General features: G+C 45.9%; 4 protein-coding genes and 2 long non-coding RNA genes across 6 annotated transcripts; 5 read left to right on the top strand and 1 right to left on the bottom strand.

Annotated features, from left to right (window-relative positions):
• The first annotated feature begins 28819 nt into the window (after window positions 1–28819).
• LOC123101642 (G-type lectin S-receptor-like serine/threonine-protein kinase At2g19130) lies at window positions 28820–32288 on the top strand. Its single transcript, XM_044523000.1, has 2 exons — window positions 28820–31346; window positions 31900–32288. Exons 1-2 carry the CDS (start codon window positions 28820–28822, stop codon window positions 32286–32288), a joined length of 2916 nt encoding a protein of 971 aa, XP_044378935.1.
• A 15564-nt stretch (window positions 32289–47852) lies between these two features.
• LOC123105369 (type I inositol polyphosphate 5-phosphatase 4) lies at window positions 47853–53168 on the top strand. Its single transcript, XM_044527428.1, has 13 exons — window positions 47853–48771; window positions 48873–48963; window positions 49670–49744; window positions 49991–50078; window positions 50243–50347; window positions 50454–50954; window positions 51131–51266; window positions 51385–51578; window positions 51665–51773; window positions 51872–52020; window positions 52116–52357; window positions 52471–52639; window positions 52717–53168. Exons 1-11 carry the CDS (start codon window positions 48742–48744, stop codon window positions 52333–52335), a joined length of 1698 nt encoding a protein of 565 aa, XP_044383363.1. The 5' UTR covers window positions 47853–48741; the 3' UTR covers window positions 52336–52357; window positions 52471–52639; window positions 52717–53168.
• Window positions 53169–76727: 23559 nt separating this feature from the next.
• LOC123105370 (cupincin) lies at window positions 76728–78850 on the top strand. Its single transcript, XM_044527429.1, has 4 exons — window positions 76728–77312; window positions 77410–77496; window positions 77595–77882; window positions 77984–78850. Exons 1-4 carry the CDS (start codon window positions 76779–76781, stop codon window positions 78575–78577), a joined length of 1503 nt encoding a protein of 500 aa, XP_044383364.1. The 5' UTR covers window positions 76728–76778; the 3' UTR covers window positions 78578–78850.
• A 3564-nt stretch (window positions 78851–82414) lies between these two features.
• LOC123105373 (uncharacterized) lies at window positions 82415–85678 on the bottom strand. Its single transcript, XR_006450815.1, has 2 exons — window positions 85480–85678; window positions 82415–82798 (listed from the first exon to the last, which is right to left on the bottom strand). It is a non-coding gene; the product is annotated as an uncharacterized lncRNA (long non-coding RNA).
• On the top strand, window positions 84893–85870 carry LOC123105372 (uncharacterized). The gene is made up of 2 exons (XR_006450814.1): window positions 84893–85020; window positions 85505–85870. It is a non-coding gene; the product is annotated as an uncharacterized lncRNA (long non-coding RNA).
• An 880-nt stretch (window positions 85871–86750) lies between these two features.
• Window positions 86751–87596, top strand: LOC123105371 (uncharacterized). Its single transcript, XM_044527430.1, has 2 exons — window positions 86751–86917; window positions 87035–87596. Exons 1-2 carry the CDS (start codon window positions 86787–86789, stop codon window positions 87477–87479), a joined length of 576 nt encoding a protein of 191 aa, XP_044383365.1. The 5' UTR covers window positions 86751–86786; the 3' UTR covers window positions 87480–87596.
• The last annotated feature ends 56583 nt before the right edge of the window (window positions 87597–144179 follow it).

Below are 144179 nucleotides of genomic sequence, written 5' to 3' on the forward strand. Positions count from 1 at the left end.
TGCCTTATGGGCAAGATGACTAAAACACCGTTCTCCGGAACTATGGAGCGAGCAACAGATTTGTTGGAAATCATACATACTAATGTATGTGGTCTGATGAATATTGAGGCTCGCAGCGGGTATCGTTATTTTCTCACCTTCACAGATGATTTAAGCAGATATGGGTATATCTACTTAATGAAACATAAATCTGAAACATTTGAAAAGTTCAAAGAATTTCAGAGTGAAGTGGAAAATCATCGTAATAAGAAAATAAAGTTTCTACGATCTGATCGTGGAGGAGAATATTTGAGTTACGAGTTTGGCATACATTTGAAACAATACGGAATTGTTTCGCACCTCACACCACCCGGAACACCACAACGTAATGGTATGTCCAAACGTCGTAATCGTACTTTACTAGATATGGTGCGATCTATGATGTCTCTTACTGATTTACCGCTATCGTTTTGGGGTTATGCTTTAGAGACGGCTGCATTCACGTTAAATAGGGCACCATCAAAATTCGTTGAGACGCCGCCTTATGAACTATGGTTTAGCAAGAAACCAAAGTTGTCGTTTCTTAAAGTTTGGGGCTGTGATGCTTATGTGAAAAAGCTTCAGCCTGATAAGCTCGAACCCAAATCAGAGAAATGTGTCTTCATAGGATACCCAAAGGAAACTATTGGGTACACCTTCTATCACAGATCTGAAGGCAAAATATTCGTCGCTAAGAATGGATCCTTTCTAGAGAAGGAGTTTCTCTCGAAAGAAGTGAGTGGGAGGAAATTAGAACTTGATGAGGTAACTGTACCTGCTCCCTTATTGGAAATAGTTCATCACAGAAACCGGTTTCTGTGACATCTACACCAATTAGTGAGGAAGCTAATGATGGTGATCATGAAACTTCAGATCAAGTTACTACCGAACCTTGTAGGTCAACCAGAGCAAGATCCGCACCAGAGTGGTACGGTAATCCAGTTCTGGAGGTCATGTTACTTGACCATGACGAACCTACGAACTATGAGGAAGCAATGGTGAGCCCAGATTTTGCAAAATGGCATGAGGCCATGAAATCTGAGATGGGATCCGTGTATGAGAACAAACTGTGGACTTTGGTTGACTTGCCCGATGATCGACAAGCCATTGAGAACAAATGGATCTTCAAGAAGAAGACAGATGCTGACGGTAATGTTACTGTCTACAAAGCTCGACTTGTTGCAAAAGGTTTTCAACAAGTTCAAGGAGTTGACTACGATGAGACCTTCTCACCTGTAGCGATGCTTAAGTCCGTCCGAATCATGTTAGCTATTGCCGCATTTTATGATTATGAAATTTGGCAAATGGATGTAAAGACTGCATTCCTGAATGGATTTCTGGAAGAAGAGTTGTATATGATGCAACCTGAAGGTTTTATCGATCCAAAGGGAGCTAACAAAGTGTGCAAGCTCCAGCGATCCATTTATGGACTGGTGCAAGCCTCTCAGAGTTGGAATAAACATTTTGATAGTGTGATCAAAGCATATGATTTTATATAGACTTTTGGAGAATCCTGTATTTACAAGAAAGTGAGTGGGAGCTCTGTAGCATTTCTAATATTATATGTGGATGACATATTGTTGATTGGAAATGATATAGAATTTCTGGATAGCATAAAAGGATACTTGAATAAGAGTTTTTCAATGAAAGACCTCGGTGAAGCTGCTTATATATTGGGCATCAAGATCTATAGAGATAGATCAAGACGCTTAATTGGACTTTCACAAAGCACATACCATGATAAAGTTTTGAAGAAGTTCAAAATGGATCAAGCTAAGAAAGGGTTCTTACCTGTATTACAAGGTGTGAAGTTGAGTAAGACTCAATGACCGACCATTGTAGAAGATAGAGAGAAAATGAAAAGTGTTCCCTATGCTTCAGCCATAGGATCTATCATGTATGCAATGCCATGTACCAGACCTGATGTGTGCCTTGCTATTAGCCTAGCAAGGAGGTACCAAAGTAATCCAGGAGTGGATCACTTGACAGTGGTCAAGAACACCCTGAAGTACCTGAAAAGGACCAAGGATATGTTTCTCGTTTATGGAGGTGACAAAGAGCTCATCGTAAATGGTTACGTGGATGCAAGCTTTGACACTGATCTGGACGATTCTAAATCACAAACCGGATACGTGTTTATATTAAACGGTGGAGCTGTCAGTTGGAGCAGTTTCAAACAGAGCGTCGTGGCGGGATCTACATGTGAAGCGGAGTACATTACTACTTAAGAAGCAGTGAATGAAGGAGTATGGATGAAGGAGTTCATATCCGATCTAGGTGTCATACCTAGTGCATCGGGTCCAATGAAAATCTTTTGTGACAATACTGGTGCAATTGCCTTGGCAAAGGAATCCAGATTTCACAAGAGAACCAAGCACATCAAGAGACACTTCAACTCCATCCGGGATCAAGTCCAGGTGGGATACATAGAGATTTGCAAGATACATACGGATCTGAATGTTGCAGACCCGCTGACTGAGCCTCTTCCACGAGCAAAACATGATCAGCACCAAGGCTCCATGGGTGTTAGAATCATTACTGTGTAATCTAGATTATTGACTCTAGTGCAAGTGGGAGACTGAAGGAAATATGCCCTAGAGGCAATAATAAAGTTATTATTTATTTCCTTATATCATGATAAATGTTTATTATTCATGCTAGAATTGTATTAACCGGAAACATAATACATGTGTGAACACATAGACAAACATAGTGTCACTAGTATGCCTCTACTTGACTAGCTCGTTGATCAAAGATGGTTATGTTTCCTAACCATAGACATGAGTTGTCATTTGATTAACAGGATCACATCATTAGGAGAATGATGTGATTGACTTGACCCATTTCGTTAGCTTAGCACTTGATCGTTTAGTTTGTTGCTATTGCTTTCTTCATGACTTATACATGTTCCTATGACTATGAGATTATGCAACTCCCGTTTACCGGAGGAACACTTTGTGTGCTACCAAACGTCACAATGTAACTGGGTGATTATAAAGGTGCTCTACAGGTGTCTCCAAAGGTACTTGTTGGGTTGGTGTATTTCGAGATTAGGATTTGTCACTCCGATTGTCGGAGAGGTATCTTTGGGCCCTCTCGGTAATGCACATCACATAAGCCTTGCAAGCATTGCCACTAATAAGTTAGTTGCAGGATGATGTATTACGGAACGAGTAAAGAGACTTGCCGGTAACGAGATTGAACTAGGTATTGAGATACCGACGATCAAATCTCGGGCAAGTAACATACCGATGACAAAGGGAACAACGTATGTTGTTATGCGGTCTGACCGATAAAAGATCTTCGTAGAATATGTAGGAACCAATATGAGCATCCAGGTTCCGCTATTGGTTATTGACCGGAGACGTGTCTCGGTCATGTCTACATTGTTCTCGAACCCGTAGGGTCCGCACGCTTAACGTTACGATGACAGTTTCATTATGAGTTTATAAATTTTGATGTACCGAAGGTTGTTCGGAGTCCCGGATGTGATCACGGACATAATGAGGAGTCACGAAATGTTTGAGACATAAATATTGATATATTGGATGACTATATTCGGACACAGGAATGGTTCCGGGAGTTATCGGATATAAAACGGAGTAGCGGGGGTTACCGGAACCCACCCCCCCGGGGGGGTTAATGGGCCTCATGGGCCCAAAGTGGAGCAGAGGAGGGGCGGCCAGGGTAGGCTGCACGCCCCCTCCCCCTCTAGTCCGAATTGGACAAGGAGGGAGGGGCGGCGCCCCCCCCCCCTTTCCTTTCTCTCCTCTCTCCCTTCCTTCCCCCTCTCCTAGTTGGACAAGGAAAGGAGGGAGTCCTACTCCCGGTAGGAGTAGGACTCCTCCCTGGCGCGCCTCCTCCTGGCCGGCCGCCCCTCCCCCTTGCTCCTTTATATACGGGGGCAAGGGGGCACCTCTAGACACAACAATTGATCCTTGAGATATATTAGCCGTGTGCGGTGCCCTCCTCCACCATAATCCTCGATAATATTGTAGCGGTGCTTAGGAGAAGCCCTGCGACGGTAGAACATCAAGATCGTCACCATGTCGTCGTGCTGACGGAACTCTTCCCTGACATTCTACTGGATCGGAGTCCGGGGATCGTCATCGAGCTAAACGTGTGCAAGAACTCGGAGGTGTCGTAGTTTCGGTGCTTGATCGGTCGGGCCGTGAAGACATATGACTACATCAACCGCGTTGTGCTAACGCTTCCGCTTCCGGTCTACGAGGGTACGTAGACAACACTCTCCCCTCTCGTTGCTATGCATCACCATGATCTTGCATGTGCGTAGGAATTTTTTTGAAATTACTACGTTCCCCAACACCGGAGGGGTTACCGGAACCCCCCGGGGGCTAATGGGCCTTGTTGGGCCATAAGGGAAAGAGAGAGAGGCCGGCCTAGGGCAGGCAGCGCGCCCCCTTCCCCATGTCCGAATTGGACTAGGAGAAGGGGGCGGCACCCCCCTTTCCTTCTCTTACTCTCCCTGCCTTTCCCCCTCCTAGTAGGAGTAGGAAAGGGAGGAATCCTACTCCTACTAGGAGGAGGATTCCTCCTCCTAAGCGCGCCAACAAGGGCCGGCTGGCCTTCCCCTTGCTCCTTTATATACAGGGGCAGGGGGCACCTCTAAACACACAAGTTGATCACAAAGATCTCTCCCAGCCGTGTGCGGTGCCCCCCTCCACCATAATCCACCTCGATCATACTGTAGTGGTGTTTAGGCAAAGCCCTACTGCGGTAACTTCATCAACATCGTCACCATGCCGTCGTGCTGACGAAACTCTTCCCCGAGCTCTACTGGATCGTGAGTTCGTGGGATGCCACCGAGCTGAACGTGTGCTGAACGCGGAGGTGACATACGTTCGGTACTAAGGATCGGTCGACCGTGAAGACGTACGACTACATCAACCGCATTGTCATAACGCTTCCACTTAACGGTCTACGAGGGTACATGGACAACACTCTTCCCTCTCGTTGCTATGCATCACCATGATCCTGTGTGTGCGTAGGAGAATTTTGAAATTACTACGTTCCCCAACAAATGGGATATCATGTGATCCACTTGATGTATGTTTTGGTGATCAACTTGCGAGTTCCGTGACCTCGTGAACTTATGCATAGGGATTGGCACACGTTTTCGTCTTGACTCTCCGGTAGAAACTTTGGGGCACTCTTTGAAGTTCTTTGTGTTGGTTGAATAGACGAATCTGAGATTGTGTGATGCATATCGTATAATCATACCCACGGATACTTGAGGTGACATTAGGGTTTTGGTTGATTTGTGTCTTAAGGTGTTATTCTAGTACGAACTCTATGATAGATCGAACGAAAGAATAGCTTCATGTTATTTTACTATGGAGTCTTGAATAGATCGATCAGAAAGGATAAGTTTGAGGTGGTTTTGTACCCTACCATAATATCTTCGTTTGTTCTCCGCTATTAGTGACTTTGGAGTGACTCTTTGTTGCATGTTGAGGGATAGTTATATGATCCAATTATGTTATTATTGTTGAGAGAACTTGCACCAGTGAAAGTATGAACCCTAGGCCTTGTTTCAACGCATTGCAATACCGCTTACGCTCACTTTTACCATTAGTTACCTTGCTGTTTTTATATTTTCAGATTACAAAAACCATTATCTATTATCCATATTGCACTTGTATCACCATCTCTTCGCCGAACTAGTGCACCTATACAATTTACCATTGTATCGGGTGTGTTGGGGACACAAGAGACTCTTCATTATTTGGTTGCAGGGTTGTTTGAGAGAGACCATCTTCATCCTACGCCTCCCATGGATTGATAAACCTTAGGTCATCCACTTGAGGGAAATTTGCTACTGTCCTAGAAACCTCTGCACTTGGAGGCCTAACAACGTCTACAAGAAGAACGTTGTGTAGTAGACATCACCAGCTGATCCACCAACCCCCGCCTCGGATAGCTCCCATGCAGCCCGTCCATGTGCGCCATCTGTCCCGCCCCTACCACCACGGGCCATCCCGGTTGCACCACCCACAAACCTCCATCGCATGTGCACACGAGCAAAATCTCGCTTTGCCCAGCCCAAACCACTCCACACCACGACCCGACCATCAGCCCCATTCCTTCTTCCTATCGTGCTGCCCTTCGAGACCCCAATTGGTATGCTGCGATGCTAGAGGAATATAACGCACTGATGAAGAATAATACGTGGTGTTTAGTGTCTCGTCCTGCAGGTGCCAATGTCGTTACAGGCAAGTGGATTTTCCGGCACAAGTTTCATCCGGATGGCAAGCTCGCGCGTTACAAGGCGCGGTGGGTGCTTCGCGGTTTCACATAGCATGCCGGCATCGACTACACCGAGACGTTCAGCCCCGTGGTCAAACCGGCCACCATTCGGACTGTCCTGAGCATCGCCGCCGGCTAGTCGTGGCCCATACATCAGCTGGACATCAAGAACGCCTTCCTCCACGGCCACATCGCGGAGACAGTCTACAGTCACCAGCCGTCTGGCTTCGTCGACACCAGCTCACCATCGCACGTTTACCGACTGAACCGTTCTCTTAACGGTCTCAAGCAGGCGCCTCGGGTGTGGTTCACCAGGTTCACGTCCTATCTGCGGATGCTTGGCTTCATCACGTCGCGATCGGACTCCTCGCTCTTCATCCTCCGACGAGGTGATCACCTCGCCTACCTGCTCCTCTATGTCAACGACATCATCCTCACCGCCAGCTCGGGCGCGGTGCTCGACTCCGTCATCCAGGCTCTCCACCGCGAGTTCACCATGACCAACCTCAGCACGCTCCACCACTTCCTCGGCATCAACGTCACCACCACCGCACGTGGCCTGTTTCTTTCCTAGGGACAGTACGCCCTGGAGATCCTCGACCGTGCTGGCATGCTTAACTGCAAGCCCATCTCCACTCCGGTCGACACGCTGGCCAAGCTCTCCACCAACACCGGGCCGCTCTTCCACGACCCGTCGCTCTACCGCAGCTTGGCCGGGGCTCTGCAGTACATCACGTTGACACGCCCTGACCTCTCCTATGTCGTCCAGCAGTGTTGCATGTTCATGCATGCACCCCGCGATTACCACTTCCAGCTCGTGAAGCGCATCCTGCGCTATCTCCGTGGCACGACTCACCTTGGGCTTCGGATTCATCGTGATGCCGGCACTGAGCTTATGGCTTACTCCGACGCCGACTGGGTCGGCTGCCCCGACACGCGCAAGTCCACCTCGGGCTACTGCGTCTTCCTCGGCTCCAACCTCCTCACATGGTCGTCTAAACGGCAGAGCACCGTTTCTCGTTCGAGCGCCGAGGCGGAGTACAGGGCGGTTGCCAACGCCGTCGCCGAGTCGGTGTGGCTCCGACAGCTCCTCGGCGAGCTTCACCGGCTTCCGTCGTGTGCCACGGTCGTCTACTGCGACAACATCAGTGCGGTATATATGCCGAGCAACCCGGTGCAACACCAACTCACGAAGCACATCGAGATCGACCTTCACTTCGTGCGCGAGCGTGTGGCACTAGGTGAGATCCGTGTTCTCCGTATGCCCACGAGCTCGCAGTTCGCCGACATCTTCACCAAGGGGCTTCCGACGGGGGGTCTTACTCGACTTCCGGTCCAGTCTCAACATTGACGCATCCGACGTTTCGACTGGGGGGGAGGGGGGGGGGGGGGGGGTTGGAACGTGCCCACGTCCCGCTACTCAGGTGGCTAACCATGCAGCCGCGTCGTCCGCGTCCTCAATGGCTGCATGCACTTCGTGCTTATCGTCTCCTGCATGTTAGCGATTACTGGCTTATGCCGTTGTACTCTCCCACGTTCTCACTGCTCTCTCTCTCTCTCTCAAGTAAACTGGCGCTGCTAGGAAACATGTATATAATCCAAGAACAAATCGCTGGAAGAAGCCATTGGCAGGACAACAAGCTCTAAATGTTTCTTTTTCAGAAAATGATCACTCAGCTTCATGTGGTGCCATTGTCCGGGTCACAAAGGAATTTTCATTGGTGCTTCTACAGCTAAACTGGAGCATGTCGCGATTGTAGTATCGGCTAAAGCAGCAGCAGCTCTTCCGTAGGGTTTAAAACTTTCTCTTAGCTTTGGGTGCAATTCATTTCGTGTGCAAATGGATAATCTGGTGGTTGTAGAAGCCTGAATTTAAACACCAGACACTCAATGGTGGTAGCTCCTATCCTCTATAACACTAAGCTCCCTAATTTTAAAGAGCCAACATTCAATTGAAGTCCACAATTAGAATTAGGCAACCTGATTTTCACCGGGTCAACAAATTTCTCAAAGCTCTATCATTCAATTCTTTTATACTATACATTATGATTTCTAATTTTTAAGGTCTCACAATTAATTGAAGTAATCAATTCAGAATTGAGTTATCCGATTTTGACCGTTTCAACAATTTCTCAAGCTCTCACATTCATTTTTTTTTTGAATTTCATCGTGTTTCCAAATTTTGAGCCTCTTTCATTTAATTGAGGTATTCAAGTTTGATTTGGTCTACGATTTTGACTGGGCCAATGATTTTTAAATCAATTAACAACAACCGACCTATAAAAGTGTATCAATCCCGTGCATCCTCCCACCACCTAGAAAAAAGAAACGCCACTATGTGATATTGTAGCATATATGGTACATGCAACTACCGACACGAAAATTCCCTACATAAATATAGGTTGTTAACGGATAACACAGAATCACACGGCAAAAGGCCCACCAAATCACTACATTATAAATAAAAATAAAACGCACTTTATCATCTCCCCCACCCGCCAAACCAAATATTCCATCAGTTATAAAATATAAAGGGGTATTTGTTTTTTTGGAAAGTTCAATTTCTTTACAAATTTCAGAGCAAAAATATCGACATCCACAATATTAAACAAAAAAAGTATGGAAATACATTTCGTGATTAATCTAAAAATACCGATATGATATTATGGATTTTGATAAATTTCTCTACAAATTTGATCAAACTTAAAAGGTCAGACTTTTCAAAAATAATAATACTCCCTCCGTTTCTAAATATTTATCTTTTTAGAGATTTCAAATGAATTACCACATGCGGATGTATATACCATATTTTAGAGTGTAGATTCACTTATTTTGCTCCGTATGTAGTCATTTGTTGAAATTTCTGGAAAGACAAATATTTAGGAATGGAGGGAGTACACCTTATATTCTAAAGCAGAGTGATTTCTTTTTTTTAGAAAACCAACAGCAAGAATGGCGCAGCAAAGCGCACACAACCCTTCTAGTACTTGATGAATGTCGCAATATGTTGAACGATTTTGAAAATGTTTTAATTGAGCATTGTAATAGGGAGTAAAAAAATGGTATGGGCTAGCTCAGCAGGGGCGAGTTAATCCTCCGCCAGTGTGTCGGACTCTCCCCCTCGCTTTGTTTCTACTCCCTCCATTTCTAAATATTTGTCTTTTTGAGATTTCAAATGGACTATCACATACGGATGTATATAGACATATTTTAGAGTATAAATTCACTCATTTTACTTCGTATGTAGTTACTTATTGAATCTCTAGAAAGACAAATATTTTGGAACAGAGTGAATAGTTTACTAGCTGACTATGTAAGCGTTATTTTAACTTAATAAAACTAGTCATAAAGGTCTTTCCGTCAAAAAAAAGTGTGCCTTCGCCCGCAACAAGTCATAGTAGGCCAGCCTAGTTCTTGCTCGCGTATCTTGCCTCCGTTTGTTCGCATTTTCCCCTTTTTTGGGGTCGTGGCTTTTGTGTTTCACTTTTTATTCTCTTTTTATTATTATTTATTTATTTATTTTTCTTATTTTATTTTCCTTTTTCGGTTTTCTCCTTCTTGGTTTGGTTTTCCGTATGATTTCTCTTTTTTGATTTTTTGCTCCTGGTTTGATTTTACTTTTTTTTTCTCTTTTGTAGGTTTCCACACTTTCAATATTTCTTCTATATAATATACTATGAACATACTTTATATGCAGTGAACTTTTCTAAAGTATGCCAAAGTTTTTATTTAATGTATGGTGAACATTTTCAATACAAATTAAACCTTTTTAATTTAGAAATTATTTTCTATATACAGTGAACTTTTTTAACATATGGTGAACACTAATTTTATACAAACTAAACTTTTTTTCTGTATGGTGATTTTTATGATGTATTACAAATATTTATACACATGAAACTCTTTAGAAAAAAGGAAAATTCTGGAAAAAACCTCCCAGTAGCTAGTTTTTCAAAAAACAATTGAAAAGAAAAAATCACTAAAATTAGCAACTCATACCGTCCAGTAATATCTGAAACTTGCATACATTCTGGGCCGGACCATTTTAACAGATTTTATTTTGCGGTTTCATGTCAGGTTTTCTTTTTTGCTTATTATTTTCTGTTTTATTATTCTGTTCAGTTGTTTTATTGATTTCCATTTTTTCCTTTGTGTTTATTTTCTTATCTGTTTTCTTTCTTTTCTGTTTTCTTTGGTTTCTATTATTTATTTTTCTTTTTTGTTATTAACAAATGCAATATTTGTACGTAATATTTTTTGAATACACAGTAATTGTTTTGCAAAATGAACATTTTTTATATCGTTGAATATTTTTTAATTAAATGTTAAACCTTGTTATTGTACCCCTCCTACCGACCACTACCATGATTTAGCATATATAAGCCACACATGGGCATATAAACATTCACTTGCACTTGAATAGAATATCCCTTCATGGCTCAGAGTTTTGGGACAAACTGGAGGGGCCTCAAAAGGGGACTCGGCTCCCCTGACGTACTGCAGGGCGCAGTTGGGTCGCTGACAGGTGGGCCAACTTGCTTTCGGGCCCACCTGTCAGTGGCCCAACTGCGCCCTGCAGTACGTCAGAGGAGCCTCGTCCCTCAAAAGGCTTAGATTACATCTAGGGAAGCGGACCTTTGTGGTGGCTTTGTATTCGACCTAAGTGACTAGTCAAGCACTTCACTCGTCAAAGGGAAGGAGTTTGGAGGCGATATTATCTTTGATATGAGTTTCTAATCGAAATGGTCTCCTCGTCACCTCTCCAACATAGAATTAAATTGCACTCTAGTAAGGAGACCAAACCTATTAAGAAACACCGACATGTCAAATTTTATCTTTGAGTATGACGAAGGCGCATGTATGATACGTCTCAAACATATCTATAATTTTTTATTGTTCCATGCTATTATATTATCGATTTTGGATGTTTTATATGCATTATTATGCTATTTTATATTATTTTTGGGACTAGCCTATTAACCTAGAGCCCAGTGCCAGTTTATGTTTTTCCTTGTTTTTGAGTTCTGCAGAAAAGGAAGATTAAACGAAGTCCAAACGAGCTGAAAATTTACGGTGATTTTTTATGGACCAGCAGAAGCCCACGGAGCACAAGAGTTGGGCTAGAAGAGTCCCGAGGCAACAACAAGGGTGGAGCCCCCCCCCCCTAGGGCGCGCCCCCTGTCTTGTCGCTATCTCATGGACCCCCTTGACATGAGACCGACGTCAAAAATTTCTATAAATACCAAAACCACCGAAAAGAAACCTATATCGGGAGTTCCGCCGCCGCAAGCCTCTGTAGCCACGAAAATCCAATCGGGAGCCCGTTCCGACACCCTGCCAGAGGGGGGAACCATCACCGGTGGCCATCTTCATTATCCCGGCGGTCTCCATGACGAGGAGGGAGTAGTTCACCCACGGGGCTGAGGGTATGTACCGGTATCTATGTGTTCTCTCTCTCTCTCTCTCTCGTTGAAAGGATCGATATGGTTGACTAGAGGGGGGGGTGAATAGGCAACTAATAATTTTTAGCTTTTCTTTAACAATTTAAACTTTGCATCAAAGTAGGTTGTCTAGATATGCAACTAGGTGAGCAAACTATATGATGCAACGAGGATAGGTACACAAGCAAGCAAGAGATATGAAACAAGTAAGCTTGCTTAAATAAAGGCACGAGATAACCAAGAGTGGAGACGGTGGAGACGAGGATGTGTTGCCGAAGTTCCTTCCCTTTGAGGGGAAGTACGTCTCCGTTGGAGCGGTGTGGAGGCACAATGCTCCCCAAGAAGCCACTAGGGCCACCGTATTCTCCTCACGCCCTCACACAATGCGAGATGCCGTGATTCCACTATTGGTGCCCTTGAAGGCGGCGACCGAACCTTTACAAACAAGGTTGGGGCTCCCTCCACAACTTAATTGGAGGCTCCCAACAAGAACCACGAAGCTTCACCACAATGGAATATGGCTCCGAGGTGACCTCAACCGTCTAGGGTGCTCAAACACCCAAGAGTAACAAAATCCACACAAGAAAGTATGGGGGAAGCAAATATCCTTTGGTGGAAGTGTAGATCTAGGTCTCCTCCTTCAATCCCTAGCAAATCAACAAGTTTGAGTGGCTAGAGAGAGAGATCGGGCAAGAGAGCTTGAGGGGCATTAATGGTGGAGTGAGAGAGGTCAAAGGTGGGAGTGGTAGGTGGGAGAAGCTCCCTTAAATAGTCACCCACATTTCCAACCGTTACTGCGTTTTTGCACTGCAGCGGTACAACCGGTCCTTGTCCCGGTACAACCGGGACTCACGGTGTAACTGCAGAACCCTACCAAGCGGTACAACCGGACAGGCGGGCGGTAGTACCGGCTAAGAAAAATAACCGGACTAACCGCCTGGCTACCGCACAACCACCGCATCAAAACAGGAGCTTGACCGGTACTTGGGCGGTGCCTGGCCGGAACAACCGCATGGCCTTGAGCTCTTGGGCGGCTAAGTTCTGAGCGGAAGAACCGCTCGGAACACCGGTGGTACCGGTCATCATGGAACGACTGGACCAACCGGGCCACTACCGCCCAAGAACCGCATCAAACCAGAAGCGAGAGCGGTACTTGAGCGGTGCATGGACGGAACCACCGCCCCAGCTGTTGCAGAGCATGGTGGCGGTACCACCGCCCGGAGGCAGCGGTACAACCGCTCGAGCAAAGCTGGTGAGCGACAAGACCCAGCGGTACAACCGCTCCAGAGAGCGGTACAACCGCTGGGCAGAAACAGTGAGCAGGAAAGAGGGGAAGAGGCAAGGAAAACTTCTCTCTCTCACACACACCTGAGGAAGGCAAAGAGAGGGTGACAAGAGTGTACGTGAACTGATTCCCCCAGAGCTTCCTAATGAGGATTCCCTCTTGATAGTACGGGTACTCTACGACCAAAGAAAATAAAAGCGTAGAGGACACGTCTTCGATCTTTTCCTTCGAGAGGCAATAGAAATCCGATGTAAGCCTAAGCATCGAGAACCTGAAACATATAGCACACGATTAGACCACAAAGGGTTGTCATCATCATCCAAAACGTAAAGTAGGGAAATGCCCTTTCAATCTCCCCCTTTTTGGTGAATGATGACAACAATACGATTTGCAAGAGATAAGTCAATGAAATCTAGACGGAACTCCCCCTGAATGTGTGCCCCACTTTCAAAGCATGGGTCAAAGCATGGGCACACTTTCAGGACTAGACTCCCCCTAGATTTTATAGACTCACCACTCTGAGCACATAATATGAGAGACAACATAACGGATAGATAGCAATAATAACAATAAAGATAACCGACGAACGGATAGCAATAAGAGGAGAGCATAAGTCTCACACACAGCAAGAAACCACTACGAACAAGGTTCAACGCTAAAGAGAAACACGAGGGAACGAGAAACCCAACCCATGCAAATCCCGAGACCTATAGAACCCTCTCCCCCTTTGGCATCAAGACACCAAAAAGGAAAAGAGCGAAGCTAGCGTCCCAAAGCTCAGGCGTCCTCCTCTGACTCCTCGGTCGCATCTGGATCCTCATCAGCAGAGTCGTCATCGTCGTCATGATCAGAGTCCTCCATGGCATGGTCAGCTGCTGCACGCGAGGATGATGGCTGGGGAGGGGCTTCATCATCAGTCCAGGTGCTATGGGTAGAGATCCAACGCTCCTCTGGGGTGATGCTCTTCTCAGAGCCACTCTGAACCTGCATGTTGAGGTGCTTCATCATTGCAATCTGGCGACGCCGTGCAAGCTTCTCATTGACATGTGCCTCATACATCTTCTTCTGGATGTCAGCCTGGAGACAAAAGGTCTTCTTCACCTTGGCAGTAAGTTTGGCCACCCACGAAGGCTTGGCCCCTGGCTCCAGCTCAAAGTCCTCATCGTCAGAAGTAGCATAGACATCCTCGGGAGCATGTTCAGGGAAGCGAGGCTCGGCATGCTTCTTCTTCTTAAGGAGCTTGACCTCATGAACAGTGAGGTTGTCTGGAGAAGTGAGGAGCTCTCCAGGACGACGAACAGCCCACACAGAGTTCAGAAAGCACATGACAAACGGAGCGTAGATTGGGACTTTACGGTAGATGACCATGTTGTACATCTCATGCCACAGCCAATTTGACACATCAAACGTTGCCCCTGTCCCCACCATGGTCTTCATAGCAACCATCAAATCAACCAGATAGCCATGAATCTCATCTTGATTGCCCACCTTGGGCAAGAGCACATTGCGGAACACTCGGTGCATGATGTCATAGACCTTCTCCAAATCCTTGGATTCTCCAATAATCCCACGGCCCCGAATGTACAGAGGGGCAAGCTTCTCCTTAGGCATGGACTCAGGAAAATCATGAGGGCGAATGCCACCCCTTCCTTCCAGACCGGTATCCTCGTACCCAATAGCATTGCAGAAAGCCCTCCAAGGAACGTGAAACAATTCATCGCGACACATGAAGGTGAGAGTGCGCGCATCATCTTCCCCAAAATGAACCGTGGCATAGAACTGATGGATGAGTTGAACATCAAAGTCACAGTTGACTGACATGAGCTTGACAAGATCAAACTCCTCGCAGAGAGCTAGCGCCTCACCAAAATACTCCAAGTTGTTTCTCCAATGGTCAAGATCAATTGTCCACTGCTTGGCATATCTGTTCTTGTTGTGCTCAAAGAGTTCATGAACAATCCGCACTTGCATCTCATTCCGGAACTGAACAGTGGTCCAACGGGGAGCAATGGGAACCTCATACGGATTCTTTGAGCGGAAGGCTTCCCAATCCTTGGCTTTCCAACGATGCAACGGCATAACCACACGTTGCTTAGCAGCTGCAGACTTTTCACGGCGAGTGGGCTTGGTGGGAATCACAACTTCTTCTTCATCATCAGACACAACCGGGCGCAAGGTCCTTCGTGCCCTCTTCTTGGTCTTGCGAGGAGCAGAGCGAGAACTAGAGCCACCTGAGCACACACACGAAAAGAACACACAAAAACCCAACAAGGATGAGAGGATTGCACCCACTAGCAGAAAAGGAACAAGTTGCAACAACAGAGAAGATGGAACAGTGCTTAGTGGTTGATATACTCCGGTTGTACGGGATCTTCCGCCGGTAGTACCGCTCCAGCGGTTGTACCGGCCGTAAGGACGGTAGAACCGCTGACAGTGGCGCTACCAGGGAAGATAGATCTAACCGAGGCATACGAATCACACAAGTAATATTGCGAATTCTAAGTGCTGCAAACAAGACAGGAGGCTAACAAAGAACTCTTCTAAGCCATAGATCGAACACTAAACGCGGAAAGATAAGTAAAGCCCTAGACAAGGAAGAACCCTAAAAAAATCTAGAGGAAAAGAACATGAGGCATTACCACCATCCATGGGAAGAGATCGGGAGGCCTCCATGGAGAGAATCCACGGAGAGCCAAGGATCCGAAGCGCGAGACGCACTCCGGGGCAGGGGTAGAGATGGCCGGCGGCTAGGGCAAAAAGAAGAGGAACGAGGACGAAGGGAAAAAGACAACCCTTCAGCCCCGTCGAGTCCCGGTAGAACCGCTTAGGGGAGCGGTTGTACCGCTCGTCTGGTACAGACCGGTGGATGGAGGCGGTACTTCCGGTGCCTGGGAGGCAGCGGTAGTACCGCACGGCATCAACCGGTAGTACCGGACATGGGTTACCGTGGGTTTGTGCGGTGGAACCGCCCAAGCACCGAACGGAGACCCTTGGGACGGCACAACCTGGTACCAGCGGTAGAACCGCTCGTGGTACCGGTTGTACCGCCCGACCACCTAAACCCAAGCCAAGATCAAATGAGTGCAATCCGAAGGGAGGAAGAAGGGGCACAAACAGGAAACAACACCCTAGGGAGACCTAACACAAAGAGCAAAGACAGAAAGAGAGAAAACAACACAAGAACAACAAGGCTAACTCCAACACCCGAAGAGAGGATGGTGGCCGAGGCCACCTATGTTTGAGTCAATTGGTATGGCACCGCGAAGAATTATCCTTGGGTCCATGACCAAAACTCGTCTTTGAAGCACAAGTACCATCAAATATGGCTAATGTGAAAGACACGATCAATTTATGCATAATGGGGGGAGGGAGAGTTCATTGAGAGAACAACACTCCCCCTATGTCCATGCCTACACCTAAACTAGACAACAAATTGAGCGTGGTAGGGTGTGCAAGGGTTCAAGCCACATTGCTCGAATCAATGATATTTAGCTCATGCCTTAACTCGCGAAATCTTGCTTCATCCAAGGGCTTCGTGAAGATATCTGCAAGGTTATCATGAGTGTTGACGTAGTTGAGCTCGATCTCTCCTCGCCTAATGTGATCCCGGATGAAGTGATACCGGATCTCAATATGCTTCGTCTTGAAGTGTTGCACCAGGTTGAGAGAGATCTTGATGGCACTTTCATTGTCACACCAAAGAGGCACTTTGTCACAAGTGACACCGTAATCCTTTAAAGTTTGCCTCATCCATAAGAGTTGTGCACAACAACTACCGGCCGCTACATACTCCGCTTCGGTGGACGAGAGAGACACACAACTTTGCTTTTTGGAAGACCAACTTACCAAAGAGCAACCAAGGAATTGGCACCCTCCGGAAGTGGACTTCCTATCCACTTTGTCTCCCGCCCAATCGGAATCCGAGTACCCTACAAGCTTGAAGTTTGATCCTCTTGGGTACCATAAGCCAAAGTTTGGGGTATGAGCCAAATATCGAAAGATTCGTTTGACCGCCACATAGTGACTTTCCTTAGGTGCGGCTTGAAACCGTGCACAAATTCCCACACTCAACATGATGTCCGGTCTAGATGCACAAAGGTAAAGCAAGGATCCAATCATGGAACGATATACCTTTTGATCCACCACTTTACCATTGGGATCTAAGTCAAGTTGGCACTTGGTGGGCATTGGAGTGGAAGCCGGCTTGACGTCACTTAGCTTGAATCTCTTGAGCATGTCTTGAGTGTATTTGGATTGATTGATGAAGGTTCCTTCTCTTCTTTGCTTCACTTCGAACCCTAGAAAGAACTTCAACTCTCCCATGGAGGACATCTCGAACTTTGAGGTCATGAGAGCGGCAAATTCCTCATTGAAAGCTTTGTTAGGAGAACCAAAGATAATATCATCAACATATAATTGGCACACAAACAACTCCCCTTTGACCTTCTTAGTAAAAAGAGTGGGGTCGATTAGCCCAACTTCAAACCCACGGTCTTGTAACAACTCGGTAAGGTGGTCATACCACGCACGTGGGGCTTGTTTAAGGCCATAGAGTGCCTTATCGAGTTGATACACATGATCGGGAAAGTAGGGATCCTCGAACCCGGGGGGTTGCTTGACGTACACCAATTCATTAATGGGACCATTAAGAAAAGCACTCTTCACATCCATTTGATGTAACTTAAAGTTATGATGAGAAGCATATGCAATCAACATGCGAATGGATTCAAGACGAGCAACGGGAGCAAAGGTTTCACCGTAGTCGATACCCTCGACTTGGGAGTAGCCTTGTGCTACCAAACGAGCCTTGTTGCGAATGATAATCCCATGGGCATCTTGCTTGTTCTTGAATATCCACTTGGTTCCAATGACATTGTGGTTCCCCGTTGGCCTTGGCACCAATCTCCACACTTTGTTGCGCTCGAAGTTGTTGAGTTCTTCGTGCATGGCATTGAGCCAATCCGGATCTTCTAGCGCCTCATAGACCTTGTGGGGTTCCACACAAGAGACAAACGCGTGATGCTCACAATAATTTGCTAATTGTCTACGAGTGCTTACCCCCTTTCTTAAGCTTCCAAGCACATTCGTCATGAGATGATCCTTGGTGGAGAGCTTGGAAGCAACCTTGGCGGCACGACGCTCTAATTCCTCCTCGGTGGTGAGTTGAGGAGCGGTTACTTGATCATCTTGAGCGCCGTCATGAACTTGTTCTTGATCTTGAACTTGCTCGGGGGAGAGAACTTGACCTTGGGCATCACTTGGTGTGTCCACACCGTCTTGAGTATGATCTAGCCCTTGGTCTTGTTCATGAGGTTGAGGGCCTTCACTTTGTTCTTCGGAAGCGTGTGGGCCTTGGGTTGGTGATGGCTCCACTTGAGTGGAGCATTGTCCTTCTCCTTCGGCCACAAGGGGTTCCTCAATGGGTAGGATGAAACCAACACCCATTCTTCTTATGGCTTGAGGAGGAATTTCATCACCTACATCACAAGTGCCACTTTGCTCCACTTGGGAGCCGTTATTCTCATCAAACTCCACGTTACACGTCTCCTCAATAAGTCCCGTGGATTTACTGAGGACACGGTAAGCATGAGAGTTTGTAGCATAACCAACAAATATGCCCTCATAAGCTCTAGCCTCAAATTTAGACAACCGAACACCTTTCTTGAGAATGAAACACTTACACCCGAATACCCGGAAGTACTTGAGGTTGGGCTTGTTACCGGTGAGTATCTCATATGGAGTCTTGTTCAAGCCCTTGCGGAGGTAGAGCCGATTGGATGCATGACACGCGGTGTTGATGGCTTCGGCCCAAAAGTTGTACGGAGACTTGAACTCTGCCATCATGGTCCTTGCCGCATCCATCAACGTCCGGTTCTTCCTCTCCGCAACACCGTTTTGTTGAGGGGTGTATGGTGCGGAATATTGATGCTTGATTCCCTCATCACTAAGAAATTAATCCAAGGTGTAGTTCTTGAACTCGGTGCCGTTGACACTTCTTATTGTCAAAATCTTTGCATTGTGTTGATGTTGTGCTTCATTTGCAAAGTCAATGACGGTTTGTTGAGTCTCGCTCTTCCTCTTGAAGAAATACACCCACGTGTACCTTGAGTAGTCATCCACAATCACTAAGCAATACTTCCTACCTCCAAGACTATCGAAGGATGGAGGCCCAAAGAGATCCATGTGAAGGAGCTCCAAAGGCCTCTTTGAATAAATGATAGTCGTGGGAGAGTGAGCCTTCTCATGTAGCTTTCCTTCGATACAGGCACTGCACGCACGATCTTTAGCAAAACTAACATTCGTTAGTCCACGAACATGGTCCCCCTTTAGGAGACTTTGCAAAGATCTCATATTGACATGGGCTAAACGGCGATGCCAAAGCCATCCCACATCAACTTTAGCCATTAGGCATGTCGCGATCTTAGTGGGTCGCTCCGAGAAGTTAATCACATATAGACCGTTCTCGACATGCCCAACAAAGGCTACTTTAAGAGTCTTGCTCCACAAGAGGGCCATGGAATCGATATCAAAGAAAGTGGCAAAGCCCATGATTGCAAGTTGACGAATGGAAAGTAAATTGTATGCAAGGGACTCAACAAGCATGACCTTCTCGATCGCGAGATCATGAGAGATGACAACCTTGCCAAGTCCCAATACCTTAGAAGATGAGGCGTCACCCCACTCGACATTGGTGGGCATAGATGGAGCCTTGTGCACGTCCACCACCAAGTCCTTGCTTTCGGTCATATGATTTGTAGCTCCGCTATCGAGCAACCATGATCCACCACCGGAAGCAAACACCTACAAGAGATCAATGCTTGGTTTTAGGTACCCATTTTGTAGTGGGTCCTTTGATGTTAGTAACAAGGGTCTTAGGAATCCAAATAGACCATTCAATGTACTCATGAAGAGAACCAACAAATTTGGCATAAACATGCCCATCACTAGCACGTCACAACACATAAGAAGGATTAAAATCGCTGGCTTTGTTGGGAGAGGTGACATTGTCCTTCTTGACTTTGTTCTTCTTCTTCTCCTCGGGGACACTCTCTCCCGCCCTCACAAAGGTTTGCATGAGGGGAGGAGGTCGTTTAGTCTTGTCATTCTTCTTCTTATTCTTGGAGTCGGGGACGTACCCAACCCCTTCCTTCGCCACACCTCCCTTTCGGTTGATCAAGAGATCGTTGAGGTTCTTCTTGCCTTGTATGCAAGTCGCAAGACCTCTTTCAAGTTGCGCCTTCAACTTAGCATTTTCCTCAACAATATGCATATGCTCACAACACGGGTTAGTAGAATTTGCATTATCAATTAAAACCATATGAGGAAAAGTTGCTTTCTCCTTAGTTAGCTTCACTTGGAGTTGATCATGAGACTCCTTGAGACTGGCGTGAATACCCTTCAAGGCCTTGTGGGCCTTGTCAAGTATATCAAACTCCTCTTTGAGTCTAGCAAGATCAACCCCGAGTTTGGCCTTCTCGGAATTTAGCACACGAGACACAACGAGGGCATGATCATAATCTTTCTCTAACTTAGCATGATCAACGTTGTGTGACTCCTCAAGAGCCAAACGAAGACCACGCTCTTCCTCAAGAGCATTGGAAAGATCCGAAATCTCATCGGCATAGTCACGACTATGCCCTTCCATCTTCGAGATGGTGTCTTCGTGAGCCTCGATCATGTCATTGGCCTCACCAAGTTGTTCCAAGAGAGCAACAAAGTGCTTCTTGGATTTTCCCTTGAGTTTGCCCATAAAGGCCTCAAACTCGTTAGCCTCCACATTAGCTCCCTCAACTTCATTAATGCTATCCGATGGGGAAGGATGATTAATGATGGTAGTTTTGATGTTGGAGGTTACCTTGTTGGTGGCTTTAGCCATGAGGCACTTGGCGTTGATGCTCTCGTTGGGTGAGTCGAAGAGAGACACTCGTGACGTTGTTGCAATGGCAACGGAGGCCATGGCAACCGACTCATCATCTTCATCATCGTCATCATCCTCATTGTACTCTTCTTGCACAACCAAGGCCTTGGGAGGAGTCTTCTTGGTGAAGTTGTTCTTGTTGGGGAACGACTTGGCCTTGTCCTTTCGGATGAGTTTGCCACCATTGTCTTCCCTCTTCTCATACGGGCATTCCGCAATGAAATGACTGATGTTGCCGCAATTGTAGCAAGTCCTTACACGTTGCTTGCCCCTTGTGCCACTCGAGTCATTTTTGCTAAAGTTGGGCCTCGAGTTTTTCTTGCTCCAAAATTGCCTTGAAGCAAGTGCCATGTGTTCATGATATGCATACTTTGTATCTTCGGGGTTGCTCTCCTCTTCTTCCTCTTCTTGTTCCACGGTGAGCTTGGCCTTCAATGCAAGGTTAGGCTTCTTTGCCCGTTGAAAACGGAGCACCGCATTATCGGCGGTCTTGTCCAAAATGTTCATGGCCACAAACTCATCCAACACTTCGCTTGAGGTCAAAGTGTGGAAGTCCGGTCTTTGGCGAATGACGGAGGACATGGCCTTGTGGTAGGGCATCATTTCCTTGAGGAATTTGCGCTTGATCCAATTGTCATCCGTGTCCATGCTCCCGTGATCTCGTAGTGAGACCGTGAGTTTGGTGACTCTCCGATAAAGCTCACGAGGTTCTTCATCTTCCTTCATTGCAAACTCATCGACCTCATCTTGTACCACTTCATAGTTGGAGCGTTGAATGCTTGCGCTTCCCCGGTAGAGAGACACGACACAATGTCATGCATCTTTGGCCAAGGCGAAGGGACGAAGATGAGGTAGGTCTTCGGGTGGAATTGCATCTTGAATGATGAAGAGAGCATTCTCATTGAATTGATTGTCCGCGGCTTCTCGAGGAGTGAAGTTGCTTGGATCATGTGGGTAGAAACCTTCTTCAATGATTCTCCAAAGGTTAGTGTTCACATGATTTAAATGACGTTTAAAGCGGTAAACCCAAGAATCAAAATCCTCATTTTTCACAATCTTAGGAGGAGGACCGGCATGATTCAAATGAGTAGAAGGAACTGGTCCACCATAAACAAGTGGTGGTTCCACATGGGCAAAGATGCCGGTGCCATTCTTGCCACTAGAAGAATGAGCCTTTTCACTACTAGCTTCCCCCTTGTCGGGGATAGCATCTGACACCTTGTTGGCGGGATCCCCCACTTTCAACGGTGCGGTGGATAGTTTAAGCCCCTCAAGAAATTTAGTAAACATGCTTTCAACTTCGGTCGTCATGGAGGTTTTCAATGTCTCCAAGGCTACATTGAACTCCTCACGAGAGACCGAAGTTCCCCCATCGCCCATAGACGAGATAGGATTCACACCAGAGTGTTCCTCTGCTCTATCTACGGTATCAACCATACTCTTCGGACGGTAAAGTCCTTAATAAAGAGACGAGGCTCTGATACCAATTGAAAGGATCAATATGGTTGACTAGAGGGGGGTGAATAGGCAACTAACAATTTTTAGCTTTTCTTTAACAATTTAAACTTTGCATCAAAGTAGGTTGTCTAGATATGCAACTAGGTGAGCAAACTATATGATGCAACGAGGATAGGTACACAAGCAAGCAAGAGATATGAAACGAGTAAGCTTGCTTAAATAGAGGCACGAGATAACCAAGAGTGGAGACGGTGGAGACGAGGATGTGTTGCCGAAGTTCCTTCCCTTTGAGGGGAAGTACGTCTCCGTTGGAGCGGTGTGGAGGCACAATGCTCCCCAAGAAGCCACTAGGGCCACCATATTCTCCTCATGCCCTCACACAATGCGAGATGCCGTGATTCCACTATTGGTGCCCTTGAAGGCGGCGACCGAACCTTTACAAACAAGGTTGGGGCTCCCTCCACAACTTAATTGGAGGCTCCCAACAAGAACCACGAAGCTTCACCACAATGGAATATGGCTCCGAGGTGACCTCAACCATCTAGGGTGCTCAAACACCCAAGAGTAACAAAATCCACACAAGAAAGTATGGGGGAAGCAAATATCCTTTGGTGGAAGTGTAGATCTAGGTCTCCTCCTTCAATCCCTAGCAAATCAACAAGTTTGAGTGGCTAGAGAGAGAGAGATCGGGCAAGAGAGCTTGAGGGGCATTAATGGTGGAGTGAGAGAGGTCAAAGGTGGGAGTGGTAGGTGGGAGAAGCTCCCTTAAATAGTCACCCCACATTTCCAACCGTTACTGCGTTTTTGCACTGCAGCGGTACAATCGGTCCTTGTCCCGGTACAACCGGGACTCACGGTGTAACAGCAGAACCCTACCAAGCGGTACAACCGGACAGGCGGGCGGTAGTACCGGCTAAGAAAAATAACCGTACTAACCGCCTGGCTACCGCACAACCACCGCATCAAAACAGGAGCTTGACCGGTACTTGGGCGGTGCCTGGCCGGAACAACCGCATGGCCTTGAGCTCTTGGGCGGCTAAGTTCTGAGTGGAAGAACCGCTCGGAACACCGGTGGTACCGGTCATCGTGGAACGACCGGACCAACCGGGCCACTACCGCCCAAGAACCGCATCAAACCAGAGGCGAGAGTGGTACTTGAGCGGTATATGGACGGAACCACCGCCCCAGCTGTTGCAGAGCATGGTGGCGGTACCACCGCCCGGAGGTAGCGGTACAACCGCTCGAGCAAAAGCTGGTGAGCGATAAGACCCAGCGGTACAACCGCTCCAGAGAGCGGTACAACCGCTGGGCAGAAACAGTGAGCAGGAAAGAGGGGAAGAGGCAAGGAAAACTTCTCTCTCACACACACACCTGAGGAAGGCAAAGAGAGGGTGGCAAGAGTGTACGTGAACTGATTCCCCCAGAGCTTCCTAATGAGGATTCCCTCTTGATAGTACGGGTACTCTACGACCAAAGAAAATAAAAGCATAGAGGACACGTCTTCGATCTTTTCCTTCGAGAGGCAATAGCAATCTGATGTAAGCCTAAGCATCGAGAACCTGAAACATATAGCACACGATTAGACCACAAAGGGTTGTCATCATCATCCAAAACATAAAGTAGGGAAATGCCCTTTCACTCGTGTTCTTGATATGGCACAATCTTGATGTACCGCGAGCTTTGTTACTATAGTTGGATCATATGGTGTTTCTCCCCCTCTATCTTCTTGTGATGAATTGAGTTTTACCATTGAAGTTTCACTATTATCAGATTGAATACAATTGTGGATTTGAGAACACTTGATGTATGTCTTGCATGGGATACCCGTGGTGACAATGGAGTGTTCTATTGATTCACTTGATGTATGTTTTGGCACTCAACTCGCGGATTCCCGAGGTGACATTGGGGTAATCTATGCATAGGGATTGATGCACATTTTTGTCCTTGTTTCTTCGGTAGGAATCTTGGGGCACTCTTTGAGGTTCTTTCTGTTGGATTGAATATTATGAATCTGAAGTTGTTTGATGCATATTGTATAATTAACGCCGGATACTTGTGGTAACATTGGAGTATCTAGGTGACATTAGGGTTGATTGATGTGTATCATATGGTGTTATTTTACTACGAACTCTAGGGCTGTTTGTGACACTTATAGAAATAGCTCAATGGATTGATCGGAAAGAATAACTTTGAGGTGATTTCGTACCCTACAAGCAATTTCATCTTATGTTCTCCGCGATAGGAACTTTGGAGTGACTTTTATTGCACATAGAGGGATTGTTATATGATCTAATTATGTTATCATTGTTGAGAGAACTTGCACTAGTGAAAGTATGAACCCTATGCCTTGTTTTCAAGCATTGCAATACCGTTTTCGCTCACTTTTTTATTAGTTGCCTTGCTGTTTTTATATTTTCAGATTACAAAAACCTATATCTACTATCCATATTGCACTTGTATCACCATCTCTTCACCGAACTAGTGCACCTATACAATTTACCATTGTATTGGGTGTGTTGGGGACACAAGAATCTTTGTTATTGGTTGCATGGTTGTTTGAGAGAGACCATCTTCATCCTACGCCTCCCACGGATGGATGAACTTTAGGTCATTCACTTGAGGAAAAATTGCTACTGTCCTACAAAACTCTATGCTTGGAGGCCCAACACGAGTCTACAAGAAGAAGGTTGCGTAGTAGACATCCATATACACCCTGCTAACTTTACTCCGTAAATACTAATGATGAGTTACCCCTACTCTCATGTTGTTTGCATGAAAACAACACTAGCGCCATCATGTGCGAGATCAACCATTGTGTTAAGCTAAGGAAGCTAGAAGGCATTGCCTAAGAAAGTTCCGACCAAAGTTGAAACTTCACTCACCGAAAGCAAGACACATCAACCTAAAGCTTCATAAAATAAATGAATAAGGTAAAGTTCACATCTAACATGCTGAAAGTATAGAATACATACCCTTGCAGGTTCAGGAAGGTGATAGGCTCCTCAAGAGATCCTTGGAGCGGCAAAAACACTCATATCGGTCGCTCTAATGCCGCATGGAGCCTCGGTGCTGCTATGCCACTTGCCTTTGCCAACCAAAGCTATGCGGACCCTAGTTGTGATGCTAGTAGTCTCCATCACCATGATACTTCATGAGCATCGGTATTACAATGCCACTTGTCTCTTTTCCCTTGGTACGACATGGAGCCTCAATGTCATAAAGTCGCTCGCCTTCACCAAGTACAAGGTGCGTACCCTTGCAGCAATGATGCCACTCATCCGCATCACTTTTGATGCCTGCATGAAGCTATGACATTGCAACATAGCTTGCCTTCACCAACCTAAAGCTACGTGGACCCTTGAAGCTACGATGTCGGTCTTATCCATCACCTTGATGTCGCACGGAGCCTTGATACCACAATTTCACTGGCCTTCGCCCACTCAAAGCCAGTCGGACCCTTTGAGCCATGAAGCCAGTCACCTTTGTCAACTTAGTTCCGCATCAACCCTCCAAGTCGAAGAACTGACTTTCAACACTGCCTACTTGCCTAATTTCTCGTTGATGGCTCTCATAATCATCAAAAAATGGAATGTGTTGTCGGTATTGCTAATCTTACATGGGTGTCCCACCTAGTACTACTAGTTATCATGTGCGTGCAACGCACCTCCAGTTTGATATGATCTTAAGGAGTTTTGCATGGTGGTCTCCCACTCTCGTAACTCTCCCATGTTGATGAACAAATGTTGTCTATTGTTTGGCAACTCAGGAATCTGAGCTATGTCATGTGCCAACATGGTCATGCTCACGGTGCATTGGTTGTAGACCTGTAGCGGTGTCCTCTTTTAAATGCTATGTCACGCCATTCTTTCTCAGCTTCTCAATGTGACAAGGTCCTCATTTGTGGTATAGGGGTCGCCATCTAGGGCTATGTTGTTGCCCGGTTGATGTGGTCGAGCTTCAGGTGTTGACTCAGCTTGGACCACCTGTAGGGTGGCTTGACAACGCACTACCATTTAATTGTGGGGGATTGGGCAGCCATGTAGCCTACAATAGAGACTGCGTCCTCAACAGTGTAGGAACACACTTCGTCCCGCCCATCTTATTCTTAGAATTGGTCGTGGCCTAATACAACTGAAGGGATAAAGAGCAATGAGTAAATGTTCAAGAAAATATAATTTATGCAAAAAATCAAGATTAATTGCAACCAATGAAATTAATGATCTTTTCCAAGTTAATTACTATTAATGTAATCAATGTTGTTTCCAAATTGTGGTGATGTGATGGATACATCATTGGAGCGACATGGGACGTTGGATATAGGTGATTGAATGGTTGAGATCGTTTGGATTCACCAAACTCACACTTCTATAAGTAGTGGTAGATTAATTTTATTCTCAAGATTAATTCCAACCAATGAAATTAATGATTTTTTCAAGGTTAATTACAATTAATGCAATCAATGTTGTTTCCAAATTGTGGTGATGTAATGGGTACAAGATTGGAGCGATGTGGGACGTTGGATATAGGTGATGAATGGTTGAGATCATTTGGATTCACCAAATTCGCGCTTTTATAAGTAGTAATAGATAACTACAATTAATGCAATCAATGTTGTTTCCAAATTGTGGTGATGTGATGGATACATCAATGGAGCGACCTGGGATGTTGGACATAGGTGATTGAATGGTTGAGATCGTTTGGATTCACCAAACTCATGCTTTTATAAGTAGTAGTAGATAGTAGATGCAACATACACATGAAGGAAGTGGATATTAGCGACATGGTGGTAGCAATGGGCCCAAGTTCCATGTGCAATGAGCCATTTTAGCCATGTGGGCCATGGTGTTTCGTAGTAGCATAGAGAAAGTTTTCTTTCTTACAACAAAATGAACCTTACTAGCTAGCAAACGCACCTAGGGCTCCTTTGATTCAAAGAAAATTGTATAGGAATTTTGGAGGATTTGGATCTTTAGGAATATTTCGTATAATGGTTGTTTGATTAGAATGATTGGAATCCTTAGTATTTGTCTCTAGAGGATTCATTTGTGCTATATTTTAGAGGAAAACTTCCGTCCACTCAAACCTATTGATATAATGTCTTTGTTTTTTCTATGGTATCAAACACTCTCCCATCATGATATATGTTCTTGCATTTTTTTTCTACCTACGTTTTGAGATGCAAATCAAAGAAGCTCTTAAATCATTCAGTAATATTGATGAACAATGAAAAGCAAAGAGATCAATAAACTGTGAAACTACTAAAGAAAACACTAGTCAAAGGTCGAATTCTCCTAACCGTATATAATAATAACATAGGACTAGCTAGCCGCCATCAATTAAATTAGAATCTTGTTTAAAATTAAACCCAAGTTATCAACAGGGCTAGCTAACAACGCGCTAACCACCTGACACATGTACAACAGTTTTGTACATGTACATAAATTGCTCTCAACATCTGCGTCGTACGGTCAGTGTACACATCTATAAAATTATCACAAAAGTGTGGTCTATTTGCTATGATATATAATAATGGTTGTGTATACAATTGTACAAACCCTATATGAAAATGGTGCCGGCGGAGAGATTAAATTTATTTGTCACTACTTAGTCAAATAATTCTTTTTCGTCAGTCACTCACCGTGGACATTTGGAGTTATAACTCCCCACGATCGATAATATAATTTAGCAACTGGAATTCGTTAGATCTTGATAAACATTCTTACATTGATTTGATTGATGAAGTTTACTAGATGAAATATTTGTTTAGTGATTAATTAACACCTGATAGAGCGCAAATCAATCACCCTTCGCAATTCCTCATAGGAAACTTCAACTTACATGGTTAGCTAGTACAGTACGTACATGACCTTTGACTAATATTTCATGTACTCAACTTGTCTGTTTGTTATTTGAAGGAACGGTTTTCTATAGCCATACAACAGAAACATTGATCTGTCAAGTATACAAAAAAGGGTTTAAATTAGGTCTTCTCTAGCCAGCATCGTGGACTTTCAGAATCCTACAAAACTGTATGAATACGCTAACTAAATTAGGCTCCTGGATTAGGACAATGGTGAACAGCTGGGTGCATGCATGGTGCGTGAACTGTCGTCCATGGCGGCGGTCCGTCCGTACGTTGAAGGTCGAGAAGCAAGAGTTGACTGCGTAAAACAGAAGGACTTGGTATAGCAACTAACTGATTGAATATATGTTAACCGAAACCCAGTGGTGACCTTCCTGCCAGCTAACTGATCTCAGCCTCAACAACGTACGTACACCCGTTCGTAGGTACTAGGAGGAGGATGCATTTTCCTTCCCTATATACACACACACACATCGTCTTCTTCCTTCTCTGAACAGCAGAGCACAACATTCATCCTCCATCCAGACCTCCTCTCTTCTCCAACAACTCACCTCATACTACACTTCTCCATGCCTCCTTTCCTCTACATATTACTCGGGCTTCTCGTACTCTCGCACGCAGCTCCTCGGTGCTCTTCCGCAAGGGACACTCTCATGGCAGGCCAAGTGCTTGCTGCCGTCGGTGGCAGCAAGCTCGTCTCAAGAAACGGCAAGTTCGCGCTGGGCTTCTTCCAACCAGCTAACACTGCATGCACCATCAGCGGTAGTAAGTTCCACCACAACACCAGCTCCAGTTGGTTTCTTGGCATATGGTTCAATAAAATCCCAGTTTTTACTACTGTGTGGGTAGCTAATAGGGAGGATCCCATCACACATCCCAAACTCAACTCAACACAGCTCAAGATCTCAAGTGATGGAAATCTTGTCATCATCATAAACCATGCTGATGCCGGCAAGGACTCCGTTGTTTGGTCCACTCACATTGTCAATAGGACACAAACCAACAACAAAAACAGTAGTGCCATTGTTCTCTTGAACAGTGGAAACCTTGCCCTACTCACAAATAGCCAAGAGATGTTGTGGCAGAGCTTCGATTACCCAACAGATGTTTTGCTTCCCGGCGCCAAGTTTGGTCGGAACAAGGTCACCGGCTTGAGTCGTTCAGTCATTTCAAAGAAGAGCCTCACTGATCCATGTCTTGGCTCATATAGTGTTGAACTAGAAGGCACCAGTGGGATCGTCCTCAAGCGCCGCAACGACCCTTCCGTAGTGTATTGGCAATATGCATCATCCAAACAATCATCATTGATACTCAAGTCACTGGTATATTTGGATCCTCTGGCCAAACGATTGATTAACCCAACATATGTTAATAACAACCAAGAGGAGTACTACATGTACACTTGTTTGGATGATTCATCTTCCATATTTGCTTCACTAGATATCTCTGGTCGGATAAAACTAAACTTTTGGTTGCAAGCCAAACAGACTTGGGAAACCATACATGCCCAACCTTACGATCCATGCACTACTCCTGCTACATGCGGACCTTTCACAGTCTGCAACAACAATGCATATCGATTATGTGATTGTATGGAGGGATTCTCTAAGAAGTCACTGGTGGACTGGGAGTCTAATGATCGAACAGGAGGATGCATCCGAAATACACCACTACATTGCAGCACTAGTGACAAAAACATTACAAGTTCAACAGACGTGTTTCACCGCATTGCTCAAGTTAAATTGCCTTACAAGCCCCAAACAATAGTCGTTGTTAGCAGTCAAAGAAACTGTGAAGAAGCTTGCCTCAGTTCCTGCTCATGCACTGCTTATTCCTTTACCAATCAACTATGCTCTATCTGGAATGGAGAATTGCTTAGTGTAAATCTGAATTATGGCACTGATAATAGAGCTGAAGATGTTCTTTACGTTCGCCTTGCCACAAAATATTTTCTACTAAGTTTGAGAAAAAACAAAAGAAAACCAAACGTTGGAGTTATTGCTGCTGCAAGCATTATTGGTTTTGGATTAATAATGCTCATAGTATTGTCACTGATTTGGAGGAACAGATTCAAGCGATTTGGTTTGCCTTTATATGATAATCAAGGCAGTTGCGGAGGGATTATGGTCTTTAGATACACTGATTTAGTCCATGCTACTAGAAACTTCTCAGAAAAGCTAGGAGGTGGTGGTTTTGGTTCTGTATACAAGGGAGTACTAAGTGACATGACTAGTATAGCAGTGAAAAGGCTTGATAGTGCCTATCAAGGAGAGAAGCAATTCAGGGCAGAGGTGAGCTCAGTTGGGCTGATCCAACATATCAACATAGTCAAATTGATTGGTTTCTGCAGCGAAGGTGATAAAAGGCTACTTGTGTATGAGCACATGTTAAATGGATCTCTTGATGGCCATCTATTTAAGAAGGACAATGTTAATGTTGTTGTCCTAAGTTGGAACACCAGATATCAAATAACCCTTGGAGTTGCGAGAGGATTGTCCTACTTGCATCATAATTGTCATGAATGCATCATACATTGTGATATTAAGCCAGAGAATATACTTGTAGATGCATCATTTGTTCCCAAAGTTGCAGATTTTGGCTTGGCAACATTAGTGGGAAGGGATTTTAGTCGAATCCTGACCACATTAAGAGGAACTGCAGGTTATATTGCCCCAGAGTGGCTTAGCGGAGTTGCTATTACACCGAAAATTGATGTTTATAGCTTTGGCGTGGTACTTTTGGAAATCTTATCTGGAAGTAGGAATTCACCAGAAACATACAATACTAGTGAGAGCTACTATGTCAAATATTTTCCAATTAAAGCCATCAACAAGCTTCAGGGTGGTGACGTGGGAAGTTTGGTCGACCCGAAATTACATGGTGACTTCAACTTGGAAGAGGCTGAACGGATTTGCAAAGTTGCATTTTGGTGCATACAAGATAATGAGTTTGATCGACCAACGATGGGTGAAGTGGTCAAGATTCTCGAGGGTCTGCAGGAGATTGATATGCCCCCGATGCCGAGACAACTTGCTGCTATGAAGGAACACTATGATGCAACATCTTCAATGTACATAGTAAACCTGCATAGTCAATGTGCCTAATATTGTTGCAACAAATTTTAGAATTGCAATATGGGGGAAGGAATCAAAGGAATGCAAGATTGTAGTATTTGAATTGGCTCTTATTTGATGTCAATTTTTTTGTATGCAAGTATTGTTGCAAAATTATGTCCCTACTAGAAATATGTGTATGGTATGTTGAGACGATAAATATATACACCATGTACACGATATGAGTATTTTCACTTTCATTATCTCACCTGCACAGATCTCGAGAAAGGTAGTGGATAGATGTAATAGCATCCATCGAGGCGCCATTCAAAAATGTCAATATATATCTATGTCACTACCCATTCTTCATCCTCTAGGAACTAGGATTCCAACATCCAACCCTCTTCTGTTACACCAGCTGCTCCAACCACATGAGGATCTCTCTGAGTTAGAAACCCCATTCACAAAGGAGGAGATTGACTATGTCATCAAACATATGCCTGCAGACAAATCTCCTGGCCCTGATGGGTTCAATGTTGCATTCCTCAAACACTCTTGGGATATTATTGCTCCTGATTTTTATAAACTCATTGCAGATTTCCACTCAGGTCAAGTTAATATCCAGAGCATCAACTACTCTTACATTACCCTCATCCCTAAGAAGGATCATGCAATTACACCAGCTGATTTCAGGCCTATTTCACTATTGAACTGCACTCTCAAAATCATCACCAAATTGCTAGCAAATAGACTTCAGAAACTCATCCTTGGCATGGTCCACAGAAATCAATATGGCTTTCTGAATCACAGATGTATTCAGGATTGTTTAGCATGGTCATTTGAATATATACACCAATGCCAACAAAGCAGAAAAGAAATCATTCTCCTCAAGCTGGACTTTGAAAAAGCATTTGACATGTTGAACCATGATACTATTATTGAGATCCTGCAAGCTAAAGGTTTTGGGGACAAGTGGATCCATTGAATCAAAATGATTTATGACTCTGGTTATTCATCTGTTCTGCTTAATGGTGTTCCTGGCAAGCAATTCCTCTGTAGCAATGGAGTTAGGCAAGGAGACCCTCTGTCACCACTAGTTTTTGTGATTGCTGCTGATTTACTACAGACTATTTTCAATGAAGCCTGCCATGCATCCATGATTGAGCGACCACTCATCCATACTACTTGCCCTGATTATCCAATCATTCAGTATGCAGATGATACTATCTTAGTGGCAAAGGCTGATCATAGGCAGGTGCGGCATATTAAAAATCTTCTGCTTCATTATGCTCATTACACAGGACTCAAGGTGAATTATGCAAAATCTACAATGATCTCCATTAACACCCCTCCTGAGAAGATGATTGAACTTTCAAGGATTTTAGGATGCAATATTTGTACTCTGCCACTCAATTATCTGGGGCTCCCACTGTGTCTAACCAGGCCTAAAATTGAGCATTTTATTCCTCTGCTTCAAAGGATTGAGACAAGACTTCTAAGCTGCTCCACCATGCTGTCCACTGGAGACAAACTCACCCTCATTAAATCCATCTTCACAAGCATGCCCACTTTTTTCATGAGCACCCTGATGATACCCAAAACAGTTGTCAAGCAAATCAACACTTATCTTATGAACTGCTTTTGGAGAAAATATGGTACCTTAGACAAAGGCTCTGTACTTATTGCCTGGGACAAAGTTAATAAACCAAAGAACCAGGGTGGACTTGGGGTTTTAGATCTTCACTTACATAACAAGGCACTGCTACTGAAATTTTTGCATAAGTTCTTTAACAAAGTGGATACACCTTGGGTTCATATCATCTGGGAGAAACACTACCAGAACAGGATACCGGGGAGCAGAAAGTTGGATCTTTTTGGTGGAGAGATATTCTGAAACTACTCCCACTGTTTAAGCAGCATGCTATCTGTAAAGCAGGTATTGGAGATTCAATGAGCCTTTGGACTGATCGGTGGCAAGATATCCCACTCCTCAATAAATTCCCAGAGCTCCATTCATATGCTATAAATCAGACTATCACCTTGAGTGATGCCCTTCAGCATGCAGACACTAGCCAACTCTTTCACAGGCCTCTTTCACAGCTTGCATTTGAACAATTCACATCATTGCAAACGATCATGACTGAGCAAGCTTCTTCTACACATAATGATAAATGGGTATATGCATGGGCGTCACCCAATTACTCAGCTATGAAAATGTACAAAGCCATCAGAGGGGATATCCTAGCACATGACATTTTCAGAACATTGTGGAAGTCATCATGTAGACTACACCATAAAATCTTTTCCTGGCTGTTGATATGGGATCACCTCAGTACCAGAAATTTCCTCCATAGGATATCCATGCATCTAGATGATTATAATTGTGCCCTATGTACAGATACCATAGAGGAAACAACTATCCACCTGTTCTGGGATTGTCAATTTGCCTTAACATGTTGGCACTCCATTATCCCAACTAAGTCCAGAGGCATATCGGCATATGATGAGATTCATCTTTCCATGAGGCTCCTTCCATCAGACTTTGCAATGGACATTATTATTCAGGGTTGCTGGGCCATCTAGATGAGTAGAAATGACAAAATCTTCAGGAGAGCTGCCCCATCATTGGAGACATGGAAGCATTACATGAAAGAAGGACTACAAGCTTCAGAGCTCAGAGCTAAAACATCAAAGTCAGAACAGATCAGAATCTGGATCCAGCAGTACTTGTAATTTAATTATGGGTTTTACTAAAACTGGTATTGGTTGATTTGTACTTTTCTTGTATTTTTACTATTTATTAATGAAAATTTTACCGTAGAACACTTTGTTCTACGGTTTCAGCTCAAAAAAATTCTTCATCCTCTAGTCAACAACATGCATCAGTTTTAGCCATGCTCCTTCAAGCGGCCAGCAATGAAGACCAAAGATGGACCTCGAAAGGGATGAATGACGTTGAGAGATGGGGTGCCTTGAGGTGGTCTTATCTTCAACCTAAGCCACCAGTCGAACACTTCTGTGAAAGCGAGCGGAGTCTCAAGGCGACCTTATCTTTGATCCGAGCCAGTAGTTGAGATGCTCCATTCGTGGCCTCACCCGTAGGATTAAATCGCACACTTACGAGGTAAGAGAATCCATTCAAAAAAACTTAGATGTTTTAAATCTGTCTTGTTGTATGGCGGCCTTCACGTAAGACCCACATACACATACCCGCTAAGTTTACTTCACTAACAATGATATACCCTCTACTCTCAAATTATTTCCACTACAATCATGATAGCTAAAATATTACTCTGTAAAAAAGCAGCAGCAACATCAACTATCCGATCACAATAAACAACATTGGGCTCTATGAAGCTAGTAAAACATCAGGGATCAATGAAAGGCTAAAAAATCATTCGAAAATGGAAAATAATAGATAATTCACATCCCATGTGAGGTAGAATTGTGTACTGTCAGACTAAAGATTATCATGTTCAGGAAAAGATGAATGGCGGTGTTACGTCCTAGGGGTGCCTCCTCATACCGGAAGCCGACCCAAGTAGGTTGGCTCATGACCCCCTAGGTCGGTTTATGCCCTGGGCTGACGTCCCGGCCTACGGGCCCTATAGAAAGAAGGACCCGGAAGACTTGGAATACAAGACAAGGAGGCCGACGTCCAGGAGGACTCCTCCGTTATCTTAATCGACTAGGAGCTTGTAAACCCTAGACCCAAGTATCCTTTATAGCCGGGAGAGGACTAGTTGGTAGATAAAGAACCTAGAGATTATTCTCAATCGCTCGATCATCATTGTACACCCATATACATCAATCAATACAAAATGAGCAGGAAGTAGGGTTTTAACTCGATCCCAGAGGGCCTAACCTGGGTAAACCATCTCATGTTTCCCCTCTAATCTATTGGTCTAGCCAATACACCCTATCGGGGGGTCTCCCAAAAATCAGTCCAACAATGACGATGTTCCTAGATTATTCAGGGTCATTCCTCATCAATGCATTCCTAAGAATCACATCAATTTCAAGCATCACACAACCCATACCTGCATCGGCCGCAAATTGCAATGCAACACCCTGAGACGAGATTCAGTTTTCGCATGAAGGGCGTCTTAAATGATGTTGAACCCCTCTGTTCTCGTGCCCTGCTCATTGCGGATGGAAAAGCCCTAAACTTTTTTCTTCTAAAAAGCCTCGCATATTGATCTTTGGGAATTTCCTGGGCCGGGCATCCGGTGAAGCACAATAGTATCACGATGGGTCAAGAGAGTAGACATGTTTAGATGTTCAGACAATTCAACAATGGGAGGTGTCGTGGATGCCTCGACTAATGTGCCTCTATTTACTACGGCTTGCTTTATTGATTAATTCGTTGAATACATGAAAATAAGCAATTTCTGGGCCTTGGGGAGATCCATAATCCAATAATAACAACAACTCAAATGATGATTGTCACCTTAGCTAAAGCATGTGCCTAAAAGTTTGACCCTCTAAGTCCATGTTTAAACCTTGCCTCATCGAAGGTCTCTCCTCATTTGGATCTCTCCTCAACCACCATGCCAAAAGTACTTCATGAATAATTATGAACACATGTATTAACCTCCCATAATGAATGCAACAGAAAAGGACACGATGTGCCTCTATTTTAACTTCCTCTCTTTTCCAAGCTTAATAGTTGTTGTCTGTTATTCATTCCAGTTTTTAATATTCTGAGGTATAAAAACTAAACCTAGAGAATCTAACAACCATACATGTAGATAGAGATAGAGAAAACTTTCCGATAAAATATGTCTAGTATTCGACTTCCTGCTTTCATAGTGAAAGGAAAATATCCTCAAGTTGATGACGATAATGGTCAGTCTCTAGGAGAATGGTGTTGTAAATACCTCGGCTTCCCATGTTTATGTCACTCGCTACATTCTAGAAATCTGAAGCAATATTTGCTTTCCTGATGTTAAGATCAAAGGCGAGATCCAAAGCCTTGCATCATACCATAGCTTCCATGATCGAAGGATCATGCATTCTCATCAACAACCACGTTTCCTGGGGACTAGTTAAACTGGGTCATCCCGTGGAAAAAGCCAAGAACGAATAAGCATTGAGGATGGACTCCTGAAGATGAAGCAGGTGGTGAATGAAGTCTATGATCCCCAGAATCACATATGGGGTGAGCTTATCTTCTTCATTGATGCTTACCTTGATGTCCTTTCTCTAAAGTTGCTTAAAACGAATGCTTGCGGGATAAAGTCTACAAAATACTTATATAGTGATTGTGCAATCTCTTTTCAAAACCTCTTGCTGCACATTACAAATGTGCAAGGTAATGAGGGTTTGATCAAATCTTAGACTTGTGATGTAATAAACAGTCATGTGTGGTTGTGTGGTGTTGTTTGCTTATGTCACTACTACCTTTTGGCTTTCCAGCATTTTCACCTTTTCTAATTTGTATTGTTCAACACATCGGTTTCTTTAATAGAAGAAATCGAAGAGTGGTGCTCGTTATTTTAAAAAAGATCAACATCCATGGTTCTTGTTTCAGTTTTTTTAGACCTAGTATTTGTTTCTGCTTTGGACTTTGGAGTAACACCCACCAAGCCCACATACCACGATCTAGGAAATCAACCATCTCACATTGGTCAAGCAATGCCAATCCTATTCCCCATCTAACACAACGAATACCACGCAATGCCCGCTGCTACATGGGCCTACACATTTTTGTTGTTTCTCTTATATGCTTTCCATCAGTTTTGGGAACCTTCCCTAAAACGGTAGTCTTCTTTGTGTCAGTGTGTTTTCTACTGGGTCTCTTTTGGATTTTTTTTGGCTTTCTTATTTTTATTTTTCCATGTTTTACAAATTCACAAACACTTTCATACACTGTCATTGTTTAAAATTTAGAAAATTTTAAAATTTATTAGATTTTATTGAATTCATGATTTTTTTATTTAATAACTTTTTTGAAATTCTTGAATAATTTTCAAATTCATAAACATTTTCTGAATTCATGACCATTTTTAATTTCTAAATATTTCTGAATTTGCGAACATTTTATGAAATTTGAACATTTACAAAACTTGTAAACATTTTCAAGTCAACGCATCATTATTTTAATTCATGGACATTTTTAAAATTCACTAATTTTATTTTGAATTAGTGCACACTTTTTGAATCCACAAACATTTTTTGACAGTCAGAACACTTTTAAATGCATGGACATTTTTGAATTAGAAAACATTTTAAAATTCAGCAATACCTGGTTTTTATTTGGTATTTTTAGAAGAAAAAAAATGGTTCAAACCTGTTGTAGTGGTAGAGGGATGAGAAAGAAACAGCTGAAAGAGAAAAAAATTGTTGTTTATTTATTTAGAAATGAATGAAAAACAGTTAAGAAATGTACGAAAAAGAATGAAACACTCGAGTTGAGCGACCCTGTAAATGGCTACGTGTGATTGCCACGATCGCTCAGGGCTCGCCTAAAGGCTAGGGCAAAGCTGACTGGCTCCGCGCACTAGGCCACAACCTCGCTTATTTTTTTCTACTTCCAAATATTTGATATATATGTTACAAAAAAACACCTTACAAAAATCATTTCAAATATGTTAATAAAATATTTGAAAAATGGTAAATGTTTATAAAAAATATTTATCCTGCATACGAAAAATGCATACAATGTGTATGAAAAAAGTTGATCATGTATTTTGAAAATTTTCATTAACCATTTAAAATAGTTAATCAAGTATTTTAAAATGTTAATCAAGCATTTGAAAATTTTAAAATCGATATCGAAAATTTAATATAAAACATATACAATGTGTATGAAAAATTGTTAATCGAGCATTTTTTTAGTCATCTAATCAAGCATTTAGAAATCTTAAATCTGTGTAGAAATATGTTTCTCATGTATACAAAAAATATATAACGTGTTATAAAATGTTAAACATGGATAAAAATGTTCCAATTGCATAGAAATATATACAACATACACTGAATAAAAGTAGAACACAAAAATAATAGTTAGAAAAATAATTTTGAATTTAGAAGATATTAAACATGTATATAAAAATATTCACGATGTATACAAAAAATGTATATTGTTTGTGGAAAAATATTTGTTCCCATTAAAAAATGTAACCGTGTGTTTTTGAAAAGGATACCATGTATTCGTAAAAAATGTTCAAAAACTTGTATGTAAAAAACTATACATGATCTATTTTGAGTCACTGAAAACCGGGAAAAAACAACAAAAACAAAAAAAATGTGAAAGGTAAAAACAGTGAAAAAAAGGAAAAGCGAAGAAAATAAAGAAACCTAGAAAGAAACAAAGAAAAGCAACATCTAAAGAAGGAAAAAAGAAAAACAAAAAAAATTGAAGACAAAAAAACCAGGGCATAATGAAGAAGAAAAGGAAAAAAACAAACAAAACTGGTGAAGAAATATAAAACAAAATGAAAACCATGAAAAGACAGAAAACAAAGAAAATTTATGAGGAAACAAAGAAAACCCAAAAAACAAGGGGAAAACTAGAAAGGAAAAAAAAACTAACGAAGGTACCCCAAGGAACTCGAAAGAAAACCGGAGAAAAGGATAAAACTCAGCCGGCGCAATAGCTACACCACGGTGAAAAGCTTCTGGCAAGACAAAAGGGGCGCTCTTAAAACCTATATCTTCCTTGTAGTGAGTGCCCCTTCCTTTTTTTTGTAAAACAAAGATAGGGCACCCGCTACAAGCGAGATATAGGTTTTGGTCGTGCCTAGCTGTGAGTTTTAGTGAATCCTATTTGACAAATAGCTCGCTAGTTAGCGACCAACCGCGCTCCCCCCCCCCCCCCCCCCCCTGAACATCTGGGCCGGATTTTCTCTCCTTTTTTTCTTTTTTCCTTTTATTTTTTCATTTTTCATTCTCGTATTTTTCTTTCCTTTTTGTTTTAGTTTGTTGAAATATGAGATGAGCCTAGAGCCCATATGACAATTTCAGATTTAATCTTTAAGGGCCCATGTAGGTGGCATGACAAGATGGTGGGAAGTTTAGTCCCACCTTAAAAGTGGAAGGAGAGTTGGAGTGGTTTATAAGGGATTCTCTCCCTCATGCTATTGAAGCTTGAGAAGAGGTGAGGCCCTAGCGCACTCCTCCTCCTCCTCCTTTTGCCGCGTCGCCGCGGGATTGAGCCGAGCTGAGTTCACTCCTATGCGCTTCTTTTTGCCGGTCAGGAACGAAGAGTCTTTGACAGGTAGGGCCACGATCTGAGACGTCGGATCATGGGCTACCGACTTGGACATGGGTTCAGCCCACGTCTCTCCACGCGCGGTTGCACATATATATGTGGGGCACTGCCAACCCTAGCCGCCGCGAAAAACAGAACACATCTCCATCTCCACTTCCACGCCCACGTCGTTGCTCTGCTGCTGTTGCCACCGGCGACTCCACCGCGTACACGGTTGACGGGAGAGCAGGCCTCCGAAACCCCGTCTCTCCGGATCCTGTACGGGAGAGGGGCGATTAGGTTTTTGGGTAGCGACTACGTGACTGCTCGCTTCTGTTCATCTACGTCCGCACCACCTTCGTCATCACCATGTCGACCGACGCCGACCGTGCCGCCGCTGAGAAGGCCGAGGCCGACAAGAAGGCCGCCGAGGATGCTGCGGCTGCTGTCACCGCAACCGCAACCGCGTGGCCGATTGGAGGGACACTGCCAACCCTAGCCGCCGCGAAAAACAGAACGCATCTCCATCTCCGCTTTCACGCCCACGTCGTTCCTCTGCTGCTGCTGCCACCGGCGACTCCACCGCGTACACGATTGACGAGAGAGCAGGCCTCCAAAACCCCGCCTCTCCGGATCCTGTACGGGAGAGGGGCGATTAGATTTTGGGGTAGCGACTACGCGACTGCTCGCTTTTGTTCATCTATGTCCGCACCACCTTCGTCATCACCATGTTGACCGACGCCGACCGTGCTGCCGCTGAGAAGGCCGAGGCCGACAAGAAGGCCGTCGAGGATGCCGCGGCTGCTGTCACCGCAACCGCCACCGCGTGGCCGATTGGAGGGTATACATCGCTTATCCCTCTCGTGTTTCTTTCTGTTGTAGCAGTACTAGCGATATGCGTAGATGTTTCTACTATGTGTGTAGTACATGCTCTGTTAGATCATAATCAGTGTGTTATCAATGTTGTCCATGTCATGCTCATGATTTATTCATGGATTAATTTAATCGAAAAACTGCCTATTTACTTATCATAGTTTTATATATTTTTATTTTTTTAAGTAATGAACATTTTTTGAATTCGCGAACATTTTTATGAAATTGCAAACATTTTTCCAATTCATGAATTCTTTTTACAAATTCATGAACATTTTTTACAAACTCATGAAGATGTTTAGTGAAACTCATGAACATTTTTTCAATCAACGAATAATTATTGAAATTGGGGAATCATGAAAAGTAGTTTCATATTTTATCTATTATTAGGTAAAGGTGATGTTGTTATTTTATTCTATAATCTTGATAAAACATTCAAATGGTTGACTTGCATGAAAACCAATACACCTTATATTCTGAAACGGATGGAGTATAGCATAAAGATCAAAGTAGAAGTCACGTAAAGACCGACATGACAAAACTGAAAAGATAGCAGAACATCTCTGAGCTTGACAACAATGCCCATCACCTGCCTCTGGCACCACCACATTAACCACCGAAGAAAAGAATGACGGATCACCTTCTCACCCGAGACACGGCTGCATCGCTGATATGAGTTTCCATACTCACTGTGAATGCCCTGGTCAGCCCTTTCATAAATACGGGTGTATCTAGACAAATTTAAGATAAATAATTCTACACGGAGGAAATCTAAGACGTGTAATCTGGGATGGAGGAAGTGTAAAGTGTTCTCCCCAATCGCCTCATGAATGCTACACGTGGCGCATGACACTCGTCGACGACTCGCTGGCCTAAAAAACCCGCCGGTGAGAGTAAGCAGCCGGGGCCCGGACTGAGTTTTCTTCTCCTTTCAATATGCGACCTCGCCGGCCATGTGCACGGCGGTGTGGGGCGGCGGCCGGCCGGTGGCAGGATAGAAAACATTCGCCGAGCACGGGGGCAGGCGCGGGGAGGGGAGGGGCACACCGCGCACGGTCCGCGAGGCCGGCCAGTCGCTCCCGCCCCGCGACGCGAATAGAAAAGCCAGCACGGCAGGCCACCACGCCCCCCTCCCTTCGCATGGAGCCGGAGAAGCTACAAGCTAGCAAAGCTAGCGAATCCAGGATTCTACCACCACCTGCACGCCTTTCCCAAAAGCCGTGGCGGGTGATGATCAACCCATCCCAAACGTGCATCATTGATGCTTGCTTGCTTCCTCGCTCACCACTGCTCAGCACGTACAGACTGCAGCAGCACAACACCATGATCGATCGGCGAAGTGATCCGTCCTTCTTTTCTGACCAGCCAGCCAGCGAACTGCCTCTGCCAAGGAACACTCATTCGCGTCTCAGCTTGGCAGGAACCACTCGCTAATTCCTTCTCGATCGCTGACACGGAGGGTCCAGCGTCCAAGGGAAGCACAAGTGGATCCTAGGTTCCCTCAAGATGCATAGTGGTAGTAAAATTAGGCAGCACGATTACAGATCGAAGCGTGGCACGTACGCACCGGGACCAGCCATTGGCATCGCATGCATGGGAGAAGAGAACCGAACGGAGACGAGAGCTATGTTAAGCGAGCATGCATGATACGTACGGGGGACCAGCCATGAACTGCGCCTCAAAGCAAGATCCTATGCCGCTCTGGCCAGCGTGCAAAGCCATGGATCGGAGAGTGACTAAACTAAATAAACTAATTTGCTTTGGGAACTAAGCGGGATCGGGTTAGGAAGGATGCAAACAGAATGATCCTTCCTCCGAGTACGGCGAGCGCGGACCCAGCGGCGAAGCTGCCGCGGCCGGCCGGCCCGGGCCGGGGCAGGGCAGGGGTCTAGATCTAAACCACGGGGGCTCCATGGCTGTCTCACAGACACACGCATGCCTGCGCGCGCCCATCATGCATGCATGCAGCCACCTGTAATCCTACCCATAAGCAATGCATGTTTACTCGTGCATGCATCATGCATGTGTTGGGGTTATGCATTCCTGATCGATATGATCCACCATGTTGCTGGGTTAGCTAGCCAGCTTAATTACTGCTGCCACCTATTGATCATATCAGCATGTGGAGCGAGGGGAACGGCTGCGTCACACATGCATCATCCGCGGCAGCGGCAACGAGAGTCCCGGCCGGCCGGGCTCGTGATCGCGAGTCGGAGGGAGACTGCTGGCGACTGTAAGAAAAATGGTGGGAAAATCGGCTAGCTCGGTGGCGTTGACGTTGTAGCTAACCGTCTCGCTATTTTCTCAAGCGACTGCGAAATATTTGTCCCTAACTCAACACTAATTAAGAATGGTACGTAGTACGTTCCTCACATCGCAAATCATGCAGGTACAGAGTGTTGAGGATTTTGATCGGATGACTATCAGCACGACGATGTCAAATAATATTAATCTTCGCTATAACTAGGATTATTTAACCTTTTTTGTATTTGCGTCTTAACAGTGTGTGCATTACGGGCCTGTTTGGTTTTCAGCTACACCTTGCCGCATCTCATCTTAGACAAATTTAATCAAGTTAGGCACGTGTTTGGTTCTAGCCACACCTAAGGCAAGAATATTTTTATAGTAGTGAACCCCACATGTCATAGACACAAAAAAATGTGGCAAAATTTCCTTAGTCAAGCCAAAGTGTGGCTAATAATTTGAGCAACTTAAGTAAGGCAGGTATGCAAGTATGGCAAAAATCATGTGGCAATATATGACAAATACTTCTAAGGGCGTTCTTCGGAGAAAAAGCTGTTGGTATTGCCGCTTTCATGTGGGTGAATACTATGTTGACGCGACACGTGATATGTACACGTGGCAGGACCGACGTGCACTGGATGTATAGGTCTGGACTCTGGAGACGGGAGATGTGTACAGTGTACACAGGCTAGCTCCCTACCTGTGTCCTACCATGATCCTATCCCAGAGACTGATCGTGCAATAAAGCTGATCGAGCGTCCGATCACTGTTGCGGATACACGTACCAGAATTAAGGAGGGGGGGGGGGGGGGGGGGGGCGATAAAATTTACGTGTACCAGTAATGAAACAAAAGTACGTACGCTTCTCCGTTCACTTACTACATGCGGCGGGTAAAACAGAGCTAGCTTGCGGTTTATCTGCACCTTAATTTTGGTGCAACTCGTGTAGCCTTCGTGGTGGCGTCTGTTTGTGCATGCTTGTCCCATTCGAAACGTAGGCGCCTACTGCCGAGGACGTACGCTATAGCTTGCCCTGGAACTGGAACAGTAGCCGCGTGAATGTTCACGTGCACTTTGATACCACTACAAGCAAGCATGCATGGTTCAATCTTCAATCCATACTTGTGGCGCCATATGCATGGCGTGGCTTTGATTTTTGGGTGGCCGTGCATGCATGCACGCACGCACTGGTTCGCATGTAAGGTACGTCAAGACAAACGTGAAAAGACTAAGCTCGACGTGGGAGTACTCACACTCACACATGCGTTCTACCTATCGATTCTACCGGACACGTACACCCATAATTCAACCCGGGTTGCAAGCATGCAAAGGAGCGATTCTTCGACGCCGCGCCCATAGTCCAAGGGCGTTACATTTTAATTTTCTTGACAACCCAAGGGCGCTACTTGCTTGCCTCAATAGAAGCAAATTTTAAATAGTATCATCTCAAAAAGGGGCATTGCATGCACGAAATGCATGCTGACCCACACCCTTTTTGTGTGTACCCATGCATGTCGATATCAGTCCCAGTGTGACCAGTCCGCCAAAGATATTGTTTGGATCGAGTCGTCGATACTATATGTCGATCTCGGCCTCACTGCCGATATCTATAGCTTTTCGTGTGTATGTGTCCGAGAGATTTGATCTGCCTAATTTGGAAAAGTCACTGTACGCCTCTTGCTATCATATCGTTCACAGATTAAATGAAAGGTGGCAGCATGTTTAGATGAAGTGCACGCGTTGGCTGGTGGGATTGTTCTCAACCCGTTACTTGAAGGAATCATGAGGAGTTTTCATGTTTCAGGCTGGCAAGGAAATTTCGGAGCAAGCTCGATCCAAACCGAATCGTTCAGACCTGAAACCGTCCATCACGGCATCTTCTCACGACGAGCTGAAGCATTGCACACGTACGTACACGCGCGCACGTATGCACCCGTCCACCAGCTTGCACGCGATCGACGAGCTCATCATCGATTGACCGAGACTAGTGCAGCCCGAGAAGGAACACGAGCCGGAGAACACGATCGACAGTGCAGCAGGCGTGCGCGACGCGTGCAGGGAAATGCATGCATGCCAGAAGAAGAATGGTCTGGGTTAAGTGAAAACACGCACGCATGGCCACGCAGCACAGCGCAACAAACAGCCTTGTCACTCTGTCAGCGTCAGGGGGTGTGCGAGAGCTTGTGCGTGTGTGGCCTGTGGGGTGTGCCACCAGCGGCAGAGCGGTGGATCGATCGACGTGAAAACAAACCTAAATGGAAGCGGCGGGTACACGCACGCACGTACCGACGCGACAAGGGAAAGCAGCGCGCGATGGCGGAAGGCCGGCCGGGACCGCAGGGCAGGAGCTCGCGGAGCCCACGGATGAGCCGGGGCTCCCTTTCTTCTGGCGAGTGTGCGCCACGTAAACCCAAATTTCTGCACAGGAAATCGTATGCACTGTAGTAGTACGTGTTTTCGTGTACATGTACTTTTTTCTTTTGCATGCATGCACTGGTTTGTACGTATGTGCTTGCGTGAAAACAAACGTAAGAGGAAGTATATATGAAGTTTTTTTTTTTGAGAAAACTTTTGACCCGTTCATCATCTGTCATGACAATAAAAAAAATTTACATTAGGGATTATGGACACATAGTGACGACTACAAGCACAGGAGCAAGCCGGATGTGCGCCGTTGTCATCGACGCTTTCTTGTCGGAGCGCTTTCTTGTCGGAGCGCTGGGCAATACTTGTTGTACTAGACAAACAACAAGTCATTATGCTAAAATCCCATAGGACAAGCCCATCAGAACAACAATTGTCACTAATGAAGAGACACATAGATCAGAAGGATCATACTATACACTATAGACATGCAAGCAAAGATTGGATACAAACAGATCCAGGGAAGATTAGCACATACCGAATTCCACGAGATCTGACGAAGACACACCATCTCAAGCCCTCTAACAACGATAGACACACATAAAGACAACGGTCAGACGTGGGGGAGATTAGAGCATCTACGACCGGAGACGACAAATCCGACCCTCAAACGCTCACGGACGCACTCGGGCGCGTCCGCGATCGTAACCGGTCACACCTCAAATAATATTTTCCACATATGGATACCTTAATTAAGAAACTTCAAATCCATACTATTACAAACAACGTCAAATCTACTCTAAACGAATCTCGTCCATGACACAGTTTGGCCGCCCGGGTTGGCCGTGCACCATACGGGGCGCCGGAAAAATGTGAATCCTCCTTGCCAATGTCCACCGTTGAGAAGGTTGTCGCCGTCTCAGCGTCTCCCGTGCCACACCTGCCATATTTGCATCCGACGACACCCAGGGGTCACCTCCGCCTCGGCGCACCAACGAAGCGATTGCGCATCCGTCACCGCGTTTGGACGCAAGACGGACTGCACTGTGTCTGGTGAGCCAGCGGCGACACACCTCACAGCGGATCCATGTGCCATTGGGCACACACAATGGATTCCCGACGGAAGGAGTCTGAGCGCCGCCGTCGAGCGGCCTCCTCCCTTGAACGGTGAAGTGCAAGTCGGACGGTCATCTTCTCCTCGGGACCATGCGAAATGAGCTCGGAGGTTGACGGATCTAGAGGAGTAGTACTCAGGTCTGCTGCCCGCCATGCTGCAGAAGACCGAAGAACGTCGGACGGGAGCTTGGGTGACGTAGTGGAGTGGCTAGGGTTTGGTCGGCGGAGCGGATGGGGACGATTATATGTGGCTTTGGTGGGCCAGCGTGGGCCGGATCCGATGTGACAAACGCATCCGATCACGCCTGGGCCACCCCTTATCCACCCCATATTTGGGTTGGATAGAAAGGATATCGATCAGCCCAAGCGTTTGAGACCAGTTTGAGGCGACCGTGTGGGATAGGGTTTTTTGAGCGGTCAGTGACCAGGCCGTCTGCCCGGGCGTATGAGGGGGGCGCCCAGCTGAAGATACTCTTGTCCTTACTAGATGACATCGCCACGGTTACACAGCCTCAACCAAAATGACGAACCAAACAAAAAGGAGAGTGGCATCCCTTCACCCAGCAAGGACCCGAGGTCCTCGCAGGCGCGGCGAACGGGAGAAAGGAAAACCCTAGAAGCTGCTTTTCGGAAGGAGGAAAACTCATAGTCACGTAAACATTTTTGTGTGTGTGACCAAATACAAAAAGCTTTTTTTGTGCGTGTGTGGGCGAACGTGAAAGGACTAATTAAGCTTGATACTCCGCAGTCCTGATACTCCGGGAGTGCTGACACATGCATGCTATCGATCGTATATTGGACACGTAGACCCATAAAGCCCGGGCGGGTCGCATGCATGCAAAGGAGCGATCCATGGACGCCATGCCCAACGTCCAACTCCAAGCTTGCTACGAAGCGCGTGCTGATTCTGTGGGAGTGGTACCTTTATTCGTGTGTAGTAACCCTGTCGATCCATCTCAAGCCCGCTGTGTGAGCAGTTCCGGCGGAGATATTATTGTTCAGGGCAACCTTTTGTGCGCATGCGTCCAGCGTCTGGTCAGCCTAATTTGGAGGCCACTGTACGTCTCTTGCTGCCGTTACTACTACTAGAAGAAGAAGGAAATCGACGACAGCAGTACCTTTCACGTTTCAGGGTCGCGAGGAAATTTCATAGAAAAAAAACCCCTCTGAATATCCACCCAGCCGCGCCCGTTCAGACGGTGCGTCCATCGTGTTGGGAGGAGCCGATGGACCTATGCCAGTGTTGATCGATCGGTCGATGTTTTTTTTTTTTTTTGCGAGGAACGATCGGTCGATGTAAACCGAGAGTTTACACCAACACACGCACGTGCGCGGCGAGGCGCATCCAAGGGAGGAAGGGGAAAGCGTGCGAGAAGGGCGGCTTCCTCGGCGAGGAGTAAAAACGCCGGGGACGGGCGGGCCAGGCCCGTGCGCCACCCGGGACCCGCCTGTCAGCGGCCGCCGGGGCGCCATCGGGAGAGGAGACAGCCAGATGGAAACTGGCGCGACCAGGAACCGCGGCTGACGGTGGGGCAGGCGCCCGCCCACCGGGCCCCCCTCGCCCATCGACACGCGACAGCGCCCCGCGGGGCCCGCTCCCTCCGGCAAGTGTGCACGAAACGGCGCTCAGGAAATCTCGTTTTGGGAAAGGCCCACCCGCGGTGTATGGCATGTCACCAATGCCCGCGCACGGCTACGTCGCCCCGCCCCGCCCAGTTATTTCCTTCCCTTTCTCCCTTTCCCCCTCCTCCTCCTCCTCTCCTCTGCCCGTGCTGGCCGTGCATGCCTAGCTAGGTCGCACCTTTTTATCCCCCCGAGCCTCAAGCTCTCGGCGACGGGGACGGCTCGGATTTGCGGCATAGATTAAGCTTAGCGCCCTGGGTTCGCGCGAGCAGGCCGAGGGCCAGTCGCCATTAGAACCAGCACTAAACAAAGCAGAGAGAGGCGAGAGGGCGAGGATAAAAGGGAGGGAGGGGGCTCCAGCGAGCGAGAGCAGACGAGGCATAGCGGATCAGGAACGGAAGCCCTCGCCCTCGCCGCAACCGGACACGCCATTCTCTTTCTTTTCCTCGGCTTTTCCGCTGGCTGTTTGTTGCATTGCACACCGACCAGTACGCCCCCCCGCGCCGCATACATACAAGCCAGCCGCACAACACCACTCTAGCATCAACTCCCAGCAGTAGCGGCAGCAGTACCAGTAGCCTTCACTTCACTAACCCCCCGGCCACAAGCCTCCGGTGATTCGGCTCGGGGATACCCGAGCAAGCTTCTCCCTCGCCGTGGTGAGCAGCGGCATTGCTCCCTCGGTTCAGTTCGTCCGTTGGGGGGCAAGGTTCTTGGTCGAGGCCGAACCGGATTCGTGCGTGATCCCCGGCAGCCGAGATTGGCGGCGGCGTTCCCCTCTTGCTGCCCGATTCGGTCCGAGATTTGGGGGTTTCCCCTGTTCCGAGTCCGGGATTCCGTGGAACGGAGAGGCAACTCGGTTCCAGATTTGAGGAGCTTTCCTTCCGCGGCCACACCACCTTCCATACCAGGCCATACAGACGAGAGGAGGGGAGAGAGTCGGCTCGGAGGCGGCGTCAGTCAAGCGCGGATAAATTCGACCCTGCTGCTTCAGGTTCAGGGCCCTCCGGCTTGCTATGAGACAATGAGGGAGGAGATTAACAAGAAGAGCAAGGTACTGCGAGAGCCGCCCTACTTCTCTTCCTCAATCTCTGGTTCCATTCGAGCCGCCATTGGTCGATTTCGGCGTCTGATTCGTCGTCTCTGAATGCGCAGGTCTCCTGGTCCAAATCCCTCGTCAGGAAGTGGTTCAACATCAAGGGCAAGGCGCAGGATTTCCACGCGGACTACGACGCCACCACCCAAGGTAACCAATGCCTTCTCTCTCAAGGATTTGGGTCAAACATCAGACGAGGAAGGATTCTGCTTTTCTCTCACGATGATAGCCTTTTGGATTTCAAGTTGTGGTACTTCTAGCAAAGATTAATCAACCGTGCGGTACAGCTCTAGACACCCGCTGCTTTTTCCTGCATTTCGTTGCTTCCGTCGAGCTGCTGGTCGCGCATCCTTGCTTGCTGTGCGGTTTAGGAACGAAGGTTCCCCTTTGTTGAATGCGGTTTCAGTCATGGCCTCCCCATCATCGCTCCGCGCCCGTAATTTTTCCTCACTTCCATCGGACGTTTCCGGTCCATGTTCCAAGCATTGATTCAGGGACGCATTAGCACCGGTCAGGTCCCCATCGAACAGGGTCTCGTTTCTTCACATAGGACGCGGCCTCCTCCACGCCTCACTTCCTCCCCGGTCTCAAATCAATGGTGTACAAGTACTTAGAACGTCCCAATCACAACGCCTTTCCCCAAGCAGGCAGATGTTTTGTTTGTCCGGAGCTGCCTGGATCTTTTCGCATGCTTCTCATGTCAACAACAGCATTTTCTTTACCGCGGTCAGGTTTCTACTTTTGATCCCAGGGATGAAGAGCTACTGATGAAGAATCTGTCTGAAACAGATTTATTTTCCTTTGCATTTTCACTGCCTCTGCTTGGTCTAGGTCTAAATTTGTGTTAGTGACGCAGGACGGGATGGTGGTGATGAACGGAGGACCAGCTGCTCGCAGAGGGACGCAGGCGCTGCCAAGAAAAGCAGAACTGGTACAGTTAAAGCATTTAGACCACGCTCCCCTCCCCCTCTCTCTCTTCGGACATCAAAATCGCAGCTACCTCTTTTCTTTCTTTGTTGCTGCTTGATCAGAGCTCTCTTTTTACCTGCTATGCCTCTTTTGCCAAATTGATGTAAATATAGACAATCAACCTATCTGATTGTTTTTTTTTGGAGCAACCCTACTTATCTGACTGTTGATTTCTCTGTTTCTGTTGTTCCTTATGTGCCTACTACAGACCGGTCACTGAAGCGGAATGTTGACCGCGTTCTTAGATCAAGAAATGAGTTTGATGTGTCACGCCTGACAGAAGCTCAAGATTACAGGTACCACATTTTTCACTCTCTGTGCTACTTTGCCTTGTAGTAATAGGGATTTGGTGCAATACTGTTCATATTATTCAGATCATAGTTACCATAGCTAGTTTTCGCAATTCTACTTCGCTGGCGCATTCTGGTGTATCATTATGCTGCTTCCTTTATCTGTGCAGAATCTTTGCCTCGACGTGGAATGTTGGTGGCAAATGCCCGTCAAGAGGGTTAGATTTAGATGACTGGCTCCATTCTTCACCCCCTGCTGATATCTATGTGCTCGGGTATGTATTGTCAAAGCCTCTGAGGCCTTCATAATGTAAATTTTGTACATTATAAGTACTGTGCTCTTGAGCTTGTCCTTTAACTATCCATTTCAATCCTTTGCAGATTTCAAGAAATTGTTCCTTTGAATGCTGGAAATGTTCTTGGTACCGAAGACAATGTTCCAGCAAAGAAGTGGGTATCACTTATTAGGAGGACGCTAAACAAGAACCCTGGGCCTAGCAGTCATGGTGGCTATCGCACGCCATCCCCTGTCCCTGATCCGGTTGTGGAACTAGATGCTGATTTTGAGGGATCATTGAGAAGACAGGATAGCTCATCATTTTTCCACCGTCGATCATTCCAGAACCTTAGTCGGAGTTTAAGGGTTTCAGGAAATGATATGTTCTCACAACCACGATTGGACCGTAGGTTTAGTGTGTGTGACCCAGTTAACATTGGAGGCAGACCAAGTGATTTTGATGGAAATTTCCAGTGTATCGGATCACCAGGCGATGAATATATTGATGAGGATACAAGTAATGGAACATATTTCTCACCATTCCCATATGGCTATGGTACTTCAACACCTATGGAAGAAGATGATGAGCAGCCAAATACTTCTAGGTATTATATTTTGGCATGTTTCATTAAAATTTACATATGCTTGTTCCTCTAAGTCACCCTCTGTGAACATATTTAAAATTATCTACAAATATTTGTGCTCAGCAGTTGTACTCGTAACTTCATGATGATGCTTTTGTTAAGTTCATGCACTAACACAAATATTGTGTTTGCACCAGGTATTGTTTGGTTGCCAGCAAACAAATGGTTGGCATATTTCTCACAGTTTGGGTACGCAGTGAAATAAGAAACGATATAAGAAACCTGAAAGTTTCCTGCGTAGGTAGAGGACTAATGGGTTATCTTGGAAATAAGGTAAATGATGTACATTGTACTAGTTACACTTACTTGATTTCGATAATCTTGTATGTTTCATTGTTATTAGCTTATTATACTATATAAAAATTCTCAAACTCCTTTTCACTTGCTGCAGGGTTCTATATCAATAAGCATGTCTCTGCATTATACAACCTTCTGTTTTGTCTGTTGTCATTTGACCTCTGGGGAAAAGGAGGGGGATGAATTGCGCAGAAATTCTGATGTCATGGAGATCTTAAGAAAGACAAGGTTTCCTCGTGTCCGCGGATGTGGTGATGTGAAGTCACCAGAAACAATTCTTGAGCATGAGTATGTATTTGTTTTCGCTTATTCGACATAGTAATGTGGAAGCCAGAGAAAACTTTTTGTTAACTTATCTTTCATTCTAATTGCAGCCGTATCTTATGGCTTGGTGATCTGAATTACCGGATTTCTCTTCCATACTCGTCAGCAAAAGTTCTGGTTGAAACACATAACTGGAGGCAACTGTTGGAGAGAGATCAGGTAATTTACTCTATTCCTTTACACGGAAATGTTGTTTTCGGGCCATGCTTGGCAAGGTTCATTTCAGTGCCATGCTTGAATTACTTCTCTTCGAACAGCTTCGTATACAGCGGAGATGTGGACGTGTTTTCCCGGGATGGAAAGAAGGAAGAATTTATTTTCCTCCAACATATAAATACTCTTTCAACTCAGACCGGTATTCTGGTTATGGTGTGCGTCCCAAGGAAAAGAGGCGAACGCCAGCTTGGTAACTTCTTTAGTACTTTAGTCAACCAGAATAACATTTACTTAGTACTAGTTGAAAGGAACTTACTGACTAAGCTTTTCTTTTTCTTACCAAAGGTGTGATCGTATTTTGTGGCATGGTACCGGCCTCATTCAGTTATCATATGTCCGAGGAGAATCACGCTTCTCCGATCACAGACCAGTGTACAGTATTTTCATGGCGGAGGTTGAAATTCTCCACCAGAGGAGAAGAAACCTGGGCTATTTCAGCTCTAGAGTTGAGGTGGAAGAGCTGTTGCCATATTCTCACAGCCATGGAAACTTAAAGTTCTACTAATTCAGGCGATTCCATGCTATAAGTAAGTATCGCACTTTTTGTATGTGCAAGCTGACCAGTTGCTTCTCAATTAAGAACTGCCTCTTTTATATGCATTTCTTTTGTTTAACAATCTTTTCTGTTTATGCAATGCAGGCTGACCGGTCCTCACCGATGAATAACTTGGCTCCAAGATCTGTTGGATGATCAGATGTGAATGTCCAATATTTTTCCATCTGATGTTTGTAACATTTTAGTAACCGCCCAGATGTAAAGCCTAGGACAGATGCGTGGAGAACATTTAGCTGCAAAAGCTAACATAGAGGTAAAAACCCGATTTCTTTACCCGTGAGTGAATTCTGAAAATCTCACATTGGCCTAACATTTTTCTCTCTATTGCAGGATAGTTGGGCATTTTTGCAACTAACAATTTGCCCGCGGCAAACGGCTTTGTTCATCGGAAGAATCGGCCAGCTCACATCACTGACTATACAACTCAACCGGCTGTCAGTGTCGCCCCTTTGTTTGGAGGAGAGGCATCAGCAAGCTCCAATCATCGCCTTTTTTCTTCTTCTCCCCTTTTCTCCTTTGGAAACCCTGTAAATTAATCAAGCTGGCGGCCAGTGTATGTAGGATCGGCATGAGGTGTAGAATCATTGCAGTTCGGCGGAGGGAATGATACTTGGATTGGACCAACGAAATTAGCTGTTAGTTTTTCCGGATGATGATTTTTGTGGTGTGAGGGGGGAATGATATGTGTTGATGTGACTTGAGAGGCTTGCAAAGCTGTCATCATATGCTTGCCTTTCCGGTGATGTGGTTCAGAAGCTACATGATGCCTCCATTTGCTTCACTCATTGCTTGTTGCTATGCCATGAAATGGGAAAGTGAAGCCCGGTGCATGCATTGTGTTTTTTCCTTGGTTAGAGGCCTGTTACCTCATTGGAATACATGGTGCAGTGCCTCATCATGGTTATACCTAAGTCGCCCGAAAATCGATTTTCTATGCCATTAGATTAAGATCCAACGGCGGCCCTTCTTTCTTCTTCCTCCGGCTTTCTTCCTGCTCCAACCATTCCTCCTTCCGCAAAATCGACTAACCCAAATTATAAATTCAGCCAACTTTCACATAACTATGGCGAAAAAAAACCCGAATCATGTGAAGTTACTGTGCTTAGTCAGGGTAAATCAAGTGGAGCATCGGGATAGTATTAGCTGAACCAAGTGGAGCATCTCCTGAGTTCTTTTTCCCTGTTGCTTGCTCTGCAGTCAACATTCTTTGGCTACTTGATGAATGAAAGAACAAGGTTTGACTCGACCCGCTTTAATTGGTCCCTGGCCGGAGGCGGAGGGGAGTCACGTGATGCGATCTCACACCTGCCGGCGTACGGCGCACTTAACCGTCACGGTTAATTCGGAGTTAATGGCTGGTTCTTTGACCCTTGACTGCTTTACTACTTTGGTGAAAACCCACAATACGTACACTAGTAGCAGTAGATCTGAGGGACTTGCGGTAGTACATTTCAGAGATGGGAGATCTAGCGGGAAGGTTGAAAGATAAAGGGCGGCTGGGGCTGTGTGCGGCAGTAAGTAAAAGATAAAGCCGGTAAAAAACAAAGGCATGCCGGATGCTTTGAGCGATCCCTGATTCTTCTTTTGACTGTTACGGCGATCGAGCGTCGACTGTTTCTCGTCAGTGGTATTATTCTACCACTTCTGTATCAACATGTTGCCAGAATATACACTGTCCATTCATAAGGCTGGTTGTAATGATAGTAATCATACATGCCAACTAGACAAATTTGATGAGGTGACATGGAATTAAATGAAAAAGAGATGATTGAGTATCATAATACCGTATCATATTAATTGATGTACTATTATGTGTCTTGCATGGCAATAAATAAAGTTAGCAATAATACTAACTTATGATACTACTCCACTACAGATGTAGTATCATACACTAATATGATATATATGATACTAATATATGATACTCGTCATTACGAACCAGCCTAAGTCGGAGCATGCATTATCCAGTTGGAAGTACCATGGACAACCATGCATGCATGCCAATGCCATGCGTGTCATCAGCCGCATGTACCAGGGTCAAACAGACCAGTAGTGGTAGGATACATGGGGCGGAAGCCCAGGTTTTGCATTTGGATTTGGATCGACAGAGAAGACTGTGCTCGGTGACGTCTCGGGGCTCATGGCAATATGGCGTTGCCCTTGCCTGCACTCCTCCTGCCGCTGCCTCTTTCTTTCTCGTCGTCATCGTCATCTGACTGACCATCGATCTCATCTCACACCAGCGGCATGGCCACTGGTCCCTGGAGCTAGCGGCATGGCCGGGACGAAGGAAACCGGGAAGAAATCAAGGAGGGACGGACCGAAGAGGAAGCGCTCCGAGCGCAGGCCGGCCGCGGCATGGCGCCCTGCAGCCCGCAGTGCAGGTGTCCGTGGGCGGTGTACCTCTCTGCGTTGCCTTGCCTTGTGGATCCAAGCACATGTCTCTCTCGCTGCTGCTACGTAGTTTGTGCACCGCCGGGCCGGCTGTTGCGTCCTGCAACAAGCTGCAAGCGATGGATGCTTGCGTGGGCTTCCTCTCCTCAGGCCGGAACGAAAACAAAAAGAAAAGGCGACGGATGGTTGAATGGACGGATGATCTGACTGTTGCAGATTGATGGATGGATGTGCAGTGAAGGTCAGCCCTTTGCATCGCCTCTCCTCGTATGCCTTGCTTAGTGTGCACCACGGCTTAACGACTTCAGTAATCCAGAGTTCTGGATCAAGGTACGTGTGCAATTACGGGCGGATTAGGTCGTCCATGCGACGACATTGGTGTTCAACTGTGCCAGGTACGTACTGAGCTCGGATCGGATCCTAGTGCTATTGAAATTAAATGACGTGGTACTGCATGCAGTGCACCGACCTCAGGCCTGGAGTGGTATATACGTACAGGTACAGCTACCACACCTAACATATGTACAGAGATTTTATTACTACTGCTGTCACCGTGGACGTCACGGTCGACGCCTCTAGTAGCTGCTTGCCGCTTCCGTGCAAGAAAAAAAAGAAAGAATGAAAGAAATGCTTGCTGCTACGAACGAGAGTCCATACCAGCTTCCACTTTTTTTGGAAAAGGGATGATTCCCCGGCCTCTGCATCAAAAAGATGCATACAGCCATCTTATTAACCAAATAAAGTAGTGCCAATATGGTTCAAAAGGTCTCCAAAAGTAATAAAAAAGCACATACAGCTCACACAGAGCCAATAGGGGCTAGAGACATCAACTAGCGAAGAAAAGACACCACAACCGGCTGGCTAAAACTAGATAGGGAAACTAAATGCCTATCCTATTACATGACCGTCATCCAAACCGGTTGAAGATATCCCGAGCTACCATCTCCCAGCGGAAAGACCCAGTAACCAAATGCTCCCTTGCCTCCGTCTGGGTGAGTAGCGACCACGAGCGGATCAGTGCCGTAGTTCGGAATATGACCTGCAAAAAATGTATACATGATATTCTGTTAAAAACCAAATCATTTCTGTATGTCCAGATAGTCCACAGCAAAGCACAAACTCCAACCCGAATATGTCTCGCTAAGTCAGACTCAATCCCATTAAGCCATGTCCCAAATAACGCATAAACAGAATTCGGTGGATTGATACTAAAAGCAATGTGGACCGTCTGCCAAAGTACCTTGGCCAACGGGCAATCAAAAAAGAGGTGTTTGATAGTCTCATCCCGATCGCAGAAACTACACCTAGTAGGTCCTGTCCAATTACGCTTTATCAGGTTGTCCTTAGTTAAAATAACTTGTTTATGGACAAACCACATAAACACTTTTATTTTCAAAGGAACTTTGACATCCCAAACATGCTTGGACGTAGGAATGGAGTTCGAATTAATACATCAATATACATTGATTTAACCGTAAATACTTCAGACGTAGTCAATTTCCAGCGTAATTCATCGGGTTGTTGTGAAAGCTGGACTTCCATCAGTCTCCTAACTAGATGGAGCCATTCTTTCCAACGATTGGCCGCTAGCGTTCGTCGGAACTGAATATTAAGGGGGGTAGATTGAAAGACCGATGCAACGAACACCTCACATCGTTGAACAATACGGTATAAAAACGGATATTGGATGGCCAAGGGTGTCTCGCCAAGCCAAGTATCCTCCCAGAAACGTGTACTCGTGCCGTTTCCAATAACAAACTTCGTCCTATTAAACAATGACTGTTTGACTTTCATCAAGCCTTTCCAGAAAGGCGAATCGGTCGGCCTGACAGTAACCTGGGGCAAAGTTTTTGTCTGAAGGTACTTGCCGCGAAGGATTTGAGCCCACATAGCATCATTCTCCAATGAGAGCTTCCACAGCCATTTGCTAAGAAGTCTTTTATTCTTAACTTCTAGATTCTCAATACCTAGACCCCCTTGGTCTTTCGGTCTACAGATGATATCCCATTTAGCAAGCCGATATTTTCTTTTAAGCTCATCACCCTGCCAAAAGAAACACGATCGATAGAAGTCCAGTCTCTTCTTAACACCAACTGGGGCCTCAAAGAACGATAGGAGAAACATTGGCATACTCGTGAGCACCGAATTAATCAGGATTAATCGGCCTCCGTATGACATGAGCTTACCCTTCCAACAACTCATTTTCTTTTCAAATCGGTCCTCGATGCACTTCCACTCTCTGTTGGTCAGCCTACGATGGTGGATTGGAATCCCCAGGTAAGAGAAGGGTAACTCTCCCAACTCACACCCAAACAATCGCCTATAAGCCTCCTGTTCATCTTTGGCCTACCAGCTTCCACCTGATCGATCGTTTCGGTCGAGAAGCAGCTGCCCGGCGAGGAGCGGCACGGACATAGCCATCATCAGCTACAGTACGTCCGAACGATCGGCCGTGCGTGCCGTGCCGCCATTGTTTTGTTTCTCGCCGTGCCGTGCCAGGACGCGCGTTGCTCACACGCACGGCTCCCTTCTACGGAGGAGTAGCAGTTATTACCTTCTCTTTTCTTTTTGCAGGATCAGTTATTACCTTCAGCACATACGTACTCCTACAGTTCAGCTACTACCCCTACGTACGTACCACGCGTCTACGTACCACTCTACGTCGGCCATGCCACGTCCCATTGCATGCACGGATTGCGATGTGCAGTCTGCAGTGAGCAAGCTGAGCTGGGCTGACGTACGCCCCCATGCACGCACGCACGCACGCACGCACTGGGCGCGCGCGACGTCGCGCCCGGGCATGCAGAGGCCGGCCGGTGATACGGTCATCGTCGTCTCTGTTTGTTCTCCTTTGTTGCTTCCTCCAGCTCGTCGGGTTTTACACAACAAATACTCCATGCACAACGTTCGTTCTGCTGCGTGTGTGGGCTTTCAGTTCCGGTACCTTGGAGTCCGGGGGCTGTGCGGGTGTGGTGTGCTCTGCGCGGCGACGTCGTGCTGCATGCTTCAGCAGGAGGACGGCTTCGCTTGTCTCTACAGCAGCGCTGGCCGTTGCTCTGTGTAAGACAATAGGCTTTGGGGGGAACCGGCACAACCCTCTAGGGGTGGCCTATCACATATATATATAATGAGGTGGTATACAACGTTACAATATACACATGTAAATACAGTCTAACACCCTCTCTCAATCTTAGCCACTTTCTAATGAATCTAGAAGGGTAAGATTGCGCATGCAAGTCTTAAACTGTGGCAAAGGCAATGGCTTGGTGAAGATGTCAGCAAGTTGATCCTTGGAAGAAATAAACTTGATCTGTAGTTGCTTCTGAGAGACACGTTCACGCACAAAGTGATAGTCAACTTCAATGTGTTTCGTTCGGGCATGGAATACCGGATTTGCAGAAAGGTATGTAGCACCGATGTTATCACACCAAAGAACAGGAGGCTGTGATTGGGGTATACTTAACTCCTGAAGCAAGGACTGTACCCAGATGATCTCTGATGTGGCATTGGCCACAGCCTTATACTCAGCCTCAGTACTGCTACGCGAGACAGTAGCCTGTTTCCGAGCACTCCAGGCAATCAGGTTAGAGCCAAAGAAGACAGCATAACCCCCCGTGGATCGCCTGTCATCCGGATTGCCAGCCCAGTCTGCATCAGAATATGCTGAAAGACAACCAGAGTCAGACGGCCGAATATGCAAACCATGAGCCACCGTGAAACGAATATAGCGCAAAATCCGCTTAACAGCAGACCAATGAGTGTCACGGGGTGACTGCAGATACTGGCAGACTCGGTTAACAGCATAGGAAATGTCTGGTCGCGTGATCGTCAAGTACTGGAGCCCACCAACAATACTCCTGTACTCTGTCGCATCAGAAGAAGAAAGAAGCACACCATCAACAGCATTGAGCTTATCAGTGGTAGACATGGGTGTAGTCGTCGGTTTGCACTTAAGCATCCCAGCTCGCTGCAACAAATCCAGAGAGTACTTCTTCTGCGTCATAACAAGGCCAGCAGCACGAGAAGTAACCTCCACACCAAGAAAGTAATGAAGCTTCCCAAGGTCCTTGACCGCAAAATCAGCACCAAGTGAGCGAACAAGCGCAGTAGCAGCCGACTGAGAGGAGCTGACCAAAATGATATCATCTACATAGACCAACAAGTACATAGTAACCTCAGGCCTTTGAAGAAGAAACAATGAGGAGTCAGCAGTTGATGATGCAAAACCATGAGCACGAAGAGCCATTGCAAGACGAGCATGCCAAGCACGAGGAGCCTGCTTCAGACCATAAATTGCCTTGGACAGACGACAGAGATGATCAGGGCGATCCGGATCAGAGAAACCCGGAGGCTGGCGCATGTAAACCTCCTCCGCCAAGACACCATGAAGAAAAGCATTTTGAACATCAAGCTGACGAAGAAACCAACCTCGAGTAACAGCCAGAGAGAGAAGAAGTCTGATGGTAGTAGGCTTGACCACTGGACTGAAGGTGTCTTCATAGTCAAGTCCAAAACGCTGTCGAAAACCACGAGCAACCAGACGAGCCTTATAGCGCTCAATGGACCCATCAGAATGCCTCTTCACTTTGAAAACCCATTTGGAATCAATGACATTTACCCGTGATTGTGGAGGAACAAGAGTCCATGTCTGATTGCGAAGAAGCGCTTGATACTCCTGCTCCATGGCCTCTCTCCAATGAGGAATGCGCATAGCAGCTTGATACGTGCGTGGCTCAGAGGATGGATCTGCGAGAGCAGCAGACATGCACGCCGCTAACCAAGCAACTGTGCCATCGTGACGTTGCTTAGGCTGAAAAATGCCACTCCGACTGCGCGTATGTGGACGTAGAGCAGCAGCAGGAGCCGGCGGAGGCGAAGGTGACGGAGACGTGACGGTCGCCGGAGATGCAGGAATCACCTCAGGCGAGCTCGGGACAGACGACTCCGGGCTGCATGGCGAAGACTGGCCCGACGACAGGGGCTCAGAGGCCATGGGCGAACCGAGAGTGGGCGAGGCCAGCTCCGGTGACACCGGCCCAGACGGCCTTGGCGAGGCGAGAGCAGGCGAGGCCGGCCCTGGTGAGAAGGGCCCAGACACCCTGGGCGAGGCAGGGGCGGGCGAGGCCAGGCCTGGTGATGACTGCCCCGACGCCCTGGGCGAGACGGGGACCGAGGAGGCCGGCCCAGTCGGCGGGGTTGCAGGGCGCGACGATGGCGAAGGCAGCCCAGAAGCCAGAGGCGACCGGGCCAGGACGTCGATCGGCCGTGCATGAGCACGGAAACCGAGGCCATGCAGGGGCGCCATGTGCTCCTCATGCACAACAGAAGGTGCCGAGGATGAAGGCGATGGCGACGAAGAGGAAGATGGCACTTCCAGAATCTCCAAACGAGCCCCACGACCAGTGCCTGCACCATGGTTAGGCAACAATAGAGGAGAATATGCAACATCATCAAATTGGTCAGAAGCAACAGAGGATGAATGCATGACAGGTGGCTCGGTAGTGGACACAGGGAGTTTGGCAAAGGGAAAAACATGCTCATCAAACACAACATCCCGAGAGATGTAGACACGATTAGTGGGCACATGAAGACATTTGTATCCTTTATGAAGAGAGCTATAACCAAGAAAAACACACTTCTTGGAACGAAACTCGAGCTTACGCTTGTTATATGGACGGAGATGGGGCCAGCAAGCACACCCAAACACCTTGAGAAAGGTGTAGTCCGGTTGTTCATTAAGGAGAACTTCAATGGGAGTCTTCATATTCAAAACACGAGTGGGAGTACGATTGATGAGAAAACATGCAGTGGTGAAAGCATCACTCCAAAAACGAAACGGAACAGATGCATGGGCCAAAAGAGTCAGACCAGCTTCAACAATGTGACGATGCTTACGTTCTACTGAACCATTCTGCTGATGTGTATGTGGACATGCTAAACGGTGAGTGATCCCAAGCGACTGAAAGAAGGAGTTGAGGTTGCGATACTCGCCACCCCAGTCCGACTGAACATGAACAATTTTGTGCTTGAGAAGGCGTTCAACATGTTTTTGGAACTGAACAAAAATGTCAAACACATCAGATTTACGTTTGATAAGATAAAGCCAGGTAAAGCGGCTGTAAGCATCAACAAAACTGATATAGTAATTATGACCACTAACAGAAGTCTGAGCAGGACCCCATACATCTGAAAACACAAGTTCTAAAGGATGTTTCACCTCACGACTGGACTCCGAAAAAGGAAGTTGATGACTCTTCCCCTGCTGACAAGCATCACACACTGCTACATCTTTATTACTAGACACACTAGGAAGCTCATGACGACGCAAAACATGCCGGACAATAGGTGTGGCCGGGTGACCAAGACGAGCATGCCACTGTGACGGAGATACCCGAACTCCACTGAAGACGCGAGCGACGCCAGGATGCTCCAGACGATAGAGACCTTGGCAGAGCCGCCCACTAAGAAGAATGTCCCTCGTGCCCCGATCCTTAATAAAAAGATCAAAAGGATGAAATTCACAAAGCACATTATTATCACGAGTGAGTTTAGGAACTGAAAGAAGATTACGTGTCACAGATGGAACTCGAAGAACATTGCGAAGTTGAAGACTCCTATTGGCATGTCTAGTGAGAAGTGATGCTTGACCAATATGAGAGATGTGCATACCTGCTCCATTGGCGGTGTGGATCTTGTCGGAGCCATGGTAGGGTTCACGAGTGTGAAGCTTCCCCATCTCACTGGTCAGGTGCTCTGTCGCCCCAGAGTCCATGTACCAGTGGGGATCAATGGAGTAGGACTGAGTGTGTCCCTGTGGCTTCTGCGGCGGCGGACGATCAGCCATGGCGACCTGACGAGCAAAGTTGCGTGTATCCTTCCCGTCATTGCCGAGACCAAGAAAACCCCGCTGGAAGCGCTTGTGACACTTCGAGGCCCAGTGCCCATCGCGACCACAAAGCTGGCACACACGTGGACCGCCAGCCCCTGGTAGCGTCGCAGTAGGAGGAGGGGCCGAGGCGGGTGGTGGTGACTGCCCCGAAGGAGCCCTGGATGAAGCAGAGGAGCGACCACCCTTGGTGGCGGCGTTTGCCGAGAGGGCGCCGTTGCCCCTGGATCGGCGCGTCTCGACTCGTTGCTCAGTAAGCAGGAGGCGTGAAAAGACCTCGTGTGCTGGCATGGGCGTGGAGTTGCCCCTCTCATTGATGATCTCGACTAGGGCGTCATACTCCTCATCAAGACCATTGACAATAAACGAGTTGAACTCGGAGTCGGTGAGGGGCTGTCCAATGGAGGCCAGCGTGTCGGCGAGACTCTTGACTTTGTTGTAGAACTCAGTGGCGGTGGAGTCAAGCTTCTGACACTCCCCAAGTTGGCGACGGAGCCCAGATACACGAGCCTGCGACTGTGCCGCAAACGAGCGCTCAAGAATAGTCCATGCCTCGTGGGACGTCTTGGCGAAGACAACAAGCCCAGCAACGGCCGGAGAGAGCGACCCCTGGATGGAGGAGAGGTTCGCCTGATCCTGCCCTGTCCAGACACGGTGAGCCGGATTATAGACCGGACCGTGCACGCTGTCAACCAGCGCAGGAGGGCAAGGGAGAGAGCCGTCGACATAGCCAAGCAGATAGTGACTCCCAAGAAGCGGAAGAACCTGCGCGCGCCAGAAGATGTAATTGTCCGACGACAACTTGATGGTGATGAGATGGCCGAAGTGAAACGGCGGCGGCGGCTGCGATCCCATCGAGGAGACTGGCTGAGGTGAGACCACCGTGGAGACAGTCAGAGGGGCAGCCGGCGCGGTGACAGAGGGCGCGATGGCCGCGGTTGACGCCGCGAAGCCTGCCAGCGCGACGTCCTCCGCCACCAGCGGCGCAGTGGCCGAGGGCGCGACAGCCGCGGTTGACGGGGCGGCGGCGGTGTGGGCCACAAGCGCCTGCCCGGGCGAAGTAGCAGCCGGCGGGAGCGCGAAGAGGGAGCCGACGCTCCGTGTCCCGATCGGCGCCTGAAGGGAGGCGGCATCCAGCGGCCTCGAGAGAAGTGCCGCGAGGGAGGCCGGCAGAAAACCGGTGGCGGTGGAGCCGGACGCAGCGGCGGACGTCATAGCAGTCGGGCGACGGCGACGGCGGGCGCGGCGGCGGCGGCAGTGGCGGCGGCGGCGGTTTAGGGTTTTTAGGCGGAAGCGGATGTAACCTAGCGTGATACCATGTAAGACAATAGGCTTTGGGGGGAACCGACACAACCCTCTAGAGATGGCCTATCACATATATATATAATAAGGTGGTATACAACGTTACAATATACACATGTAAATACAGTCTAACACTCTGCTACTGCACACCGGGTCATCGGAAAGGCATGCGTCCGTCCGGCGCGTGCATGCCACGGCAATGCAGAGCAGGTGATGCATCCGTGCGTCTGGCCATGCATGCACACACGCGCGCAGCGATCAGTCAGTCTGTCTGCCTGTCGTGTCATGGATTAAGTGTGTGTGTGTGTGTGTGTGTGTGCGCTGCACCTGCTGCATGCGCATGCAGCGCCAGGCGTCGGCGCGCGTGCAGCGTGTCGATCGTGGGTTCGTTGGGTGCAGGTGGGTCAGTATAGCAGAACCTTCCGCTTGTTCATTTGTCTCGAGCAGTACGTGTGGGTGTGGCCGACGTGGGCTTTTCTTCTCTTTCTGCCTTCGTTTCGAGAGGAAGAACACGCAAACAGGGTACACAAGAGAAGAGGCCTCCAGGGGCAGGCGGATCGGATCGTTTGTGTTCATCCGGGTACTGGAGGCCCATCTCCTTTAGTATCTAATCGGCCTCGCAATTGATCCAAAACCGGCCCTGTTGTTTGTTTCTTTTTGGCATGGCCGAGACGAAGAGAACCAGGAAGAAACCAAGGAAGAAATGCAGTGCAGGCAGCATGGCGACGACCACAGCCTGCACATATATCGAGACGGCCCTTCCCTGCAGCTGCAGGTGGCCTTGTTGATGGAGAAGGGCCTCCTCTCGGTCGGCCGGCCGGAATTGAAAACAAAATGAAAAGGTGGTGGTCAGACGCAGATTGATGGATGGATGAACGTTCGGTGCAGCGGTGCAGGTCAGCCCTTTTGCATTAACACGTCGGGTACATGCCATGCCGCGATCGTTTCCGGAGGTCGAGTTCACCGTGCAGTGCGTGCACCGGCGCACTGCCGGTGCACGCATGGCTTCGAACCCTCCTAGCTAGTAGTAACTGCGTCTACTCCAGTGCACCTGCACTGCATTCACGTATCTCAGCCACGCCACGTCCCATGTCAGCTGGCCTCTGCATGCACGGGTTGCGAGGACGTGTGTGTGAGCTAGCTGAGCGGAGCTGGGCTGACGTACGTCATGTGGCGCGCGGCAGGCCGGGCAGAGGCGGAGATCGAGGCCGGTGGTGCTCGTCGTCTGTGTCTTTTCTCCAGCGAGTCGGGCGTGCGCGCCCGGGCTCTCGCAAGCTCAAGCTCGGTACGTACTACGTTGGAGTGCGGGGAGTGTGCCATGCCCATGCGCGTACTAGTAAGCTGCTGCTGTAGCAGCAATGGCTCGTCTTTACACCACTGGCCGTTGCTTGCTGCTCCTACTGCACACCGCGTTGCGCCCTGCGCGCGTGCGCTGCAGTCGACGCCCGGCATGCAGACAGAGCGGGGCAGATCGATGCACGTACGTGCCCGTCCGGCCATGCACGCACGCGGGCGCGCGGCTCATAATAACTGGCCAAACCAGGCAGTCGCGAGTTATGCGTGCACGTACGTACGTACGTGCGGGCAGCGCGTGCATGCAGCGTGTCGTCGTGTACAGTGGCAGGAACTTCACCTCCTTTTTCCTCTTCGTGGTAGGAGAACCATCGAATGCCATTTTTTTGTACGGTGACCATGGAATCGAATCGAATGACTTGGTTTTTATTTAATGACTTGGTGTGTGCTAGACAGTCTCGCGCCTAACTCTGTTTTTTAGACAATTTCACAAAGCTTTATTAATTTGTCACAATGTTTGCGCGTAACTCTGTTGCACTTGGAGAAAACCAAGGGACACTTGGAGAAAACTTTGATGTAGCCGTATGCATCGTTCTGACGCAGAGGCCGAGAAGTCCCCCCTTTTCAAAAAAAAAAAAAACTTGGAGAAAATAGAAATGGCCTCGCATCAGTTGGAAAGGCCCAAACTCTGATACTGGACTCATGCAGGCCCAACAGGAACCCTTTCTGGGCGTGAGTCCCCGGAGCTCCTATCTGCCTGAAATCACTAATTTATGGGGTACCTCTTGTGAAGGTCATTCTCATCTTCTCAGATTGCGACAAATGACGCACTGCATGTACGCAATATTTCCTCACACCTTCTCGCGGAAGCAAATATGTGACTCGCGATTTTTTTCGAGAGGCACAGCTCGCGGAAGCAAAACCGTGCCTTTTTTTTTGAAAATCCTGAAAAATATTAATTTTGATTTTCTAAAAACTTTTTTGTGAAATTTTGACATATTTTGTAGGAACGAATATTTTTCGAAATTATGGAACATTTTTCGAAAACATGAAATTAAAAATTAAATGAAAATAAACTTGAAAAGAAAAGGACAAGAAAAATAGAAACAAAAAACGAGAAAAAGAAAAGAAAAAATTGCTCAAACGGACCGGTCCATCGTGTCGCTTGGTTGCTCGCGTGTGCGAAGCGCCTACAGTTCGACGCAACACGTGTCTGATAGGTTTTTCCGTGAGTCTTATTCCCCACGTGGTGAAAAATATATCGAAATTACTTATCAAGGGATACCCCTTACAAAGTTCACTCCCATCTTCTCTGGTGCTAACAAGTGATGCACTGCATATGTGTCACTTGTTGTAACCAATGAGGTTTTCCTTCTTTTTTTGTATATTTTTCGAAACATTTTATCTTTTTAACTGTATGACCAAATCACGAACTATTTTAATCTATGGATTTCTCATGTTGAGATCTGCAAAAACAATACCAAGATGAAAAATTTTGACCAACTTTTTTTTTCATAAAAAAGGGAAATGAGAAACAAAAACCGAAAAACCATGAAAAATATAGGAAGCCGAAAACACAGTTGTACTTTTTCACCTATTTAGAAGCGCAACTGTGCTTTCCCCTTTTTCCGAAAGCACGGATTGTGCTTCTCCCATTTTAGGGAAGCACAACCGTGTTTCTCAAGAAGCACATATCGTGATTCCATGGAAAAGCAATGCTTAAAAAAATCCGCAAAAACCCAGGAAAAATAAGGGTTAAAAACCAAAAACCAAAAAAAAACTAAAAAAACCCAAATAAATACCCCATAATTAATTTCTCCCGAAATCTAGTTGACTCTGAAAACTAGGCAAGGCACGATGCTAGCATCTGAGTCGTGTTGGGCTGGCCCAGTGGGGGAGTTTATGCGCAGTTCTAATTCAATGGTTGCTCCCGTAGTTTTACCTTTTTTATTCTCTTGTGCTGTCTGTTGTTTCAATTTTCTATCAAGTTTCTTATTCCATTTTTTCTATGGGATGTTTTCTTCCGTTTTACAGTTTTCATACCATAATGTTTTTAAGATATGGTGATAATTTAGAAATACATCCTAAGTATTATTTAATTATACGTGAACATTTTTCTTAATAAACAATCAGTATTTTAAGCGAACATTTTAATGTAGGGCAAATATTTTTTTAATATATGGTGATATAATAAGGTAGATATGTCTTTTGGTTTACAAAGAACTTTTCTAAACATGCGGTACATATTATTATAAAATTATTATTTTTATTTTAATATATTTTAGCTTCATAAATGATTTAAATCAAATAAAAAAATAAAAAAAAGGAAAACCGAAGGAATAAAAAAACCTAGTTCAAGAGAGCTTGCCAGACTGGGCCAGCCCAAGTTCCTTGAGGTTACTCCCTATGTATGTGGGCCCATCAATTTCCTATTATATCCCCACTAGTCTTATTTTGGTTTTTCTTTTTCTCATAAATTATCAGTTTTTCCAATTATAAATTTGTGATTATTTTTTAAATTCCTAAATACTTTTATTTTTTCTTTATTCGAGAACATATTTCATTTTCTTTAAATTAGGGAACATTCCTCAATCTTGTGATTATTTTGTAGAATTTAGGAATACTTTTTGAAATCCAGGAACATTGTTCAAATTATTGAAATTTTTTATATTTAGAACTTTATTTTTAATTGTGATATATTTTTCAAATTCTTATTTTTTGAAATTTATCACATTTTAAAATACGTGAATCGTTTTAAATTCAAAATTTTGAAATAAAAATAAGATTTAAGAAATTTAAACTTTTTCAAAATTGGTAAATATTTGCAAATTGAATGATATTTTTTGAAAGTCGTATTAGTGTAAATTAATTTTTTTGAAGTCTGGAACAATTTTCTAACCGATGGAGGAAAGTAAAAATACCATTAGAAATTTGAAGATTTGATAAGGGAAAAAAGAAGGGATAATTGTTTCTATGCCCTTAGTTGGGTCACCCTCAACTGATTTGCCCCTAATTTTGGAAAACACGCGGTCTTGCCCAGCTTTGACCGCTCCCCTTGCGTTTTTGCCCTTTCGGCACGTCTCCGTCCAGTGAGCGCCGTTTGACCGCAAACGACACGTTACTTTGGACACCGCTTGCCCCCGTGCTCACTCACACTCTCTCATTCCCCACTCTTGCTCCCTCTTTTCCCCTCTGACGAACCCTAAATTGCGGCGACGAGCGGCGGACGGCCAGATCCATTGCAAGGTGATGGGGGAGAGTGGAGAAAGCGTCGTCGGTGGCCGCTGTGGTGGTAGGAACAACACACCTCCATTGCAGCGCGGAGAAGGCGGCGGAGGCACCAACGGCGACAAGGGAAGCTCCTGTGGCGGATCTGCACCAACGGCGAGAAGCGATGGCGGATCTGCACCAATGGCGACAAGCAGGGGCGGATCTGCACGGCAAATTCCCCCAGGGTTAGTATTGGACCTGATTTGCTCGGTTTTTTCATAGGAGATTTACTTGGATTTAGGGTTTAGTCTAAAGTTTGTGCGTTTTATCACTGGATATTGTTCCCCCATAGGATGGATCCAGCTACAGCGTTCTTTCTTTCAGTTCGAATGGAGACCACTGTTCTAGTTTCTGCTGGTACAAAAGGAAAAGATTATGGATTCACATTTCCTTTAGTTGTGGACAACACTAGTTCATATACTAATTTTAGGGCTGCCATTTGTGCCAAGTATCCATGGGGATTGTTTGATGCTGTGGAGATCAGATATTGGGATAGTTCCAAACTTTGTTGGGTCCCTGTGCAGTGTGATGCAGAGTTAGGTCTGATGTTTGCAAGTAATGCAACAACTATGTCATGCAATTTGGAAATCACAGTTATACAAAGAACTAGAGGTCAGAGATGTGTGAACACATCTAGTTCCAGGCCATCTGCATCCAGAACTAGGGCTAGCAGTAGAACACCAAGTGCTCCTAGAACACCAAGTGCTTATGCAACTGCAAGTGTCAATGAAAGCCAAGAAAACCAAAAGAAGCCACTTGATCCTGTTGTGGAGGAGGCATTGCCTGATGCACCTGGTGTGGAGGATGAGGTTCTATATCCTGGATATGTCCAGCACAATAATGATGAAGGAGATGCAGCAGATAAAGAGTACATTCCTGCAGAATTTTCAGATGCAGATGATGATGAGAAGCAAGAGGATGTTGAGATGGGAGTTTTTGAAGATGCAGAAGAGGACAGACCTGTAAAGATGTATGACAGGGAAAATCCATGTATTGATGAAGGTGTGGTTTTCCCTAGTGCAGTTGACTGTAGAAATGCAGTTTCAAGCTTCTCAATCAAGTCTGAAACTGAGTTCCTTACTCTGAAAAGTGATCCAACAAGGTTTACTGTCAAATGTGCTTATGAGAGATGCAAGTGGAGACTGCATGCCTCTTTAATGAGGAAGAGCACACTGTTTCAGGTATTGTATTTTTGTTTTAGTTTATTTCCAGGTATTGCATTTTCTGTACTAATCTCATTGTTTTTTTTGGTTTGTTTCAGATTAAAGTCAACCCATATCAGCATACATGTCCTAGTGTGAATAGATCTCAGAGATTGAGAGCTGCAAAAAGAAGATGGATAGCAGATGCTTCTATGGCATGGATCAGAGCAAATCCAGGAATTGGTCCTAAAGGAAATTCAGAGCAAGTTGTTAGAGAAATATGGTGTGGAGGTGCCATATGACAGATGCTAACATGGCAAAGAGATTGCACTTGACAAACTGTATGGAAAGTATAGTGATAGCTTTCAGCTATTATATACTTTCAAAGCTGAAGTAGAGAGGGCATCACCAGGCAATATTGTGGAAATTGAGAAGCACACCGTTGAGTACAAGCTTAATAACAAGAAGTTCTACAAGGAGTGCTTTAGAAGGGTGTTTGTGTGCTTCAAAGCATGTCAAAAAGGTTTTCTGGAGGGGTGTAGGCCATACCTAGCTGTAGATGCTACTGCACTGACTGGTAGGTTCAAAGGGCAACTTGTGGCAGCATGTGCCCTAGATGGACACAACTGGTTGTTTCCTGTTGCATATGGTGTTTTGGAAGGGGAGTCAATTGAGAGTTGGACTTGGTTTTTTAGCAACCTAAAGAAAGTAATAGGTCATCCAGAAGGTTTAGTGATACATACTGATGCTTGCAAGGGATTGGAAACTGCTGTTGAGGATGTTTACCCTGGAGTGGAGCACAGAGAGTGCATGAGGCACTTGGCCCAAAATTTCAGCAAGAAATTCAAGGGGAAGTTTTATGATGATAATTTGTGGCCATGCTCACTAACTTGTAGCATCAAGAAACACAACTATCACTTGAACCAGTTGAAAAGCAAGCCCAAAGTAAAGGAATATCTAGAGGAACACCACACAAAATATGGGCAAGAGCTGATTTCAATGAGATGAGCAAAGTTGACTATGTCAATAACAACCTAGCTGAGTCATTCAACTCCAGAATCAAAAAATACAAGAGCCTGCACATAGTTGATCTGCTAGACAAGATAAGGCAGTATATCATGGAGAAATTTGACTTAAGAAACAGAATTGCCTCTGACCATTTCATTGGGCACTACATCATACCAGCAGTAATGAAGGTGTTAATGGAGAAAACAAAAGGTTTGCAAATGAGTATAGTGAGGAGAAGCCCAACAGAGGCAGAGGTGACTGCTACTGACAGTGAGAAGAGAGAATGGAGGTACCCTGTTGACTTAGAGCGTTGGTCTTGCAGTTGCAGACAATGGCAGATCACTGGTAAACCATGCATCCATGCACTTTTCTTTATCACTGCTCTAAGAGGTGAAGCAAGTGGAATAGATCAATATGTCCACAAACATTACTCAGTTGACATGTTCAGAGCTACTTATGCTGAGAACCTACCAGCTCTAGAAGGCAAGCAACAGTGGGACATTATAGATCCTGGATTCAAATTGTGTGCTCCTGTTCAACACAGAGCTTCAGGCAGACCAAGAAAGCAAAGGATTAGAAGTAGCACTGAAGGAAAAGGCCTTGGTCCTAGGAAGCACAAGTGCAAAAGGTGTGGGAGATGTGGACACAAAGCCAAGGGATGCAAACAATCTGTTGATCCAGTCTTTGGGGAAGATGAACATCGGGGAGCAGACAATGCAGATGATCATCCTACAGCCAATGAACCAGCAAAAGCAGAAATACAAGAGGAGGAGGAGGAGGAGGAGGAGGAGGAGGAGGATGAGACAGCACCTGATGTTCTGCAGCAGCAGATGCCACCACCAAAGGAGCCCTGACATGATGCATCTATAGGAGCTAGTTGTGCAGTCAGGTATAAGATCTTGGCTTACAAATTCTTACATGTTTTGATCTTACTGCTTTCTTTATAAAATCTTTCAAATTGTGATATGCTTCCACTTGTTTTAGCCCTAGGAAAAATTATAAAAGGGCAGCAGCAAGAGGAGCTTCTCCCAGGTGTGTCAAGTAGAAAACAGTTGTGGAGCAGGAGCAAGAAAGCAGTGTTCAAAGCAAAGGTTTCTCTCTAAAAAGAGCAGCAACAATTGAAGCTCCAAACCCATCAAAGAACACTAGAAGCAAGGCAATGCTAGCTCCAAACCCAGCCAAGAACACCAGGAGCAAGAAACTTAAGTTCTAGTGCTATGTTATATTTGCCAGTGATGTTATCTTGTTGTTATGCACTTAAGTTCTAGTACTAAGTGTGCTTAAATGCACTATGAAGTTGCTATATTTGGTACAATGCCAGTTTGTTGAATTTGGTACAATGTCAGTTTGTTAAATATGTGCTCTATTTGGTACAATTGGCACCTGATTGAATATGTGCTCTATGTGCTCTATTTGGTAAAATATGTGCTCTATTTGGTACAATTGGCACTACATATGGAATAAATATGTATTTGGTACAGTGTCACAAGCATTAGTAGTTCATAATGATCTTCAAATTTAGCATATAATAGTGCATCATAAACAACATTCAACACATCTCTCTCACACACACTTGCAACAACTACTAGAAACTAGAACACAAAAAACACAGCAACACACATTCCTACAAACAACAATGCCAAAACTAGCAGCATCTCATCTCTCTCTCTCTCTCACTGTCTTCTTCAAAGCAAGATTTTTCTTTGACAGCTCCATGTTTTGCTTCTGCATTTTGTGGCTTCTGATCCAACTTTGTTCTAGCTCTGCGTGCAGGTCTTCAAAAGTAAGGACAACACACAATGGAGGAGGAGGATCAACCCAAACGACCCAGTGACACTCATGTGGTAGCTGCTTGAACATCAAATTAACAAAACATTAGAGATTGCATAAACACCATCTTAAACATGGTATAATTCACAAGATCTTACATCTAGAGGACACCCTAAAAAACAGCGGCCAGTGTTAGCTCCTCCCCACGCAACACGCCGGGCAGGAACAAGGCCATGACCAGGGCAACGATGCTTTGATAAAAGCTCCAATCCGCAATAACTTTCATCTGGAAGATAGAACTCGGAGACATGCTCCACAATCCCGACCCCATCAACCTAAATCAGAAATTTCCCCAATTAGCACAAACCCTAGAACGCATTGGGGGGGAGGAAGAAGCGTTGCCGGAGTTTTACTTACCTCTCCGAGCACCGACGAGAAGATGGAAGAGCCCGAGCTCGCCATGCGTCGCCGCTCCTTGCTCTACCGTGCCATACCTTGCCTCCCACTCCTTTTTCCTTGCCGGCGTTCTCGCTCTCCTCTGTTTGCTTGCGCTAGCACATTTAGGATGAAGGGGTATCAGGTATAGCACCGACAGGGGAAAAAATGTCCAAAGTAACGCGTCGTTTGCGGTCAAACGGCGCTGACTGGACGGAGACGTGCCGGAAGGGCAAAAACGCAAGGGGAGCAGTCAAAGCTGGGCAAGCCCGCGTGTTTTCCAAAATTAGGGGCAAATCAGTCGAGGGTGACCCAACTAAGGGTATAAATTCAATTTTCCCAAAAAAGAAACAGGGGATGCCCCGCCTGGCATATGGGTTCCCCCAATAGCACATAGGTGCAACATGTAGGAGTCCTCAAAATCATTAATTGAGGAGTACTCTTTGCAAAGATCACTCCCACCTTATCAGGTTGTGACAAGTGACATGCTGCATGTGCGCCACTTGTCGCAACCTGCGAGTTTCTGTTTTTTCGTACTCTTTTGTTCGAAATGTTTTATCTTAAACCATGCGTCCAAATCTCAAACCATTTTTACCATTGGATTTCTCGCATGGAGAACTTCAAAACTAGATCCCATATTGATAGGTTTTGACGAACTTTTTTTCACGAAAAAACCCGACCAAAAAACCAAACCCGGAGCACGGTTTTTTTTTCTTTCCGAAAGAGGCACGGCCGTGCCTCCCGCGAAAGCACAACAGTGCTTCTCGCGGAAGCAAAACCGTGCCTTTTGCGGAAGAAGAAAAAAGGAAACGTATTTTTTTTCTGTTTTCGAGAGGCACGGCCGTGCCTCTCGCGAAAGCAAAACTGTGCCTCTCGCGTAAGAAAAGAAACCAGAAAAATATGTTTTTTTCGTTTCCGAGAGGCACGGCCGTGCCTCTCGCGGAAACAAAACCGTGGCTCTCATGGAAGAAAGAAAAAAAACATGTTTTTTCCGTTTCTGAGAAGCACGGTCGTGCCTCTCGTGGAAGCAAAACCGTGCCTTTCGTGGAAGAAAAAAAACATATTTTTTCACGCAAAAATGTTTTTTTATATTTTTTGTCCAAAAGTTAAGGAAGACCGATGAAAACCGAAAAAGTCAAAAAAACCAGGAACAAACCATTTTAAAAGCCAAAAACGCGTGTGCAAAAATAAAAGAAAACAAAATCCGTAGGAAGGCCCAGAACGCGACATGTGGCGATGATCGTTGTGAGGCTCCCGAAGGAGCACTCGTTAATTAGTTGCTCCCAGGAGTCCTTTATGCGCGGGACCTACCTCTTCTGCTAGGTTAGTGGGCCGGTATAGTAGTGTAGCTGCATCTGCGTGAGTATTTATATTTTTTCCTCTTGTTTTTTTGGCTTTCACTATTTGCATTGGGTTTCCTGATTTTTTTCTGGTTTTCTAGGTTTTTGTTGTTTCTTTATTTGCTTTTCATCGGCTTCTTATTTTTCTATTTTATATTTTTTGCATACATCTAAATAATTTTTATACACGTTTAACACTTTCAAATGTTGATTAACATTGTAAAAACAAAATATATGCTAAAAAATTCTAATACATGTTCAAACAGTTTTTAAACTATGCGGACATCTTTTACATAGTATAAATATTGTTACAAAAATGCACAACGTATCTTTGAAACAATCTTACTAATGGTATGCCACCGGTCGTCTGCCACATTTTGTTACATCCTAGCGACGGGGGTGGTGGCATGCAGGAGTACCTATTCTAATACATGTTCAAACATTCTTACTAATGGTATGCCACATTTTCTTTCGAATTACGCAAACATTTTCTTACATTGCAACACTTTTTAGTTAATGTCACGTACATTTGTTTGAAACATGCAAACATTTTTGAATGCTATTAACATTTTCTTGAATTATACTAACAGAATTTACACCACATTAACATTTTTGGGAACGGGGGTTGAGGATCAGCCGTATGGTTGGGGTCATAATAGAATATCAAACACTTATCATTAGAGAAATCTCGAACAAGCTTTCATGAATATCAAAGACATATCATTAGATAAATCTTGAAACAAACTTTCACCTCATTTTATATTAATAAAGCCACATGACCAAACAATAGATAATAGGAAATACTCATAAGGTGATCAAACTAGCCAAAATCGCTAAAAAAATATATACAAGCGTGCACAACTAAATGTCTCACGCAATTCGTCGAGAAGAACCACAAGACCATGCCGTCACGCGCGAGCGGCCTTGACACTCATCGTCGACGCCTACAAGAGGGACAAGACGTGAAACGCGCCAGCTGAAGCGGAGAAAGGTTTTCGCCCTGAGTGCCATAGTTTAGGGAGAAAGTTAAGGCGGTGACCTGAGAGAAGAGCGATACCCACATGCATCGCTGCCACCGGCGTCGAGATGATGCGGAGATTTTGCTCGACCTTCCCTACTCATATATCTTGGGATCATGCCAGAAACCTACCATGAAGGGGCCCTACCCTAGTGGAACAGGGACTGGTAATCCGATTCAGGGCTTGGCCGCCGCCATTGGCGACAGCTTCACTAGGACCACCCGCCAAAGTACGCCTCACCACCCACTTGACCAAAGCGCAATGCCAACACATGCTGCAACGCCACTCACCGGAGAGCCAATATGTGCAACTTCACCATCTAGGGCCACCGCCCTCACTTCCAAGACCCAGCCACAACCACCGCCAGGACAACAGGCCGCTGAACCGCACGGATTGTTATGAACAACGAATGGGCAGAACCGCCATGCCAGAGCACAACAATGACCATGAATAGCCAAGGCCGATGTTAATCCACGTGTGAGTGACCCAGACATGGGAACCAGATCCTAGCTGGATCCAACCCCCACTTCGTCTAAGGGTGTGTATCATTGAGGTCAGCAGACATCGTTGCCGGGGCAGCCTTGCATGGGCCATCAGAGCAGCATGCCTCCATGGGCCAGGTCCAGTCCAACCCTCGAAGCCTGCCATTCCCTAACCCTAGATGTTTCCCATCGGTCGTCGGTCACCTGCATGCCACCACCCCAGTCGCTAGGATCGACCTGGCCCAAGTGCACTCCCATCCTACATTGGCGGGGAAGCCGCCTCACGCCGTCCGAAGAAGCAGCCCCACCGGAATCACCAGATCGCCGCTGCCTCGCACACACCACCTAGCAGCCACCATGCCACATGCCTAGGCCTCCCCGACATCGCTGACCCATGCCAGCCACCCGTTAGGGAGTTCCGACTTGTCATCGGCACGCCCGTAAATTCGGGGGAGGTGCCCCGCAGCCGTCAGAATCTTGGCTGGGAGAGAGAGGTCCACCCAGGGGCCACCCCCGGCCGCCTTCACTGGGCCTGCCTGTCCTCACCGACAGGATCTCAGGCGGCGACATGATCGAGCGAGGAGGGGGTGAGCACGGTGGTGGTACGATGAGTCACCCCCGTGTAGAGAGGAAGGCGACGCATGTGTGTGTTTTCGTCTCCCCCCTTACTTTTCTGCGTCGACCGTACCATTAGATAACTCATGAAATAAAAAAGTATATGGTATATATTATATTGTAGATATAATAGTTTTCTCTATAAACTTGGCACATTAGATTTATCCAAGTTCCACAATATATTAAAAGTTGAAACAAACATTCGAGTTCCATTTGGGTACCTCCTCTAACTTACCCACTCAGGTTTCAAACTTTTCTAATCTCTCTTCACATAGGCTAAACACCATTCATGCATGTTTTTTAAGCATTGACAGTAGAACAATCATTACAATTTTCACATTAAATAAATGGTTTTGGTAAAGCACATTTAGATGTGTTGTAGATATTATATATTTAAATTCTCTGTCATTGATTTTACATGAAGATTCATGTGTTTTTTCTTTTTTATTATGCATTTTCCTTTTTTATTATATTTGGCTGAGGCTGTGACTATGAACAACATACACTTATATAAAGGGACCGTCTATTTAACAGGTGCATGAAAAAAGCCATTCCATCAGTTACTTTACTTCCTGACCATCGGATCTAGATCCAACGGCCTCTATCATGCCACGAACCATTCATATTCTTCCCCCCTTCTTCCTCCTCCCTTGCAGCCTACCCCGCCCCATCCGCCTGCCTCTGCCCCCCGTGGCTGACGGGCGCTACCGTGCGCTTGCCTCGTCGCCCCGCCCTTCCCGACCACCCCGGCCATCCCTCTAAGCTCCACCCCAACCGGAGAAAATGTCCGGCGATCCCCTACATCCACCCACCATTAAGATAGATAATGGGGTCGTGACTCCCCCTAGTGAGGCCATGACTTCCCCCTGAGATTAGATGGTGGGGGTATGACTTTTTCTGGTGAGGTCCATCTTCTTCAACGAGCTCGGATGAACTAGAATGGGTGACTACACGAATAAAATTTTCAGGCACATGAGATATAGCAAAACCGTTAAGTAAAACAAGTTACAATAAACCCATGCATGCGGGTTGATCGCGGATTAAACCCCAAGCATAGTGACAAGATAGATAAATGCATCAGATGGATAAGACTCTTGCAGGCGTGTAGTAGCTTCACCTTGGAGCATAGCTCCCAGCAAAAGAAAAATTCATTCCGCCGATGCAAAAGATCGTCGCCGAGCTATCCCATCCCAGCTCGGCTTGTTCCTATCTCAATCAACGTTGTCCGTTCTCTGCAGATGGAGGCCAGCTATCTCGCATTGCATGCATGGCGCCGTGCATGCGGCGCTTCTTCACCACGTACGCACCCCGGCCTACACCTGGCCGCGCGCATGGCCTCCTCGCCGCATCGCCGCCCCCTATATATACCATCACTCCCCCTGAGCTACGATCATCAACTCATCCAGTCAGTTAGCTCGTCACGAACAACGATCACGATGAAGTCCGCAGTAAGATCACCATGGCTAGTGCTAGCCATCGTCCTCTCCCTCTGCCTCTCCCTCTCGTTCGCGTCGTGGGATGCCGAGGACGTAGGCAGGGGTAGTAGGAGGTGGCAAGAAGGGGGCGACGAAGGGCGGTCCGGCGGAAGTGGCCGGCCGTACCACTTCGGCCAGGAGAGCTACCGGGAGTGGGCCAAGTCGCGGCACGGCCACTTTAAGGTGCTGGAGCGGTTCGACCACGAGCTGCTCCGGGGTTCCATCGGCGACTACCGCGTCGCGTACCTGGACGCGGCGCCGCGCGCGTTCCTGCAGCCCAGTCACCACGACGCAGACGAGATCGCCTTCGTCAGGGAAGGCGAGGGCGTGCTCGTGTTGCTGAGGAACGGGAAGCGGGAGTCGTTCTGCATCAGGGAGGGCGACGTCATCGTGATCCCGGCCGGATCCATCGTGTACTCCGCCAACACGCACCGGTCCAAATGGCTCCGCGTCGTCATGTTCATCAACCCCGTCTCCACGCCGGGCCGCTTCCAGGTGAGCGTGAGCCATGGCCGCGGCTTGCAGACTTCTCTGCCATCTCCGTTTGCATGCAATTGCAACCTTACTTTTGGTGTTCTTGATCTGTTGGTAGGAGTTCTTCCTTATTGGATCTGGAGACGAGCGCCCGCAGTCCTTCTTGAGCGTCTTCAGCGACGAGGTTATCCAGGCCGCATTAAACGTGCGTACGCGCTGACCATCGGCACTGATTATTTGTTTGATCATCACTCAATTCAGCTCGATCAAGTTTTTGTGGGATTCTGCTTATTTTTGTAACAGACTCGGCGGGAGGATGTGGACAGAGTGTTTGAGAGCAAAAGCAAGGGTGAGGGTGAGATATATGAGGCGTCGGAGGAGCAGATACGGGAGCTGAGCAGGTCGTGCTCCAGGGGAGGACGCGGCGGCGGCGGCTCGGGTTCCGAGAAGGAGGACATCCAGCCGCGCAGCCTCACCGGCGAGAAGCCGCGCTACTCGAACAAGCACGGCAGGTTCCACCAGATCACCGGAGACCAGTGCCACCACCTCCGCAAGCTCGACATGGATGTGACCCTCGTCAACATCACCCGGGTAAAGCATCGGCGCCGCGCATACAGATAGTTCTGTAGCATCATGCAACGGATTTGTTCGCCTAAACCAATGTGTGTTTCGTTGTGCGTGCATGCATGCAGGGCTCGATGACGGCACTGAAGTACACCACCCGGTCGACCAGGATCTACGTCGTCGTGGAGGGGCGCGACGGCTACTTCGAGATGGCGTGCCCGCACATCTCCAGCTCCGGCCGTTCTGAACGCCGTGAGCACGAGCAAGAGCGCGAGCGCGAGCACGGGCAGGGCAGGAGGAGCGAGGAGCGCGAGCGTGAGCAGGGGCGGGGCAGGAGGAGCGAGGAGCGCGAGCAGGAGCAGGGAAGGCAGGAGGAGGAGCAGGGCCACGGCCGGGAGCAGGAGAAATCGAGGGGCTACAGGCAGGTGAGGGCCCAGATCAAGGTGGGGTCGGTGATCGTGCTCCCCGCGGGCCACCCGGCGACGTTCGTGGCCGGGAACGACGGGAACCTCGCCCTGCTGTCCTTCGGCGTGGGCGCCAACAACGACGAGGAGGTGTTCGTGACCGGCGGGAACAGCGTCCTGAAGCAGCTGGACGAGGCGGCCAAGGCGCTGTCGTTCCCCCAGCAGGCGAGGGAGCTGGCGGACAGGGTCATCCGCGCGCAGCCGGAGTCCGTGTTCGTCGCCGGCCCGCAGCAGCAGCGCCGCGTCGCCGACATGTGAGCGACGATCTCGAGCGTGCCGTGTGCAGTTCGTGGAGCTGCATGCATGAGTGTACATGTGACGGGAATAAATAGCTAGCACGTACGGCACTGCCTACTACAGTACTACGTGCGTGTAGCAGAGGAGAGGAGAGACGATGCTCTGTGTACGGGATGTGCATGCTTGTGTTCGTGTGCGTTTATGCATGCATGCACGTGAGTTTTCTATGTATGTATAGTACGTGAGTTTTCCGGTAATAAAAGACGTGACCTTGCCCGTCTGCTCGTTGGAACATGTCGGTGAAAATTGCACTTTTACTCCTACAGTGACGTGCACATATATCGATCGAGTGAGTGAAGTCTATTTTAAACCCTGAAGTTGTAGAGCATGTCATGAATGAACCTTCACGTCTAAATCCCTGAAATTGATACCTGACTTCTTCAATCCCGGTCATTTTTGACCTTTAGGCCGTATCCAAACAGAAAAGGCCGGGATGAGTGAATTGTGCAACACATGTTTTGGGGGCCCACCTAGAGAAAGAAATAAAGAAATATTAAATATTTAAATTCCCTGAAATTGATACCCTGACTTCTTCAATCCCGGTCATTTTTGACCTTTAGGCCGTATCCAAACAGAAAAGGCCAGGATGAGTGAATTGTGCAACACATGTTTTGGGGGCCCACCTATCAGCATGAGAAAGAAATAAAGAAATATTAAATATTTAAATTTTAAACCAGAGAACTCTGGGTTCAAGTTGTGCACGTCCTAAGCCTGCGCTGGTGCATGCGCACGCTGTTGCGTCGCCGAACCTGGCTGTGGCACTGCGAATGGAGCAGGCCGCGACAGGGATAATGGAGACGTGCCTGAGCGCGGCTACCCGTGCGTGGCCTAATGTCGTTGTTGACTAGGCCCTGATCACTCCACGGCGACTACTTTCCGGCGGTCGAACGCGTACATACACTGGCGAAGTAGTATGACATGTAGATTGCTTTCCGGCGAGACGTGCAAATACACAAGCCACACTTGATCGATTCTTTCAGGAGAAAACACTAACGTACGTAGCAAGCTGGCTACCAAAGCCTTCTGTATTGATCCTGAGGCTAGCTAGTTGATTAATGGCGCAATATTTTCGTTTTGCCAGGTAGCTAGTGTTAACAATAATACTTTAGAGTTAAGATAACTAGGATCTGGATCTCTTGATTAGAACACCCATCAAGCAGAATAGTGGTTACTAACCGTGATTATCTTGATCCATTAACAGGATAGCCCCTGGCTCCACCTTAGCATCTCCAGCAGTGAGAAGATCGTCGGGAGGAAGGGCATCAGCAGGCGATGTAGCAGACACGAAGGATGCCGCCGGCACGGACCTGGAGGTGGCCGGCGGTGGAGGTGGTCTTCTGATCCCCTTAAGCACCCTTTCAGGATCGGCTGTTAGGAGTAACCGGGTGCTAACCCGTGCGTGTGTTACACCCCAAGGGGTACGACCTCCTCATTTTGTAAGTGGTGCGAAGGGGACAGGGACCAAAACCAAAAGTTGGGTCAATGCCCCCGATCAGGGCATGTACTGGGGATGCAAATCCTCCCCTTCTTTGTCTCAGTTTGTTATAACCGTAGATCAATTCCAACATTCTCCCCCTTGATCGTATGGTTAATAAACGTCATAAGCCCACACTCGATAGAAATAACACACCAAAATAAAGTGTTGCAATGACCAATGAGATGCCACTGAACCTCTTTACCTATAGTACATCACTCTATCTCGAAATGGAAAACATAATACCTTTTGGGAGTTGGTTTATAAGATGGTCCTAATTTCCAGGATCAAAAAGCTTTCCTAACCCATGCCGGCAACATAATCATGAGTATGGGTGGTGAGCCTCTTTGGTAAACGGATCCGTAATACATACAAATCATTTTTATATGCTTAACATCATTAGCTTGATCTTGGATTCTATCTTTCACAACATGATACATATTGTCAATGGTTTTGGCAACACCATTTGACTTGTTGTTACTCGCATAGAAAACTGCGTGTTCATAATGCAGTAGGTGGTTTTTATAAATGTTGTCTACCACCTTAATTTCGGGAATAGAACTTCTTTGACATACAACCCGCCCAATAGCCTCTTAACGTGCCACATCGTAAATTGCATTATTTCTAATGCCATCAATGTCATTATGGAGCTTTTCCACGATATAGCTCCATATGCGAGAGTGAGGATGTAACATAACGTGGAAACTTTAATATCCACACACCTCGCAGAAACAATGTCTGAATAACCAAGGATATTGAGGTTATCAGACTTGTTAGTAGTGAGCATGTAAACTTTTATTGCCTTGCATATCTACAAGACTTTTCACGGCTTCTCCGGTTGTCCATTTCTGGACTTGTATATTTGCCAATTATCCCGGTCATAAATAGGGCAAGTTGATATTTGAATACTTGCATTGCTTCTGACAACTGAAGCATAAGGAACTAACATTACCTGATCAGTTCATAATGGTTCCTTGGACACTAAACTGTCCACCTTTATTGCCCTTGAATTTAGTAGCAGGTGAGATAGAGTACGTACTACCATGTAATATTTTCTTCCGTACTCTATCAATGATGTCATCATAATAAAACTTATACTCCTTTTGAACCTATATCTTGGCGAAACTCAATAGAAGCAAAGTATGAGGCATCACCAAGATCCTTCATGTTACAAATAGAAGATAGAAATTACTTGGCTCGCCAAAATATTCTATCTCCACAAGGTAGTGACCTTACTCCCCCTCGTCTTATGGTATGAGTGTCCCAACACTTGTATTATCTCATAATTGTATTTCTTTAGATAACATGCCTTATGTCAACTTCACCCATGACAAAACCGTACAGTTGAGTCATACATACATTATCAACTAAGTCAACACAAGAGCATGTCATAGTAATAACACAAATGTCACAACAACTCACTGAGGAATTCTATGGAGTTCCATACATCATTAGGGCTCATAATCTTCATCCTATATGGCAACAAGCCACTAAGATGATCATTCACACACATTATCTATCGTCGGGAAATTGTTGAGTCTCAACAATAAGTATTGCATTAGAGAAAAATAAATTCCCCTCAATTTACCTGATGCATATGAACAAAGATCTAATGAAGTTATCCTTAAGATTAATGTTCATACGCTCCAGGTTCCCTGATGATCACTTTATTTAGAAGATGGAAAATATATCCAAAATATTAATAACAATCATCTCAGCTCTAAACCACAACACCGTTGGGCTGAAGATGGAAAAGAACTTAATGAACCGTGACAAATGATTATAAACAACGTTAGTCAGAAATATAACCACAAGCCACATAATACTGACAAACATGCCACTTGAGTGAGTGTCCCATATGATTATAAACGACGTTGGTCAGATATATAATCAACATGTTACATCATGACGGTCATTAGACTAGCAAGCTTGCCACTTTAGCATTCATGTGTGCTTCATAATGCTCATAAGGGACTAAGTACACATTAACATAATAAAGGAGTTATTTTTCATTCATTCTTCTAAATAAGACTTGTTGCATCTTAATTAGACAACCAACATTATAATGTGCTTTTCATACATTCTCTCCAACCAAGACTTCTCGTTGGTTCCATCTTAATTAGAGAATTGAGATACATATTTTGCTTAGTTGTACATGATATGGTCTAAGTAGGAGAAGTGAACGTCACATCTCATATTAAATGAGACTTCCATTCTCCCCCTCGAAATGTGGTCTAAAACCACAATTTTGATGAGGTCTCATTAGTTACACTTCTTTTACATCTTCAATTGTAACATAGCATATAATCTTTACAAAAGATTTATTTAGTGAAAACATAACTCATCTCACCAAGGTGGGACTAACATTACATAATTGGAGTTGACTTAATAACATACAAAATCACCTCATCTGTTTGAGAGTTAAGGTTCTCCAATAACTAGGAGCATGAACAAAATATCATCAATAAGATGGAAAAATTAAGTCATCTCCAAAAGCTAGTGGAATAAATCCAATAGTTTTGACTTTAGTCTCCTTTGCATTAGTAATGTGCATGATGGCACATGTGTCTTGAGATCTCTCCCAATGTCTGCCTTATCATCATGATTAACATCCTTCAACCTTAGTGGCAGAAAAACATTGGGAGATTCCTTACATGAGACAATGATCTCCACTCTCCATGTGGGAAAGTTCTTTGCATAAGGTTCGTCTATGTCAAACATTTGTTTGACATCATTATTATTGTTGGAAAAAAAGGAGACAATTGTATGATCATCATAACAGAGAATCAAGCATAAACTAACCACGCAATAAGATGAATAAAGAACATGCTTAATTTTTATTCTAATCTATATCACCGTTGGGTAGATAATGAGAAAGAACCTTACTTACTCATAAATGACACATGAGAAACACAAGCAATGTTGGCCAGAATATCATCATATGCAATTAGAACATTTGCTCATTAAATCTCTAATCAAAACTTCTCGTTGGTTCCATTTTGACCAGAGAGATATAAAATCTTGTAATGACCAGCAAGAACTACGACTAAATTAATTGCCATCATTAACATAAAGCAATGTCATAATATAATCATGTGTGCCATAAGGCACACTGATGCCTTTTGACACTAAATCTCACAATGATAATATGAATATTGAACATAAGTGTCAAAATTATCATTAGAATTCTCAATGACATACAATGAAAATGACATTGGAATTAACATATAAACATAAATGTTACTCTCACCGAGTAAACACTAAAGAGGACATTCAGAGTGAAAATACCATTAATATTATCGCCAGGATATCATAACATTTTCCCAAAAAAAATTGGACATAAATTTTTCGCAAGGATTCACAAAATAACAACATTTGGCAAATAAGAGTTGTCAAACATATGACAACATGTACTTTCGAAAACAATTTTTTTTGTTTAGGGGATTGATCATAACCCAATAAACATTATTTGAGTCTTTATGCATATTTCAATGGTGTATATCATAATAAAATGACATGAAATGCACCAAGCAAAAAACTTTATTTTGCCCAATAGACATAATGCCCCAACATTATTATGACACATAGTGCGGTGCGGAAAACCGAACCACGCGTCCATCATCATTTTCCTTGAGGTGGCCCGAGCCCATTAGAAATTACCACATCTTTAAGAAAAAGTCATAAGTATGGCATCAACATTAAATTCACACTCAAATAAGTTTGCATATAAAATATTTGAAACATTACGAAATGAAACATTATAGATTGTGATCATGACAAATGTCATTTCATAACATTAATATTTAAACTTTAAAATGATAAAATAAAATACCACCACTAAAAATGCCATATATGGCATTTACATTATACCACATTAATATTTTCGAAATAAAATTTCTCATTGGTCCATTTTATTCAGAAAATTCAAACATTATCTTTAGCATAATTTAGGCAATCAAGACGTATTAACAGTGCATAAAAAATTATTACTAATATTAACAACATGATTCAAAAGCACCAAAAATACCAATTGCCTAAAAGACATAATTTGGCTGATAGGAACCCACGGCAGCCCTTTAAAGAAAAAACAATATCATTATTAATACTGCCTGTTAGACATTTTTGGGCATATTGTTTCTTAATAAAACAGTGCATAAACCATCAAAAGAAAACTTGAAACAACCCTTTTTTTTAGTCCACTTGAAACACATCAAATGCACTGAAAATAAACAAAACGACTCGATACTTATTTTCGGCCTAAAACCAACGGCAACCCATAAAAGGAACGATCCAGCAGCTAAATTCATTAACATAAGAAAACTTTATACTGGGCCAACACAACCTGGGTCGTAGCCTACAGCCAGATTAGGCCCGCTAAGCCACCCGCAGCCCGACTGCAGCGGAGCATCAACGTCAGCCGTCGATCCCATCTAACGGTTGTAAGTTGCTCCCTTCGGAACAAAACTAACTCGCGCTGGCAAACCCTAGCGCATTCTTCTCTCCTCCCCCGCTTTCTCCGCTCGCGACCGACCGACCACTGGCGGCGGCACAAAGCAAGGCGCGAGAGCCCGGTGTCCATGGCGGTTCGGCGGCTCCGCTCGCCGGAGTAGCGTGCAACGGAGGGATCCCGCGCGCTGCTCCGTCGAGCGTGGCCACCCGTGCAGCTACACGACATTTATTGCGGGATGCCGGAGGAGAGAGCAGTGGTGCCAGGTCGGCCATAAGTGCCCGCCGGCGGTGACGCGAGGCACTCGGCGTCATCCATTAGGCGTCGTAAACCTGCGGCTCGTCCGCCGCTGCGAGGGATGGCACGCCTTCAACGATGCTGCTGCAGCATGAGGTACTGACGTTGACGCGCATGGCGTGGTGGCCATGCTCGTAGGCGTCCATGATGTGTGTGCGGCACGGCAACATCTCCAATCTGGAGCGGGTAAGCACCCCCAGCCCAAACACGTTGAGGATTTATTCTTTGCTTCTAGTGCTCGGGATTTGGGGAAAAACTGCTTTTTTTTTTCTCGGGATCTTTTCTTAAAAAAAAATTTGAATCCTTTTCTGAACCGAGGCCACAATCAGTGCTAATATATTAGGCGAAAATTTAATTTCGGCTATTTCATAATTAGCAAACATTAGTCAGGGCAATTAGCACTTAACCCAGATGTCATCATCATTATTATGTAAGCGGAAGCGATTTATGCATGAACATTACTCAAATTCATAAGGAATTAGACCATGATTAGTAAATAACATAAACCGAGTCTAATTGGAGTTCTTAAACAGAGATCAAACTGGCTCAAGATACCAATGTTAACAATAATACTTTAGAGTTAAGATAACTAGGATCTGGATCTCTTGATTAGAACACCCATCAAGCAGAATAGTGGTTACTAACCGTGATTATCTTGATCCATTAACAGGATAGCCCCTGGCTCCACCTTAGCATCTCCAGCAGTGAGAAGATCGTCGGGAGGAAGGGCATCAGCAGGCGATGTAGCAGACACGAAGGATGCCGCCGGCACGGACCTGGAGGTGGCCGGCGGTGGAGGTGGTCTTCTGATCCCCTTAAGCACCCTTTCAGGATCGGCTGTTAGGAGTAACCGGGTGCTAACCCGTGCGTGTGTTACACCCCAAGGGGTACGACCTCCTCATTTTGTAAGTGGTGCGAAGGGGACAGGGACCAAAACCAAAAGTTGGGTCAATGCCCCCGATCAGGGCATGTACTGGGGATGCAAATCCTCCCCTTCTTTGTCTCAGTTTGTTATAACCGTAGATCAATTCCAACAGCTAGCTATGCACGTATAGCAAACTACCACTCGACAATCCTTGATTGATCTGACGTAGCCGCTGATCCGCCAAGTACCGGCGTCCTCCGGTCCTTGAGTCACCGTCACCGGCGAGTGCTCCACTGGCAGCCCCACGTCGCCGCGCAAGGATGGAGGAGGAGCAGCAGTCAACAACGAGGTGGCCTGCGGGTTTAAAGCAGCTGGACGGGCGGCCAGTGAAGGCGGTCATCAGCGCAGACCGTGGAGGCGCGGTCGTCGGCCGTGCATGCCCTGCGCATGCTTGGGAGGAGGGAGAAGGGAGACAAAGGAGGAAAGAGAAGAAGGCGGCGGCGCTGCGGTGTCCTCGCCGGCGACGGTGAGCCGTGCCTGCGTGGGGCAGTGATCGAGCGCGAGCTCGCCAGGGGCACGGGCAGGGTCGAACGTCTCTGGCGGCGGCGGATCGAACGGGAACGGGAGGAAGGAGATGGACTAGGCAGGGGAATTTTTTTAGGTATGGAGAGGCTAGTCAATAACTTGGTCAAAGACAGCAATCCCGGTCTGTGAATACAACGTCATCAAATCCACTCCTTAAACTGCCCGAAGGTTTATTTAGACCGGGATCGATAAGGTTAGGGTATCAATTTTAGGGATTCAAACGTCAAGGTTCATCTACGTCGTACTCTACAATATTAAGGTTTAAAACAGACTTCACTTCGATCAAGTAATTGACAAAAACAAGACTTGTCACGTACCGGAACGGAAGAACCGGAGCACAGGCCAAGCGATCGACCTGAGTCACGATCCTCTCGCCAGCCACTTTCCAGCCGGAGTCAGGACAGTTACTAGTAGGCCGAGCGAAGCACGGGGAGTGACCACCAGCAGAGCAGTTCACAGACAGCAAGCAAGCAAGCGCGCGGATCGATCGGGAGCGGCGGCGATGGACGACGACTTCGGCTGCGTGATCGGCGTCGCGGGGAGGGGAGAATTCGCGGTGGTGGCGTCCGGAACCCCCATCGTGCACCTCGACGCCCACAGGCTTCTCGCCATCTCCGGCAGCCACCAGAACCGGTAACGACTGAGCGAGCTAGATCCAATCCACCTCCACCCGCCGCCTCGCTCGATCCCGGCCACCTTCCATTCCATGGCTTCTGACCTCAGCTTCCCGCCCGTGTTTTGCTTTGGCAGCCCAAGGTTCGCGAGGACGATGTGCCGCAGATGGAAGGGGCTGACCGGGGTGCCGTACCCCGACACCGCCACGGTCGCCGACCTCGCGCGCGAGCTGCTCGACCGCGGCCACTCCGTCGAGGCCCTGGTCGTGGGCTACAACCAGGCCCAGCCCCACGCGGCGGTGAGCTGCCTCGGCCCCGCGCTCCCGCGCGGCCAGTTCCTGTTCGGGGCCGCGGGGCGGGGAGCGGAGGCCTGCAGGGCGGTGCTGCGCCGGGGCTACCGCGACACCATGTCGTCCAGCGACGTGATCGAGCTCGTGGAGAGTTGCATCGCGGAGATCCGCCGGCTCGGGGTTCCCGGGGCTGCCGGCGAGTTTGCGGTCCAGTATGTTGACAGATGGGGAGCGGCGCCCGTGGGAAGGGAGGTCAGGGAGACCATGACTATCTATCGACAGATGTGTTGAAATATTAGATGGGCCTAGAGTCCATATAACAATTTCAGATTTGATTTTTAAGGGCCCATGTAGGAGGCATGATAAGGTGGTGGAAAGTTTAGTCTCACCCCGGAAGTGGAAGGAGAGTTGGAGTGGTTTATAAGGAATTTTCTTCCTCATGCTATTGGAGATTGAGAAGAGATGAGCCCTCGCGCACCCCTCCTCCGCTCGCCACGCCACGCCACGCCACGCCACGCACTCCTCATACCTAATTTGTGTAGGAGTTTTTCGAATTCTGGTTTTGCTGCTGCACTAAAACCGTCGCCGTTTACGGGGACGTACTTTAAGCGTTGGCAGACTAAAACCATCTTATGACTCACTACTATGAACGTGTTCCTCGTGGCAGTTCTGAGCGTGATTGGAGATAAGCTGGTTGACGCATATTTGCATGTGCGGTCTGCCAAGGACTTGTGGGAGGCGCTCGAATCTAAGGTTGGGACTGCCGATGCAGGGAGCGAGATGTATATTATAGAGCAGTTCCATGATTACAAGATGGTTGAAAATCGTCCTGTATTGGAGCAGGCTCATGAGATAATATGAGGAGCTTGAGCTTCTTAAGTGTGAGTTACCGGGCAAGTTTGTCGCGGGCTGCATAATCGCTAAGCTTCCCAATTCCTGGAGGAACTTTTCCATCACTCTGAAACATTAGAGGCGTGAATTCTCTGTGGAGGATGTCATTGGCCATCTGAGTGTTGAGCAGAATTCAAGGGCAAAGGACTCGCACGGAAAAGGGGTCGAAGGAACTTCTGTGGCCAACATGGTGGTGCATCAGAAGAACTCCAATTCCCACAAGCCCAAGGGAAAGAACGGTGTCCAACAGAGTGCCGACTTTAAGAAGAAGGGTAAGAAGACCTTCAAGAAGAACAAGAAGGATGAGGGCTGCTTTACTTGTGGTTCGCTTGAACATTGGGCCAACAAGTGCCCAAACAAGTATAAGAAGCAAGGACAGGACTCCAAGTCTGTCAATACGATTGTGAGCAACAATGAGGGTGGTGCATCTGGTACGGTAATTTATTTGCTGTATTTTCAGTTTGGCCGTCCACCGATTGGTGGGTCGACACAGGTGCAGGTGTTCATGTGTGTGCTGACATTTCATTGTTTTCTTCTTACCAGGCCACAGGTCACGGGTCCGTACTGAACGTGTGCCAAGAACTCGGAGGTGCCGGAGTAACGGTGCTTGGATCGGTTGGAACGGGAAGACATACGACTACTTCCTCTACGTTGCGTCAACGCTTCCGCTTCGGTCTATGAGGGTACGTAGACAACACTCTCCCCTCTTGTTGCTATGCATCACCATGATCTTGCGTGTGCGTAGGAATTTTTTTGAAATTACTACGTTCCCCAACAGTTAGATACGCCGAGTTTATCCAAGGCATGGTGGGGGGAGGCTATAATGACATCCTGTCATGTCCTGAATAAAGTTCCGACAAAGGATAACGAGACCACTCCTTACGAGAAGTGGACCAAGAGAAGGACAACACTCTCGTACTTACGGACCTGGGGCTGCTTGGCGAAAGTTAATGTGCCGATCCCCAAAAAGCGTAAACTTGGACCAAAGACTGTGGACTGTGTTAATTTGGGCTACGCTATGAATAGTGTTGGCTATAGATTTTTAGTAGTGAAATCAGAGGTACCTGGCATGAAAGTCGGTACAAATATGGAGTCTAAAGATGCTACATTCTTTGAGGACATTTTTCCCATGAGAGATGTACAAAGCACTTCTAGACAGGAATCTGAGGAGACTCCTGAACCTGCCATTCCGATGGAATATTATAATCAAACACATGATGAAAATCCTGAGGAGGATAATGAGGAATCCCTTGGTAGGGGCAAGAGACAAAGGACTGTAAAGACCTTTGGTGATGATTTCTTCATATACCTCGTGGAGGATAATCCCACTTCTATTTCAGAAGCGTACGCATCTCCAGAAGCTGACTACTGAAAGGATGCGGTCCGTAGCGAGATGGATTCCATCATGGCTAACGGGACTTGGGAGCTTACTGAACGTCCTTATGGTTGCAAACCATTGGGATGCAAGTGGGTGTTCAAGAAGAAGCTTAGGGCTGATGGTACGATAGAAAAGTACAAGGCTAGGCTTGTGGCCAAGGACTACGCCCAGAAAGAAGAAGAAGATTTCTTCGACACTTATTCACCTGTGGCCAGACTGACCACCATTCGAGTATTACTCTCGTTGGCGGCCTCGCATGGTCTTCTCATTCATCAGATGGATGTTAAGACGGCTTTCCTGAACGGAGAGCTAAAGGAGGAAATCTATATGCAACAGTCAGATGGCTTTGTGATGGATGGTCAGGAAGGAAAGGTGTGTAAGTTGGTGAAATCTTTGTATGGCCTGAGACAAGCGCCTAAGCAATGACATGACAAGTTTAATGAAACGTTGACATCTGTTGGCTTTGTTGTTAATGAGGCTGACAAATGTGTATACTATCGCTATGGTGGGGGCGAAGGAGTTATACTGTGTTTGTATGTTGATGACATACTGATATTTGGGACTAATCTCAAGTTGATCGAGGAGGTTAAGTCTTTCCTATCTCAGAATTTTGAGATGAAGGACCTTGGAGTGGCTGATGTTATCTTGAACATCAAGCTATTAAGAGATGATGAGGGGGGATTACACTTTTGCAATCCCATTATGTTGAGAAGGTGTTGAGTCGTTTTGGATATTCGGACTGCAAACCATCTCAAACACCATATGATTCTAGTGTGCTGATTCGAAAGTCTAAAGGCACAGCTATAGATCAATTGAGATACTCTCAGATTGTTGGTTCACTACAGTATCTAGCGAGCGCAACGAGGCCTGACATCACATTTTCTATTAGCAAACTGAGCTGATTTGTTTCCAAACCGGCTGATGTACATTGGCGTGCTCTTGAGAGAGTTATGCGCTATCTGAAAGGTACTATGAACTATGGACTTCACTATACCGGATACCCGTCGGTACTTGAAGGGTATAGTGATGCAAATTGGATCTCTGATGCTGATGAGATGAAGGCCACAACTGGGTATATATTTACTCTTGGAGGTGGTGCTGTTTCCTGGAAGTCTTGCAAGCAAACGATCTTAACAAGATCGACAATGGAAGCAGAATTAACAGCATTAGACACATCGGGTGGCGAAGCAGAATGGCTTCGAGATCTGTTGATGGACTTGCCAGTGGTTGAGAAGCCGGTTCCGGCCATCCTTATGAACTGTGACAATCAAACAGTTATTGTCAAGGTGAAGAGTTCAAAGGACAACATGAAGTCCAAGAAACACATAAGAATGAGATTGAAAGCTGTCAGAAAATTGAGGAACTCCGGAGTGATAGCGTTGGATTATATTCAAACGGCTAAGAATCTGGCAGATCCCTTTACTAAAGGGCTATCACGTGTTGTGATAGATAACGATCAAGGGAGATGGGTATGAGACCCACATGAGTTGCCATGGTAGTAACCCAACCTATGTGATCGGAGATCCCGTGAAGTAGGACCTGGGAAAACAAGCCAGTGGTGAATTGAGGAGAGTAACTTTACTTACCCACTCCGTTGGAGATGCAATACTCTCGAAAACTGTATGGAAGGATGACTACTGTCTTAATGTGTTCCAAGGCTTATATGCATAAGCAAGATGCTATCCTACAGAGCGATCTTTGGAGGAACACACCTATATGAGCCCGACTGCTGGTCACAGTCTATGAGATTGGGGTGATCTCTAGCAAGCTCATGAACAGGCCAGGAGTGTGACTAATATGCTCCACCCGAGGGGTCAGCCTTCGGCAGCCTCGTATCAGTGAGACTTGTGGTGAAACTTCTTGACGCCAAACTGACAATTCAAGGCATAGTCCATTGTTCAGTTGTGAAGGAGTGTAACTACTTGGTCTAGGTGGAGCTCAACCTTAATCGGTCTCCACTGAGATACTGGTATATCAAAATAGCCTTTGGAACAAAGGACAAACTGGCCCCCTGAGATCTGGTGGGGGATTGTTGAAATATGAGATGGGCCTAGAGCCCATATGACAATTTCAGATTTGATCTCTAAGGGCCCATGTAGGTGGCATGACAAGGTGGTGGGAAGTTTAGTCCCACCCCGGAAGTGGAAGGAGAGTTGGAGTGGTTTATAAGGGATTCTCTTCCTCATGCTATTGGAGCTTGAGAAGAGATGAGGCCCTCGCGCACTCCTCCTCCTCCGCTCGCCTCGCCACGCCACGCCTCGCCACGACGCGCTGCGGGTTGCGGGATTGAGCCGAGCCGAGCTCACTCCTATGCGCTTCTTTTTGCTGGTCAGGAATGGAGAGTCTTTGACAGGTGGGGCCACGATCTGAGACGTCGGATTGTGGGCTACCGACTTGGACGTGGGTTCATCCCACGTCTCTCCACGCGCAGCCGCACATATATATGTGGGGCGCTGCCAACCCTAGCCGCCATAGAAACAGAACGCATCTCCGCCTCCACGCCCGCGTCGTTCCTCTGCTGCTGCTGCCGCCGGCGACTCCGTCCCGTTCACCACGTACACGGTTGACAGGAGAGCAGGCCTCCGAAACCCCGCCTCTCCGGATCCTGTATGGGAGAGGGGCGATTAGGTTTTTGGGTAGCGACTACGCGACTGCTCGCTTCTGTTCATCTACGTCCACATCACCTTCGTCATCACCATGTCGACCGACACCGACCGTGCCGCCGCTGAGAAGGCCGAGGCCGACAAGAAGGCCACCGAGGATGCCGCGGCTACCGCCTCCGCCACCGCCGCCGCATGGCCGATTGGAGGGTATACATCGTTTATCCCTCTTATGTTTCTTTCTATTGTAGTTGTACTAGCGATATGCGTAGATGTTTCTACTATATGCGTAGTACATGCTCTGTTAGATCGTAACCAATGTGTTATCAATACTGTCAATGTCATTCTCATGATTTATTCATGGATTAATTTAATCGAAAAACTGCCTATTTTCTTATCAATCCAAAAACCTAATTTGTGTAGGAGTTTTTCGAATTCTGGTTTTGCTACTGCATTGAAACCGTCGCCGTTTATGGGGACGTACTTTAAGCGTTGGCAGACTAAAACCACCTTATGGCTCACTGCCATGAACGTGTTCTGGGTCGCCGGTGTGACTCCCACAGGAACGATCGCTCCTGATCAGGAGAAGGTGTTCAAGGAGGCCACTGTCGTGTTCCTCGGGGCAGTTCTGAGCGTGATTGGAGATAAGCTGGTTGACGCATATTTGCATGTGCGGTCTGCCAAGGACTTGTGGGAGGCGCTCGAATCTAAGTTCGGGGCTGCCGATTCAGAGAGCGAGATGTATATTATAGAGCAGTTCCATGATTACAAGATGGTTGAAAACCGTAGTGTATTGGAGTAGGCTCATGAGATAATATGCATTGTTAAGGAGCTTGAGCTTCTTAAGTGCGAGTTACCAGGCAAGTTTGTCGCGGGCTGCATAATCGCTAAGCTTCCCAATTCCTGGAGGAACTTTGCCACTACTCTGAAACATCAGAGGCGTGAATTCTCTGTGGAGGATGTCATTGGCCATCTGAGTGTTGAGAAGAATTGAAGGGCAAAGGACTCGCACGGAAAAGGGGTCGAAGGAACTTCTGTGGCCAACATGGTGCATCAGAAGAACTCCAATTCCCACAAGCCCAAGGGAAAGAACGGTGTCCAACAGAGTGCCGACTTTAAGAAGAAGGGTAAGAAGACCTTCAAGAAGAACAAGAAGGATGAGGGCTGCTTTACTTGTGGTTCGCTTGAACATTGGGCCAACAAGTGCCCAAACAAGTATAAGAAGCAAGGACAGGACTCCAAGTCTGTCAATACGATTGTGAGCAACAATGAGGGTGGTGTATCTGGTACGGTAATTTATTTGCTGTATTTTCAGTTTGGCCGTCCACCGATTGGTGGGTCGACACAGGTGCAGGTGTTCATGTGTGTGCTGACATTTCATTGTTTTCTTCTTACCAGGCCACAGGTCACGGGTCCGTACTGTAAGTGCATCTAGTGCCACCCCTAGTTGGTTTTGGAGTATTGACGACAAACCTAGTTGAGGGACTAATGTGTTTGTGAGAATTGCAGGATAACACAGGTAGAAGTCCCTCATTGATTCGGTTTTCCTACCAGAGATGACCCCTAAAAATGTTCGAAGACATCGATGTCAAAGGTGGTATATGAAGATATTCACATTGAAGACTATGACAAGAGAAGACATCGCATGAAGCCTATGGAGCTCGAAGACTTAGATCTTTCGTAGTTCTTTTTCTTCTTCTTTGTTGAGTCATAGGAACCACCGTACTATTAAGTGGGGTCCAAGAGAACCAGTCAGAATGACTGAAGTGATGCTTAACCAAAACCTATGTCTTCGAGTGAAGACTATGAGAGCAAATCTTGTCCAGAGTCGGACAAGTCAGCTTTGCTTGTAGCCCAAGTAAAGTTGCCGTGTGAGTTTAAAATCTGACCGTTGGAACATGTGTCAGTTCCTTAGTGACCAAGGGTCATTTTGGACAAATCAGGTCGGGTTGCCTAGTGGCTATAAATAGCCCACCCCTACAACCATAAACGGTTGGCTGCTCGGAGTTAGTGTACGGCTTTTGTCGTTTGAGAGCAACCCACCTCGAAGCCCTTGAGAGAGAATTCCTTGCGAGGATAAAGCCCTAACCACCCAGAGCCAAAGAGAATTAGGCATCACTTAAGTCTTCTTGTCTGTGTGATCTAAAGACTTATTACACTTGAGGACTGTGAATCCTCCAGCCGGTTAGGCGTCGCGTTCTGAGCATCCAAGAGACATTGTGGATTGCCGGTGAACGAAGTCTGTGAAGGTTTGGGAGTCTACCTTGAAGACTTACCAGAGTGATTGGGCGAGGTCTGTGTGACCTTAGCTCAAGGGGAATACGGTGAGGACTGGGTGTCCTGAGCTACGTGTTCAGGACTGGGTGTCCAGGACTGTGTGTCCTCAGGTTTAAATACCTAGCCGCCCTAACCAGACGTACAGTTGTCACAGCAACTGGAACTGGTCCAACACATCATTGTCTTCAACGAGTCACTGGTTTCATCCCTCCCTTCTCTTTACGTACTATTACTCCTTGTGAAGTCATTGTATGATTGCACTATCTTTTTATCTTCACTGAGTGACTGCGTGTTCTGTTTGGCTTCATAATATCTTCCTACCTGATCCTTACTACATTGCTGCTATTAGTCATTGAGATTTCACTCTATTGAATACTTGACTATGGCTTGCCTAGTGTAGTTTACCTTCCGCTGCAGGGTAACAGGTTTATTTCTATCGTTTGTCTTCATAACTTTCACGTTTTGAAGACTTTCATAAAAATCGCCTATTCACCCCCCCTCTAGTCGATATAACGCACTTTTAATTGGTATCAGAGCCAGGTACTCCCTTGTTCTGTGTGATTCGGTTTAACCACCTGGAGTTTTAGCTATGTCGACTGCAGGGATAACCAAAGTCTCCGCTGCGTGCCCCGTCTTCGATGGAACTGAATATCCCTACTGGAAGAATAAGATGCGCATGCATCTTGAAGCCATTGACGTCGACCTATGGTATGTCGTCAAGAACGGTGTTCCCAAGACTGGAGAAGGTGTCACTGCTGCTGACGTCAAGAAGTTCGTTCAACTGGACTCTACTGCCAAGAATATCATCTGTGGTCATCTGACCAAAGGACAGTATGGCCGCGTGAGTGCTTTGGAAACATCTAAGCTAGTCTGGGACTGGCTCTCCAAGGTCAACGAAGGCGTCTCAACCCAGAGAGATCAGAGAATCAGTGTCCTTCGCAACCTCTTCAACCACTTCAAGAGAAATGACAATGAGAATGTCCATCTCACATTTGATCGACTCACTGACATCACGAATGAGCTTCAAGCCCTTGGCGCTACTGAGATCACCAAGCATGAAGTCGTCAAGACACTACTGAGATCACTTGACAGTTCGTTTGACACCCTAGCCCTGATGATTCAAGAACGTCCTGATTTCAAGACACTCGATCCGTCTGACATACTTGAGAGGCTCAACACACATGAGTTTCAGCTTTCTGAGAAAAGAGATATCTACGGTCCAAACTATGGGCGAACTCGTGCCTTGAAGGCAAAAGTTGTCTCCTCATCTAAAGAAGAATCTGACAGCAGTTCTGATGATCCTGAAGACATTGGAAGGGAACTTGCTATGCTTGTGAAGAAGTTCCAAAAATTCACCAAGAAGAAAGGCTTCAGAAAGTCTTCCCGATCAAGCTCAAGGAATGATGAAGCTTCTGCTCATGACTACAAGAAGAAAACATGTCACAAGTGCAAGAAACCTGGCCACTTCATCTCTGAGTGTCCGCAGTGGGACAATGAGAACAAAAAGAAGAAGAAGAGCAAGGAATATGACTCTGACGACAAGAAGAAGAAGAAATACTCAAAGTCTTCTTCCAAGTCTTCTTCAAAGTCTTCATCACACAAGAAGAGCTCATCTGGCAAGGCACGTGCATTTGTTGGCAAGGAAATGGATTCAGAGGAGGAGTCCGCTTTTGAGGAGGCGGAGGTGGAGTCTGAGGAGGAGTCCGATTCTGGCGTCGCAAGTCTGGCTACAACATACATTGCCAAGTCCATCTTGAACACTGAAGACAATGACCTCATCACCGACACCGATGCAAATGCCAAGGACTACTCCGCTCCTACCTACTGCTTCATGGCACGTGGTGCCAAGGTAAACACACGCACTACTCACTATCAAACATCTAGTGACGATGACTCTGATTGTGGTTCAAAACCCAGCTACAAAACACTTGCGAAAATTGCAACTGAACAATAGAAAGCCATGGAACATATTCAAAAACTGTTAGACAAAAGCGATGATCTGTTAGGCGCTGAAATGACTCGATCTGAGTCCTTAGTTGAAGACATAAAAAATCTTCACGTTAAGTATGAGGAACTTGAGAGTCGTCATGAAACGCTCTCAACAACTCATGAAAATCTTTCCTATGATTATCTTCAAAGGAAGCAAGATCTTGAGAAATTGAGAGCGGCTCATGAAGATCTTCAAAAGGAAAATGAGTCACTTCACGCCAAACAGATCAGTTCCACTCAGGAAGGATTTGAACCACCATGTCTTAAATGCATTGAGCGTGATAATGCTACTACTGTTGCTAAATGTTCTACTGCTGCTACTGTTGCAATATCTTCAACTGTTGATGTGGGAACTAACCCCTCTGCTGAGGATTCCACTGCTATTGCTGATGAGAATGCTAGGTTGAAGACATTGCTTGAAATAGGGATGTACAAAAGTCTTAAAGGGTATCAGACACTATGTGATGTCCTCAAAAAGCAGATCTTGAACCGAAACCCGAGGAAAGAGGGTGTTGGGTTCGTAAGGAAAATGAATGCTGATGGCTCTTACTGGAAACCCGAGCAGTACCCCAAAACCACATGGGTTGCTGCAAAGGAATCTTCAGCAGATCTATCCAATCTATCTGGCTTATCTTGTGCAAATCCCATTGTCATTGATGAATCCTTTGATGCAAACTATAAACTGTTTAAGAATCAGAATGGTGAAGTGTTTGCCAGGTACATTGGTACTAACTGCAGGAATGGACCGCCTATAAAGAAGATCTGGGTTCCAAAAAAGTGTCTGGAGAATCTTCCTGTGAATGTCATCATGACACCACACGTGAAGAAGACAAAGCTCAGACCACAGGCTTCATACGGTCCAAAGGCTTCATACAGACAGAGGACTCACCTGAGTCGCACTAACGCAAATGTTTTGCAGGGAAACCATACTCAGGCCTATGAATATGAGCGCGGTTAATCAAACCGCCATGTTCATAAGACCAAGAACTATTCTGCTTATTCTTATGAGTACTATTGTCCGCCTGCAAGACTTTTTGCTAGGGCTCCAAAGCCAAAGTTCTCAGATGCTGCACTTAGACTTATTGCTTCTAAGCCACCCTTGAAGATGTGGGTGGCTAAGAAAGCTTAACTCTCTTTTGCAGGGAAAGGTCTCCAGTAGAAAACCAAAATTGTCTGACGCTATTGCTGGGGACCTTAAACATCTTGTAGGGCGCAAGATCAAATGCCCGAATGGTCTTACTATGTACTTCGTTCCTGAATCGCTTGCTACTCTCCCTATCAGTCCTAATCTGGATCTAAGCTTTCATAACCCACTGGTTCGTCAAATGTTTTTGCTTCACAATTCTCTTCGTGAAGCCTATCCCCCTAACTGCACTGTAGGGTACGACACCAGCGTCTTCAGAATGGATTATTGATAGTGGGTGTACCAACCACATGACTGGCAAAAGAAGCCTTCTTATGGACTCAACATTACGTCCATCCGACAAGAGTCACATCACATTTGCTGACACTGGTAAAAGTAAGGTATTGGGTCTAGGTAGAGTTGCAATCTCAATGGATCAACACATGGATAAAGTCATGCTTGTTGAATGCCTTGGCTTCAACTTAATGTCTGTCTCAATGCTTTGCGATTTGAACATGATCGTAATATTTGGAAAATATCTATGCCTTGTACTAATGGAATCTGACAAGTCTCTAGTGTTTGAAGGGTATCGGAAAGATGATTTGTACGTGGTAGATTTTTCGGCAGGACCACAGCTTGCCGTATGTCTTCTAGCAAAGGCTTCAGAATGCTGGCTCTGGCATCGGAGGCTAGGGCATGCTGGCATGAGAAACCTCCACACCCTTGCAAAGAAGAAGCATGTCATAGGCATCGAGGGCGTCAAGTTCAAGAAAGATCACTTATGCGGTGCCTGTGAAGCAGGGAAGATGACGAGGGCCAAACATCCCTCGAAGACAATCATGACAACCACTCGACCCTTCGAACTGCTCCACATGGATCTTTTCGGTCCCACTCATTACTCAACTCTTACTACTACTACTTGCCTCTATGGCTTTGTTATTGTTGATGATTATTCTAGACATACTTGGATTCACATAATCCTCTACAAGACTGAAGTGCAAGATGTCTTCAGACACTTCGCCAATCGAGCAATGAACAACTATGGCGCCAAGATAAAGCACATCAGAAGTGACAATGGCACTGAATTGAAGAATACTGGCCTTGATACATATCTTGATACCTTAGGCATCACACATGAATTCTCAGCCCCATACACGCCACATCAGAATGGCGTCGTCGAACGCAAGAACAGAACACTCATTGGGATGGCCCGAATGATGCTTGATGAATACAAGACTCCAAGAAAATTCTGGCCTGAAGCCATTGATACTGCATGCCATACAATCAATCGTGTTTATCTTCACAAGCTTCTGAACAAGACATCTTATGAGCTCCTTACTGGCAAGAAGCCAAATGTCAGTTACTTCAGAGTATTTGGTGCCAGGTGCTGGATCAAGGATCCACATCACACTTCAAAATTTGCACCAAAAGCACATGAGGGTTTTATGCTTGGATATGGAAAGGATTCGCACTCCTACAGAGTCTTCAATCTCTTTCATTATAAAGTGGTTGAAATAGTGGATGTGCAGTTTGATGAGACTAACGGTTCACAAAGAGAGCACCTCACAAATATGCTAGATGAAGTTCCATCCAGCGAATTAATCAAGCTTATGGGAACCGGAGAAATCATACCCTCTGAAGCTCAACCTGAAGAGGAACTTATCATCTCCGCACCTGATCAACCTGAAGACAATGCTCAGCCTCAAGACAATCCCACTAACAATGACAATGATGAGCAAGAGCAAAACCTTCGCCCTATACATCCTCGTGTTGCCAATGAAGTGCAGATTGAGAGAATAATTGACAACATCAATGCACCCGGTCCGCTCACTCGATCAAGGGCAACTCAGCTGGCAAATTTTTGTGGGCACTTCGCATTCGTCTCAATAACAGAACCCAAGAAAGTTGAAGAAGCCATCATGTAACCTGAATGGATTCAAGCTATGCAAGAAGAGCTTCAACAATTTGAGCTGAATAATGTATGGGAACTGGTTAAGCATCCTGATCCTTGGAAGCACAACATAATAGGAACCAAATGGATATACCACAACAAGCAAGATGAGCATGGTCAAGTTGTCAGAAACAAAGCTCGTCTCGTTGCTCAAGGATATACTCAAGTGGAAGGCATTGACTTCGATGAAACATTTGCTCCTGTGGCTAGACTTGAAGCCATACGCATACTGCTGGCCTATGCCAATCATCACAACATACTTCTATATCAAATGGATGTGAAGAGTGCCTTTCTCAATGGCAAGATTGAAGAAGAAGTGTATGTTGCACAACCGCCTGGCTTCGAAGATCCAAAACATCTTGACATGGTATACAAGCTCAACAAGGCACTGTATGGCCTCAAACAAGCCCCTCAGGCCTGGTATGACACACTCAAATACTTCCTGAAGAGAAAAGGCTTCATACCTGGTTCCCTAGACCCCACTCTCTGTTGGGGAACGTTGCAGAAATCAAAAATTTTCCTACGGTTTCACCAAGATCCATCTATGAGTTCATCTAGCAACGAGTGATCGGATGCATCTACATACCTTTGTAGATCGTGAGCGGAAGCGTTCAAAGAACGGGGATGAGGGAGTTGTACTCGACGTGATCCAAATCACCGGAGATCCTAGCACCGAACGAACGGCACCTCCGCGTTCAACACACGTACGGTCAGCGTAACGTCTCCTCCTTCTTGATCCAGCAAGGGGGAAGGATAGGTTGAGGAAGATAGCTCCAGCAGCAGCACGACGGCGTGGTGGTGATGGAGCTGCAGTACTTCGGCAGGGCTTCGCCAAGCTCTATGGAGGAGGAGGAGGTGTTGGAGAGAGAGAGGGAGGCACCAAAGGCAAAAAGGTAAGAGACCCTCCCTCCCCCCCACTATATATAGGGGGCCTAGGGGGGGGGGGGCGCCGGCCCTAGGAGATGCAATCTCCTAGGGGGGCGGCGGCCAAGGGGTGGGGGGCTTGCCCCCCAAGCAAGGGGGCGCCCCCTTTTAGGGTTTCCCCCACCCTAGGAGCATGGGCCCTAGGGGGAAGTGGAGCCCCAGCCCACTTTGGGATGGATCCCTTCCCACTTCAGCCCATGGGGCCCTCCGGGATAGGTGGCCCCACCCGGTGGACCCCCAGGACCCTTCCGGTGGTCCCGGTACAATACCGGTGACCCCGAAACTTGTCCCGATGGCCGAAATAGCACTTCCTATATATAATTCTTTACCTCCGGACCATTCCGAAACTCCTCGTGACGTCCGGGATCTCATCCGGGACTCCGAACAACATTCGGGTTACTGCATATACATATCCCTACAACCCTAGCGTCACTGAACCTTAAGTGTGTAGATCCTATGGGTTCAGGAGACATGTAGACATGACTGAGATTGCTCTCCGGTCAATAACCAACAGCGGGATCTGGATACCCATGTTGGCTCCCACATGCTCCTCGATGATCTCATCGGATGAACCACGATGTCGAGGATTCAAGCAACCCCGTATACAATTCCCTTTGTCAATCGGTATGTTACTTGCCCGAGATTCGATCGTCGGTATCCCAATACCTCGTCTCGTTACCGGCAAGCCACTTTACTCGTACCATAATGCATGATCCCGTGACCAGACACTTGGTCACTTTGAGCTCATAATGATGATGCATTACCGAGTGGGCCCAGTGATACCTCTCCGTCATACGGAGTGACAAATCCCAGTCTTGATCCGTGTCAACCCAACAGACACTTTCGGAGATACCCGTAGTATACCTTTATAGTCACCCAGTTACGTTGTGACGTTTGGTACACCCAAAGCACTCCTACGGTATCCGGGAGTTACACGATCTCATGGTCTAAGGAAAGGATACTTGACATTGGAAAACTCTAGCAAACGAACTATACGATCTTGTGCTATGTTTAGGATTGGGTCTTGTCCATCACATCATTCTCCTAATGATGTGATCTCGTTATCAATGACATCCAATGTCCATAGTCAGGAAACCATGACTATCTGTTGATCAACGAGCTAGTCAACTAGAGGCTTACTAGGGACATGTTGGTGTCTATTATTCACACATGTATTACGATTTCCGGATAACACAATTATAGCATGAATAAAGACAATTATCATGAACAAGGAAATATAATAATAATGCTTTTATTATTGCCTCTAGGGCATATTTCCAACAGTCTCCCACTTGCACTAGAGTCAATAATCTAGTTACATTGTGATGAATCGAACACCCATGGAATTCTGGTGTTGATCATGTTTTGCTCTAGGGAGAGGTTTAGTCAACGGATCTGCTACATTCAGGTCCGTATGTACTTTACAAATATCTATGTCTCCATCTTGAACATTTTCACGAATGGAGTTGAAGCGACGCTTGATGTGCCTTGTCTTCTTGTGAAACCTGGGCTCCTTGGCAAGTGCAATAGCTCCAGTGTTGTCACAGAAGAGTTTGATTGGCCCCGACGCATTGGGTATGACTCCTAGGTCGGTGATGAACTCCTTCACCCAAATTGCTTCATGTGCTGCCTCCGAGGCTGCCATGTACTCCGCTTCACATGTAGATCCCGCCACGACGCTCTGCTTGCAACTGCACCAGCTTACTGCCCCACCATTCAAAATATACACGTATCCGGTTTGTGACTTGAGTCATCCAGATCTGTGTCGAAGCTAGCGTCGACGTAACCCTTTACGACGAGCTCTTCGTCACCTCCATAAACGAGAAACATTTCCTTAGTCCTTTTCAGGTACTTCAGGATATTCTTGACCGCTGTCCAGTGTTCCTTGCCGGGATTACTTTGGTACCTTCCTACCAAACTTACGGCAAGGTTTACATCAGGTCTGGTACACAGCATGGCATACATAATAGAACCTATGGCTGAGGCATAGGGGATGACACTCATCTCTTCTATATCTTCTGCCGTGGTCGGACATTGAGCTGAGCTCAATTTCACACCTTGTAACACAGGTAAGAACCCCTTCTTAGACTGATCCATATTGAACTTCTTCAATATCTTATCAAGGTATGTGCTTTGTGAAAGACCTATGAGGCGTCTCGATCTATCTCTATAGATCTTGATGCCTAATATATAAGCAGCTTCTCCAAGGTCCTTCATTGAAAAACTCTTATTCAAGTAGGCCTTAATGCTGTCCAAGAGTTCTATATCATTTCCCATCAAAAGTATGTCATCTACATATAATATGAGAAATGCTACAGAGCTCCCACTCACTTTCTTGTAAACGCAGGCTTCTCCATAAGTCTGCGTAAACCCAAACGCTTTGATCATCTCATCAAAGCGAATGTTCCAACTCCGAGATGCTTGCACCAGCCCATAAATCGAGCGTTGGAGCTTGCACACCTTGTCAGCATTCTTAGGATCGACAAAACCTTCCGGCTGCATCATATACAATTCTTCCTTAAGGAAACCATTAAGGAATGCCGTTTTGACGTCCATTTGCCATATCTCATAATCATAGAATGCGGCAATTGCTAACATGATTCGGACGGACTTTAGCTTCGCTACCGGTGAGAAAGTCTCATCATAGTCAATCCCTTAAACTTGTCGATAACCCTTAGCGACAAGCCGAGCTTTATAGATGGTCACATTACCATCCGCGTCTGTCTTCTTCTTAAAGATCCATTTATTTTCTATGGCTCGCCGCTCAATGGGCAAGTCAGTCAAAGTCCATACTTCGTTTTCATACATGGATCCTATCTCGGATTTCATGGCTTCTAGCCATTTGTCGGAATCCGGGCCCGCCATCGCTTCTTCATAGTTCGAAGGTTCACCGTTGTCTAACAACATGATTTCCAAGACAGGGTTGCCGTACCATTCTGGTGCGGAACGTGTCCTTGTGGACCTTCGAATTTCAGTAGGAGCTTGATCAGAAGTATCTTGATCATCATCATTAACTTCCTCTCTAGTCGGTGCAGGCACCTCAGGAACATTTTCTTGAGTTGCGCCATTTTCCGGTTCAAGAGGTAATACTTCATCAAGTTCTACTTTCCTCCCACTTACTTCTTTCGAGAGAAACTCCTTCTCTAGAAAGGATCCATTCTTGGCAACAAAGATCTTGCCTTCGGATCTGAGGTAGAAGGTATACCCAATAGTTTCTTTAGGGTATCCTATGAAGACGCATTTTTCCGACTTGGGTTCGAGCTTTTCAGGTTGAAGTTTCTTGACATAAGCATCGCATCCCCAAACTTTTAGAAACGACAGCTTAGGTTTCTTCCCAAACCATAATTCATACGGTGTCGTCTCAATGGATTACGATGGAGCCCTATTTAAAGTGAATGCGGCAGTCTCTAAAGCATAGCCCCAAAAGATAGCGGTAAATCGGTAAGAGACATCATAGATCGCACCATATCTAATAGAGTGCGATTACGACGTTCGGACACACCATTACGCTGAGGTGTTCCAGGCGGCGTGAGTTGTGAAACTATTCCACATTTTCTTAAGTGTGTGCCAAATTCGTGACTCAAGTATTCTCCTCCACGATCTGATCGCAAAAACTTGATTTTTCTGTCACGTTGATTCTCAACCTCACTCTGAAATTCCTTGAACTTTTCAAAGGTTTAAGACTTGTGTTTCATTAAGTAGACATACCCATATCTACTCAAGTCATCAGTGAGGGTGAGAACATAACGATAGCCACCGCGAGCCTCAACGCTCATTGGACCGCACACATCAGTATGTATGATTTCCAATAAGTTGGTTGCTCGCTCCATTGTTCCTGAGAACGGAGTCTTGGTCATTTTACCCATGAGGCATGGTTTGCACGTGTCAAATGATTCATAATCAAGAGACTCTAAAAGTCCATCTGCATGGAGCTTCTTCATGCGTTTGACACCTATGTGACCAAGGCGGCAGTGCCACAAGTATGTGGGACTATCATTATCAACCTTACATCTTTTGGTATTCAGACTATGAACATGTGTAGCATTACGCTCGAGATTCATTAAGAATAAACCATTCACCATCGGAGCATGACCATAAAACATATCTCTCATATAAATAGAACAACCATTATTCTCGGATTTAAATGAGTAGCCATCTCGAATTAAACGAGATCCCGATACAATGTTCATGCTCAAAGCTGGCACTAAATAACAATTATTAAGGTTTAAAACTAATCCCGAAGGTAAATGTAGAGGTAGCGTGCCGACGGCGATCACATTGACCTTGGAACCATTCCCGACGCGCATCGTCACCTCGTCCTTTGCCAGTCTCCGCTTATTCCACAGCTCCTGCTTTGAGTTACAAATGTGAGCAACTGCACCGGTATCAAATACCCAGGAGCTACTACGAGTACTGGTAAGGTACACATCAATTACATGTATATCACATATACCTTTTGTTTTGCTGGCCTTCTTGTCCGCTAAGTATTTGGGGCAGTTCCGCTTCCAGTGACCACTTCCCTTGCAATAAAAGCACTCAGCCTCGGGCTTGGGTCCATTCTTTGGCTTCTTCCCGGCAGCTTGCTTGCCGGGCGCGGCAACTCCCTTGCCGTCCTTCTTGAAGTTCTTTTTACCCTTGCCCTTCTTGAACTTAGTGGTTTTATTCACCATCAACACTTGATGTTCCTTCTTGACTTCTACCTCTGCTGATTTCAGCATTGAAAATAACTCAGGAATGGTCTTTTCCATCCCCTACATATTGAAGTTCATCACAAAGCTCTTGTAGCTTGGTGGAAGCGACTGGAGGATTCTGTCAATGACCGCATCATCCGGGAGATTAACTCCCAGCTGAGTGAAGCGGTTATGTAACCCAGACATAGTGAGTATGTGCTCACTGACAGAACTATTTCCCTCCATCTTACAGCTGAAGAATTTGTCGGAGACTTCATATCTCTCGACCCGGGCATGAGCTTGAAAAACCATTTTCAGCTCTTCGAACATCTCATATGCTCCATGTCTCTCAAAACGCTTTTGGAGCCCTGGCTCTAAGCTGTAAAGCATGCCGCACTGAACGAGGGAGTAGTCATCAGCACGTGTCTGCCAAGCGTTCATAATGTCTTGGTTCTGTGGGACGGGTGCGTCACCTAGCGGTGCTTGTAGGACATATTCTTTCTTGGCAGCTATAAGGATGATCCTTAGGTTCCGGACCCAGTCCGTATAGTTGCTGCCATCGTCTTTCAGCTTGGTTTTCTCTAGGAATGCGTTGAAGTTGAGGACTACGTTGGCCATTTGATCTACAAGACATATTGTAAATACTTTAGACTAAGTTCATGATAATTAAGTTCATCTAATCAAATTATTCAATGAACTCCCACTTAGATAGACATCCCTCTAGTTATCTAAGTATAACATGATCCGAGTTAACTAGGCCGTGTCCGATCATCACGTGAGACGGACTAGTCAACATCGGTGAACATCTTCATGTTGATCGTATCTTCTATACGACTCATGCTCGACCTTTCGGTCTTCTGTGTTCCGAGGCCATGTCTGTACATGCTAGGCTCGTCAAGTCAACCTAAGTGTTTGCATGTGTAAATCTGTCTTACACCCATTGTATGTGAACGTTTGAATCTAACACCCGATCATCACGTGGTGCTTCGAAACAACAAACTGTCGCAACGGTGCACAGTTAGGGGGAACACTTTCTTGAAATTATTATGAGGGATCATCTTATTTACTACCGTCGTTCTAAGTAAACAAGATGTACAAAACATGATAAACATCACATGCAATCAAATAATAATAGTGACATGATATGGCCAATATCACATAGCTCCTTTGATCTCCATCTTGGGGCTCCATGATCATCCTGTCACCGGCATGACACCATGATCTCCATCATCGTGTCTCCATGAATTTGCTTGCCAAATATTACTTCTACTACTATGGCTAACACGTTTAGCAATAAAGTAAAGTAATTTACATGGCGTTTCTCAATGACACGCATGTCATACAAAAATAAAGACAACTCCTATGGCTCCTACCGGTTGTCATACTCATCGACATGCAAGTCGTGATTCCTATTACAAGAACATGATATCATACATCACATATATATATATATCATTCATCATTCATCACAACTTTGGCCATATCACATCACAGAACACTTGCTGCAAAAACAAGTTAGACGTCCTCTAATTGTTGTTGCAAGTTTTACGTGGCTGCAATAGGGTTCTAGCAAGAATATTTTCTTACCTACGTGAAAGCCACAACGTGATTTGTCAACTTATATTTACCCTTCATAAGGACCCTTTTCATCGAATCCGCTCCAACTAAAGTGGGAGAGACAGACACCCGCCAGCCACCTTATGCAACTAGTGCATGTTAGTCGGTGGAACCGGTCTCACATAAGCGTACGTGTAAGGTTGGTCCGGGCCGCTTCATCCCACAATACCGTTGAAGCAAGATAAGACTAGTAGCGGCAAGAAAGTTGACAACATCTACGCCCACAACAAATTGTGTTCTACTCGCGCAAGAAGAACTACGCATAGACCTAGCTCATGATGCCACTGTTGGGGAACGTTGTAGAAAACAAAAACTTTCCTACAGTTTCACCAAGATCCATCTATGAGTTCATCTAGCAACGAGTGATCGGATGCATCTACATACCTTTGTAGATCGCGAGCGGAAGCGTTCAAAGAACGGGGATGAGGGAGTTGTACTCGATGTGATCCAAATCACCGGAGATCCTAGCACCGAACGGACGGCACCTCCGCGTTCAACACACGTACGGTCAGCGTAACGTCTCCTCCTTCTTGATCCATCAAGGGGGAAGGAGAGGTTGAGGAAGATGGCTCCAGCAGCAGCACGATGGCGTGGTGGTGATGGAGCTGCAGTACTCCGGCAGGGCTTCACCAAGCTCTATGGAGGAGGAGGAGGTGTTGGAGAGAGAGAGGGAGGCACCAAAGGCAAAAAGGTAAGAGACCCTCCCTCCCCCCCATTATATATAGGGGGCCTAGGGGGGGGGGGCGGCGGCCCTAGGAGATGCAATCTCCTAGGGGGGCGGCGGCCAAGGTGTGGGGGGCTTGCCCCCCAAGCAAGGGGGTGCCCCCTTTTAGGGTTTCCCCCACCCTAGGCGCATGGGCCCTAGGGGGAAGTGGCGCCCCAGCCCACTTTGGGCTGGATCCCTTCCCACTTCAGCCCATGGGGCCCTCCGGGATAGGTGGCCCCACCCGGTGGACCCCCGGGACCCTTCCGGTGGTCCCGGTACAATACCGGTGACCCCGAAACTTGTCCCGATGGCCGAAATAGCACTTCCTATATATAATTCTTTACCTCCGGACCATTCCGAAACTCCTCGTGACGTCCGGGATCTCATCCAGGACTCTGAACAACATTCGGGTTACTGCATATACATATCCCTACAACCCTAGCGTCACCGAACCTTAAATGTGTAGACCCTATGGGTTCGGGAGACATGTAGACATGACCGAGATTGCTCTCCGGTCAATAACCAACAGCGGGATCTGGATACCCATGTTGGCTCCCACATGCTCCTCGATGATCTCATCGGATGAACCACGATGTCGAGGATTCAAGCAACCCCGTATACAATTCCCTTTGTCAATCGGTATGTTACTTGCCCGAGATTCGATCGTCGGTATCCCAATACCTCGTTCAATCTCATTACTGGCAAGCCACTTTACTCGTACCGTAATGCATGATCCCGTGACCAGACACTTGGTCACTTTGAGCTCATAATGATGATGCATTACCGAGTGGGCCCAGTGATACCTCTCCGTCATACGGAGTGACAAATCCCAGTCTTGATCCGTGTCAACCCAACAGACACTTTCAGAGATACCCGTAGTATACCTTTATAGTCACCCAATTACGTTGTGACGTTTGGTACACCCGAAGCACTCCTACGGCATCCGGGAGTTACACGATCTCATGGTCTAAGGAAAGGATACTTGACATTGGAAATAACTCTAGCAAACGAACTATACGATCTTATGCTATGTTTAGGATTGGGTCTTGTCCATCACATCATTCTCCTAATGATGTGATCTCGTTATCAATGACATCCAATGTCCATAGTCAGGAAACCATGACTATCTGTTGATCAACGAGCTAGTCAACTAGAGGCTCACTAGGGACATGTTGGTGTCTATTATTCACACGTGTATTACGGTTTCCGGATAACACAATTATAGCATGAATAAAGACAATTATCATGAACAAGGAAATATAATAATAATGCTTTTATTATTGCCTCTAGGGCATATTTCCAACACTCTCTTCATGAAGACATATGATGGTGAACTATTTGTGTGCCAAATATATGTGGACGACATTATCTTCGGCTGCACCAATCAGAAGTACAGTGAAGAGTTTGGATATATGATGCAAGAGCGATATCAGATGTCCATGATGGGAGAGCTGAAGTTCTTCCTCGGTCTCCAAATACGACAGCAACGCAATGGCATCTTCATATCTCAAGAGAAGTATCTCAAAGATTGTCTGAAGAAGTTAGGTATGCAAGACTGCAAAGGCTTCACGACGCCAATGCCAGCCAAGCATCATCTGGGTCCCGACGACAATGGTAAAGAGTTCAATCAAAAGGTATACCGCTCCATGATTGGTTCTTTGCTTTATCTATGTGCATCTAGGCCAGATATTATGCTTAGTGTTTGCATGTGTGCTCGATTCCAAGCGACACCAAAGGAGTCGCATCACTTAGCTGTGAAGCGAATTCTTTGATATTTGGCTCACACCCCAACTATAGGATTATGGTATCCAAAGGGCTCAGAGTTTGATCTGATTGGATTCTCGGATGCTGATTATGCTGGTGACAAAGTGGATCGCAAGTCTACATCAGGCACATGTCACTTTCTGGGACGATCACTTGTATGTTGGTCTTCAAAGAAGCAGAACTGTGTATCTCTCTCCAGTGCTGAATCTGAATACATTGCTGCTGGATCTTGCTGCGCTCAGCTTCTGTGGATGAAGCAAACACTCAAGGACTATGGCATTCATCTAAATCAAGTGCCACTCTATTGCGACAACGAAAGCGCCATCAAGATTGCCAACAACCCAGTTCAGCACTCGAAGACAAAGCACATTGAAATTCGTCATCACTTTCTTAGAGATCATGTTGTGAAGGAAGATATTGATATCATACATGTCAACATTGAAGAGCAATTGGCAGATATCTTCACCAAGCCCTTGGATGAGAAGAGATTTTGCAAGTTACGGTGTGAGCTAAATATCCTGGAATCCTCAAATGTCCTGTGATCAGGCACACATCCTAACACTTATGCATATTGATGACTTAGATGTGCAACACACGAAGTAAAATATATCTTCAATCAATGAAGACATACATTCTAAGTGTGAATACATTAATGTGGAATTTGACTTCGGAGCGCCACGATAATTGTGCGCCGTGTCTGGGTCTAATACTTCCTATACGGTGGGTAACGCCACCACCAAATGCTCTGTTTGAAGTGTTTCACTCATGGCGTTACATTTGCTATGTCTTCACATTTGGTATTGGCTTGAATCTCAACATATCTTCATGATTATCTTCACTATGTTGATTATATATATATATATATATATATATATATATATATATATACTAGTGTTCTGTCCTCTACAACATTCACTTATAGCTATGTCTTCTTGTTGAATCTTTTGAACTAAGTGAATGTGATCGGACCCTAACCTCTCTATGCTTTCTATCTCAAACTCTATCTCTCCAAATCACATGCATTCTATTGAAACTGTCGAATGTCTTCTCTGCGTCCTTGTCAGCAGAAGATACAGAGACAACCATTAAGTCCGTTTTCAATGCTCATTCCTCCACCTGAAACCCGGAGAAGTGGGAACGACCACCCGACAATCCAGGCGTGCGTGGGATGTGGAACAAACCCCAATATGCTGCATGATGGCCACGTCTTCCTCAGATGCGAATCGCCAGGGGCACCTGTGTAATAACGCAGTGCCGCCCCTGTACCTATAAATACACACCTCACAGCAGTCATTATCTCTTCTTCCACTCTCGCACGAACCCTAGCGCCACCGCTAGCCCTCGACGACGCTGGCGACGAAGCGCTTCGCTGCCGCAACCTCTCTGACGCCGTCTTCACGCCGACCGCGGACATCGTCTTCTCCACCATCGCCGTAGGTGTCCTCCGTCACCAAGTTAGGGCATGGACGATTGAACTGCTCGGCCTCCTCTTCCACTCCATCTAGCAATTCTTCGTGTGGTAAATAAAACCTCCTTTTTACGGCCTCTTTGATCCTATAGCTTTATCACTTTCTACCACAAGCAGTTTCTATTCACACAAGTTGGATCTCTTTCATACTACATCTCATAACATGCCTAGTATATTCACTTATGCTTCACAAAGTAGTTAGATTCCTCACTTGTACTGATCCGTGGATTCGTACAAATATGGAACCAACTCCTTATCTATGAGTGAATGTCTTCGCACGATGAGGTCAATGTCTTCTAATCTGATTTATCTTCAAAATCTTCTGAGAATGCATATGACCTCTTCCCCTTCTCTCGCACCTTAATGCTGTCATAGGTACATGTCCGTGGGAGAATCCCTTTGTTCTCATAGTCTGCATTCATTTGCAGAATTCTTACAGCATCACATAAATTCTCCCAAAGCCAGTTCCTGTTTGTCCAGCAAGCGAAAACCTTTGAAGCCTCTGAACGTATTGAAGCCTTTCTGGTTAAGGTTCATGGCTTCAGAAAAATCAGCAAGGAAGGGTGGCAGAAAGCGTCGAGGATAAACATCAAGAGATCTGCCCGATGACCTCTCAGAGTTGTACAAGACAGATCCTGAAGAGGATTACAATCGGCGCAAGACGCGAATCCAATGGATTCGACGCTATTGGTCAAGTACAGATTTGTGACCAAGGAATATGCTGAAAAGAATGCCATCAAGCGACCATGGGGAGACATCCTTTACAAAAATCTTCAACCCAGGACCAGAGATGAAGCCATTGAACAAGGCTTCTATCCCTGCATGGTCCGTGGACCACAGCCTGCGAATGCTGACCCATCGTCCCTGCTATGGTGTCGTGACGACAATCTGTTTAAGCGCAACTTCCAGTTTGCCCAGAACTTAGCGAAGAAGAACAAGAAGACTTTGGGTTTAGATTTCAACCCTGGTCCCTCTGCTCCCCGTGCTGATGGAACTCGCGAAGCTGAACCCAATCTTCTTGGGCCCTTCTACAGTCTTGAAGGCCTCATCACTCACATCGTGGTTCAAGGGACAACCGTGAATGAGCCTGCAGATGACGCTGAATCAGATGAAGCGCCTGCAGCGCCGAAGCCAAAGAAGCTGAAGCAGCCAAAAGCTTCAAAGCCGGCCTCTGCACCAAAAATCTCACAGACGAAGCCACTGGCAACTGCACCTCCTGAAGATAGTGTGCAGTCTGAAGATTTGTCACGCATCTCCAAGCCCTAGAAGGTCAAGATGCCTCTGCCACACACCGGCCAAGAGCTAACAGCTGCTGCCATTCTGCGCAATGATGCCATTGATCTGTCAAGTGATGAAGATCTTGCAGATGACGCTCTTGAGCAACTCATCAAGAGCAAAGAAGAAGCAGAAATCTTCAATGATCTGCCTCTCTTTGATGTAACAATCATCCACAACTTCATTGATGAATGGTTTGACACGCCAAACATCAGCTTCGAAGATCTGCAACTACCCATTGGCCTCAGTGTCGCCTTCCATGGCGCCATTGCTTCAGAGCCAGCCCTCGCTCAACACATCGTCGAACTGAAGCAAAAGATTGACTATGAAAAGACTCAGTTCAAGAAGCATATGGCCAAGCTTAGCATGCAAGAGGTGAAAAACTTCAAGATTATGCTGCACGAGCTCAAAGAAGCCTTTCTCAAGAAACGCGCAGAAGCTCAGGGTTCTCGGGAGCGTATGAAGAACCTGGCTGACAAGTGTGTGCAAGGCTACAACGAAGCTGAGAAGCGCAAGGCCCTTGGGCGTCCGGGCATTGATCCCAGGATGGCTGCTAAGTAGAAGAAGAAGCCCATTGTGACCGAACCTCTCGCACCAAGGCAGGAAGCAGATCCCATTGTCTTCCCAACTAGAATGACTGGCTCGAAGCCAAAAAGCTGGTCAACCGCTTCAGAGCTGAAGAAGACAAGGACTGCTGAGGCTGAAGCCAGGAAGAGAAAACATCCTGAAGCCTCTCCTACTGCCCCCTCCAAGAAGAAGAGGAAGACCAAGAAAGAACGGGCTGCTCCCACAGAGCCTTTGATTGTTGAACCCATTTCCATGGTTTGTCCTGACGCTGAACGCCAACTGACAATCCATGAGCCTGCTTTCATAGAGGCTCATGAAGCTGAAGACTTTCCAGTAGCTGATCCCATCGCTGCTGACGACATTGGTCACCATGACCATGTAGAAGATGGTGCAGTCCTTCCTCAGCCCGAGCACAGCGAACTCATCAGCATTGGTCGTCCTCTGACGCCAATTGCTCAGGATGCTTCATGGGCTGATCGCCCACAAGAGGAAGAAGACTTTGAGGCCCAGCCAACTCCAACTACACAGGCGTCGCCTGCGTTGCGCAGGCTTCGCAAAGGACCAAGGCCTCCAGTCTCTGCGTCTGAAGCTGAAGCTGCTGAAGACATTCCGGCTGCATCAGCCGATGAAGAAGAAGTCCCACAAGCTACTACTCCCCTGTCCCACCAAGAAGCGGTTCTTGAGGAGAACGTGGTTGTGACCGACCCTCCAGCTCGTCAAGTGGAGGTTGAAAATCTTGAGGCTGCCACCACCAACACCAATGAAGCCATTGACGTTGTCATGGCTGAAGCTAATGTGGAGCCCTCACCAACAAAAGCACCAGAAGTCAGTGAAGCCACTGATCCCACTGCTTCTATTCCTGCGCCTGCTGCCGGTCCTCAGTTCGACTATCATGTTGAGCACAGGCCTCAGGTACAGAAGCCAATCCCAAGATTGCCCAGGTTCCCAGGTCCTGCATCAACACCTGGATCCTTCAATATCAATGGCTTTAGAGCAGACAACACATTCTTCAATAGCTCCAGGAACCCCTACTCAAGGGAAAGAATATCATCTGATCGGTTCTGGAGCTATCCACAGCGAAGCTATTACTCCTGCATTCTATACAATCAAGCTCGCATCTTCCCACACAAGCGTCTTGACATTGAAGCAATAGCTGGTCTGCCCTGTCTGGAAGAAGCTCTGGATTGCTTCAAAGAGGTTGGATTGCTGCCGTTCGTCACTGACCAAGAACATTGGAATGAAGAGTTGCTGCTCTAATTCTATGCCACACTTCACATCCGCGGGTATAATAGAGATCCGAATACTTGGGTCCTAGAGTGGATGATAGGAAACGCTCATCACGAAGCCAAAGCCTTTGACATCATTGAGCTCACTGGTCTACCCACTCCCGGCGATTTCTACGAATCTGGCTGTCAACTTCACAGTGAAGCTGTGGAGAGCATCTTTCAGAAGCCTGAACCTAACATGAGTCAGATGCTCAGTATGATGAAGCCATTACCCCAAGATGCTGCATATCCCAAAGAGTTCTTTGTTGAAGACCTAGAGTATCTACCAAGGACTATTTATCACATTATAAGGTGAACTCTCTGGCCCATCAAAGGGCACTCTCCACATGCCAAGCTGGAAGGTGCAATGAAGACTTTGGTCTTCTATATTCTTCATGGAAAATGCTTCAATGCACATGACTTCTTCATTCGCCAACTTGCTACATCAGGCTCTGATCTGTTTGGCTTGAAGTTCTACGCCCCATGGGTAATGCGGCTGATCAAACTTCACTCCGCTATCTCATATCAGCCATCTGCTCACAATCATCGGATTTTTCTGCCTTATGTGGATATGTCTATTGAAGCCATCTATCCTGAGCCTGCCAAGGAACCTCTAAGTCTTCAGAATGCAGAGCATCAAAGTTTTTCTCAGAACATTGAAGGAGTTGAAGCAGTCACTCGTGTGTATCCTTTGGCTGGCACTACACATGCACCGCATCCTGCTCTCACTGAAGCCACTGACAGTACAACTGCCCCACGACCCAAGAAGCGCACTCGTGTTCTCAATGACCAAGAGCTTCTTGTGGCTCTTCATCAGAAACAGGATAGGCATCATGACTGGTTGAAGCGTCAAATGCAAAGCCTCTTGGTGGATGTTAATCGCATTCGCAATCTTGCCACCAAGAATGCTTTTGTTGCCCATGAAACCTCTCGCCACACAGGGAAAGGGATGACGCTAATGTGTTCTGAAGATGATCTTCACGAGGATGGCTTCTCTGAGCGCTTCAAGTTTGACTCCACACCTCCTCGAAGGGCAGTGCTGCGATGAACTCCATCTCTTGAAGGCTCTGAGTTCTCTTCCTCTGCTGCAACTGTAAATGCTAGAGTGATCGAGGATGACGATGATGCTACTTCACCGCCGCCTCCTTCAGCACGCTTCAACACTGCTCCAAGCTCTTCTGCACCGCCGAACACCACCAACGACCCTGCTGCTTCACCTACTCTTCATGGGAACGAGTAGAGGCTCTATGTCTTCAAACCTTTTTGGTCCTTACTGACAAAAGGGGGAGAAGCATATGAGTTTAATAGTCTTCAAGCGGGTCCATATGGGCGGGTGCTTCATATTTTGCTTCATGTTTACAACTCTCATTTTGATACATTTGGTTCTTTGAGTTGTAACACTTAAACTCGATGGTCGTCTGCTACTATTTGCCATTTTGTGATGCGATGATAAATTCCGCATGTGCGACGATAAATTCCGCACTCAGAGCATTTTGTAGACGTCCATTTTCCATTATGCATGTCATTATCTTCACATACCTTCACATGCATAGTGGATTGTCATCATAAGTTGAAGAGGATCTCCACAAGCACAACCTGCCATGTGCATTTGCATTCCAAAAGCAAACTACTTATATGCACATCTTCAGGGGGAGCCCTTGCAACTTATGAAGACAATTCCTCATCCTTTACAATTTCACATATTATATTCCCCGTTGAAAAATTCAACTAGTTTGTCATCAATCACCACAAAGGGGGAGATTGTAAGTGCATCTAGTGCCACCCCTAGATGGTTTTGGAGTATTGACGACAAACCTAGTTGAGGGACTAATGTGTTTGTGAGAATTGCAGGATAACACAAGTAGAAGTCCCTCATTGATTAGGTTTTCCTACCAGAGATGACCCCTAAAAATGTATGAAGACATTGATGTCAAAGGTGGTATATGAAGATATTCACATTGAAGACTATGACAAGAGAAGACATCGCATGAAGCCTATGGAGCTCGAAGACTTAGATCTTTCGTAGTTCTTTTTCTTCTTCTTTGTTGAGTCATAGGAACCACCGTACTGTTAAGTGGGGTCCAAGAGAACCAGTCAGAATGACTGAAGTGATGCTTAACCAAAACCTATGTCTTCGAGTGAAGACTATGAGAGCGAATCTTGTCCAGAGTCGGACAAGTCAGCTTTGCTTGTAGCCCAAGTAAAGTTGTTGTGTGAGTTTGAAATCTGACCGTTGGAACACGTGTCAGTTCCTTAGTGACCCAGGGTCATTTCGGACAAATCAGGTCGGGTTGCCTAGTGGCTATAAATAGCCCACCCCCTACAACCATAAACTGTTGACTGCTCAGAGTTAGTGTACGGCTTTTGTCATTTGAGAGCAACCCGCCTCGAAGCCCTTGAGAGAGAATTCCTTGCGAGGATAAAGCCCTAACCACCCAGAGCCAAAGAGAATTAGGCATCACTTAAGTCTTCTTGTCTGTGTGATCTGAAGACTTATTACACTTGAGGACTGTGAATCCTCCAGCCGGTTAGGCGTCGCGTTCTGAGCATCCAAGAGACATTGTGGATTGCCGGTGAACGAAGTCTGTGAAGGTTTGGGAGTATACCTTGAAGACTTACCAGAGTGATTGGGCGAGGTCTGTGTGACCTTAGCTCAAGGGGAATACGGTGAGGACTGGGTGTCCTGAGCTGCGTTTTCAGGACTGGGTGTCCGGGACTGTGTGTCCTCAGGTTTAAATACCTAGCCACCCTAACCAGACGTACAGTTGTCACAGCAACTGGAACTGGTCCAACACATCATTGTCTTCAACGAGTCACTGGTTTCATCCTTCCCTTCTCTTTACGTACTGTTACTCCTTGTGAAGTCATTGTATGATTGCACTATCTTTTATCTTCACTGAGTGACTGCAAGTTCTGTTTGGCTTCATAATATCTTCCTACCTGATCCTTACTACGTTGCTGCTATTAGTCATTGAGCTTTTACTCTATTGAATACTTGACTATGGCTTGCCTAGTGTAGTTTACCTTCCGCTGCAGGGTAACAGGTTTATTTCTATCGTTTGTTTTCATAACTTTCACGTTTTGAAGACTTTCATAAAAATCGCCTATTCACCCCCCCTCTAGTCGATATAACGCACTTTTAATTGGTATCAGAGCCAGGTACTCCCTTGTTCTGTGTGATTCGGTTTAACCACCTGGAGTTTTAGCTATGTCGACTGCAGGGATAATCAAAGTCTCCGCTGCGTGCCCCGTCGTCGATGGAACTGAATATCCCTACTAGAAGAATAAGATGCGCATGCATCTTGAAGCCATTGACATCGACCTATGGAATGTTGTCAAGAACGGCGTTCCCAAGACTGGAGAAGGTGTCACTGCTGTTGACGTTAAGAAGTTCGTTCAACTGGACTCTACTGCCAAGATAGAAAAGTACAAGGCTAGGCTTGTGGCCAAGGGCTACGCCCAGAAAGAAGAAGAAGATTTCTTCGACACTTATTCACCTGTGGCCAGACTGACCACCATTCGAGTATTACTCTCGTTGGCGGCCTCGCATGGTCTTCTCATTCATCAGATGGATGTTAAGACGGCTTTCCTGAACGAAGAGCTAAAGGAGGAAATCTATATGCAACAACCTAATGGCTTTGTGATGGATGGTCAGGAAGGAAGGTGTGTAAGTTGGTGAAATCTTTGTATGGCCTGAGACAAGCGCCTAAGCAATGGCATGACAAGTTTAATGAAACGTTGACATCTGTTGGCTTTGTTGTTAATGAGGCTGACAAATGTGTATACTATCGCTATGGTGGGGGCGAAGGAGTTATACTGTGTTTGTATGTTGATGACATACTGATATTTGGGACTAATCTAAAGTTGATCGAGGAGGTTAAGTCTTTCCTATCTCAGAACTTTGAGATGAAGGACCTTGGAGTGGCTGATGTTATCTTGAACATCAAGCTATTAAGAGATGATGAGGGGGGATTACACTTTTGCAATCCCATTATGTTGAGAAGGTGTTGAGTCGTTTTGGATATTCGGACTGCAAACCATCTCAAACACCATATGATTCTAGTGTGCTGATTCAAAAGTCTAAAGGCACATCTATATATCAATTGAGATACTCTCAGATTGTTGGTTCACTATAGTATCTAGCGAGCACAACGAGGCCTGACATCGCATTTGCTATTAGCAAACTGAGCCGATTTGTTTCCAAACCGGGTGATGTACATTGGCGTGCTCTTGAGAGAGTTATGCGCTATCTGAAAGGTACTATGAACTATGGACTTCACTATACTAGATACCCGTCGGTACTTGAAGGGTATAGTGATGCGAATTGGATCTCTGATGCTGATGAGATGAAGGCCACAACTGGGTATATATTTACTCTTGGAGGTGGTGCTGTTTCCTGGAAGTCTTGCAAGCAAACGATCTTAACAAGATCGACAATGGAAGCAGAATTAACAACATTAGACACATCGGGTGGCGAAGCAGAATGGCTTCGAGATCTGTTGATGGACTTGCTAGTGGTTGAGAAGCCGGTTCCGGCCATCCTTATGAACTGTGACAATCAAACAGTTATTGTCAAGGTGAAGAGTTCAAAGGGCAACATGAAGTCCAACAAACACATAAGAATGAGATTAAACGCTGTCAGAAAATTGAGGAACTCCGGAGTGATAGCGTTCGATTATATTCAAACGGCTAAGAATCTGGCAGATCCCTTTACTAAAGGGCTATCACGTGTTGTGATAGATAACGCATCAAGGGAGATGGTTATGAGACCCACATGAGTTGCCATGGTAGTAACCCAACCTATGTGATCGGAGATCCCGTGAAGTAGGACCTGGCAAAACAAGCCAGTGGTGAACTGAGGAGAGTAATTTTACTAACACACTCCGTTGGAGATGCAATACTCTCGGAAACTGTATGAAAGGATGACTACTGTCTTAATGTGTTCCAAGGCTTATATGCATAAGCAATATGCTATCCTATAGAGCGATCTTTGGAGGAACACACCTATATGAGCCCGATTGCTGGTCACAGTCTATGAGATTGGGGTGATCTCTAGCAAGCTCATGAACAAGCCAGGAGTGTGACTAATATGCTCCACCCGAGGGGTCGGCCTTCGGCAGCCTCGTATCAGTGAGACTTGTGGTGAAACTTCTTGACGCCAAACTGACAATTCAAGGCATAGTCCATTGTTCAGTTGTGAAGGAGTGTAACTACTTGGTCTAGGTGGAGCTCAACCTTAATCGGTCTCCACTGAGATGCTGGTATATCAAAACAGTGTTTGGAACAAAGGAGAAAACTGGGCCCCTGAGATCTGCTGGGGGAATGTTGAAATATGAGATGGGCCTAGAGCCCATATGACAATTTCAGATTTGATCTCTAAGGGCCCATGTAGGTGGCATGACAAGGTGGTGGGAAGTTTAGTCCCACCCCGGAAGTGTAAGGAGAGTTGGAGTGGTTTATAAGGGATTCTCTTCCTCATGCTATTGGAGCTTGAGAAGAGATGAGGCCCTCGCGCACTCCTCCTCCTTCGCTCGCCTCGCCACGCCACGCCTCGTCACGACGCGCCGCCGGTTGCGGGATTGAATCGATCCGAGCTCACTCCTATGCGCTTCTTTTTGCCGGTCAGGAACGGAGAGTCTTTGACAGGTGGGGCCACGATCTGAGACGTCGGATCGTGGGCTACTGACTTGGACGTGGGTTCAGCCCACGTCTCTCCACACGCAGCCGCACATATAAATGTGGGGCGCTGCCAACCCTAGCCACCACAGAAACAGAACGCATCTCCGCCTCCACGCCCGCGTCGTTCCTCTGCTGCTGCTGCCGCCGGCGACTCCGACCTGTTCACTGCGTACACGGTTGACAGGAGAGCAGGCCTCCGAAACTCCGCCTCTCCGGATCCTGTTCGGGAGAGGGGCGATTAGGTTTTTTGGTAGCGACTACGCGACTGCTCGCTTCTGTTCATCTATGTCCACACCATCTTCGTCATCACCATGTCGACCGACGCCAACCGTGCCGCCGCTGAGAAGGCCGAGGCCGACAAGAAGGCCGCCAAGGATGCCGCGGCTACCGCCGCCGCCACCGCCGCCGCATGGCCGATTGGAGGGTATACATCATTTATCCCTCTCATGTTTCTTTCTGTTGTAGCAGTACTAGCGATATGCGTAGATGTTTCTACTATATGCGTAGTACATGCTCTGTTAGATCGTAACCAGTGTGTTATCAATACTGTCAATGTCATGCTCATGATTTATTCATGGATTAATTTAATCAGAAAACTGCCTATTTTCTTATCAATCCAAAAACCTAATTTGTGTAGGAGTTTTTCGAATTCTGGTTTTGCTGCTGCACTGAAACCGTCGCCGTTTACGGGGACGTACTTTAAGCGTTGGCAGACTAAAATCATCTTATGGCTCACTGCCATGAACGTGTTCTGGGTCGCCGGTGTGACTCCCACATTAACGATCGCTCCTGATCAGGAGAAGGCGTTCAAGGAGGCCACTTTCGTGTTCCTCGGGGCAGTTCTGAGCGTGATTGGAGATAAGCTGGTTGACGCATATTTGCATGTGCGGTCTGCCAAGGACTTGTGGGAGGCGCCCGAATCTAAGTTCGGGGCTGCCGATGCAGGGAGCGAGATGTATATTATAGAGCGGTTCCATGATTACAACATGGTTGAAAACCGTCCTGTATTGGAGCAGGCTCATGAGATAATATGCATTGTTAAGGAGCTTGAGCTTCTTAAGTGCGAGTTACCGGGCAAGTTTGTCGTGGGCTGCATAATCGCTAAGCTTCCCAATTCCTGGAGGAACTTTGCCACCACTCTGAAACATCAGAGGCGTGAATTCTCTGTGGAGGATGTCATTGGCCATCTGAGTGTTGAGCAGAATTCAAGGGCAAAGGACTCGCACGGAAAAGGGGTCGAAGGAACTTCTGTGGCCAACATGGTGCATCAGAAGAACTCCAATTCCCACAAGCCCAAGGGAAAGAACGGTGTCCAACAGAGTGCCGACTTTAAGAAGAAAGGTAAGAAGACCTTAAAGTAGAACAAGAAGGATGAGGGCTGCTTTACTTGTGGTTCGCTTGAACATTGGGCCAACAAGTGCCCAAACAAGTATAAGAAGCAAGGACAGGACTCCAAGTCTGTCAATACGATTGTGAGCAACAATGAGGGTGGTGTATCTGGTACGGTAATTTATTTGCTGTATTTTCAGTTTGGCCGTCCACCGATTGGTGGGTCGACACAGGTGCAGGTGTTCATGTGTGTGCTGACATTTCATTGCTTTCTTCTTACCAGGCCACAGGTCACGGGTCCGTACTGATGGGGAATGGCGCGAATGCTTCTGTTCTTGGTGTTGGCACGGTCGATCTGAAGTTTACTTCGGGAAGGATCGTGCAGCTGAAGAACGTGCAACATGTCCCCGCCATCAAGAAGAACCTCGCTAGTGGCTCCCTTTTATGTAGAGAAGGGTTTAAGTTGGTATTTGAGTCTAATAAATTAGTTTTTACGAAATATGGACTATTTTTTGGAAAGGATTATGAATGCGGAGGCATGTTCCGCCTTTCTCTTGCAGATCTATGTAATAAAGTCATGAACAATATTCATTTGAGTGTTAATGAATCTGAAGTATGGCATTCACGTCTTTGTCACATTAGTTTCGGTGTTATGACGCGGCTAGCAAAATCGAATTTAATCCCGAGTTTCACTTTAGCCAAAGGTTCTAAGTGCCATTCGTGTGTGCAATCTAAGCAACCTCGCAAGCCTCACAAGGCAGCAGAGGAGAGACACTTGGCGCCACTGGAACTCATACATTCTGATCTTTGTGAGATGAATGGTGTTTGACTAAAGGTGGAAAGAAATATTTCATGACTTTGATAGATGATTCCACTAGATATTGCTATGTGTATCTGTTAAATACTAAAGATGAGGCTCTACACTACTTCAAAATCTATAAGGCAGAAGTTGAGAATCAACTTGAAAATAAAATTAAACGAGTCCGGTCAGATCGTGGTGGAGAGTACTTCTCGAAAGAGTTTGATGCCTTTTGTGCGGAACACGACATTATTCACAAGAGGACACCTCCTTACTCACCCCAGTCAAACGGGGTTGCCGAGCGGAAAAACCGTACTCTAACTGATTTGGTTGACACCATGTTAGTGAAGGAAATATGCCCTAGAGGCAATAATAAAGTTATTATTTATTTCCTTATATCATGATAAATGTTTATTATTCATGCTAGAATTGTATTAACCGGAAACATAATACATGTGTGAATACATAGACAAACAGAGTGTCACTAGTATGCCTCTACTCGACTAGCTCGTTAATCAAAGATGGTTATGTTTCCTAACCATGGACAAAGAGTTGTTATTTGATTAACGGTATCACATCATTAGGTGAATGATCTGATTGACATGACCCATTCCATTAGCTTAGCACCCGATCATTTAGTATGTTGCTATTGCTTTCTTCATGACTTATACATGTTCCTATGACTATGAGATTATGCAACTCCCGTTTGCCGGAGGAACACTTTGTGTGCTACCAAACGTCACAACGTAACTGGGTGATTATAAAGGTGCTCTACAGGTGTCTCCAAAGGTACATGTTGGGTTGGCGTATTTCGAGATTAGGATTTGTCACTCCGATTGTCGGAGAGGTATCTCTGGGCCCTCTCGGTAATGCACATCACATAAGACTTGCAAGCATTGCAACTAATGAGTTAGTTGTGAGATGATGTATTACGGAACGAGTAAAGAGACTTGTCGGTAACGAGATTGAACTAGGTATTGAGATACCGACGATCGAATCTCGGGCAAGTAACATACCGATAACAAAGGGAACAATGTATGTTGTTATGCGGTCTGACCGATAAAGATCTTCGTAGAATATGTAGGAACCAATATGAGCATCCAGGTTCCGCTATTGGTTATTGACCGGAGACGTGTCTTGGTCATGTCTACATTGTTCTCGAACCGTAGGGTCCGCACGCTTAATGTTACGATGACAATTTCATTATGAGTTTATGTATTTTGATGTACCGAAGGTTGTTCGGAGTCCCGGATGAGATCGGGGACATGACGAGGAGCCTCTAAATGGTCGAGACGTAAAGATCGATATATTGGACGACTATATTCGGACATCGGAAAGGTTTCGAGTGGTTCGGGTATTTTTTCGGAGTACCGGGGAGTTACGGGAATACGGGAGAAGAAGAATATGTGCCTTATTGGGCTTTAGGGGAGAAGGAGAGGCAGGCCGCGCGCCCCCCAAGGCCTAGTCCGAATTGGACTAGGGGGAGGGGCTGCGCCCCCTCCTTCCTTCTCTTCCCTCTTCCCCTTCCTTCTCTCCTACTCCTACTACATGGAAGGACTCCTAGTTGGACTAGGAAAGGGGGAATCCTACTCCCGATGGGAGTAGGACTCCCCTAGGGCGCGCCATAGAGAGGGCCGGCCCTCCCCTCCTCCACTCCTTTATATACGGGGGCAGGGGCACCCCATAGACACACAAGTTGATCTTCGTGATCGTTCCTTAGCCGTGTGCGGTGCCCCCCTCCACCATATCCACCTCGGTCATATTGTAGCGGTGCTGAGGCGAAGCCCTGCGACGGTTGAACATCAAGATCGTCACCACACCGTCATGCTGACGGAACTCCTCCCCGAAGCTTTGCTGGATCGGAGCCCGGGGTACGTCATCGAGCTGAACGTGTGCCAAGAACTCGGAGGTGCCGGAGTAACGGTGCTTGGATCGGATGGAACGGGAAGATGTATGACTACTTCCTCTACATTGCGTCAACGCTCCCGCTTTGATCTACGAGGGTACATAGACAACACTCTCCCCTCTCGTTGCTATGCATCACCATGATCTTGCGTGTGCGTAGGAAATTTTTTAAAATTACTACGTTCCCCAACAGTGGTATCAGAGCCTAGGTTTTATGGTTTGATGTTATATGCACGAGTAGAACACAAGTGAGTTGTGGGCGATATAAGTCATACTACTTACCAGCATGTCATACTTTGGTTCGGCGGTATTGTTGGATGAAGCAGCCCGGACCGACATTACGCGTACGCTTACGCGAGACTGGTTCTACCGCCGTGCTTTGCACACAGGTGGCTGGCGGGTGTCAGTTTCTCCAACTTTAGTTGAACCGAGTGTGGCTACGCCCGGTCCTTGCGAAGGTTAAAACAACACCAACTTGACAAACTATCGTTGTGGTTTTGATGCGCAGGTAAGATTGGTTCTTGCTTAAGCCCGTAGCAGATACGTAAAACTTGCAACAACAAAGTAGAGGACGTCTAACTTGTTTTTGCAGGGCATGTTGTGATGTGATATGGTCAAGGCATGATGCTAAATTTTATTGTATGAGATGATCATGTTTTGTAATCAAGTTATCGGCAACTGGCAGGAGCCATATGGTTGTCGCTTTATTGTATGCAATGCAATCGCCCTGTAATGCTTTACTTTATCACTAAGCGGTAGCGATAGTCGTAGAAGCATAAGATTGGCGAGACGACAACGATGCTACGATGGAGATCAAGGTGTCGCGCCGGTGACGTTGGTGATCATGACGGTGCTTCGGAGATGGAGATCACAAGAACAAAATGATGATAGCCATATCATATCACATATATTGATTGCATGTGATGTTTATCTTTTATGCATCTTATCTTCTTTGATTGACGGTAGCATTATAAGATGATCTCTCCCTAAATTTTAAGATAAAAAGTGTTCTCCCTGAGTATGCACCGTTGCCAAAGTTCGTCGTGCCCAGACACCACGTGATGATCGGGTGTGATAAGCTCTACGTCCATCTACAACGGGTGCAAGCCAGTTTTGCACACGCAGAATACTCAGGTTAAACTTGACAAGCCTAGCATATGCAGATATGGCCTCGGAACACTGAGACCGAAAGGTCGAGCGTGAATGATATAGTAGATATGATCAATATAGCGATGTTCACCATTGAAAACTACTCCATTTCACGTGATGATCGGTTATGGTTTAGTTGATTTGGATCACGTGACCACTTAGATGATTAGAGGGATGTCTATCTAAGTGGGAGTTCTTAAGTAATATGATTAATTGAACTTTAATTTATCATGAACTTAGTCCTGGTAGTATTAGCATATCTATGTTATAGATCAATAGCTCGCGCTGTTGCTTCCCTATGTTTATTTTGATATGTTCCTAGAGAAAATTGTGTTGAAAGATGTTAGTAGCAATGATGCGGATTGGATCCGTGATCTGAGGTTTATCCTCATTGCTGCACAGAAGAATTATGTCCTTGATGCACCGCTAGGTGACGGACCTATTGTAGGAGCAGATGCAGATGTTATGAACGTTTGGCTAGCTCAATATGATGACTACTTGATAGTTTAGTGCACTATGCTTAACGACTTAGAATCGGGACTTCAAAGACGTTTTGAACGTCATGGACCATATGAGATGTTCCAGGAGTTGAAGTTAATATTTCAAGCAAATACCCGAGTTGAGAGATATGAAGTCTCCAACAAGTTCTATAGCTAAAAGATGGAGGAGAATCGCTCAACTAGTGAGCATGTGCTCAGATTGTCTGGGTACTACAATCGCTTGAATCAAGTGGGAGTTAATCTTCCAGATAAGATAGTGATTGACAGAATTCTCTAGTCACCATCACCAAGTTAGTAGAACTACGTGATGAACTATAGTATGCAAGGGATGACGAAAACGACTCCCGAGCTTTTCATGATGATGAAATCGATGAAGGTAGAAATCAAGAAAGAGCATCAAGTGTTGATGGTTGACAAGATCACTAGTTTAGAGAAAAGGGCAACGGGAAAAAGGGGAACTTCAAGAAGAACGGCAAACAAGTTGCTGCTCAAGTGAAGAAGCCCAAGTCTGGTCCTAAGACTGAGACTAAGTGCATATACTGCAAAGGGACTGGTTACAGGAAGCGGAACTACCCCAAGTGATTGGCGGATAAGAAGGATGGCAAAGTGAACATAGGTATATTTGATATACATGTTATTGATGTGTACTTTACTAGTGTTTATAGCAACCCCTCAGTATTTGATACTAGTTCAGTTGCTAAGAGTAGTAACTCGAAACGGGAGTTGCAGAATGAATAGAGACTAGTTAAGGGTGAAGTGACGATGTGTGTTGGAAGTGGTTCCAAGATTGATATGATCATCATCGCACACTCACTATACTTTCAGGATTAGTATTGAACCTAAATAAGTGTTATTTGGTGTTTGCGTTGAGCATGAATATGATTTGATCATGTTTATTGCAATACGGTTATTCATTTAAGTAAGAGAATAAATTGTTGTTCTGTTTACATATATGGTTACACACCCAATGAAAATGGTTCATTGGATCTCGATCGTAGTGATACACATATTCATAATATTGAAACCAAAAGATGCAGAGTTAATAATGATAGTGCAACTTATTTGTGGCACTGCCATTTAGGTCATATTGGTGTAAAGCGCATGAAGAAACTCCATGCTGATGGACTTTTGGAATAACTTGATTATGAATCAGTTGATGCTTACGAACCATGCCTCATGGGCATGATGACTAAAACTCCATTCTCCGGAACAATGCAGCAACCAACAGATTTGTTGGAAATCATGCATACTGATGTATGTGGACCGATGAATATTGAAGCTCGCAGCAGGTATCATTATTTTCTGATCTTCACAGATGATTTGAGCAGATATGGGTATATCTACTTAATGAAACACAAGTCTGAAATAGTTGAAAAATTCAAAGAATTTCAGAGTGAAGTGGAGAATCATCGTAACAAAAATGAAAGTTTCTACGATATGATCGCAGAAGTAAAATATTTGAGTTACGAGTTTGGCCTTCAGTTATAAACAATGTGAAATAGTTTCACTACTCACGCCACCTGGAACACCACAGCATAATGGTGTGTCCGAACGTCATAACCATACTTTATTAGATATGGTGCGATCTATGATGTCTCTTACTGATCTACCACTATCGTTTTGGGGTTATGCATTAGAGACAACTGCATTCACGTTAAATGGGGCACCATCTAAGTCCGTTGAGACGACACAATCTGAACTATGGTTTGGCAAGAAACCAAAGTTGTCGTTTTTTAAAGTTTGGGACTGCGATGCTTATGTGAAAAAGTTTCAACATAATAAACTCGAACCCAAATCGGAGAAGTAAATCTTCATAGGTTACCCAAAAGAAAATGTTGGGTACACCTTCTATCACAGATCTGAAGGCAAGTTATTCATTGCTGAGAATGGATCCTTTCTAGAGAAGGAGTTTCTCACGAAAGAAGTGAGTGGGAGGAAAGTAGAACTTGATGAGGTAACTGTACCTGCTCCCTTATTGGAAAGTAGTTCATCACAGAAATCTGTTCCTGTGACTACTACACCAATTAGTGAGGAAGCTAATAATGATGATCATGTAACTTCAGATCAAGTTACTACCGATCCTCGTAGGTAAACCAGAGTGAGATCCGCACCAGAGTGGTACAGCAATCCTGTTCTAGAGGTCATGTTACTTGACCATGACGAGCCTACGAACTATGAGGAAGCGATGATGAGCCCAGATTCCACGAAATGGCTTGAGGACATGAAATCTGAGATGAGATCCATGTATGAGAACGAATTATGGACTTTGATTGACTTGCCCAATGATCGGTGAGCCATTGAGATTAAATGGATCTTCAAGAGGAAGACAGATGCTGATAGTAGTGTTACTATCTACAAAGCTAGAATTGTCGCAAAAAGTTTTTCGACAAGTTCAAAGGTGTTGACTACGATGAGAGTTTCTCACTCGTATTTATGCTTAAGTCTGTCCGAATCATGTTAGCAATTACCACATTTTATGAAATCTGGCAAATGGATAAACCAAACTTCATTCCTTAATGGATTTATTAAAGAAGAGTTGTATACGATGCAACTAGAAGGTTTTGTCGATCCTAAAGGTGTTAACTAAATATGCAAGCTCCATCGATCCATCTATGGACTGGTGCAAGCATCTCGGAGTTGGAATATATGCTTTGATAAGTTAATCAAAGCATATAGTTTTATACAGACCTGCGGTGAAGCCTGTATTTACAAGAAAGTGAGTGGGAGCACTACTGCATTTCTGATAAGTATATGTATGACATATTGTTGATCGGAAATGATGTAGAATTATTCTGCAAAGCATAAAGGAATGTTTGAAAAGAGTTTTTTCAAAGAAAGACCTCGGTGAAGCTGCTTACATATTGAGCATCAAGATCTATAGAGATAGATCAAGACGCTTGATAAGTTTTTCAATGAGTACATACCTTGACAAGATTTTGAAGTAGTTCAAAATGGAACAGTCAAATAAGGAGTTCTTGCCTGTGTTGCAAGGTGTGAAGTTGAGTAAGACTCAAAACCCGACCACGGCAGAAGATAGAGAGAGAATGAAAGTCATTCCCTATGCCTCAGCCATAGGTTCTATAAAGTATGCCATGCTGTGTACCAGACCTATTGTATACCCTGCCCTGAGTTTGGCAAGGGAGTACAATAGTGATATAGGAGTAGATCACTAGACATTGGTCAAAATTATCCTTAGTGGAATAAGGATATGTTTCTCGATTATGAAGGTGACAAAAGGTTCGTTGTAAAGGGTTACGTCGATGCAAGTTTTGACACTGATCCAGATGACTCTAAGTCTCAATCTGGATACATATTGAAAGTGGGAGCAATTAGCTATAGTAGCTCCATGCAGAGCATTGTTAACATAGAAATTTGCAAAATACTTACGGATCTGAATGTGGCAGACCCGTTGACTAAACTTCTCTCACAAGCAAAACATGATCACACCTCAGTACTCTTTGGGTGTTAATCCCATAGTGATGTGAACTAGATTATTGACTCTAGTAAACCCTTTGGGTGTTGGTCACATGTCGATGTGAACTATGGGTGTTAATCACATGGTGATGTGAACTATTCATGTTAAATCACATGGCGATGTGAACTAGATTATTGACTCTAGTGCAAGTGGGAGACTGAAGGAAATATGCCCTAGAGGCAATAATAAAGTTATTATTTATTTCCTTATATCATGATAAATGTTTATTATTCATGCTAGAATTGTATTAACCGGAAACATAATACATGTGTGAATACATAGACAAACAGAGTGTCACTAGTATGCCTCTACTTGACTAGCTCATTAATCAAAGATGGTTATGTTTCCTAACCATGGACAAAGAGTTGTTATTTGATTAACGGGATCACATCATTAGGTGAATGATGTGATTGACATGACCCATTGCATTAGCTTAGCACCCGATCGTTTAGTATGTTGCTATTGCTTTCTTCATGACTTATACATGTTCCTATGACTATGAGATTATGCAACTCCCGTTTGCCGGAGGAACACTTTGTGTGCTACCAAACGTCACAATGTAACTGGGTGATTATAAAGGTGCTCTACAGGTGTCTCCAAAGGTACATGTTGGGTTGGCGTATTTCAAGATTAGGATTTGTCACTCCGATTGTCGGAGAGGTATCTCTGGGCCCTCTCGGTAATGCACATCACATAAGCCTTGCAAGCATTGCAACTAATGAGTTAGTTGTGAGATGATGTATTACGGAACGAGTAAAGAGACTTGCCGGTAATGAGATTGAACTAGGTATTGAGATACCGACGATCGAATCTCGGGCAAGTAACATACCGATGACAAAGGGAACAACGTATGTTGTTATGCGGTCTGACCGATAAAGATCTTCGTAGAATATGTAGGAACCAATATGAGCATCCAGGTTCCGCTATTGGTTATTGACCGGAGACGTGTCTCGGTCATGTCTACATTGTTCTCGACCCGTAGGGTCCGCACGCTTAACGTTACGATGACAGTTTCATTATGAGTTTATGTATTTTGATGTACCGAAGGTTGTTCGGAGTCCCGGATGAGATCGGGGACATGACGAGGAGTCTCAAAATGGTCAAGACGTAAAGATCGACATGTTGGACGGCTATATTCGGACATCGGAAAGGTTCCGAGTGGTTCGGGTATTTTTCGGAGTACCGGGGAGTTACGGGAATATGGGAGAAGAAGAATATGGGCCTTATTGGGCTTTAGGGGAGAAGGATAGGCAGGCCGCGCGCCCCCTAAGGCCTAGTCCGAATTGGACTAGGGGGAGGGGCTGCGCCCCTCCTTCCTTCTCTTCCCTCTTCCCCTTCCTTGTCTCCTACTCCTACTACATGGAAGGGCTCCTAGTTGGACTAGGAAAGGGGGAATCCTACTCCCGGTGGGAGTAGGACTCCCCTAGGGCGCGCCATAGAGAGGGCCGGCCCTCCCCTCCTCCACTCCTTTATATACGGGGGCAGGAGGCACCCCATAGACACACAAGTTGATCTTCGTGATCGTTCCTTAGCCGTGTGCGGTGCCCCCCTCCACCATATTCCACCTCGGTCATATTGTAGCGGTGCTTAGGCGAAGCCCTGCGACGGTTGAACATCAAGATCGTCACCACGCCGTCGTGCTGACGGAACTCCTCCCCGAAGCTTTGCTGGATCAGAGCCCGGGGTGCGTCATCGAGCTGAACATGTGCCAAGAACTCGGAGGTGCCGGAGTAACGGTGCTTGGATCGTTTGGAATGGGAAGACGTACGACTACTTCCTCTATGTTGCGTCAACACTTTCGCTTCGGTCTACGAGGGTACGTAGACAACACTCTCCCCTCTCGTTGCTATGCATCACCATGATCTTGCGTGTGCGTAGGAATTTTTTTGAAATTACTACGTTCCCCAACAGTTAGATACATCGGGTTTATCCAACAAAGGATAACGAGATCACTCCTTATGAGAAGTGGACCAAGAGAAGGACAACACTCTCGTACTCATTGTTGAGGAAATCGTTAACTGGTAGCTGCTCGGTCGGCCGGTGAGTAGGGGATTAATAGGCTAATCGGCAAGTTAATCGGCCATTTAATCAATTGATCGGACGATTTATTGGGTAATCGGCTACTCGGGGACCCTATGAGTAGGGATTAATCGGCAAGTTAACTGGTTAATCGGATGAATTCTTGAATAGGGCTCGTACTTACGGACCTGGGGCTGCTTGGCGAAAGTTAATGTGCCGATCCCCAAAAAGTTTAAGCTTGGACCAAAGACTGTGGACTGTGTTAATTTGGGCTACGCTATGAATAGTGTTGGCTATAGATTTCTAGTAGTGAAATCAGAGGTACCTAACATGAAAGTCGGTACAATTATGGAGTCTAAAGATGCTACATTCTTTGAGGACATTTTTCCCATGAGAGATGTACAAAGCACTTCTAGACAGGAATCTGAGGAGACTCCTGAACCTGCCATTCCAATGGAATATTATAATCAAACACATGATGAAAATCCTGAGGAGGATAATGAGGAATCCCTTGGTAGGGGCAAGAGAAAAAGGAATGTAAAGACCTTTGGTGATGATTTCTTCATATACCTCGTGGAGGATAATCCCACTTCTATTTCAGAAGCGTACGCATCTCCAGAAGCTGACTATTGGAAGGATGCGGTCCGTAGCGAGATGGATTCCATCATGGCTAACGGGACTTGGGAGCTTACTCAACGTCCTTATGGTTGCAAACCATTGGGATGCAAGTGGGTGTTCAAGAAGAAGCTTAGGCCCGATGGTACGATAGAAAAGTACAAGGCTAGGCTTGTGGCCAAGGGCTACGCCCAGAAAGAAGAAGAAGATTTCTTTGACACTTATTCACCTGTGGCCAGACTGACCACCATTCGAGTATTACTCTTGTTGGCGGCCTCGCATGGTCTTCTCATTCATCAGATGGATGTTAAGACGGCTTTCCTGAACGGAGAGCTAAAGGAGGAAATCTATATGCAATAGCCTGATGGCTTTGTGATGGATGGTCAGGAAGGAAAGGTGTGTAAGTTGGTGAAATCTTTGTATGGCCTGAGACAAGCGCCTAAGCAATGGCATGAAAAGTTTAACGTTTACATCTGTTGTCTTTGTTGTTAATGAGGCTGACAAATGTGTATACTATCTCTATGGTGGGGGCGAAGGAGTTATACTGTGTTTGTATGTTGATGACATACTGATATTTCGGACTAATCTCAAGTTGATCGAGGAGGTTAAGTCTTTCCTATCCCAGAACTTTGAGATGAAGGACCTTGGAGTGGCTGATGTTATCTTGAACATCAAGCTGTTGAGAGATGATGAGGGCGGGATTACACTTTTGCAATCCCATTATGTTGAGAAGGTGTTGAGTCGTTTTGGATATTCGGACTGCAAACCATCTCAAACACCATATGATTCTAGTGTGCTGATTCGAAAGTCTAAAGGCACAACTATAGATCAATTGAGATACTCTCAGATTGTTGGTTCACTACAGTATCCAGCGAGCGCAACGAGGCCTGACATCGCATTTGCTATTAGCAAACTGAGCCGATTTGTTTCCAAACCAGGTGATGTACATTGGCGTGCTCTTGAGAGAGTTATGCGCTATCTGAAAGGTACTATGAACTATGGACTTCACTATACCGGATACCTGTCGGTACTTGAAGGGTATAGTGATGCGAATTGGATCTCTGATGCTGATGAGATGAAGGCCACAACTGGGTATATATTTACTCTTGGAGGTGGTGCTGTTTCCTGGAAGTCTTGCAAGCAAACGATCTTAACAAGATCGACAATGGAAGCAGAATTAACAACATTAGACACATCGGGTGGCGAAGCAGAATGGCTTCGAGATCTGTTGATGGACTTGCTAGTGGTTGAGAAGCCGGTTCCGGCCATCCTTATGAACTGTGACAATCAAACAGTTATTGTCAAGGTGAAGAGTTCAAAGGGCAACATGAAGTCCAACAAACACATAAGAATGAGATTAAACGCTGTCAGAAAATTGAGGAACTCCGGAGTGATAGCGTTCGATTATATTCAAACGGCTAAGAATCTGGCAGATCCCTTTACTAAAGGGCTATCACGTGTTGTGATAGATAACGCATCAAGGGAGATGGTTATGAGACCCACATGAGTTGCCATGGTAGTAACCCAACCTATGTGATCGGAGATCCCGTGAAGTAGGACCTGGGAAAACAAGCCAGTGGTGAACTGAGGAGAGTAACTTTACTAACCCACTCCATTGGTGATGCAATACTCTCGGAAACTGTATGGAAGGATGACTACTGTCTTAATGTGTTCCAAGGCTTATATGCATAAGCAAGATGCTATCCTACAGAGCGATCTTTGGAGGAACACACCTATATGAGCCCGACTGCTGGTCACAGTCTATGAGATTGGGGTGATCTCTAGCAAGCTCATGAACAGGCCAGGAGTGTGACTATTATGCTCCACCGAGGGGTCGGCCTTCGGCAGCCTCGTATCAGTGAGACTTGTGGTGAAACTTCTTGACGCCAAACTGACAATTCAAGGCATAGTCCATTGTTAAGTTGTGAAGGAGTGTAACTACTTGGTCTAGGTGGAACTCAACCTTAATCGGTCTCCACTGAGATGCTGGTATATCAAAACAGCGTTTGGAACAAAGGACAAACTGGGCCCCTGAGATCTGGTGGAGGATTGTTGAAATATGAGATGGGCCTAGAGCCCATATGACAATTTCAGATTTGATCTCTAAGGGCCCATGTAGGTGGCATGACAAGGTGGTGGGAAGTTTAGTCCCACCCCGGAAGTGGAAGGAGAGTTGGAGTGGTTTATAAGGGATTCTCTTCCTCATGCTATTGGAGCTTGAGAAGAGATGAGGCCCTCGCGCACTCCTCCTCCTCCGCTCGCCTCGCCACGCCACGCCACGCCTCGTCACGACGCGCCGCGCCGCGCCGCGGGTTGCGGGATTGAGCCGAGCCGAGCTCACTCCTATGCACTTCTTTTTGCCGGTCAGGAACGGAGAGTCTTTGACAGGTGGGGCCACGATCTGAGACGTCGGATCATGGGCTACCGACTTGGGCGTGGGTTCAGCCCATGTCTCTCCACGCGCAGCCGCACATATATATGTGGGGCGCTGCCAACCCTAGCCGCCACAGAAACAGAACGCATCTCCGCCTCCATGCCCGCGTCGTTCCTCTGCTGCTGCTGCCGCCGGCGACTCCGTCCCGTTCACCACGTACACGGTTGACGGGAGAGCAGGCCTCCGAAACCCCACCTCTCCGGATCCTGTACGGGAGAGGGGCGATTAGGTTTTTGGGTAGCGACTACGTGACTGCTCGCTTCTGTTCATCTACGTCCACATCACCTTCGTCACCACCATGTCGACCGACGCCGACGGTGCCGCCGCTGAGAAGGCCGAGGCCGACAAGAAGGCCGCCGAGGATGTCGCGGCTACTGCCGCCGCCACCGCCGCCGCATGGCCGATTGGAGGGTATACATCGTTTATCCCTCTCATGTTTCTTTCTGTTGTAGCAGTACTAGCGATATGCATAGATGTTTCTACTATATGCGTAGTACATGCTCTGTTAGATCGTAACCAGTGTGTTATCAATACTGTCAATGTCATGCTCATGATATATTCATGGATTAATTTAATCAGAAAACTGCCTATTTTCTTATCAATCCAAAAACCTAATTTGTGTAGGAGTTTTTCAAATTCTGGTTTTGCTGCTGCACTGAAATCGTCGCCGTTTACGGGGACGTACTTTAAGCGTTGGCAGACTAAGACCACCTTATGGCTCACTGCCATGAACGTGTTCTGGGTCGCCGGTGTGACTCCCACAGGAATGATCGCTCCTGATCAGGAGAAGGCGTTCAAGGAGGCCACTATCGTGTTCCGCGGGGCAGTTCTGAGTGTGATTGGAGATAAGCTAGTTGACGCATATTTGCATGTGCGATCTGCCAAGGACTTGTGGGAGGCGCTCGAATCTAAGTTCGGGGCTGCCGATGCAGGGAGCGAGATGTATATTATAGAGCAGTTCCATGATTACAAGATGGTTGAAAACCGTCCTGTATTGGCGCAGGCTCATGAGATAATATGCATTGTTAAGGAGCTTGAGCTTCTTAAGTGCGAGTTACCGGGCAAGTTTGTCGCGGGCTGCATAATCGCTAAGCTTCCCAATTCCTGGAGGAACTTTGCCACCACTCTGAAACATTAGAGGCGTGAATTCTCTGTGGAGGATGTCATTGGCCATCTGAGTGTTGAGCAGAATTCAAGGGCAAAGGACTCGCACGGAAAAGGGGTCGAAGGAACTTCTGTGGCCAACATGGTGCATTAGAAGAACTCCAATTCCCACAAGCCCAAGGGAAAGAACGGTGTCCAACAGAGTGCCGACTTTAAGAAGAAGGGTAAGAAGACCTTCAAGAAGAACAAGAAGGATGGGGGCTGCTTTACTTGTGGTTCGCTTGAACATTGGGCCAACAAGTGCCCAAACAAGTATAAGAAGCAAGGACATGACTCCAAGTCTGTCAATATGATTGTGAGCAACAATGAGGGTGGTGCATCTAGGTACGGTAATTTATTTGCTGTATTTTCAGTTTGGCCGTCCACCGATTGGTAGGTCGACACAGGTGCAGGTGTTCATGTGTGTGCTGACATTTCATTGTTTTCTTCTTACCAAGCCACAGGTCACGGGTCCGTACTGATGGGGAATGGCGCGAGTGCTTCTGTTTTTGGTGTTGGCACGGTCGATCTGAAGTTTACTTCGGGAAGGATCGTGCAGCTGAAGAACGTGCAGCATGTCCTCGCCATCAAGAAGAACCTCGTTAGTGGTTCCCTTCTATGTAGAGAAGGGTTTAAGTTGGTATTCGAGTCTAATAAATTAGTTGTTACGAAATATGGACTATTTGTTGGAAAGGGTTATGAATGCGGAGGCATGTTCCGCCTTTCTCTTGCAGATCTATGTAATAAAGTCGTGAACAATATTCATTTGAGTGTTAATGAATCTGAAGTATGGCATTCACGTCTTTGTCACATTAGTTTCGGTGTTATGACGCAGCTAGAAAAATCGAATTTAATCCCGAGTTTCACTTTAGCCAAAGGTTCTAAGTGCCATTCGTGTGTGCAATCTAAGCAACCTCGCAAGCCTCACAAGGCAGCAGAGGAGAGACACTTGGCGCCACTGGAACTCATACATTCTGATCTTTGTGAGATGAATGGTGTGTTGACTAAAGGTGGAAAGAAATATTTCATGACATTGATAGATGATTCCACTAGATATTGCTATGTGTATCTGTTAAATACTAAAGATGAGGCTCTACACTACTTCAAAATCTATAAGGCAGAAGTTGAGAATCAACTTGAAAAGAAAATTAAACGAGTCCGGTCAGATCGTGGTGGAGAGTACTTCTCGAAAGAGTTTGATGCCTTTTGTGCGGAACACGGCATTATTCACGAGAGGACGCCTCCTTACTCACCCCAGTCAAACGGGGTTGCCGAGCGGAAAAACCATACTCTAACTGATTTGGTTAACGCCATGTTAGATACGTCGGGTTTATCCAAGGCATGGTGGGAGGAGGATATAATGACATCCTGTCATGTCCTGAATAAAGTTTCGACAAAGGATAACGAGATCACTCCTTATGAGAAGTGGACCAAGAGAAGGACAACACTCTCATACTTACGGACCTGGGGCTGCTTGGCGAAAGTTAATGTGCCGATCCCCAAAAAGCGTAAGCTTGGACCAAAGACTATGGACTGTGTTAATTTGGGCTACGCTATGAATAGTGTTGGCTATAGATTTCTAGTAGTGAAATCAGAGGTACCTGACATGAAAGTCGGTACAATTATGGAGTCTAAAGATGCTACATTCTTTGAGGACATTTTTCCCATGAGAGATGTACAAAGCACTTCTAGACAGGAATCTGAGGAGACTCCTGAACCTGCCATTCCGATGGAATATTATAATCAAACACATGATGAAAATCCTGAGGAGGATAATGAGGAATCCCTTGGTAGGGGCAAGAGACAAAGGACTGTAAAGATCTTTGGTGATGATTTCTTCATATACCTCGTGGAGGATAATCCCACTTCTATTTCAGAAGCGTACGCATCTCCAGAAGCTGACTACTGGAAGGATGCGGTCCGTAGCGAGATGGATCCCATCATGGCTAACGGGACTTGAGAGCTTACTGAACGTCCTTCTGGTTGCAAACCATTGGGATGCAAGTGGGTGTTCAAGAAGAAGCTTAGGCCCGATGGTACGATAGAAAAGTAGAAGGCTAGGCTTGTGGCCAAGGGCTACGCCCAGAAAGAAGAAGAAGATTTCTTCGACACTTATTCACATGTGCCCAGACTGACCACCATTCGAGTATTACTGTCGTTGGCGGCCTCGCATGGTCTTCTCATTCATCAGATGGATGTTAAGACAGCTTTCCTGAACGGAGAGTTAAAGGAGGAAATCTATATGCAACAGCCTGATGGCTTTGTGATGGATGGTCAGGAAGGAAAGGTGTGTAAGTTGGTGAAATCTTTGTATGGCCTAAGACAAGCGCCTAAGCAATGGCATGACAAGTTTAATGAAACATTGACATCTGTTGGCTTTGTTGTTAATGAGGCTGACAAATGTGTATACTATCGGTATGGTGGGGGCGAAGGAGTTATACTGTGTTTGTATGTTGATGACATACTGATATTTGGGACTAATCTCAAGTTGATCGAGGAGGTTAAGTCTTTCCTATCCCAGAACTTTGAGATGAAGGACCTTGAAGTGGCTGATGTTATCTTGAACATCAAACTATTGAGAGATGATGAGGGTGGGATTACACTTTTGCAATCCCATTATGTTGAGAAGGTGTTGAGTCGTTTTGGATATTCGGACTGCAAACCATCTCAAACACCATATGATTCTAATGTGCTGATTCGAAAGTCTAAAGGCACAACTATAGATCAATTGAGATACTCTCAGATTGTTGGTTCACTACAGTATCCAGCGAGCGCAACGAGGCCTGACATCGCATTTGCTATTAGCAAACTGAGCCGATTTGTTTCCAAACCAGGTCATGTACATTGGCGTGCTCTTGAGAGAGTTATGCGCTATCTGAAAGGTACTATGAACTATGGACTTCACTATACCGGATACCTGTCGGTACTTGAAGGGTATAGTGATGCGAATTGGATCTCTGATGCTGATGAGATGAAGGCCACAACTGGGTATATATTTACTCTTGGAGGTGGTGCTGTTTCCTGGAAGTCTTGCAAGCAAACGATCTTAACAAGATCGACAATGGAAGCAGAATTAACAACATTAGACACATCGGGTGGCGAAGCAGAATGGCTTCGAGATCTGTTGATGGACTTGCCAGTGGTTGAGAAGCCGGTTCCGGCCATCCTTATGAACTGTGACAATCAAACAGTTATTGTCAAGGTGAAGAGTTCAAAGGGCAACATGAAGTCCAACAAACACATAAGAATGAGATTAAAAGTTGTCACAAAATTGAGGAACTCCGGAGTGATAGCGTTCGATTATATTCAAACGGCTAAGAATCTGGCAGATCCCTTTACTAAAGGGCTATCACGTGTTGTGATAGATAACGCATCAAGGGAGATGGTTATGAGACCCACATGAGTTGCCATGGTAGTAACCCAACCTATGTGATCGGAGATCCCGTGAAGTAGGACCTGGGAAAACAAGCCAGTGGTGAACTGAGGAGAGTAACTTTACTAACCCACTCCGTTGGAGATGCAATACTCTCGGAAACTGTATGGAAGGATGACTACTGTCTTAATGTGTTCCAAGGCTTATATGCATAAGCAAGATGCTATCCAACAGAGCGATCTTTGGAGGAACACACCTATATGAGCCCGACTGCTGGTCCCAGTCTATGAGATTGGGCTGATCTCTAGCAAGCTCATGAACAGGCCAGGAGTGTGACTAATATGCTCCACCCGAGGGGTCGGCCTTCGGCAGCCTCGTAGCAGTGAGATTTGTGGTGAAACTTCTTGACGCCAAATTGACAATTCAAGGCATAGTCCATTGTTCAGTTGTGAAGGAGTGTAACTACTTGGTCTAGGTGGAGCTCAACCTTAATCGGTCTCCACTGAGATGCTGGTATATCAAAACAGCGTTTGGAACAAAAGACAAACTGGGCCCCTGAGATCTGGTGGGGGATTGTTGAAATATGAGATGGGCCTAGAGCCCATATGACAATTTCAGATTTGATCTCTAAGGGCCCATGTAGGTGGCATGACAAGGTGGTGGGAAGTTTAGTCCCACCCCGGAAGTGGAAGGAGAGTTGGACTAGTTTATAAGGGATTCTCTTCCTCATGCTATTGGAGCTTGAGAAGAGATGAGGCCCTCGCGCACTCCTCCTCCTCCGCTCGCCTCGCCACGCCACGCCTCGTCACGACGCGACGCGACGCGGGTTGCGGGATTGAGCCGAGCCGAGCTCACTCCTATGCGCTTCTTTTTGCCGGTCAGGAACGGAGAGTCTTTGACAGGTGGGGCCACGATCTGAGACGTCGGATCGTGGGCTACCGACTTGGACGTGGGTTCAGCCCACGTCTCTCCACACGCAGCCGCACATATATATGTGGGGCGCTGCCAACCCTAGCCGCCATAGAAACAGAACGCATCTCCGCCTCCACGCCCACGTCGTTCCTCTGCTGCTGCTGCCGCCGGCGACTCCATCCCGTTCACCGCGTACACGGTTGACGGGAGAGCAGGCCTCCGAAACCCCGCCTCTCCGGATCCTGTATGGGAGAGGGGCGATTAGGTTTTTGGGTAGTGACTACGTGACTGCTCGCTTCTGTTCATCTACGTCCACATCACCTTCGTCACCACCATGACGACCGACACCGACGGTGCCACCGCTGAGAAGGACGAGGCCGACAAGAAGGCCGCCGAGGATGCCACGGCTACTGTCGCCGCCACCGCCGCCGCATGGCCGATTGGACGGTATACATCGTTTATCCATCTCATGTTTCTTTCTGTTGTAGCAGTATTAGCGATATGCATAGATGTTTCTACTATATGCGTAGTACATGCTCTGTTAGATCGTAACCAGTGTGTTATCAATACTGTCAATGTCATGCTCATGATTTATTTATGGATTAATTTAATTGGAAAACTGCCTATTTTCTTATCAAGATGGCACTCGAAGTGTTAAAATCACATGGGTTAGCCCTCAACCCCATTCTCCATGAAGATCACATCGCTTGTGTGTTTGATCGAGATTGTCGTCCCGCTCCCTTTTGATTCAGGGCAATTGACGCCCTCTAAATCTTCTTTTTTTGGCAACGCCCTCTAAGTACTTATACGGGATTGCTAAATCTCAGTCGATTGAGACTTAACCAAGTCTCATTCGATGCTATATCTGCGAGATCTTACGTGTGGATCCGTGCAAAATTTTCATTTTAGTTTTATTTTTTGTTTCTTACTTATGTCACTTGACTTAGACTTAGTTAAGTCTTAATCGACTGAGTCCTAATCACACCCGTACTTATAGGCAAAGGATAACTGACTCGGCTAAGAGCATCTCCAACAGACGCGCTTCGCCTCGATGCAGTATAATTCTTTTACAGTGCCAAAATAGTCTTTTTACGCGCGGTAGCGACAAAGAGGCTTTCCAGATGCACAAAAACACGACGCCCAATCCGGCGACCCACTTGCAGCAGCCCAGATTTTTGTAGCGTGCACAAGCCGCGGCCCAAAATTTGCACCCAGGGATATCGCTTTTAGCGCGTGCGCTAAAGCTTTTGTGCGTGCTCGCAGCCCAAAATTTGCAGCCCGTGATATCGCTTTTAGCACATGCGCTAAAGTTTTTTGTGCATGCTCTATTTTACAGCGTTTGTTGTAGCGCTATTTTTTGTAATGGTTATTAGGGCTACCCAAATACCTGCTTTCAGGTTATTTGGAGATGGTAGCTTTCGCAGACCCCAATAACCCCATCCCGCATCCCAATACCCAACTTGACATATGTGCCTCACTTATCATGGGATCTCTCCCCTCCCACCCCTCCCCCTCCCCCCACATGCCTGTCGCCACTCTTCCTCTCTCTAGCAGTGGATCGGCACATGAGGCAATGGCAACAATGGCAATTGCGGTCAATGTCAATGGTGCTTCGCGGGTGGGCGAGGCGGTGCGTTGGCCAGCATCAGTTGGTGGCGGCAGTGAGGGTGGGGGTGGCATTGTGGTCAGCAGTGGTTGACGACAGGTGTGCTGGTCGTCAATGGCATGGGCAGTGTCAGGTGCGAGGGCGATTTGTGTGGGCCCCACAGGATGGGGGGAGGTGTTGGCGGAGACATGGGCGAAGATCTAGGGATTAGGTCAACTGTTTGGAAACATTCAGAATTACGATGTTTGTTTTTTGGATTTCGTATTTACAGGGCTTTACTTAATTAATACAATGTTTGTTTTTGGAATGCTAATTATGATGATCTGATTGATTGATACAATGTTTATTTGATGGAATGCTAATTACAATGCTTTAATTGCTAATTACAACATTTTCAAGCAATGTAGGCCATCAGATCTAAGATAAGGAAGGGATGATATTCAATGTTTCTACCACAGCCTGCTTGTTTAATAGTAGTGGAGACTAGATGAACATTTTTTTAGTAACACACTGAACATTGTTTATGTGTATGAGCAAATTTGCAAATGGATTGAGAATTAGTTGATTTTTTGTCAGTCCCACTTAAAATAAATTTTTAGAAAAGTGGAATTTACTTTCGATTTTCACAAGTAAATTGGGTGCGAACTTCCTATAGAAGATTGGATTAGACCTAATTTTTTGAGAGTTGCATAGGAAAGGGTGGACAATATATTAGATTCGTTTGCAAGAGAAGACATTATGTAGGTGGCAGAATAATTTTAAGTAATCGCTACCTTTTCCATGTCCTCTTTGAACATGTTTTTTTGCATGATACCTTAGGGCGTTAGAATTTTTTTTGGTATGTTCTCTCTCTAAATAGATTCATATGTACATGACTCGATTTTTGCAAGTTGAATATAGATTATCACTTGGTTAATCAATCCATGGTGTGTGTGCCCAACAACCTAGGAGGGTCGGGCATTAGAGATCTAGACATCATGAAAACCATTTTACTTTCTAAGTGTTGGTAGAAAATGTTCCATGTAGATGGTATGTGGCGACATTCCTTAGATGATAACCCAACACATCATACTCTAGAATAGCTAAAAACTGGAGTGGGCAACCCACACTTTTTATAAAGGTTGATCCAGGTTAAAGTCTTGATTTGGTTTTGTTTGTAGGGTCAAAGTTGAGAATAGTGGCAAACTAAATTTTGGGAAGATTGATGGTTCTTTGATGACCATTTTTACACTATCTTCCCATACTATACACAATCTTCTTAGATCCCTATATCACTGTTAAAAAAGTGTTTGCATGTTATTTTTTATCTCTTAGGTTTTAGAGGGTGGAAGTAAGAATTAAAAGAGATTAATGGTTCTGCTTAAGGATCATGGAAAAAATGTCTCTAAATAAAAATCCCCACGATTAGTTTGGCTATTGTCAGATTCGTGAAACTTTTGTGTTTTGTTGCACAAAGGTGCTAAATCTGAGAGAGTGTGTCTCTTCTATGGGAGTAATGAAGCAATAACATTAGTCGATCTTTCAATCTTGATTGGAGGAGCACTGAGGCAAGTATTTTAACTAGGATAACTCCTCAACTTATTGAGGTGATATTGTGCAAAATTAGCTTCCTAGTATCCCTATTTTTAGAGAATGCCAACAGTGAAATTAATTTTTGATAAAGTGGGATTTGTTGTGTGAGCAACTTAACTATAGATTTTTTGAATTTGAGGATTTCAAAAGTCACAGACTTCCTACAAAATACTTATGTATACCTTAAGATGAGAAAGTTATTATACTTACGTAATGGAGGGCTGCAAGGAAAAGGTGGAAAGTAGATTAGGTATTAGCCCCCATGCAAAAAAATATTAGGTGTTAGGCAAGGGAAGACACTATCCATTGGTGGCGGAACAGTTGAATTAATTCCTCCCTTTATAATGTCCCTTTGAAGGTGCTCCCTTTTTACAAGATACCTCATGGTGCCGGGAAAAAAATCATTACGTACAAGGCTGCATTTATGTGGAGAGCTGACATGTTGAAAATGAAATATTAAATCGGCCCATGGTCTATCTTCCCAAGGACTAAGGAGGGTTGGCATTCTAGATTTGGACATAATGAACATGGCTTTATTTTCTAAGTAGCTTTAGAAATTGTTCGACAGAGGTGTATGTGACAACAATTCCTTACTACAAAATACCTCATACATTAGACTCTAGGATAGTGAAAATGGGAGTGGGAAACACACAATTTTGTTAGGGGCTATGGTGTTGGGTCAGAGTTGGGAATACTGGCAAACTTGATTCTAGGAAGATCAATGGTTCTCTAAGGATAACTCTTACACTAGCTTCTATTATGTTATTGTTTTAAAAGTTATTACATGTGATTTTAAATCTCTCAATATTTTGGAGAGCACCAGTAGAAGTTAAAACAGAATAATGGTTATACTTATGGACTGTGTGTAAAAAAATGCTTCTCTAAATTGACATCCACACAAATTAGTCTGATTGCTAAGTTCATGAAACTTTAGTGTTTTGTTGTAGGAGGTGGTAAATCTGAGAGGAAATGCATCTTGTAATGAACCAATAACCACCTGCCATTTTCCTCCCTCCACCCACACACAACACACATATGGGTATCATTAGCTGCTCTTTGAATCTTGATTGGAAGAGAACTTAGGCAAGGATTGCTAACTAGGTTAATTCTTCTGTTGATTGACGTGATATTGGGCAAGACAAAACTCTCAACTTCCTATTATGCCTATTTTAACAATCTCATCATTGAACATAATGTCCATTAAGGGGAATTTACCGTGTGATCTGACCAACTGTAGATTTATTGAATTTGAGAATATTCAGAATGGGCAAACTTCCTATGAGAAAATGGTTATACTTAACTATTGGAGAGCTGTGTGGAAAATGTGGTAAGTAGATTAGGTTCTTGGCAAGGAAAGCCAATGTCCATTGGTGGTACAAAAACTTCAATTAATTCCTCCCTTCCTAGTGTCATTGTGAATGTGATATCTGTTTACAAGATATCTAAGGGTCTCAAGATGAAATACGGATATTCATAATGCTGGATTTCTATGGGATCGTGACAAGTTGAAAAGGAAATATCACTTGGTTAATTATCCTATGTCTTTTTTTGCCCGAGGACCAAGGAGGGTTGGGCATTTTACATCTGGACATTCCTTTACTTTCTAAGTAGTTGTAGAAACTTTCTAATTTAGATGGCATGTGCCAACATTTCCTTACTAAGAAATACCTCACACATCATACCCTGGGACAAGTGAAAGTCAAAATGGAAAATTCACACTTTTGGCACAAGTGTATGGAGGTTAAAGCCTAGATTAGGATTGTTGAATGGTCAAAGTTGGGATTGTGGCAAGACTAGATTCTGGGAAGATCAGTAGTTAATGATTCTTTGGTCATAGTTTTTCCACTATATTTCCTAGACTACATTTAATCTCCCTTGACTTCATATCACTATTGAAAAAAATCTTATGGTTCTAACTTCTATAGATTTCAAAGTGTGCTGGTAGGTATTAAAAGAGTACAATGGTTAGGCTTAAGGACTGTGTATGAAAATGTTTCTCTAGATGGAGAGTCTGGA

The sequence above is a fragment of the Triticum aestivum genome, chromosome 5A (assembly GCF_018294505.1).
Source record: "Triticum aestivum cultivar Chinese Spring chromosome 5A, IWGSC CS RefSeq v2.1, whole genome shotgun sequence".
NCBI classification, from domain to species: Eukaryota; Viridiplantae; Streptophyta; class Magnoliopsida; order Poales; family Poaceae; genus Triticum; species Triticum aestivum.

Bases quoted from the DNA above. Each gene is read 5' to 3' on its own strand.
- LOC123101642 (XM_044523000.1), top strand. From the start codon at position 28,820: ATGCCTCCTTTCCTCTACATATTACTCGGGCTTCTCGTACTCTCGCAC. The intron at 31,347-31,899 runs GTGCCTAATATT...AACTCATTGCAG, and splicing joins AGTAAACCTGCATAGTCAAT to ATTTCCACTCAGGTCAAGTT.
- LOC123105369 (XM_044527428.1), top strand. From the start codon at position 48,742: ATGAGGGAGGAGATTAACAAGAAGAGCAAG. The intron at 49,745-49,990 runs GTACAGTTAAAG...TGCCTACTACAG, and splicing joins TGCCAAGAAAAGCAGAACTG to ACCGGTCACTGAAGCGGAAT. The intron at 51,267-51,384 runs GTAAATGATGTA...CACTTGCTGCAG, and splicing joins TGGGTTATCTTGGAAATAAG to GGTTCTATATCAATAAGCAT.
- LOC123105370 (XM_044527429.1), top strand. From the start codon at position 76,779: ATGAAGTCCGCAGTAAGATCACCATGGCTAGTGCTAGCCATCGTCCTC. The intron at 77,313-77,409 runs GTGAGCGTGAGC...ATCTGTTGGTAG, and splicing joins CCACGCCGGGCCGCTTCCAG to GAGTTCTTCCTTATTGGATC. The intron at 77,497-77,594 runs GTGCGTACGCGC...TTTTTGTAACAG, and splicing joins TTATCCAGGCCGCATTAAAC to ACTCGGCGGGAGGATGTGGA.
- LOC123105371 (XM_044527430.1), top strand. From the start codon at position 86,787: ATGGACGACGACTTCGGCTGCGTGATCGGCGTCGCGGGGAGGGGAGAA. The intron at 86,918-87,034 runs GTAACGACTGAG...TTGCTTTGGCAG, and splicing joins TCCGGCAGCCACCAGAACCG to CCCAAGGTTCGCGAGGACGA.